Source organism: Hermetia illucens, chromosome 5 (genome assembly GCF_905115235.1).
Source record: "Hermetia illucens chromosome 5, iHerIll2.2.curated.20191125, whole genome shotgun sequence".
NCBI lineage: Eukaryota > Metazoa > Arthropoda > Insecta > Diptera > Stratiomyidae > Hermetia > Hermetia illucens.
Genome location: NC_051853.1, coordinates 10,044,747 through 10,187,421, shown reverse-complemented (window position 1 = coordinate 10,187,421; position 142,675 = coordinate 10,044,747). Strand labels below are relative to the sequence as shown.

Below are 142,675 nucleotides of genomic sequence, written 5' to 3'. Positions count from 1 at the left end.
AAGTCGAGGAGACAATAAAAGGAATGAAATCGGGGAAAGCCACAGGATATGATGTCATCGCATCTGAGCTTTGGAAAGCGAAGAGCTGAGACCCAATACTATGGCTTAGTGAATTCTTTAATCGGATTATTAAGGAAAGAACGCCATATGACTGGCAAGAAAGTACCACCTTTCTAATATGGATAAAGAAAGTTGATCCAGAAGAATGTTCAAATTACGTTCGATCCGGTTACTTTCCCATACCATGAAGATTTTTGAACGCATTCTTGACAACCGTATTTGCGAAATCGTTGAAATAACCGTGAATCAAGCCGGATTTGTCAAAAACTGCGGAACTACTGGCGCTGCGCGGTTACTCATGGGGAAACACCGTGAGAAGCATCGCCCTCTTTACATTGCATTTCTGGATCTGGAGAAAGCGTTTGACCGTGTGCCACACGAACTCATCTTGTATGCTTTACGACAACACTTAGTGCCAGAAGAACTCATGCGATGGGTTCAATTACTCTACCACGATCCGAAAAGTACGAAGTATGGCGGGCGTATCAAAACCGCTTCGTGTCTCTTTTGGTGTTCATCAAGAAAGCGCCCCCTTACCACTTCTCTTTGTTCTTGTTATGGACACCGCCACACGGGATATCCAATGTCCAGCGCCCTACACACTGCTTATAGATGATGTTTTCCTAGCATCTAATAGCAAAAATGATCCCGAGCAACTTGTCCAAAAATGGAATGATCGCCTTATGCAAAACGGTATCAGATTAAATCTAAACAAAACTGAATTTTTGACGACCGATCCTCATGAAACAGGCACAATCACTGTCAGCGGCAGTGATTTGCCCAGAACTGAGCGACTTAAATACCTCCGGCCAATGCTATCAGCCAATGGAGAACTGCGTTATGAAATTGTTTCACGCATTAACCCAACCTGGATGAAGTGGCATTCGACAACTGGTGTTCTTTGTGTTCTTTGTGATCGACGTATCAACGAACGTCTCAAATCTAAACAATATCTGAAAGGAACATTTCCCATTCTTATGCAAGGTGGGGCTCACTGCCATACCGCGAAAGCCAGTGTACCGAAGACGAAACAGTACTTCTCAACCTTTAAAAGGATTGGCCATGCAGCTCGAAAATTTATGGCTAATATTGAAAAAAGCAGTGTTCACCAATCGCCAATCGGTAATCGAACGGGTTCGAATTGAGTGGGATCAAACCGGCAACGATCGTATTTTCAGACTGCGATATTTCCCCAAGCACACCAAATATTAATCTAATGAATTATATTACATAGTACAGCCATAAGCCATCTGTCAGTCAAACACATCTTTATTTCTCACGAATCAATCGAAAAGTACACCATTAGAAAAGGGAAACATAGAGTCTTCAAACGAAAAAAAAAATTATTCAAAATGACCGTTGCTAGCAGCTATACAGACCCGAAGTCTTTGAGGCCATGCACCGATCGTTTCACGCACGACATGAAGCGGCATTTCTCGAGCTGCACACACGATGCTGGCCTTCAAACTCTCCAAATTAGTGTAAGTTCGATCGCAGGCAGTCTCCTCTAACTTAGCCCAAAGGCTGTAGTCCAGAGGATTCAAATCTGGGCTGCCTGAGGCCCATTCAACATTGAATCATTGAAATGACGAGGGAATTCGTCTGATTCAATTAAAAGAAAGGTAGACGCAATTCTCCCTCATCATCCCCTCGGTTGAAAGCATCCTGGTTGCAATGCCGTGGGTAAGATGTCAGCCTCCGCTCTCACGTCTTCCTCAATCTCTTTCACTAGACTTTTGACAAGGAGCTTAGACAGATTGTCTCATAGACAGTGGCTTAGATCTACTCCCGTCCTAGTTGTCATAGTGATACTATGTGTGGTTTTTGTAAACACGAAGACAAAGATTGCCTAAAAGTTCTCCAAAAATTTAAAGGTTTATGCCTGGTGTACGAACGAGACAATGACAAAACATCAATTCGTTGAGTAGCAAGCCAATGACCGCCTTCATATCTTACGACTAGCCAACCATTATATTCTTGTAAAATAAGGGAAATTAAGACTTTGAGGTTTCAGACTTTTCAGGAGACAAAAGCATATTCATCGCTAGCCGCTGGTAAAGTTAGTTTTGATAAAAATCTTTCCAGCCATCCTAAGTTAAACTTCAATGGAAGAAATACTCAATCCTTCTTCTGGATAAATTTCTATAGTTCATGCAAACATTAAATTTATGTAAAATATCCAACATTCTGAACCGAGCACTATCTTAGTTGAACGAATAACATTTCATCACTTACCAAAAATTCCAATTCATCCATAGTTCGAGCTGCAAGTATTTCGTTTTCAATCTCTTTTGTAAGAACACCATCCTTTTCCAATGTCTTCACAACAGTCTCCGCTCTCTTCTTCAATGATAATAGTGCCACGTAAGTGTTTTTGATATCACGCAATCTTTCGGGTTGTAGATTTGGCGGGATCATGTCTCTCCGATAGCGACAAATGAATGGAATCGTATTATCATCTTCAAACAACGAAACAATATTACGTGATGAAGTATCGTCGATATCTTCCAATTCGGCAAGGAGCTCAGGAACTTCCCACGTTTGTTTACCTGTAAATGAAAATAAATAAAAAAAAATCATTTGTTGACTACTCCATACTCCTGTATTTATATGTATATAACTGCAGTTCCACTAACCATAATGTAGTGTAAGCTATGGGCTCAAGAGGTTCTCCAAATATTGGTATTGGCACATAAAGAGAGTATTTTATTTTAATTTTTTTATTTTATTTTCACTTGCCAAGATTGGTCCACACTTCGAAGTCAACGGAAAGCGACGAGCAAATCGGCCGAAACAATGATGAATTGATATGTTGGATGGCGATTTGAAAGACTTACGACTCCATCCAAATCAGGCTTTTGACTGAACAAAATGGCGCAAACGGATCAAGATAAGCCGACTTCTGAACGGAGTAAAGGCTAAAGAAGAAGAAATTTGCTAATGGTGAAGATAGCTTTTCGCTCAGTTTACAGATATTTTTGGATAGTGCTGATGTGGACAAAACTATACTATACTCGCAGTCCCGAGAATCTGGGATTGCTCCCAGTGATTTCAAGAAGGGGATGATCGTTAAGATTCCGAAGAATGACCCCCGTCTTGAGTGCAATAGCCGGAAGGATATTTTCAACACCGCTCATCAACCCCCTTCGAATCATTGTGAAGAAATGTGCGGAATTTAGATCATCTGAAAGAAGCAAGAGGGCTTCAATGTACAGGGGGCGCCATTTAAATTGAAGGGATGTTTTTTTAAAAAAAATATAAATAAAAGACCAAATATTTTCAATTTTTTTACGTAGTCATTTATTTTGCTTCAGGGAGATTTGTTTTAACTACTTTTTGAAGATGATATCGCGTAAATGTTGGCCTTTGGACTCGATGGACAAATTGGTCCTTTTTTCGGCGTTTTGCATCACTTTGGCCAACGTTTCAGGCGTAAGGGCGGCGATTTCGTTTCGAATGTTGTCCTTAAGTTGAGCCAGAGTCTCAGGCTTTCCAGCGTATACTTTGGATTTTAAATAGCCCCACAAATAAAAGTCCGGTGGCGTTAAATCTGGAGAGCGCGGTGGCCAGTCAAAATCACCATTTTTCGATATTATGCGACCAGGAAACAATGGGCGCAATAAATCCATTGTAGCACGAGATGTATGGCATGTGGCGCCATCTTGTTGGAACCAGAAGTCCTCCAGATCATTTTCACGAACAATCGGCATCATAAAATCGGTTATCATAGCTCGATAACGGTCGCCATTGACAGTTTCGGTAGCACCAGCACCATTTTCAAAAAAGTACGGCCCAATGATCATTGTTGCACAAATGCCGCACCAAACTGTGACTTTTTGTTCGTAAAGAGGCTTTTCATGAATTATTTGTGGGTTTTCAGTGGCATAGAATCGACAATTCTGTTTATTTACACCTCCAGATAATGAGAAATGTGCCTCATCCGACATAATGATTTTTTGCCAGAAGTCACTTTGATTTCGAGCCATTTCCACAGCCCATTTGCCATAATTGACACGACGCACATAGTCGGCTGGGTTTAATTTGTATGCCATTTGAATTTTGTACGGAAATAACTTCAAATCTATACGAATAATGCGTCTCAAAGTGGTTTCCGGGATGTTCAATTCCTAAGAACGGCGTTTGGTCGAAGTTGTTGGAGTGGCATCAACACTGGCTTGAACGAGCGCGATGTTTTCATTGGAGCGTGATGTGCGCATTCTGGACGCGTGGCTGGCATCATTAAGATTGCCGTGATCAATAAACTTCGCGTAAAAACGTCGTATGGTAACGTCAGTCGGTGCAGTTTTCACTTTCTTTATTTTTCGATATTCACGTTGTGTTTGCACAATTGAGAAGTTATTTTGAATGTATAGCTGCACAATTTCAGCACGTTCTTTTGGAGTGTATCTGTCCATGGCGAAAAATCTCCTAAGACTGACGTTTGTAACGCGGTATTTGATTAGTCGATTTGACAGTTCTGTCAAAAGTTATAGTGTTGCCAGATGCCTTCAATTTAAATGGCGCCCCCTGTACAATGTCATCTTTCATCAAATAACTCCACTATGACTTTAGTTGGTTTGGAGGAAGCAAGCAGATTCGGACTGATAATAAACACCAACAACAGAACGGTTATCAATGGGAGTGGTCATCGCACTCTTCCAATTTTCATTAGTAGGCAGAATGCCGAACTTTCTTTAAGATTGAGTACATATTCTCGAAGGCTTTAAGTTTGTTCCAATTATCTTATATCGTTGGTTTATACAGTTTTTGAGAACTTCAAAAAGAAACCTGACTGAAATTCTAAGGAACTGTTGAGTGCTTTCAACAATCGAAGTTAGAATCGAGTTTTACCGAGGTTGAGGTGCGTTGAGTTTTCGCTTTTATTGTGTTGCTAGAAAGAAATTTCCGGTTGTTAGTAGCGCATCTACTAGTATGTGGATAAGTTCTTCGTTATGGAATTATGAGCTACTACTGCCAATGGAATTAATCCGGGACAGTACTGCTTTATACTCTATAATAAATCAACTTCCCAAGTTTTTCTAGAAGTCGCACATCAAATCTTTCGTGTGTTGAAACTCATCGACTTTAGTTCTTTAGTTTCTTCCAAAACCAAATCGCCCAATACACGAGCGAGAACATCGAATTTGAAAACGTGGATGTAATGAGGTAGGGGCTTTACCAGTACCACTGGTCGTGCCTGTTAATGGCTGTAGGTCTTTGTGTTGGTATGTTTAAATGAATGCTTTTCACTGTGCATCAGGCAGTGCAAATTGTTTCCTTTTTAAATTTGTAAAGTTTAGTTTTCTTATTGAAGGCGGATAAAAACGCAATGTCTTAATCGGTTCAGGGTTATTCCTCTTTATAAGACGCCTATATGAATACTTTTGTATGAATACAGTTCATTTTGTACAAACTTGCCAGTCCCCAGAGACTATTTTGTACTTCCGATAATTCATAAAAAATTTCAATGGTTTGACCATACGAATTGGCGGGATTCTACTGTATTTCTTCTCGAAATTGAGAAAAGGACAAGTTTTAGCTCATCTGCCGGGGGGCCGGATAGAGTTTCAAATAATTCTCTGGACACCTGTAAACAATGAATGATGGATTTTCTCGGTGAATCTAGGTAAGGCCACTTTAAAGTCGGTCGACGTGTAAGGATCGTGAATCAATTTAAGCAATTTTATCATAAATGTCAAGCGATGACGGCTTTACGGTTTCTTACCAGGGCAGAGGCAAATCTTCAGACGCTGCCTCACCTCTGCCCTGGGAGCAGCGTGACCGAAGCGGCTCGCAAATGTTGAGTGCGTCTGACGATATGCCTCTGTCCTGGTAAGGAACCGTAAAGCCGTCATCGCCTGACATTTTTGTAAAGTTTGGGTCAAAGCCCTAAGCGAGGGGTCCGTGGACCAGGAAAGAGGGAGTAAGTTGCTCCCCATTTGGTCCGGTCCAGCATTAAGTTGATGCGGACTTAGGACCCCACAATTCTCAAAAAAAAAAATATACAATTTTAGCATGTCTTTCACTTTAGTTGATGGGCCTCAAGTTGAAGTCTCTACAAAAAAGAAAGGAAATAAAATATCAGTTGAGAGTCAGAGTTGCTTTTATACATCTTAATGAAACTATTAAATTCTGCCGATTATCGATGGTTTTCACTATTACTGGTGCAGTGGATCAGGTTAGTAAACTTCCCAAATTTAATGTTTTTCTTGAATAAAGTTACAACGGTAATGTTAGTATCAATGTGGATATTATTGTACTAAGCAAACAATTTTACTAATGCCAATTCATTACATGCAAAACCTACCGTTTCATGTGCCCTATTTATTTATTATCTTGCCCAGGACCATTCCAGTGTGAAACGAACCATTTCCGCTAGTATCGCTGAAAGCGAAAATGTACAGCATCAAAAGGTGGCAGAGTTGTTAATTTTACATTAATGCCCCATATTGTAGCCCATCCTACCAAAGCTCATTCATTTATAACCTTTGCTTCTGTTCGCCAGGCTAAGATAATCAACTAGATGTACCTAGTTCGGATTTGATTCTCTAGGTGGTATGTTTCCACCGCGAGAGCGGTTTCGCCCTCTTCAATGCAAAGTCTACATATTGCGTCTCCATTATAGATCCGAGGCAGTGACCTTGACCAAATATTACATCTATTGTGTGTGTGTGCTGGAGGAGAAGCTACAGTTTCTGAGCATTCAGGCTATGGTGGCCCATTGTACTCGACACTCCAATCTAACGGAATATCCTGGATCTCATCCTGCAAGTCCTCCCGTTTTTCGACAGGATAAACTTTGCGGTACGCAGGAGAATGAACCCTCTTTTGCTATAGCATCCGAGATTGCATTTCCCTCTACGCCACAGTGACCAGGTACCCAAAGTAGAATTTAGTAGAGTTCAAACGGTGTCTGCATTCCTGAACGATTTTCGAGGTGATCAAAGGAGTACGCAACGCTCTCAATGCAAACTATCACTGCAGATTGCGATGCGCCCGCCCTTCAACCGCTCGCCAATCATCCAGTTTGCCGCCCTTTTGATTGCATAAACCGCGCTTGAAAAACCGTTGCATATTGTCCCAAAGGAAAAACTCACTTCTTCATGCTTTTTATGGCTACTTGGTACTTGGAATCGTTGCAGACCCCCACCTGGATGGCGAACATATCTAATTCCATCAGTAATAAACAGACTAAGTTTACTTTTTCCGTAGCCTACACAATGACGAAATCTATGAGCGATACCATGACCGTCAGGTTGTGGATAAAATCCGGCTCAATAGGTTACGGTGGGCGGGTCACTTAATCCGTATGGATGAGGATGATCCCACCCGGAAAGTCTATAAGGACAATATCTATGGTAGAAAAAGAAGACGAGGCAGACCCTGCCTAAGATGGAGCGATGGCGTAGATCAGGACGCCAGACAGCTTTTAGGGATATCGAATTGGTGCTGCTTACGAGAATCGTATTACCGTAGTCATGCTACATCGTTGTAGAATGCGGTCAATGAAGAGTGTGAAAACGTCGCTCGGTATTAACAAACAACTGGCGTTTCGTGCGTTGTCAAGGTACAAAGAAATGAACAACGTATCTCAATTGAAGAAGTGGCACGCGCTATGCGTGCACGGGTGTTCATAATCCTGTTCGTAATCCAAAAATTATGGCTCGAGAAATGCAAATTCCGAACGTAGAAGCATTATACCATATATTTATTAGCCACCAGATTGAAAGTGATCAGATGCGTGAGAATCAAGGAATTATTGCAGACATACGGAAGCACGCCTATCGGAATATTTTCCTCTGAAAACTGAGGAAATGTTCCATACGGAAGAGGCGTTCAATAAACAAAATGATCATCTGTAGAAGCCAAAGAGGAAGTGGCATGTATCCAGCACGGACTCCATCCTGCGAGGGCAATGGTCTGGCTTGGGAGTCAATTGGCGATACGGTTTCATCTCTAAGTTCATTTTTGAGAGAATAACGTCCGTCTAACCGTTAAGTACGAAAATCTTCCAGCGAATAAAGCTCGAGAAACTCAGGCCCCGGTCCAAAGAAATCGATTAGCGCCAGGTTGAATGAACCCACTGAAAGTCGAGTCGACGACCTGCGCAAACTGTCGAAGGACTCAAGAAACCCATCAGAAATGCCATCAAAAGTCTGCTCTCGACGCTATTCGTGAATCAACCGACAAGCGGAGCGCCTTCGTAAGTTTGCTCCCCTACAATAAATTATACATATTCTAACTTGCCTTTGTGTCTACTTTCTAAATATATAATTTTCTTTGGGTTTCATTCAATTCTTTTCCTTTTCTGACACGTTGAACAACTGACAAAACTTTTGGCCGTCCTGTGTAAAGATGTAAAAACATATAGAACAAATACTCACGTTTTAAGCTCCTAAAGCAGCTGTTCCCCGCCCCGACAACTTTCTCAACTGCATTACTCTTCCCGCTAGCCGCGACCGGCCTTTCGCCCGATGATTTGCTTTTGTTTCCCACTTGCTCTGACGCCCGATTGGTAGCAAATGGATTTAATATGTTTTCCTTTTCCAGTACGCTTGCAGCTTTCGTCGTTCTCTTCGTGCTTGGCTTCTTCCGTGGTTCGTCATTTGCCTTTTCAGTCTTTTTCCGTTTTTCGGCAGTGGCATCTGACTTCACAGTTTCCCGTGTTCTTTTTTTCCTGTGAAATTGGAAGATTTAAAAAAGAAATTCTGAGACGACTAGATATTCAACCTCTCTTCCTTCGTATCAGCCACAAACTCAACATCATCTGAATCCCGCCTCCTGCGCTTCGAATTAGCATTGTCGTCATCATCTGTGTCTGAAGCTAAATCCACAATCGCCGGGACCGCCGCCGCTTTTCGCCTAACCCTGGTTGCCATTTAAAACCTGCAAAGAGGGAATTGACCTTTTTAAAATTCGTCAGAATCAAGCTGTACCGTTGCGAACAGTATTCAGATAATAAAAAGTACAAAATGCATAGATGGTTTCGACCGCCAACGTGAACACAGACCTGTTGCTAGCGAGGGAAAAGGACCTTGAATTTAATGGAAACAGAGAGGCGCTCCGTGAGGAGAACCTATACCTCAAGTTAAAATAGTTTGAAGCATATACTTCATGCATAAAAGAAACTAACTGATATTCTTGTTGCCCCGATCCGGTTAGCAGGACGGTTACAATCAGGATAAACTGGAAATTGAAAGAGACACCACATGTTACCCAGAAACCATAACTATCTCGGACATAATTCTCGATGAATGTCTCTGACACAGAGGAGCAAGTGCATTCACAACGTATTCAAATATATAATGGCAACCACACTTACCACAAAACGGTTACGGACGTACTTCCAAGATTTTGAACAGCAAACTGCACAAACTGTACACAATTCAGTCAATGAACATCTGATATTTCTTCTTCTTGTTGCACGAATACTAAGTGTGCAGCTGTTGCAAATGTTTTGAACATAAATGTCGGTTTGGATATTTGCTAAGTAGCTCACAGTAGAGAACAGTTTTGAAAGTGCCTGAAAGAGAAGCGGTGGATGAAATCAATGTGCAATGAGTTTCGAGAACTAAGTTAGCATCAGCTTAGCGTCGTTGTTCCACTCTTCAATTTTAAATAGAAAAGTCGGAGAGGATTTATCGAAATTGGACCGCACCACAGGAATATTATGAGGAAAGGCGATTTTATTTCCGAATTATCACAGTTTCGACTGATGCCGGATTTTACCTAATACCTAATACTAAGCATTTAGGCTCGGACGATCCTACCTAATTATAATAAAAACAAAGGGGCGCTGGTAGTGGTGGTCAGTAGTAGGTTATTGGGAGAATCCATCGAGAACTCCCCGTAATATCAAACGCGTATGCAGGATGATGTGATTCTGTATGGTTTAAACCAGACTGTGTGAGAGTCCCATGACATCAAGGGAAGCCGTGAGGGATTTGGTTACAATACCTGTGGCTGACAATATTATGGGAACTGTAACCACCCTTTCGAGCCTCCGAGCCAGTGCATCATAGTTCAGCTTCTTCTCCACGTATTTCCGTTCAATGCTGCTGTAATGAGGGATACCAACATCAATAATATACGCAGAGCGTCCCGTCTTTCAACTAACAGCACGCTAGGCTTGTTGTGCGTTGTGTATATGCCGGACAGTTAGAACTTGCCGTTCCCAATACATGCTGTAAGCGAAACTATCATGTACTGCCTGCCGCTCATACCGGTAAACCGGACATGTTCCCGTGATCAGCCAATACCGTGTATGCAATGTTTTAGTGAATCACCTTCCATACAACATTATGCCTGTTCGTGTATTGCACCGGTGCCATTACAGTTGTTACAATGAGAGTTCAGCGTAGCATCACATCGACACCGTGTTGGTCAGCAAGGCTATCAACTAACTAATCTCCCCTAACAGATTTGGCAGTCGTGAATATCGACTACGCGATATGGTATACGGAACCGGACGCTAGCAGTTCGGCGAGATGTGGACCAGGGTTCTTAGTTCTCACATATATCTCCCGGTCAAGATACAGAGATTTAATCACGTGCCTTGAGTCAACAAAACTAAACCTACCCGGGGTAAACTACTCTATTCGAGACGTGAAATCTCGAGGTGGTGTGACACCACTGAAGATTTCTATCCAAAAGGAGCTAAAATGCCAAACGGCCTCAAAAGAGAGAAGATTAACTCACAAAAAAAACATAATGCGCGAGGAATGGACGGACAAGGATAAGCTCTGAGCCGATTTGGATATTTACGCGAGGAGTGGTCCCCGTCTTCCTTTCTTCTTCTTCGGGGCAAATGCTATGATGGCCAGGCAGTTTCCAACCCCATCCTAATCGATCGTCCCTTTCCGCTTCAAACACAATAGGGTGGAAGGAACCTTATTCTAACGGGAGGACCGACGCCCCCCTGGAAAGGTCAGAGCACAAGACAACTTGGATTCAGTTCATAATTACTTTAATACAATCAAAATTATTATTTGCCTCTTCCCAGCAGACAATATTCAATGTTATGAACATTCCATTGACTTCATCAAAATATGTGCGGCAAATAAAATAAACCTGAGTTTGTACAGAGAACTGAGTGAGTGGAAAGAACAGAACTGGCATAATCGGATACATGGGCAAATACATGGGCGTCCACCTTATTGGGCAAAACGTGTCGGTCGTACAGGGACAGGTTTGTTCATTCGAAAACCCCAGCTCCAGCCAAAACTCCTGAAATATGAGGAAATTTCCAAATTTCCAACTTTTTCCGCTATTTCGCATGCAAAAAAAACAAGTAGGGAAACCGGAAACTGGACGCTTCAGGTATGAAAGGTTTTGTGTATTTTTTATATAAACACATTTGAGTGTGCATTTGTCCCATTAGTACCTAGCATGTAATATACCCATACATTATGTGAGAGTATATACTTTCCGGTGATATTGACAGCGACTACTTTGACCTATTATAACTTTGTTAGTATTATAATAGTGCGATTTCCACTAAACTTGGTAGGATCATGCTCTATGTTATAGCCTATATTATTGCTGTGGTGCTAAGATGAACTCAAGGGGGTTTTGCAGTCAATTACTAAAAAGCCCGACGGGTGAGGTGACTCGAACCCGAATGCCAAACTGGCGACAACCCCTGGCTCGCTGTGAAGTCCCGGCCATTTGTTCGACAAATCGTTGCCAAAGGCAATTCACGTGTTTACCGTGTATTGCCTTCATCTGGCCTGACTTCATCCCATTCAGACGATTGAAAAATCGATCTTTCAAGTTAAGTGGAGTCAGCCCCCAGTTTGCCTTACAAACAACTGGACTTGCTTGGCCTTTCCTGCTCTTTGCTGTAAAAATAAGCGCGTATCGAGTCAACCTGTCGGTGTTGTTGTGCCTTCTTGTCAACCATACCCCTACTTCCGCTGTCACGGGGCAGGTTCACGACAAAATTTTGGTGATGCATTCGGAATTTAGATATAGTTCTCATCCGCGGCTGGACGTTTTTCAGATCGGTTTTCGTTCATGGTAATATTCTGATTGCATAAGCCAGTGAAATGATAGCGAATACGTTCAATGCACTTATTTTATTCTTCTCGAGATACGATTTCAGTAAAACCTTTACACGTCGCAGGAATTTGGACAGCAGAGGATCCTTGAGATCACCAACTCGAGCATGAGTTCCTTGCAGAATTCCTAGGTACTCTGTACCTTGGAGAGGTAAGTCTGTCTCGGTCACAGCTGCCTTTGTAGGTCACCAATACTTGTCTAATCCAAATTCCATGCGAATATCACGCGTACTTTTTGATGTCATCTAAGTACATCAAGTGTGTTAACTTGCACTCAGTACGTAGGCAATATTTTATTGCAAAACCATGCCCTCTAGTTTCATTCAGTAGTCATGAAAGGGGGATTGCCATGCAGAACCAAATGGGACTCGACGGATCCCCCAGGAATATGCCCTCCGTATATTGGTACCCTCTTTGCAACCTCTTGACCCGACTCGGCAGTCATTATTATTATTCTTATCATGAGGAAAGGCGATGCTTTTCATATAACATGCCTATATTTTCCATGCACCGAATGAAATTAAGCTCCGCATCATTGCCATTGAAATATTATGCAATAATTTCCTTTCAAATTCTCATTTCCTATCTCAATATCATATCATACGAAGAAGATCAGAGTATCTTAAATATTGACAAGAACGTGACCATTTCAATTATCTTTTGAAAACTTTAAGCATCAAACTATCCCAATTTTTAAATTTCCCGGAACCGCGGCCATTTCTACTAAAACGAATGGTAAAGACAGGAGATATTTTGAAATGTGAAATCACATAAAAAACATTACCTATCACTTCTATAATGGAAAAAAAGACAAAATTTTATTTTTTAATTGCCGAATAATGAGTTTTTATTGCTCATATACCGGTATTTGGAGGAATTTTTAACAAATTCTCAGTGAAAAGAAATTATCACTTCTGTAATGTGGTATCATTAGGTAATGCGGTGATGTTTGATAATGCGAAAATCTTAGGTCATGCAGTGATGTTGCTATGTTTGGTAATTTTTTAATTGCGTTCGGTGATGGTAATGTGGTATTTGTTGTTACGCTGATCACTCTTGGCACCAACACGATCATCAAGGCCGTCAACCAACCAAACTCCCCTAGCAGGTTTGCCAGTCGTGAACACCGACTGCGCGATATAATATGTGGAACCGGACGAATGCTAGCAGTTCGGTGAGATGAGAGCCGAGGTTCTTGGTTTTTAAATATTACATCCCTGTCAGGACACCGAGATTTTATCGCGCGCCTTGACTCAATAGTCAAAAAAACTAAACCCACCCGGGGTAAACTACTCTAATAGAGACGTGAAGTGTTAAGTTGGGTTGATACCACCGAAAATTTCAATCCTAAAGGAGCTAAACTACCAAACGGCCTAATAAGGGAGGGGACTAAATTACGAAGGAAATTAACGAACGCTGGATGGACGGGGAAAGACTAGCCTTGAGCCGATTCTGGCACCCACGCGCCATTCTCCCCAGTAAGGGAGCTAAAGCACGCATTGTCAGGAATTGATAGGGACGACGCTTAGGAAGAATTGACGCGCTATGCTTCAGATATATGAACCACATAAGTAGACAGTTAAAGTTTGAAAGAGGAATTAGTTAAACCAGAATTTCTCCGCCTAATATGAAGCTTTAGAATAAATCAGCCTTAATAGATTTAAAAAAAAAATAACATTTCACAGTTTGAATTTGTCTATTGACAATCGGGTGTTCATTTGAAAAAATCTTACCGTGAATCAAATATATCACACAGAATTATATCAAAAATAAATAAACACAACATTCATTATTTAAAAAAAAAATTCTGGATCACTAACTCCGTAAATTCATCGATATCCTGAATTTCTGTTACCCTGAAATTGGAAAATATAAATAGAAAGTTTAGATTAAAGGTTTTATTGCACAATTACCTCTCTCGCGCATTTTAAAATCTGATTCACGGCATCGTTGATACCACGTGGTGGTACACTTCTCCTAGAATGAATGAGCAAAGTTTATTAATGCAGATCGAAAACTGAAAATCAGACTCCAGGTACGGGATAAGATTTATCGAATAATAATAATAATAAACTCCGCCGAAGCCGGTCCCAAGCCCGGTTGTGAAAGGAGGAGGGATGGATAGCTTCAGTCTGAATGGCTGTACGCCACCGCAGCGTCTCAGGGGGTAGGTGAGGAAGGTGCAGGAACTTTGCAGTCTTGCAGATTACTCACTAAAGAAGCTATCTACACACCTGGCAGCTAGGGATAAAATGCACCACCAAAAATGAGAAGAAAGAGAAATTTAAGGTCCGGTACGGATAACCGGCGGGAGTCGTCTGACTTGGTGACTGGGACGGGCTCTCGTAATGCACAGCACGACGTCGAAACCGCTAGTCGTGGGGGGGTTCGACGTCTAGGCGCCACGACGACCAGGAGCACAGCTCCGCCTGCTGCAGCTGTTTCGCCACAATCTGTGGCGACCACTTCAGCAGGTTCGCGTAGGAAGCGGATGAAATGGACTGAAGAAATGAACCTCTTCATCATCCGCTCCTACTACGAAATAACGGCGGGGGCGGGTACAACATCTTACCGTCCCTTGCTGCACCAGAGATTCGTCGAGCGTTTCCCGCAATTCGCGCACGTGACTGTGCAGCGAGTCGCAGACCAGTACCGCTTCATTACTCGCAGCGACACAATCCCGGCCACCATCAGGGAACGTGTTCGACTTGAATTCATCGGGGAAACTGGTGACCGAGAGTCGATGGGGGCAGAGGCGGCGGCATCAACAACATCACGCCGCACTGCAGGCAACAGGTTCAGTACTCGCCGAAGCACTCTTCTCCACCGTCCAGCTGAGGTTCGGGACGAATTCCAAAGAGCGTGTATAGAATTCTCGGATATGGATCCTTTGCATAGACCAGGTATTCCCAGGCTCTATGCATCTCCAGCAACTCCGGGAATTCTATCTCAAATCAATGATGAGATTGCATCTCGACTGTGTGCTGATATGTCGCCGCTGCAACTACAATCACTTGTGTATTGTGGTGCAGTTGCGGCTATCAGATTGCACGGTCAGAAGATTCGCTTTCGTGTTATTGGTTTGAGTGACAAAAGAGATCCACCATGGAAAATTCGTCTGGAACGTCGGCGGGACTCACTAAGGCAGGACATTGCTAGACTGATTCAGATCAGCACTGGCAATGCCAGCCGACGGGTGAGAAATAAAGTGCAGAGGGTTTACCGGAACTATGCCATCCCCTGTGAGACACCCGTTGTTGAAATTCTGGACACACTAAAACAAAAACTTTCTGTCATATGCAGTCGGTTACGACGGTATGGCGAAAGTTATTCCAGACGTGTCCAGAATGCAACATACGCGAGGAACCAGCGGAGCTTTTTCAGATCTCTCAACGAATCCCAACAGAGCGCCCAGACAATACAGTGCTCGGTGACGGAAGCGAAAGAGTATTGGGGTGGACTTTGGGGGTTACCTGCCCAGCATGCTGAGCATACTGAGTGGATCACCGCCGAAGGCACCCGCCATGCCAATACACCTGGCATGAATTTCGCGGATGTTACCGAAGAGGAAGTCCGACGAGCCATAAACATCTTGAAGGTCTGGATCGGGTGCAGAATTTCTGGTATAAGAAATTTACCAGCGTACACAGTCGGTTGGCACGCAGTATAAATGAGGTCATGAGTCGGCCGGAGGAATTTCCATCTTTCCTCACTGCGGGGATTACCTACCTTACCTTATCCCTAAGAAGGACACAGTGTAGGACCCCGCAGACACAAGACCGATCACTTGCTTACCAACCCTCTACAAATTCATCACGTCCATTATTAGTGGAAGGATCAATGCGCACTTCGAGACCAACAACATTCTGTCCGAGGAGCAGAAGGGCTGCCGAGTTGGGTCAAGGGGTTGCAAAGAGCAACTCATTATCGACTCGGTAGTTGTAGGACAAGCAACTAGAGGTCAAAGAAACCTCTTCAGTTGCTATATCGATTATGCCAAGGCTTTTGATAGCGTTCCGCATACCTGGCTAATCGACATCATACATCTGTATCGCATTGATCCGAAACTAATAAAGTTTTTGGCGACAGTCATGGAAGGGTGGCATACCACCTTATCGGTGCGTACATCTGAGGGTGCTAATACCTCAGAGCCTATCCGTATATGGAGGGGCATCTTCCAGGGGGATTCATTGAGTCCTCTTTGGTTTTGTATGGCACTGAACCCCCTTTCATGGCTACTGAATGATGCTAGAGGGCATGGTTTTGCAATAAAATATGGCCTACGTGCTAAGTGCGAACTGACACACTTGATGTACCTAAATGACATCAAGCTGTATGCTGGTACTGACAACCATCTTAGAAGTCTGTTACGAATAATAGACATGTTCAGCTGTGATATTCGGATGGAGTTTGGATTAGACAAATGTCGAATCCAAGCCACCCGCAAAGGTCATCACGTGCCGCATGCCGGACATAGCATTGGTGACCTCCACATCGAAGCTATGACCGAAACAGACTTCTACAAGTACCTAGGAATTCTGCAAGCAACCCATGCTCGAGTTGGTGATCTGAAGGAAGCTCTGCTGTCCGAATTCCTGCGACGTGTAAAGCTGGTGCTGAAATCGCATCTCTCGGGGAAGAATAAAATAAGCGCATTGAATGTATTCGCTATCCCTTCACTGGCTTATGCATTCGGAATATTGCCGTGGACGAAGACCGACCTGGAAAACGTCCAGCGGCGGATACGGACAACTATGCCCAAATTCCGAATGCATCACCCAAAGTCTGCCGTGGAGCGGATGAACCTGCCTCGTGACATCGGAGGTAGAGCGTGGTTGACGTGGCGGCACAACATCATCGCCGAGTCGACTCGCTGCGCACTTATTTTTACAGTAAAGAGCAGGCGAGCCCCTTGCATGCGGCTGTCTGTAAGGCAGACTGTGGACTGACTCCACTTAACTTGAAGGATCGATCTTTCAATCCTCTGAGTGGGGTGAAGTCGGACCAGGAGCGGATCGAGGAATGGAAGTCGAAGGCAATGCACGGTAAACACGTGAATTGTCTTTGGCAGCCATTTGTCGATTTGCATTTGTCGAACAGATGGCTGTGTGCTGGGGAGCTCTTTACTGAGACGGAGGGGTTCATGTGTGCCATTCAGGATGGCGTGGTCGCCACCCGAGCTTATAAAAAGCTCATCATGAAAGAACGGGTGGAGAACGATCAGTGCAGAATGTGTGGTTCGGCGTTAGAGACGTTGGACCATCTCATTTCTGGCTGTACTGTTATGGCACCGGTGCAGTACATCACCAGGCATAATGCTGTATGTAAGGTTATCCATCAAAACCTTGCATACAAGCATGGGCTGATCACGGGGACATGTCCGGTTTACCGATATGAGCCGCAAGCAGTACTTGATAATTCTGCTTGCAGCATGTATTGGGACCGGCAAGTTCTGACTGATCGCCATACCGCACGCAACAAGCCTGACGTACTGTTAGTTGACAAGACGTGTCGCTGCGCGTATATTATTGATGTTGCTATCCCCCACAATAGCAACATTGAACGGAAATACGTGGAGAAGAAGGTGAACTATGAGCCATTGGCTCGGGAAATCAAAGAAATTTGGCGTCTCGAGCGGGTGGTTGTAGTTCCCATAATATTGTCAGCTACAGGTATTGTACCTAAATCCCTGACGGCTTCCCTTGATGTCCTGGGACTTTCGCACAGTCTAGTTCAAACCATGCAGAAGTACACCATTCTGCATACGTGCTCGATGTTGCGGGGAGTACTCGACGGATTCTCCCATTGACCTACCACCGACCACCACCACCAGTGCCCTTTTAGTTTTTAAGTAGGTAGGATCGTCCGAGCCTAAATGCTTGGCACTTAGTGCTAGTATTAGGTAAAATCCGGCATTTGCCGAGATTGTGATAACTCGGAAATAATAATAACCGTTGGCGCAACAATCCATGTTGGATCAGGGCCTTGAAGTGTGTTAGAGCACTTCATTCAAGACCGTAACGGTACACTAGGAGGCAATGTGGTCAGCATTGCACTCGACCGAGATTATTACCCTGATTTGACTCAGGTACTCATTCACAGCTGAGTCGACTGGTGTCCGACGTCAAATCACGATACAAATCCCACTGCCACCAGCGAGATTTGAACCGCGATCTTCCGTACGACAGCCTTGCACTCTAACCACTCAGCTATCCGAACATGCATAATAAAACCAAGGGTTATATCCATAAAATATCCAAGTCACATTCGTTGAAACCATGGCTGTATCTGAAGACATAAATTACCAATGAAAATATTAAAAAGTCCATAGGGTAGGTTGAAAATTGAAACTGCTTGCAGCCAACTATCGGCCTGGCTGCATGCAGATCTTATGGATAAAAAGCATGAATGTAAGAAGAGATCTAAAGGCAGTCACCAAATACATAAGGTCATTTTGCCCGCGTGTTTTATACAGGGTGTTTGAAAACGACTACTTCTGATCGACCGGCCATCAAAAATGGATCCGATGAACGGAAAGGGTTAAAGGCTCTACTGATCGCTGTGAGTGGTAGTGGGCGTGACGTGCTCGAACTCCGAAACCTAGCAAAATTCCGAAAAGTGTATACCGCATCACGAAAGAGTTTGCACGTGGTCGCAAATCTTTCGATGGTCCTGTGAAGGACGTTAACGGTAGACTTCTCATCCACGATGATGAACAACTGAAGAGGGGGAAAGAACACTTCACCAGGATCCTTAACTGTATTACATCCGATGAAGTTCCTCCTCTTGTAGATGAAATAGCTAGTCACTGTAATATACGGATATGGACTGTTCCTTCAAGCAGAAGAGAACTTATTTCCGCCATCAATGCACTCAAACGCAGTAAAGACGCTGGGCTTGACAGTCTCCTCACAGAGTTATTTATCGCTGGACCTGCAGTTACTGCAGATCTGCTGCTTCCACTCGTACGAAAATCTTGGGAATCCGAAACCTTTCCCAGAAAGTGGAAGAAGGGGATGATCGTTTAGATCACAAAAAATGGCAAAATTTTTGATTGTGTCAATTGGAGGCGTATCTACGTGCTCCCTGCCTGCCGTCGCAATAGATAATAACTAAAATAATCCGGGAACGCATCAAAGAACATCTGGAAAGCTTGATCGACAGAGAGCAGACTGGTTTCCGCTCCGGACCCTCCTGTATCGACCACATCAATACCCTACGGATCATTTTGGAACAGTGCGCGGAATTTGGATTTTCGCCACACTTACGCTTCACCGATTTCAAGAAGGCTTTCAATAGCGTGAACAGGAAGTGTATCTGGAGTGCTCTACGTAGGAAGAGCATTCTGGAAAAACTAATAGCTACTATGGTGCAAAATATCACGTGCTCCACCGACGTAAAATCTCAATAGATTTTGAGGTCCAAAGCGGAGTTAGCCAGGGTTACATCCTGCCACTGATATTATTTCTTCTTATTATCGGTAACGTTGTTCATACTGTCCCTGCGGAGAAAGTGGAGGATTTCAATGGAACATGACATTTTTCCTTAAACAACTCGACTATGCTGATGATATCTATTTGCTCTATCTATCTCTCTATCGCCAAATGGCCCTGGATTTGGAAAGAGAGGCAAGTAGGGATGGAATGAAGATAAACACCAACAAAACCAAGGTTCTGAGTCTGATGGGTCATTGCACTCTCCCTATCTGCATTAATAGGCAGAGCATCGAAAGCGTCGATCAATTTGAATATCTAGAAAGTGTGGTTCCTGCCGACGGCGGCACCGAACTAAATGTTACTCGGCGTATTAACAGCACTAGATCCGCTTTCGTTGCCCTATCTAACATTTGGAAATGCAGTTATCCCAACATTAAGATCAAGTTGAGATTCTTCTGTGCTAGTGTTCTTTCTGTGTTGTAGCACAAGCAAAGTGAACTCCACTGTTACTCAAAAGCTCTAGGCTTTCGTTAGTACCTATCTGCATCGTATCATCGGAGTACACTGGCCTCAACAAACCGGCCGGCACACAGGCTTGACACTCGTATGCGATGTAATAGAAAGACTGAAGTACCAGTGGATAAGTCACACATTAAGGAGGGGCGAAAATTGCATTGTGGACTACGTGATTCAGTGGAATCCACTCTCCCAAGGTGGCCGACGAGTGGGTCGCTCCGAGAGCACTTGGCGCAGAACAGTAGAGGAGGAGTGCGAGCGTCTCGGGATGTCGTGGGGGGAGCTGAAGTGCATTTCAGGTAACCACGAGTAATGACGCGTAGGTGTGGTTAACGTGCTATACCCCACCAAGGGGTGAAAGGCAACCATATTTAATCAAAGACACTGCAGACGATAACCATTGTCTCATAGTATGTGAAGAATTTTTATACCTCCGCCGGGAACTGGCGGAGGTATAAAAATGCACTGACTGCGTATAGCAACGCGATCAGGGAAGTGAAACGGAACAGCTTTAGGGAATTTTGTGAAGGGATTGAACAGATCACAGAAGCAACCAGGCTGTACAAGGCTGTAGCCAAAGACGGGGGAATATCCTCTGTCTGCTTGAAAAAGGAAGATGGGACATTCACCGAGAATGAGGAGGACAGGGTACACCTGCTTCTCAGAACTCATTTCCCGGGGTCCTACCCCTCGGCGGCAGGCGACAATAATCTGCCTGACACCCCAACAACGAATAAAAGGGGAAGGAAAGAGAGCTGGAAACTAGCAAAAAAAAGTATGCTCAGAAGCTAGGCTAAGATGGGCAGTGGGAACTTTTCAACCAATGAAATCTCCCGGAGTAGATGGCATTTTCCCAGCACTTATCCAGAGAAGCCTAGGAATTATCGTAGTCGCTTCTGAGGGTGGTAAGGGGGAGCATAGCACTGGATTACATACCAAGGGCATGGAGACGGGCAAAAGTGGTCTTTATTCCGAAAGCGGGTAAAAAGGATCCTTTTCACCCTAAATCTTTCAGACCAATCTGCCTAACATCGTTCGTACTTAAAACGGTGGAGAAGGTCATAGACAACTATATTGGAACTAACGTTCTAAAGCGTAATCCCCTACATCACTGTCAACACACTTACCGGGCAGGACGGTCAACTGAAACTGCTCTGTATCAGCTGACAGGGGTACTACGGGACGCCATAGAAACAAAAGAAATTGCACTGTGCGCGTTTTTGGATATCGAAGGAGCATTCGACAACACATCGCACACAGAGATACAGGATGCCCTGAGCCGCAAAGGAGTGGGAAACACCCTGGCACTCTGGATGGGCAAAATGCTAGAAAGCAGACAAATAGAGGTACAAACGGGTACAAATTCTATTATCGTGACCACCACTCAAGGCTGTCCACAGGGTGGAGTACTATCGCCGCTGATGTGGAGTATGGTAGTGGATAAACTCCTGGACATGTTAACTAATACTGGAATACAAGTCCAGGGCTACGCGGACGACATTGTTTTAATCTGTAGGGGCAAATATGAAGATACCCTATGTGATAGAATCCAAACTGGATTAAGAGTTACTAGTGCCTGGCGCAGGAAGGTGGGACTGCGGATCAACCCAACCAAAACCACCATAGCACCATTCACTAGGAGGCGTGAGCTTGATCACCTGAAAGCCATAACATTACATGATATGGAGGTGAAACGAGAAACAGAGGTCAAATATTTGGGAATCACGCTAGACCAAAAATTACTCTGGAAGACACATGTCGGAAACACTTGTCGGAAAGCCACGAGGGCTCTGATGACTTGCAGATCCATAGCAGGAAAAAAATGGGGTTGCAGCCCGAAGATACTACTTTGGATATATACTGCAATAGTAAGGCCAATGATTACCTATGGAGCGGTAATCTGGGCAGAAAGAACCCAACTCAGCACACAAGCCAAGGAATTACATAAGCTTCAAAGGCTGGCTTGCGTGTGTATCAGTGGGGCAATGAGGACATGCCCAACGGCATCCCTGGAGGTCCTTCTGGGATTAACCCCTCTCCATCTGCACATACAGATGCAGGCAAGGAGATCAATATTCAGGATGGCCGGGAATATGAGTGAGGCGGGGAGCTGCCTAAATCGAAGGAAGATTGATATCCTTTCTAGGCGGTATCCCGTATTACCGATACCGAGGGACAACATGACAACGAGGTTTCACTTCGATAAGAAGTTTGAAACACGTTGGAGTAACAGGGCAAACTGGGAGAGCGTGGCTGCGACATACGGCTTAAACCAGCAACTGATTACTTGGTACACTGACGGATCCCTCACAGCAGAGGGAGCGGGTGACGGTGTCATTGGTCCAAGGAAAATGTACTTTGAGCCAATGGGCAGGTACACTAGCATATTCCAAGCGGAAATTTACGCCATAGACAAATGTGCCTCCTTTAATCTGCAAAGGAACTACAGGGGGCAGAACATAGCTATTCTCACCGATAGCCAAGCAGCGATCAAGGCACTTAGGTCCAACCAGGTGAACTCTAAACTGGTATGGGAATGCCTTGAGAGACTGAATACCCTCGGCTCGCCCAACAAGGTCGGGATACTTTGGGTCCCAGGCCAGGCTGGGTTGGAAGGCAATGAGGCAGCGGATGAACTAGCCAAGAAGGGAGCAGGGATGCCTTTACACGGGTCAGAACCCTTCTGTGGAATCGGAAACCGTTTCATGGCTATGAATCTAAGGAACGAAGAGAAACGGTTGAGGGAACTATATTGGGCGGGCCTACCAGGGATGGAGCAGTCCAGGGTGCTTATTGGGGGATACGAACCCATGCGTACAAAGGATTGTTTAAACCTCACCAAAAAGAACCTCCGAATCATAGTGGGAATTCTCACTGGTCATTGTCGGCTGAACTATCACCTAGGGGGAAGCTAGGGATATCTACGGACACTGCCTGTAGGTTCTGTGAGGAGCAGGACGAAACCTCTATACACGTCCTGGGACAGTGTCCGGCACTTGTGCAAAGTAGGTCGATACATCTGGGAGAACACTTAATACCAGATGCAAAGCTGAAACATCTGGAAGTGGGGAACATACTAAAGTCCCTAACGGTTACAGACCTGCTTGAGATACTATCATCAATAGGTAGACTATAACCAGTAAAAGGGGCACAATAGTTCTTCAAGGACGCGGTGCGACTTTCCCTTAACAGAATAATAATAATGTGAAGACTTTGGAGATGCACAAAAACGTAATATAAGTACCTTTCAGAGTGACCAGTGCAGCATCGACGATTGCAACCTGATTTCGATTCATAACGATCCCGCAAGCGTTGCAAAAGGTCATTTGCATTTTCCAACTCATTTTCCAGGCAATTTACTGAAAAACAAAAAGGATTAGATTTTTTCAGTGAAAGGTAAAGTATTATACTTCTCTCAATGAACTTCTTCTCGGCATCTTTTGGAATACTTGGCAAACAACAGATGAATCCTGTACATTCGCAACAACGATTTATATCCTCCGAATGGACAATAGATGTTGGTTTCATTTTCACTCCCGCCCTATACACAGCGCAATGGAGGTACTTGAGTTCTCGTAAACTGAGACAATTTATCGATGTCTTTATAATTTTCATACATATCTTATTAAGTTTCTTATCCTGTCCACAAATATCTAATTCAGAATCTAATTCTTTGTTGATTTGTTCTAGTTTATTGGCATCGACACCACCAACCCCACCCAAAGCTGCTATCTGTGCCTTGATATCTTGCAGCATATTGCGAAGAGCTTCATTGGTCATTCGTAACGATTCGATTTCCCTGTCGTGGTTTTTCATCATCTCTTGCATCCGCTCCTCGTACATCTTCTGCATCTTTTCTAAATTCTCACAATGGCTAGCCCGGATTTCATTTATGGTTGACGAGAACATTTCGTTTGAATTGCGATCTATGGACGGCTTGGAACCCGTTTTGGCTTCACCTTCTTGACCCTTCAATGGTCCTAGGTGTTTTCGTTTATCCCCTGGTGGAACTGTTTCATCAGGGAACAGCAGAGTGACTGGACTAGTAGGATCAGGGAATGAAGGAATCTTCAATATCGAACTAGGAGCTTCGGCTCCCCCAATGAGAGGAACTGTACCGTCTTTTTCGTCTTTCGATGATGTCCGAATAATGTCTTTGCCTGTTTGATCCATTGAGGCTTTTGCTTGTTCGAGTTGTCTTCCCATTGCCACAAGTTCTTCCCTGGCCTTGTCCAGTTGTGTCCTGCAGTTTGCGAGCTCCCTCTCGCAATCTGATTGTGGCATCTCAATCCTTGCTTGCTGCAAAGCTTTCTGAGTCTCTTCCAGCTTTTTCTGCGCATCAGCCAAAGAGGCCTTGCATGCTTGCAATTCAGCACTCAGTGTATTATTTTTATTGGTTTCCGCCTGTAATTGGTCCTTTATTTTCTCAACAGCACCTTGAACATTGATATCTGTGGACGGTGCAATGGGAGCAGGTTTATTTTGAAGGTCCTTAATTTTTTGCTCCAGCTCAGCAATCAGTCCTTCCAGCTCCTTATTTTTCTTACGTTCGTTTTCAATGTCTTTCACGAGGTTCTCGAGCTGCTGGAATTCATCTTGAAGGCGTTTATTTTCCTCTTGTAGGCGCTTCTGCTCAGCTAAACATTTGATCAGCTCATCGTTGCCTTGTGTGGGAGGAGCAGTACTTTTGGCGAGCTCCAAGTCTTTTTGTAGTTTATCGACCTGGTCTTTCAGTGCTTGGTTCGTAGCTTCTTTATCGGCTTTTGTTCTTGCTAATTCGGATTCGAGTTCGGATTTTGCAGCCTTCGCTGCTTCTACTTCTTTCTTCAGATTGTCCAGGAGGTCGGCTTGCTTTTTAATTTCTTCCAAGTGTTTAGCAATCGCCGCTTTCAACTCATCGATTTCTTTGATGTACGCTGAACAATCTGTAGCTTTCAACTGTTCATCCACTTTATTAACATCAATTGCGATATTCTCTACTTTCTCCTGTACGGATGCGGCTTCTTTTTCCCTTGCCTGGATGGATTCCTTTAACTTCTCGTTTTCGTCTTTCAGTTTATTATGTTCAGCAGTCATTTTGGCCAGTTGATCTTCGAGATCTTTACATGAGCCCTGTTTAAGGACATCGTTCAGTCTGGATATTTCCGCACGCTGTGTCTCCAAGGATGCTTTTGCTTGCTCCAACAAGCCCTTTTGCTCATTGATCTCTTTTGTCCACTCCAAGGTTTTGTCTTCGTATTCCTTCCTCAACTCATCCAGAGCTTTCTGAATGCTTGAGTCGTGCTGCTGTAGTGAGTCGTATCTACTCTCTAGTTGTCTGTACTTCTCCTGTAGGTCTCGTAATGCTGCTTTCACCTTTTCACAATCATCGTTAGATACACTGCCTTCCTGTACCTGTTGTTCGAGCTTTGAGTGAAGATCCTCAACTTTATTCGAAGCATCAGCGAGTTTCTGTGACAGCTCGTCCTTTGCCTTCTCCTGGTCTACTTCTTTTTGTTTCATTTCATCGCGCAATTTATCGATCTCATTTTGAGCGTTGATTTTCGCTTCTTTCAGTTGATTACCCAAGTCATCGCGTTCTTTCTGGAGAGTCTGATTCTCTCGCATGCATTGCTCCAGACGTTGTTCGATATCACTGAGATCCTGAACAATTTCGTCTTCGGCTTTTCCAAGATCATCCTTAGCATCCTCAAGTTTCGACACATGTTTCTCCATTTCTTCCTTCTCTTTTCGGCACTTTTCAACCTCCTGCATCAACTGGGCTTTGAGTTCGTCAAGTTGTTGCTGGCAATTATTGATAACACTCTCCTGGTCTTTCTGTTTGTCTTCCTGACTCGCTATCGTTTTGTCCAGTTGCTCACCTAAGTCAACTTTGTCTGTATTTATTTGGTTCTTCATGTCCGCAACCTGTTGTGCACAATTGTTTATGCTGTCCTCCAACTCTTTGGTCAACTTCGCCACCTGTTGCTCCAATTCGGCCACACGAGCCTGACAAGAGTCAACTGCCTCCTGCTTTTCTTCGAGCAAAGTGTAAAGGTCATTTTCGTTTTTACTGGCCTGAAGAAGCTTTTCCAACTCCTGTACTCTGTCGTTCAGTTTCTTTTTTTCTTCTTCGCATTCATTCATCTTGGATCGTAATTCATTAAGTTCATCAAACATCTCATCGAAATGCCGAGAACCGCCCTCACTGAGCAATCCCTGCAGTCTCTGATTCTCTCGCTTGCAGGCATTCAACTGATCCAACAAATCCTCAATGTCTTCATTAGAAATTTGACCACGCAGTGTATCATTTTCTTTTACAGCCCGATCTTTCTCCATCTGGCACTCTTTTAGTTGCTTTTCTAATTCAGATATCAGATCACCGGGTTTCCCATACTGGGAAGACCAGATTTCCTTTTCAGCGCCTTCAATAATTGGTTTATCTGCTTGACTAACTTTCTCTTTTAGGCTCGGTTCCCCGCTTAAATTTCGTTTATCATCTTGGCTAGATTCATTTGCTTTTTGACTTGCACTTGGTTCACCCCTTAAACTTGGTTGACCCCTTACACTTGGTTGACCCCTTACACTTGGTTGACCCCTTAAACTTGGTTGACCACCTACGCTTGATTGACCAGCTACGCTTGGTTGACCGCCTACATTTGATTGGCTCTCTACACTTGGTTTAACACCTACACTTGGTTGACCATATACACTTGGTTTGCCACCTACACTTGGCTTTTCATCCACACTTGGTCTGCCACCTGTACTTGGTTCTTCAGCTACAATTGGTAGACCACTTTCACTTGGTTTATCACCTACGCTTGGATGGTGATATTCGGCTTTTTGGCCGCATGTGCAAGGCTTCCTGCTTTTCTTTGGCTTATCCCCTCCCCTCAACTTATTTCCTTCGCTGAGCGTATGAGGTTCGCCTCTCTTGCCACATGTACATGGTTTACCACTTTTCTTTGATCTATGATTTTTATTCGATTTTACATTTACACTCGGTCCGCCAACTTGGCTAAGTTCGTCAATCTTATCTGGTTTGTCAATTTCACTTGGTTTACCACTTTCGTTTGTTTTTCCTGTTTCGCTTCGATCTCTACTTTCGCTCTGTTTTCCACTCATGCTTAACTTGAAACTCTTGCTGACTCTGCTACTTTCCATTGTCCTATCAGCTGTGGTCAACCTACCATCGGTGGACTTACTTATTTGGGTGAGATTGTACATCTCATGCTTGCAGGCGTCCAATTCTTCCTGGAGATTTTTACGGGCGGCAACTTCTTTCTGAATGAAAATGACCACCATTTTAGCGACTGTAAGTAGATCTTGTATATGACCATCTTGTGGAATGCAATCTGAGCTGGAAACATGTCTACCACTCATGGATTCTTGACCAACGATTGGATATTGTGTGTTGGGAGAGTTAATGGGATTCCCAGTACTGAGTAGGAGTTCTGGGTTGGAGCGATTTGAATTTGCGTAGCCCATATGGGACGGGTATGTACCAGAAGGAGGATATTTGTTACTTCGGAAGTCGTCACCGTCGTGGCCGTCGTAACCATTACTACCGCCGCCTCCGTTACCCCCATAACCAACGTTACCGTCGGGAGGAGTACCATTTGGATTGCGTCCATCTTCTTCGCTCAGCTCTCGAATAACTTCCTACATTACAAATGCGATTTCAGTAGAATTATCGAAGAAAAAATGTAAATACAAACTAAAATGTTTTTAAACTCCCTAAAAGGATTGTTGGAAGCATTCTAGGAGTTTGATACGCATATACGTAATTGGCCTTTCATCGGTGCTTCAGCGAAAAGGTGAAGAAAATGGAACTTAGGCACATTATTTCAACTTTAAACGAAATCGAGATTTAGATAGGCGAATGAAAGAATCATCAACAATCGAAAATGAGTTCATTCCAGTAGGAGAGGTAGATGGGGAAAAAGCGGATGCTAAGAATTCGATACCATATCTAGACCTACTGCCAGACGGTGTAAAGCAGCCTTAAAAGGAGGAGACTTTTTAAAATGAAGTACGTAATTACATTTTTTTCATCATCGAAGTAGGCTGCCCTAAAACTATTTCAAATGAAGGACATGATCGGAGTACAGGCCTGTCATCCCTACGAGATGTGATCGGAAGGCGGAAGGGGCAGTTGATAGACCACAGTCGTATTGCTGGCTACAACATGCAGCAGAACCCACTCTCTCAAGATGACCGACAAGTGAGTCGCCCCAAGAGCACTTAGCGCAGAACAGTGGAGGAGGAGTGCAGGCATCTCGGAACGTTTTGGGGGAAGCTGAGTCGCATTTCAGCAAACCACGGATGATGGCGAGTAGATATGATTGACACCAGTGGAACCCACTCTCTTACGATGGCCGATGAGCCAGTCGCCCAAGGGCACTTGACGTAGAACAGCAAAGGAAGAGTTGGGCATCTCGGAACTTCCTGCGGAAAGCTGGGTTGCATTTCAGCAAACCGTGAACGATGGCGCTTAGATGTGGTTGACACCATATACCCCATCAAGAGCACCCATTAATTGGGGTTCGGTTCGGTGTCGGTTGGGTTCTAACTGATCGGTAACGAACAACCAAAAACATCGACCAAATCGTATTTAGCAGTAGACTTAGGGAGTGGTCTTCTGAACGTGTTTAACGTCGCTAGCATCCCTTATTTGCAGGGTTCTTTGCAATTGCCTGGATGATGTAGCTGCGCATGCCTAAGAAGTCGCAGAGCATTGGCTTCTGTTAATCGAAACGAGCCGTTTCTACGATCTGCCTGTCGTTCAGCAGTGGGAAACCTTTCTGGTTACGCAGGCGGTAAAGGCTTTGAACACAGGATAATTATGCCTTTACCTCAAAATCACAAACCTAAATTTTAAGATGGTCAGTGATTGTTAGTCACTAAAATAATGCTTCGATTCCAAAGTCGAAACGACGGCAGTTAGAGAGAACTGAAATCACTGAAGTGATAACTATCTGAGGAACCTTATACTGTGGTATGAGGATGGATCTAAATCCGAAGAGGGGACTGGGGCTGGGACATATGCAGTGAATCCCCGGTCGCGGTATGTGATAACCACGTAGATAACATTCCATTGTTTTTCAGACATATATGCAAGCCTACATGTCAAGTAGAATCTACAGAGCAATTACAAGCGTGCTAAAATCCATTCTATGTCGGATAGCGAAATAGCATCAAAAGCTTTCACATAATCTCAAACGAAATGCAGGATGAACTGATGCGAAATATTGCGCTCTGGGAGGCAGCTTCTCGTCTACCAAAACCATTAGTGGGCGGTGATAGCGAGACCCTGCATGAGGTGAAACTACTATAAATAAAACGCTACTATTAGCCAATTGACCCATCAGGCAGGTGGCAGGAGGCAGGTGACTACACCCAAGAAAGGAGGAGTTGAGAAGTCAAGCAGGTCAACCTTGGTGGTGACCGCATCTAACAAAGGTCCTTGTTCAAAAAGGACAGACCAGTAAAAGTACGTCAGGAAGAAGACGGGCGTCAGTTGCGCAGTGGCTAAATGGTATCCGCGCTATCTGAAGGAAGGCCTGAAATCAGAAAGCTGAGGACTAATTTAAACATTCAGCATCCAAGGCCAATAGAGCGGAAAGCAACGGAAATCATTAATTAAATGCCGTTGCTGCTTCATCAATTATAAATTTAGTATAAGAAGAAACCAGGAAAGGATCCTTCGAAAGATACATTCTCCTACACCATTTATCGAACAGGCGGGAGAAAGGGAAGCCAGAGACGTAAACGGAACTAATTTGATGCCAGTTCGGGTGATCGAACCAGACACTGAAAACTAGTGAACGTGTTAAGTGAAAACAGATAAATGCTCTACGGGATGAGATAAGATCTTTCATTAATGAATACATAGGAACTGTTGCACCTCCAAGTGCGCCTTTTCTCAGAGAAATCAAACGCGAAGGGATCGAGTCTCTAGCGGTACGGTGTAGTGGAAACCCGGCAGTAAGGTGTGGGGGGAAACCCCGCCACACGCGGACCGCAGAACACGCTTCTAACAGTTTTCCATTATACATTAGACTAAGTTTATGTCGAAAAACATAAAGATTGATCAAATTAAACTGCAGCATGCCAAAGCCTCCTCCTATTTGTTGGCAGCGAGGCTGACAAAGCTGCAGGACTGCCTCTACATTTTTCTGATGCAAGAGTCATCGAACCGCACAGGTCAAACGGGAAGAATAAAGATAGGAGAATAAAGATAGGAGAATAAAACTTTGAGACCGTTGACAATTTCTTCTATCTAGGGTCGAAAATCACAACCGATAACCGCTACGATGATGAAATCCGCGCATAGTTGTTGTCAGCCAACAGAGCCTATTTCAGCTTACAAAAACTGTTCCGCTCGAAACGTCTCACCATAGGGTCAAAGCTCTTACTGTACAAGACAATGATCTTGCCAGTCCTCACGTATTCCTCGGAAACTTGGGTTCTTAGCAAGAAGAATTGCGAACTCTTGGCCGCGTTCGAAAGAGGAATCCTCTGAACAACTTTTGGCCCCCTACATGAGGATGGACGATTCCGTAGCCTACATAACGAGGAAATCTATGAACGATACCATGACCGTCCGGTTGTGGATAAAATCCGGCTCAATGGGTTACGGTGGGCGGGTCACTTAATCCGTATGGATGAGGATGATCCCGCCCGGAAAGTCTATAAGGGCAATATCTATGGTAGAAAAAGAAGACGAGGCAGACCCTGCCTAAGATGGAGCGGTGGAGTAGGCCAGGATGCCAGACAGCTTTTAGGGATATGAAATTGGTGGACCTCGGCGCAAAACCGGGATGTCTGGGGTTTCTTATTAAGGCAGACCTAGACCGGATACCGGTTGTTGCGCCGTTGACGATGATGATAAGGTTCATATATACCAAATCATCTGGCGCCCATGAAGAGGAAAGAAAGACAGAGGCCACTCGCCGCGTAGATGTCAGAATCAGCTCAGAGTTAATCTTTCCCCGTCCATCCCGCACGCGTTAAGTTTTTGTGATTTAGTCCCCTCCCTTATTGTCCCCAGGGGTCGTTAGCGATTTTTAAACGGGTCGCTTACGATACAGGGTGTGACATCCCCGAGGTGCCCGAGTAAGTAGTTCTGCCCCCTAGCTGGCAGCATACCTGCGTCCTAGGTAGTAGCCTCGAGAAAGCTTCTCGGTGAAAAGCGAACCGCGAATGACCGGTACACGTCGGGACACACTGGGAGTCTCCGGAGCCGTCGACAACTCTCTGTCGGCGTCTACGGGGTGATGTGAGCGTAGCTCTGCCAAGGTGGTAGTTGCGACGTGTATCAGGAGCCAGCCCCTTCGGGACCCTGGTCGGGAAGTGTGCATTGAGCCGGTGTTAGTAGACCGCGTTGTCCCGAGCGAGCGCTGATCCGTCCGTGAATTCCGGGATCAGCTAAGCGTAGGTCAGGCCTCAGGGAACTGGGGTAGGGGCTGTGTTCCCGAGGGTATACCCGTTCTTGACTATTGCGGCCCGCTCCCTTGCACACGATGCGCTGGTACCTTTTTCATGGAGAATATTCAGAAAATTATAAAAAAAAACGACGAAACAACAGACAAGGAGGAAGAGCTGGATGCTTTTGGGCGGAGCACAAAAATGCGTCGTTCACCGCAGCGATCAGTGAAAGAGGCAACGAGGGCTGATATACCCGATGAGACACCGGGGCGCCCAAATAAAGAGGAAGCCTCATCAAGTGGCGTGACTGACCGTGCGGAGATGGCAACTCCATTACCTTGCAGTGCCCCTGTTTTGGAAGTAACCTCAGTGAGAAACGCTAGTCCTCAGCAGATGGATTTGGACACAAATCGAGTGGAAGTGCATTCGACCGTCCTCACTAGAGCCGAAGAGGAAAGGCTCATCAGAAAGTGCGCAGCAGTGGTGAAACGTATGCAGTCGGCAACGTTCCTTCAGAGGAACGTCAGCAAAGGCGTCAAAAACGGGCTGATGGAACTGGAGGAACTACTGGACCGCATTTCCTTTTATAGACAAACCTGGAGAGCAGCGGAAGACGATTGTAGAGCAGAAACAGTCGCACTCTCCGCTGAGAATGCTGCTTGCGTCAAACGGACCGCAGATAGCCCTCTGCAAAGTGAACAGGGAAAAAAGCGGAAAGAGGACGACGTACCTGAAGGAGACTTTATCGAAGTAGTCTCCAAGGCCCAAAAAAAGAAGGCGAAAAAGGATAAAAAGAAACAACGGACTCCGTCGCCAGAGACACGTCTGTCCAAAAGCAAGGAGGCTGCCAACCCAAAGCCAGTAGCGGAAAAAACGAGGAAACGAAGAAGGACTAGACCCTCGGCTCTGCTCATTAAGCCGACGGAAGGCAAGACATTTGCGGAAGTCCTTAGTGAAATCCGCTACAGGATGAAACCCGAGGAGAACGGAGCAGAGGTGTGTTCGATACGGAAAACGAAGAGTGGTGGAGTTCTCGTCGTACTGGGCCCAAAGACGACCAACAAGAGCACGTTCTGCGAAGCGATCAAGGGGCTATTGGGGGAGAAGGCTCTTGTTTCCAGCCTAGAACCCATGTGCTCTCTAGAAATACGGGATCTTGACTGCCTCACAGAAAAGGCCGAAGTAGAGGAGGCGCTAAAGCGTGAATGTCCAGAGGTGACCAATGCCCGGGTAGGTATTACCTCTGTAAATGTTCGAGGCCAAAAGCTCGCCGTGGTGGAAGTCCCCGAGCAATATGCGAGGAAACTCCTTAACAGCGGGAGAATCAAAATCGGATGAGTAGTATGCAGGGTACGAATGCGGATAGTCCCCACCAAGTGCTACAGGTGTCTGGACTATGGACACACGTCAGCAGCTTGGGGTCCGGACAGGAGAACAGCATGCCGGAGATGCGGCCAAGCGGGTCATCAAGCGAATACTTGCAAGGAAAGCGAGAGTTGTGTTCTCTGCAGGGATCGTGGCGCGTCTGGCGAAAGCGTCGCACACACTGCGGGCTCGGGACGGTGTCCGATCTTCAGGGCGGAATTGGAGAGGGCTAGGGTGCGAACGCCATGATCCGCATTTTTCAAATTAACATTCACCGGAGTGCAACCGCTCACCAGTTGCTAACACAGTTCGCTGCGGAAGTAAATGCTGATCTAGTACTGATTAGCGAGCAATACCGAAACAAGGACCCGTCCTCATGGTATCTCGACTTATCGGGCACCGCTGCCATCTGGGTTCGGGACGACGTTCGACTTCGTGTTCTTGCCCAAGGCCGGGGGGACGAATTTGTCTGGATCCGGTGTTTAGGGATAACGTTTTTTAGCGTTTACCTGACGCCGAATTAGTCGATTCCGGACTTTCAGCGCCGGCTTGATGCTCTGGAGGACGCCGTTTCGAGCACGGAAGGACGAATCCTGGTTGGCGGTGATTTTAATGCCAGGGCTCTTGAATGGGGCATGCCTCAATCAGACTCCAGAGGGAAACGGATTCTGGAAATGGCGGCGAGAACCGGGCTCGTAATTTTAAACACCGGATCCACGCCCAGTTTGTGAAGGAAGCATTCCTGACATCACTTTTGCGTCGGAATCTCTGGCATCATCGGTGGACGAGTGGCGAGTCCTAGAAGACTTCTCGGCAAGTGATCATCAGTACATTGCGTTCGAAGTGTTTGACGCTACTTGCCGGCGAGCACCAACATGACGTTCCCCCTGCGTGTGAAATGTCGCGAGGGTGAACATCGGAAGGTTCGTCGAAGCTCTTGGAACAGGTAGGGCCGTGCTGGATGGCATTCCGGGGGGTGGTGGTGTCGCAGCTGACACCGTCGTAAATTCAGTGATGAATCTGATAACGACGGCGTGTGAGGCTTCCGTGCCCCGGAAAGCCCCAGGCGCGACAAACCTTCTATGTACTGGTGGACGGCGGAAATTGCCGACCTACGGAAGGAGTGTCATAAGCTCCGCCGTTTGGCACAACGTTTGTACGCCAACGAGGAGGCATGTGCCATAAAGGCACAATATAGATCTGCAAAAAGGAGACTCCGCAGCGCTATAAATAAAAGCAAAGCTCGCGGCTGGCAAAATCTTGTTAATGAGGTGAATGATGACCCGTGGGGACTTGGCTATAAGCTTGTCACTCGGAAAATGGGGGCTCTGCGGAAGCCCTGCATATTGAGCACCGACCAGATGGACCGCATTGTGCGGGCATTGTTCCCCAGACACCCTGTACGGGTTGATGTAAATAGCGCGGAAAGCGTCGTGGATTGCCCCCTTTTCACAATGGGAGAACTCGAAGAAGCGGTTCTCACTATGAAAAACAGGAAGGCGCCAGGTCCTGATGGCATCCCGGCGGAAGTTTACAAACTGGTGTTCCGTGCTTGAAGGAGGGCATTTTTCCTTGTCGCTGGAAAGTGGCCAGACTCGCGTTGATCAGTAAGGGTAAAGGAGACCCGGAGCTTCCGTTTGCATACCGACCGCTGTGTATGCTTGACACGGCCGGAAAAGTGCTCGAGAAGCTCATCAGGGGTAGACTCGCTGAAGCGATCTGTGCTGCCGGGGACTTATCCACAAGGCAGTTCGGGTTGAGAACAGGAAAATCTACAGTGGATGCTGTTATGGAGGTCGTAGATGTGTTCAATCGAGCCGGGCACACAGCCACCGATCTCGACGGATAGTGCTCCTCATAACGCTTGATGTCAGAAATGCCTTCAATTCCGTAAGATGGACAGATATGCTAGGCACACTAGAGAACTCCTTTCACGTGCCAAGCTATCTCTTGCGGATATTGAGGGATTATCTGAAAGATCGCTCTCTGTTCTATGAGACGCTAGAGGGCCAGAGGAGGATGGAAATCACGTCGGGAGTGGCGCAGGGATCCATCCTAGGGCCGGACTTCTGGAACGCTTCCTACGATAGTCTGCTGAGACTCGATATGCCCGAAGAGTCGCGCCTGGTCGGTTATGCAGACGACGTTGCGGCACTTGTTGCCGGACGCACTGTTGAACAGGCGCAAAGCAGACTTGGCATATTGATGCGACGGGTAAGCGGATGGATGACTGCTCACGGTTTCAACCTTGCGCTGGAAAAAACCGAAGTAGTCATCCTGACCAGAAGGAGAATCCCGACCTTGCGTCCCATATCGATCGGCGAGTTGACTATAGAGTCAAAACCAGCGATTAAATACCTTGGTTTAATGCTCGACTCGAAGATGAGCTTCTTCGAGCAAATCAAAGCAGCCGCGGACAGGGCTGCAGCAGGAGTCGCGGCCTTGAGTCGGCTAATGGCGAATGTCGGCGGTCATATATCAACTAGGAGACGTCTCCTCATGGGAGCAATGCAGTCCGTCCTTCTCTATGGTGCGGAGGTATGGGCTGATGCCCTTGACAAGAAGGTGCATCGTAAACGCCTCGCTCAAGTGCAGAGGCGGGGAGCTTTGCGAGTGGCGTCTGCTTATCGCACCGTCTCCGAACCGGCTGTGATGGTGATTGTGGGAGTGATCCCCGTTGCCCTCCTTGCCAAGGAGCGCAAAGCTATCTATCGCCGTAAGAGCGAAAACTTAAGAGAAGTGGTTGCCCGTGAAGAACGTCAACGCACCCTTAACGAGTGGCAACTTTCTTGGCAAAATGAGCCAAGGGGCAAGTGGACTGCGCGGCTCATCGACAAATTAGACCCATGGTTGAACAGAAAGCATGGTGAGATTGATCACTTCCTTACCCAACTTCTAAGTGGGGATGGAGGTTTTCAGTCTTACCTGCACAGGGTTGGGAAGACGCGATCTCCTGATTGTGTGTTCTGCAATAGAGTGGCGGATGACGCTGAACACACCTTTTTCTCTTGCGAGAGGTGGGACGGCCTCCGCCAGCAGTTTTATGCAGACACAGGGGGAGCTCTCTCCAGACAACATTGTCAGAGAGATGCTGAAGAGCGCTGGCAGCTGGAATCGTATTGCGCATTATATTCGGACTCTTCTTACTACGAAGAAGATTGAACTCGACCGGCAGAGGGATCGGACGGTAAGGGGTTCCCTGAACTAACAACTCCCTTCCTCCTCTCCCCTCCCGTTAGTGAAAGGAATTCCCTGACTTGAAGGCTCCCAAAGCCGGGAGAGCGGGAGGGCTAACCCGAAGTAATGTGTCAAACGGTTCCAGGCTAGTTCTCTGATGACATGGAGGTGTTTAGTTGATAGTCCGCCAGCGTGCCGTTGCGGAAGTCCAACAGTCTGTGTGTGACCTACTCCCCTACTCCCAAAAAAAAAAAAAGTCCCCTCTCTTATTAAGGCCGTTTGGCAGTTTAGCTAGTTTGGGATTGAAATCTTCGGTGGTATCAATCCGCCTCGAGACGTGAAGTCTCCATGAGAATAGTTTACCCCGGGGTGGGTTTAATTTTGTTAACTCAAGGCACGTGATTATATTTCTGTATCCTGATAAGGAGATGATATGTGAGAACTAAGAACCCCGGCCTACATCCCGCCGAACTGCTAACATTATTGTCTCGCGCAGTCGGTATTCACGACTGGCAAACCTGTTAGGGGAGTTTGGGTGATTGACAGCCTTGTTGACCGTTTTGTGCCAACGTGATGCAACGTTGAACTCTTGTGGCGCGGCAGGATTCGCAGCATTCGAAATTTATTTCGAATGTTGCGAGTGCGAGCGAATAGATGGCGCGGATCTATCCACTTTGCGTAGCACGCCAAGGGAGTGGAAGATCGCAGTAATTATGTTTTTCAGACATGTCACTGAAGTCTTTTTGATTTGAAAAATAGAATTGGAGTTGAGTTCGCTGACTAGAATTGGAGTTGAGTTCGCTGATTAGAATTAGGACTAATAATATGTAAAACCATTAATATTAAATGTTCGCTTAAATATTTTAATAAAAATATAAGTAATGTTAATTACTTAATTGGTGACCCCGGAACTCGCACCAACAGCATCAACAACTAAGATCCCGAATTCCCAGAACCTGCAAAATTGAAAAACTCAAGCACATCATCATCCCCATCAACAAATCGCAGTCTGCGCAAGCACAATCGCTCAGCAGGCAGCCGCAACAACCGATTGGAGATAAGTAAGAGTTCCGCAGCCGCCATCGCTGCCGCAGCCACTTTCGCCGCCGCACTCAACTCCACCATCGCCGCAGAGGTCGAAGCCGCCGCCGTCACCGCCGTAGCCGCTACCGTCGCAGCCGACACCAATATCACGCTGCAACCATCGCTATCGCAGCAGGAGCCGAAGGCTCCGCCACCATCGCCGCCTCCTCAGCAGGTGCCGCCGTTTTAGTTGTTATAAGTTAATTGTATTTCACTCTAAGTCAATATTAAAAGTGAATAATTGTCCACCATCGCCGACATTGGTGAAGTTCTATTAACGACAAAAATTCGTCCGAGCAACACGGCAGAAATAGAACTTCCAAAGACTGAGAAATCCTTCCAAAACATCAGTAGACCGTACGGCAAGCGATTTTCACGCGTTCGCATCTACAGTTGAGTGTGGAGTGCCGTGGTAAACATCACGAAAACGTGTCGCATCTTCACATCCCGAGTCGGAGCAGGGGCAAGAAAAAACGCGAAAAAACCTTCTCTACACAGTGTACTGCGCGACACACGTCGGATCCTCTCCAGAAGTAGATTTTCACGCGACTTCCCGTACGCACGCCCTCCTGCACAACACCTTTCACGCACCGGACTAGTCATCATTGCCACAACGATCAACAACAGCAACAAACGAACGGCCCCAGCACCGCCAACGCCGCAGCTACAGCCGACAAACTCGACCAGCACCGCCGTCGAGGAGTTATACTTAAGTGAAATTATTATTCATTTATATATAATATTTATTTATTTATTCAGTTAAAAAAAATAGTAATAAAAAAATTGAAATCGCTGCAAGAGACGGCGTGCAGGTGTTTAGCATCGCGAGTCCTCCATTCTCATTGGTGGTGTTTTTGGTCTGCGCTGGATAGCGTCCGCTTCGTTTTTTTCTCGTTTCGTGCGTGCATTTGTGGGTGCGGCCTGCCGTGTCGGTGTAAAGTTCACCGCGTTTCAGTATAAACTCACCGCGTTTACATCTCAATCTCGTACTTCTCTGTAAGAAAAATGTCTTTTGACAATAAAGACACGGCAGGCCCATCGGACCCGCAAGTGACCGCCCTCGCCGTACGCGTTCCTCCGTTTTGGCGGCGGAACCCCGAACTGTGGTTCGTGCATTTGGAAGCACAGTTCCAAATGTCCGGCATCACATCGGACGCGACCCGTTTCAACTACGCGGTGGTCGGCCTGGACGAAGAGTCCATACTTCTGGTGTCCGACGTGGTGAAGTCGACATCGTACGTGCAGCTCAAGAGCGAGTTGATCAGGCGCCTGTCGGCAAGCGAGTCGGCAAAATTAGACCACTTGCTGGCAGGTTTAACGTTGGGTGATCGAACTCCCAGCCAATTGCTTCGTGAAATGAGGCAATTGAGTGGGAGCAAGATCGGCGACGACCTGATCAAGTCGCTCTGGCTGCGTCGGCTCCCGGAGGGCACCCAGGCGATCCTCGCTTGCGTCTCCGGTTCCTTGGAGGAACTGGCAGCGACGGCCGACCAGGTTCAGGAGGTGTACGTACGCCCAACCTTGGCGGCCGTTCAACCACCGTCGGATGAGGTGGGTGAATTGAGGCGCGAAATTGCTGCTTTAACAGCCAGTATGGCCGAGATGCGGGCGACGTTGGACGCTCAGCGTTCGGGCGCCAGATCGCGAGCACGCTCGCGGTCTGCCATCCGAAAAGGGCGATCAGGTAGCAGGTCGTCAAGACAGTCCACGGACCCAGGGATTTGCTGGTACCACCGCAGATTCGGGGATAAAGCGACAAGATGTACGCTACCGTGTAGATTCTCTTCTACCGCAAAAAACTAGGTCCGCGGGGGGTCTTGGCGGCGGCCACCCAGAACGCAGCGCCACGTCGCCTAACTATTTTCGACCCCCTCAGCAGGCGCAACTTCCTCGTCGACACGGGTGCGGAGGTTTCGGTTCTTCCCGTACCCCAGCATCATCAACTTTTCCCTCAACCGCTCAAACTTGCGGCAGCAAATTCCTCCCGCATCAATACGTACGGGTATAGGCAAGTGGACGTGAGTCTTGGCTTGCGTAGGACGTTTTCGTGGCGTTTCATCCTGGCGGATGTCAGCTTCCCCATACTAGGCGCAGACTTCCTGTGTCACTATGGATTGCTGGTGGACTTGCAAAACAAGTCTCTTATAGATTCCACGACCAAACTTAATTCGTCGGGACATATGGTATCTCACCCAGGCAATAATCTTTCCGTTCTTTTAGAAGACATTACCGACTCTCGTGTTCGGGCACTTCTCCAAAAGTTCAGCCAGATTACTACCAACTGTAGTCTCTCCAAACCAGTGAAGCACAATGTGCAGCACCACATTATCACTACTGGTTCCCCGATCTTCTCGAAGGTGCGTCCTCTACCATCTCAGAAACTGGCAATTGCACGGAAAGAGTTTGAACAACTCGTTCAACAGGGTATCTGCAGGCCCTCAAACAGCTGTTGGTCTTCCCCACTGCATATGGTCCCTAAGCCAAACGGCGAATGGCGCCCATGTGGGGATTACAGAAGGCTAAATGCACAGACTGTTCCTGACCGATATCCAATTCCACTCATCCACGACTTTGCGCATCACCTCGCAAATTGCCGCATCTTTTCGACCTTGGACTTAACCAAGGCTTATCACCAAATTCCAGTAGCTCCTGAAGACATTCCAAAGACGGCAATATGCACACCCTTTGGACTCTTCGAGTTCACCCGAATGACTTTCGGATTGTGCAATGCGGCGCAAACCTTTCAAAGGTTCATTCACTCAGTCCTGCGAAACCTCGAATTCTGTTTCGTATATTTGGATGATGTTTTGGTCGCTTCTTCCACTGAGTCTGAGCACTTAGCCCATCTCGAGTGCATTTTTCAACGTCTCCTTGAGGCCGGTTTAGTCCTAAACGTTGAGAAATGCAAATTCCTTCAACAACAGGTGAGATTCCTCGGCCATTTCATTTCCCCTGAAGGAATACAGCCCGACCCAGACAAGGTGCAAGCAATCACTAGCTTCCCGCGTCCTAAGACAGTGAGGGAGTTGAGGAGGTTCTTGGGCATGCTAAACTTCTACCGTCGTTTCCTGCCCAAGGCCGCCCATTTCCAGTCCATTTTGAACGCGTACTTGTCTGGCCCCAAAACTAAGGACACACGAGAGATCGTGTGGTCTGAAGAGGCTATCTGCGCGTTTGACAAATCTCGTCAACAACTGGCTGACGCTACACTCTTGGCATTCCCTCTGCAAGATGCACCCCTAGCCGTTTTTGTTGATGCCTCTGACATCGCAGTAGGTGCTGCCCTTCACCAAAAGGTGGACCAAGTTTGGCAGCCGTTGAGCTTCTTCTCGAAGCAGTTGAATCCCGCTCAACGGAACTACAGTACCTACGATCGCGAACTGCTCGCCGCATACCTGTCCATCAAATACTTCCGTTTCTCCCTAGAAGGCCGGCCGTTCACAGTGTTCACGGACCATAAGCCTCTCACGTTCGCTTTGAAACAGAAGCCCGACAAAGCGTCCCCTCGTCAGCTTCGACACCTGAGCTTCATAAGCCAGTTTACGTCGGACATCCAGCACGTGTCCGGGAAGGACAACATTGTTGCTGACGCTTTGTCTCGTGTCTCCGAAGTTAACATCCCCGCCTCACTCGATTTCTCGGCTATTGCCAAGGCGCAAGTGGATGACGCAGCACTTCAGAGCCTCAAGTCCAACCCCAAATACAAATTTCGGGAGTTGCCCATCTTCGGCTCAAACCTCTCGCTCTGCTGCGAAGACTCGGAAAAGGGACCTCGGCCATACATTCCGGCCACATTTCGCAAGGAAGTGTTCCACGCAGTTCACGACTTGGCGCACCCCGGCATCAGGACAACAAACCGGTTAGTCACCGGAAAATACTTCTGGCCCTCCATGAACAAGGATATTAATTCCTGGGCCAGAGAGTGCATCGCATGCCAAAAGTGTAAAGTCTCCAGGCATGTAAGGAAAGAAGTGGGCTCATTCCCCCGCACTACCAAGCGTTTCCACACCATACACCTCGACATAATAGGGCCTTTGCGAGACTCGCACGGTTATAAGTATTGCCTCACAATCATCGACAGGTTCACGCGGTGGCCTGAGGCAATACCTCTGAAAGACATTACGGCGCAATCATGTGCTGAAGCCCTCTGTCGAGAGTGGATACCTCGCTTTGGCGTCCCTGCAGTGGTCATCACTGACCAGGGAATGCAATTTGAGTCCACCCTTTTCTCCGAGTTAGGCAAACTCCTTGGTTTTAAACGCCAGCGGACTACGGCATACCACCCACAATCCAATGGGATGTTGGAACGTTGGCACCGGACGCTGAAAGCCGCCATTATGGCACGCGACGACCCGTCCTGGACGCAAGTCTTGCCTCTCGTCCTACTCGGCCTTCGTACAACCCGCCGAGAGGAATTTGCTGCCAGCCCCGCGGAGCTGGTTTACGGGGAGAACCCAAGACTCCCAAGCGATCCGGTCTTCGACAAGAGATCGGGTCTCACGGAGTCGGGGTTGGTGCGTCTGCTGAGGGACAATCTCCGGCGCATCAAGGCGCCACCACCCACTCGACACTCGTCCATACCTGCTTGTTCGCCCAATGAACTGGACACATGCACGCATGTGCTGATCAGAACGGATGCCGTCCGGAAGCCGCTGCAGCCTCCATATGAGGGCCCGTACCGCGTTCTCGAGCGGGGAGAACATTTCTTCCAGCTCGAGATCGGTGGTCACAAAAAGGCGGTCTCTTTGTCCAGGCTGAAACCCGCGTGCGCCCCGAAGCAACGTCGTGTCCGCTTTGTGGATTAACGGCGAACGAAGTTCGGGGATCAGTCGCTGAAACCCCCTAGGTTTCATCTGGGGGCGGAGTGATGTGGCGCGGCAGGATTCGCAACATTCGAAATTTATTTCGAATGTTGCGAGTGCGAGCGAATAGATGGCGCGGATCTATCCACTTTGCGTAGCACGCCAAGGGAGTGGAAGATCGCAGTAATTATGTTTTTCAGACATGTCACTGAAGTCTTTTTGATTTGAAAAATAGAATTGGAGTTGAGTTCGCTGACTAGAATTGGAGTTGAGTTCGCTGATTAGAATTAGGACTAATAATATGTAAAACCATTAATATTAAATGTTCGCTTAAATATTTTAATAAAAATATAAGTAATGTTAATTACTTAACTCTCATCGTAACAATCCACTTAAACAAAACTGACGGTCGAGACAAGAGAGGGAGACACATCTAGACCTCGATGATGAACGGAATAAAGCCTACAATGAAGTTGCAACCCTTTCTGTTGTGACATTGGAATGAAGTAACTTCGACCTATGCAAGCTGGAGGGGGCTCATATTAGTTCCCGATGCGGGATTAGGAACCGATTCAAGGCGAAGAAAGGAGGTTAAGAAATATGAAAATAACATTCCAACAAGATTGTTAAGTAAAGAAATACGCCAGAATATAATCACTATAAGTTCACTTTAATAATCGCTTCATTTACATATCTTAATTTAAAAAATAACAGAAAATTTAGAACATGACGTATAATTTAAGATTTCTCACTTCACAATCTTGCAGAAATGTATTTACGGAAATTGGGGTCTTGCCTCAACTTGCTTTCCTACAGGTATCAAGAGAGAAGGCAATGAGAAACACATGAAAACGACTTAGAAACTTTCTCGTAACTTACAAGTAGGATCGAGGCAATACGACGAAGCCTCTCATAATGTTGTATAATCAACAACAAATGCCCCGACAATCTTTGCAAATTGCTCTATTCATAAGACACTTAATGTAAAGATTAAATTTAAATATGTCTTTGCAATAATGCAATCTCTTACCATCAGTTCGTCCATTTGTTTCTCATAGGAACATATTGCCGTTTCAGCGAGGGCAAGCCTACGCCTAGTTTCCTCCAATTCGGGTTCAAGCTGAAGGAGTCTAGTGCTGACTCTACGCAGCTCATTTATGAGTTCATTGTAGTGAATCTGGAAGTGAAAATTTATAGTGAAGATTTGGTGCTACGTATCTAAGTGTACCTTATATAGGTGTAACTCGCATGAAACCCTATCGAATTCCCTTAGCTGATCCTGCATATTAGTCATGTCCGATTCTGCACACATGACACAATCGAGTTTCTGCTGGACTTCGTCCTTTTCCCGCTTCAAACGTTCGATTTCGTTTTTCATTTCCTCACGACTCATACCACATATGCCCCCACCACCGCCCTTTAAATCAGCCAATTGCTTCTCCAACTGATCCGTTTTCTCTGCGCGTTCCCTCATCTTTCGAATATCGTCCTCGATCCCAACCATGGAATTAATCAGATGGCGTAGTCTATCTCGATCACACTTGACTTCACGAAGGGCCGCTGATGTCTTCTTCATATTGTATAGGTCCTCCGGGCTACCAATGTCCTTCATGCTTTGCTTCAGTTTGTCATATTCGACTCGCATACGAGCGCAATCTTCTTCAATCACACGCAGTTGAATGACTTCATTGCGCAAGTTATTTACCATTGTTTGTAAATAATTGATATCCGTACTTGTCTCCTTTTCAGCAGGCAATGTTGTTACCTGTATGCGAGCTTCAAGCTTGGCTAGTTGTTGCTTCAGTGAATCATTTTCTGCCGCAATCATGTCAGCCTTACGACTATGAGCCTTTATGTCATCAACATAAATTCTAATCACTTTAATCGCATTTTCCGGAGAGAAGTTTCCCCTTGCTTTCAATATCTTTAGCTCTTCTTCCAATGGGCCTAAACTGCCTACTGAAGTATCAGAAACAATCCCTTTCATCCTACTGTTCTCCGCACATATGCATTCTAGCTTTTCATTTGAATATTTCAGTTGTTTTTTCAGTTCATTATTCTCTCGTACAACAGCATTGATTTCATCTAGCTTAAGGCATGCCGCTTCGATCAAACTATCCCCAGAAAGGAGTGGACCAACCTGATTGCAATATATTTTTGAAAAGTATTTTTTCTGGCAATCCAAACTTTACAACTTACCAATGGCCTTCCCGAGCCCTTGTGAGAAGGAATCGAAAAAACAGCGCTGGGTGCACCTGTTCCTCTACCGCCACTTATTTGTGATGGTCCCCTAGAACCAGGTCCTCCGCTTACTACACCACCACTGCCACCTAATGTTGCTGTTACACTTTCTGCGCCCGTAACTACACCAGTGCTTGGCCCACCAACCACACCACTTAGATGACTACTTCCACGGCCTGAACCGCCAGTGACTTTACTATCACTGACTCCAACTCCTACAACCATGCCGCCCGAAGCAATGACATGTGAGCTTACACCTCCAGGAGTACCACTGTATTTGCTGTAACTTGGAATAATTCCACCTTCGACTTCAATCGTTCCAGGCCCTGTAATAAGACCTCCCCAACTTTGTTCCGTGCTGAGAACGGGAACAGCTGAATGGTAGCCGCTGGGATGTTCACTGCTTACATGACTTCCTCTACCTGTTCCTGGGGCGGTGCTTGGAGTTCCTTTTCCAGTATATCCTTGGCTAGATTCATCAGGATATTTGTTACCATTTACCATTGAACTCCTTCCAGGGCTGACAGTGCTTCCGGGACCCCCACTTACAGGTCCCTCAACAATTGTTACTCCACCGGAACCTCTTCCACGGCCCGTTCCTATGCTGGGACGTTTTGTGCCCCCTGAAGAAGTTGAATGGCCACTTGTCATTATTCCGGCACTTGGAGCTCCTGATGGTCCACTCACGGGGGCGCCTGTGGCATTATCTGCAGTGGAAGGTGCAACAGTTGGTGGTCTAATGCTACCTGCGCCAAAAGTATCAGAACCAACAGTAGCATGTCCAACGCTTCCAGGAGCAACGCTACCAATCCCGGGGATACTATGTTCTCCACTTCCGGGTCCCTCTCCAGTATATGCGATACTGCCAAGTCCACCGCTTGTGGGACCAAAACTGCCAGGCACCCTGCTTCCCGCTGCGGTACTGCCAGCAACTCCACTGCCGGGTACAAAACTACCAGTTGCAATATTGACAGTCCCTTCATTAGTCAGTTCTTTTCCATCTGAGACTACACTGCCAGGACCTCCACTTCCAGGCCCGAAACTACTGGGTCCTCCACTTTTCCCACTGCTAGGTACTCCACTACCCGGGCCTACACTTCCAGGCTTCCCACTGCTAGGTACTCCACTGCCAAGTCCACTACCAGGTGTGTAACTGCTGGCTACTCCGGTACCAGGCCCTAGACTACCAGGTCTCCCAATACTTGGTACTTGACTCCCAGGTCCGAAACTTCCGGGTTGACTTGCTGCTCCTCCAGCGGTAGGACCCCTGCTTGCAGAACCGACACTGCCAGGCCCACCACTCTCTGGTCCAAAGGTACCCGGACGTCCACTAACAGGTACAATACTCCCTGGTCTCCCAGTGCCAGCGCCACTAGGAATACCTTTACTTCCTGTCGCACCACTACCAGGGCTACCAGATACAATTGCTGTAGGGCCGACGCTGCCACTTGTGACAACACCGACAGGTCCGATCGATCCAGGTCCACCCGTGCCAGTAGTGACGCCAGGCCCGAAGCTTCTATCACCTGTAGTAACACCACTTGGTCCGGCTCCACTTGAATCGTATCTCGTTGGACTAGCTCTGCTTGGACCAACTTCGCCAATACCACCATCAAATTGATCAGGTCCATATTCTCCTCCAGGTTTTAAATTACCTACTCCAGCTTCGCCTGTCCCATAGTCACCTGTTAGTCCAGCTGACTGCAACACATGATCGGGTCCCCTCACAGGTCCCCTCCCTGGTCTCTTATGTCTATCTGAGCGAGGGTGTCCTGGCATTTCTTCCCCGTCGCCCCTTCCCTCGTCACTGTAAGGCTGTTTTCTTGTATTAGTCTAGCAATAGAACATTTTCACATAATATCTTACCCCTCCTCTACATGTTCCACAGCTGACTAAGTCTTGTAGATATTTTGTTTGATTTTCTCTAGATAAACTCCAAGCCCGTGAATCCGTACAGGATGAATATGTTTTTAATGAAGCTTTATATCCTTTCCCATCGTCTTGATTGGGGCCTCTGCAGACATCATTTATGAAGTCCATCCTCAAAAAACCTTTTTGAGTTGAGAATGCCATCTTTCCGCATTAATTCGTCTACTAAGAGCGTGAATATAAATATTGATGAAAATTATTTTTGCACTATAAATTGCAATTATTTTTGTTTCGTTTAAATGATAAACTTTAAATTTTTCTCAGTTAGTTTCATCCAACAATTTTTTTGCTTTCAGTCAGCAGAAGAAAACATCGCCTGGAATTCAATTGCATTTTTGAAAAATCAGAGCGATCGCAGCCGACTACAGACACAATGATGAAAGACAGTATTTTCTATGTTTTTCTTTATTTTCAATTATATTTCCTGGAATGGAGTCCTAAGCTTCTTGATGCAGGGAAATGTTATTTTGTTTTCATTTCAATTACAATTAATTAATTTTAAAACGCTTCTCTCCCCTTCAAAGCTTTAACCGGACACAGACAAACAGAGAGAGGGAGTTGACTTCAGTATTCACTGATCGATCAGAGAGTAAGCCTGACCTCAGCACTTGGCCCACATACTCATTAGAATCAAATGAATATTCCAACCAACAGCAAACAAGCGGCACTGGTTCATCAGATACAGACACACTGATAACCAGATAACCACACCAAGAAGGAATAATTGGGGAAGTTAAGCAAAGGGGCTCAATATTAATCTGTTACGAAGACCACAACCAGCAAAGATTAATGATCAGAAAACTCGGGCTAGCAAGAGTTCGTCTGGGGGTCACGCAGTGCACTACAGGATAGACTGACGCGGAATATAACTCCCTGAGGGCAACCTATGTCTCTCTGAGGATGAGCTGTCTCTGCTCTAGGGCGGTGCGTGGCTTTTCAAGGGCCAAGCCTTCCGTCTACCAAGACCGATAGTGAGTGGTGATAGCCACACCCAGTACGAGGTGACCCTACTATTAACAAAACGCTACGAATCTAGACTGGGGAGTCGAAAAACACCTTCCCCAATCCAGGGTGTCATGCGAACCGTGCCCATTGGATCGTTTAGAGTCGGGGGTAACTGACTGTATTCGAACGGAACCTCACTGATACCTGGTCGGCTCAATGAGTAAGTTAGACCTTACCGTGTTACGGGGGGCTATGGCACGACGGACCTCCTAAACCCCATACTCTTGGGAATCAAATGAGTACAAGCAATAACGAAAAAAAAACGAAAATCAATAAAGCGGGGCCCTGTGCGGCACACAAACTGGTTAATCAGACGGAGGTACATCTCCGAAATATTGAGAGCCAGATGATTACACTCAAGAAGGGAAAAGTTGGGACGTCAAGCACTGGATCCAAGGTTAACATTGGTATACTGCGTGGACAACAACCAACAAACGCCACTGCTCAAAAAGCAGGGACCAGCAAAACCACGTCTGAGATACATATATCAGACGCCAGGAAGGAGACAGGTCTCAGTGGCGCAGGTGCTAAATGGTACCTGTGCTATCTGAAGGAAGGCCTGAAACCAGCAGAAATCCTTAAGAAGGCTCAGGATAGACCTAAGCCATCTCCGCCGGAGCCGAAAAAGCGAGGAGCAGCCCGCATGAAGGGAATGCTCCCAACAAATTCAAACCTGAACCGATGGGAGGGGAAAACCCGGGCAGGCCAGGGGTGAAGGCAGGACTCTGGAAGCCCGCCATTAGCTATGCTAGTGCGATCAAGAGTATTCGACTGGCCATACTGCCAAAAATTGTTTCCCGAGCAAATACCCACTCGTGAGGAGCAGGACAATAGAAACGGAAGATTTTATGGGCCTCCTAATCGCTCAGAATGAGGATCTCCATATGCGACTATGGAGAGTCTTCAGAAGCAAGGTGGAGGGAAAGGGTAAACTCCTCACGATCGGGGTAAATGACGGGCCACGAAGGCTCTGATGACTTGTAGGTCTGTAGCAGGAAAAAAATGGGGTTGCAGCCCGAAGATACTATGATACTTTGGATATATACTGCAATAATAAGGACAATGATTACCTATGGAGCGGTAATCTGGGCAGAAAGAGCTGAACTCAGCACATAAGCCAGGGAATTACACAAGCTCCAAAGACTGGCTTGTATGTGTATCAGTGGGGAAATGAGGACATGCCCAACGGCATCCCTGGAGGTCCTTTTGGGATTAACCCCTCTCCATCTGCACATACAGATGCAGGCAAGGAGGGCAATATTTAGGATGGCCGCGAGGATCAGTGAGGTGGAGAGCTGTCTAAACCGAAGGAAGCTTGATATTCTTTCTAGGCGGTATCCCAAATTACTAATCCCAAGGGATAACATGACAACGAGGTTTCACTTTGATAAGAAGTTTGAAACACGTTGGAGTAACAAGGCAAACTGGGAGAGCGAGGCTGGACATACGGCTTAAACCAGCAACTGATTACTTGATACATTGACGGATCCCTCATACCAGAGGGAGCGGGTGCGGTGTCATTGGTCCAAGATAAATATACCAATGGGCATGTCACTAGCATATTCCAGGCGGAAATATACGCCATAGACAAATGTGCCTCCCTTAATCTCCAAAGGAACTACAGGGGACAGAACATTGCGATAGCCAAGTAATCAGATCAGGCAATTAGGTCCAACCAGGTGAACTCTAAACTGGTATGGGAATGCCTTGAGAGACTGAATACACTCGGCTCGTCCAACAAAGTCTAGATACTTTGGGTTCCTGGCCATGCTGGGTTGGAAGGCAACGAGGCAGCGAACGAATTAGCTAAGAAGAAAGCAGCGACGCCTTTACACGGGCCTCCTTCTGTGGAATCGGAAACGGTTTTATGGCTATGACACTAAAAAATAAAGAGGAACGGTTGAGGGAACTATACTGGTTGGACGTACCAAGGATGGAGCAGTCCAGGTTGTTTATTGGGCGAAACGAAGCCATGCGCGCAAAGGCTTACTTAAACCTCACCAAAAATAACCTCCGAATCATAATGGCAATTCTCACTGGTCACTGTCGGCTAAACTATCACCTAGGGAAGTTAGGGATATCTACGGACGCTGTTCCTGGGAAAAGGGGCGTAATAGTTCTTTAAGGACGCGGTGTGACTTTACCTTAACAGAATAAAAACAAAAGAGTACGTCCGATGTTAGCATATCAGACGTTAGCAATAAAACAGGGTACGATGACACAGGAGCTCAATGGTATCTGCGCTATCTGAAGGAATGTCTGGAATCGAGACAACCTTTCAATATTTTTATAGACCTGAGCCTTTAACAGCAGAACCGAAGAAGTAAGGAGCAGCGGAGGTAGGTCGACAAGGCCCAAGTCTTGGCCCCAGAGACAGGAAGCCTCAATCAGTTGTTCGGCTGGTTACTCTACTAAGATCATTTCCATAACAAGTCCCCCCTTTTGAGGAGCAGGAAATATTCTAAGGGATTGGGTGGAACGCTTGTATTCGGCGGCATTTGCTTTTGACCAGATCTAACATTTGTAGACTGCACGACGGAGAATACGGCGGAATTACTCTCTAAATTACTAGGCTATGGGGTACAGAACTATCGGCATGTACTGCGCGTATGTTATCAGTCTACCTTCCTAAAGCAGCAACAATGGACACAGAGAAGTTTCTAAACCTACGGTAGAAAGTGCGGGGCAGGCTACATCCACTAGCAGGAGGGAAGAGGAGGGAGGAAACGGAACATCGACTGAGGAAGAGTAGCGGCAGAGTAAATCAAAAGATAGTTAAGATAGTTGGGGGAAGTTAGCAAAAGAGCCAGAGAATTTAATGGAAGGAGAAGATAGCTGGGCGGAACTGCGGAAGTTGCGAATGTGGGATCAGAAAGGTCTAAGGTTTCCGTGCTTCAGTGAGTCTTCCACACTGACCACATATTCCTTTCTGGAATTAAGTATTAAGGATTTGAACGAGGAACACCGAATTTTGGCAAAAACAAAGCATAGGTTCCAGAGGACAAGAGCTCCTTTCTCGCAGTGTGTTTTTTGTTAACTTCAGTGGTGAACTAGGCACGGTAATAGCGCAGGGACTTAGCAGAGAAGAAGACGTAACAAGGGGGAAGATCAAATAAAATGGTATAGAAGGTGCTGACTGCTGTATTAATGCAGAGATGAGGGGACCCCAGTTAATTGTCGCCAGGGCTGAGATCAGACATACGAAGTTTGCCTTACCAAAGTTAAACTTGGAATGCGGCCGAGAGGGGAATGAATTCGAAAGATCTGAGCACACTCAAAAGCAGGATGATGGGCATCAGGAGCAATGTAAGTGGGACATGAGGGGATTGGGAACGGTAATTGTAATCTTGAAGAGTATCGTTACGGTCTTGAATGAAGTGTTCTAATACACTTGGAGGTTCAGATCAAATCGGATTGTCGCGCTAACGATCATGGTTACTAAGGTCGAGGGGAACAAGGATCCATGCTGGGAAAATTAGGGTCTTAAATTTCCAAAACGCTGACTTATTGTATCCCAACGGTTTTCAAAGACCTCCAAGCTACCTTTGTTAGTAACCTATGACGACAACACAACGGTCAAATTAACCATAAAAAAATATCGCCTTGCTTAGCAGCTCTTGTCGGAAAGCGGCGGGTATTGGACAATACCGCGATATCGATACATGGACCGATTGGCTTCGTAGCTTGCATGCTTGACAGACAATTATATTCAAATTAAGACATGATGTGAAGATAACATTTATTGCCGAACTATTTAACTTTCTTTCAGCCAAAATAACTAGAAACACTAGTAGATCAGTTTATTAACGAAGATATACATTCCTTGGTACCCGAATGCTCGCTTTTTCCAACTTGAGCGTGAGTTCCAGCGTTAGCGACTGGAGATTCTGGAGTTAAGTGAGGTTAGATGGGGAGCACTCCTCTTCCTCGTGCGCTCCTGAAAGCCAGGCCGGCATAAGCCCAAATTCGGTGATGAATTAATGCTCACGACAACCTCAAGGCTTTCATTATTTCTGAGCCGGTTTCGGACAGGATATCGACTGTCAGATTCCGGCTCAGAATTAGAAACATTTCATAATACAACAACAACACAACACATTGTTACATAACAACAGAGACTTCAGATGCAGAGGAGAAAGAGGCTTTCTATAAGAAATTGAAAGCAATCTAAGAGAGGCTTCCGATATTGTGATCGTGATGGGTGATCTGAATGCCAAAGTTGGCTCTAACAACAACTTGTTCGGACATGTGACGGGAAAACATGGTCTTGGGAGGTTTGTGGATTTCTGCACCTCCTACTGCCTAGCACATTTTTCAAACACAAAGCTTGTCAGAAGGTCAGCTGACTTCGTACAAGAAAACAAATATGTCATATTGCGATCAACAATAAATCTATCTGTCTATATACTGCATATGGGTAACAAGAAAGGCTATTATCTTGCAGATCGGACGGCAGATACCTTAAATAACCCGCCTGCGAATATTGATGGGAGATCGTCGGCCACTTCCCGAAGAGGTGTTGTGACACCTCTTCTGGATTTGGTTGACTGCGAAATCGTGGAAACGAATCGTTAAACGGAAGGGATTGATGGCTCTATTGATCGCTGCGAGCGGTGTTCAGCACGACGCGTTCAAACTTGAATACTGTACGAAGTCCTGTAGTGCGCGCCGCTGGTCAGAGAAACGGAAGTTTCCGCAGACAGCAATGTTTTCAGAACCGTATGCCGCCTCACGGAAAAATTCGCATGTGTCCAGAGAAGGTGGAAGAAGCACTGCACCATGCTCGTTAACTGTATTACATCCAACTGATTTGGGTAATCTCGGCCACCAATGCACATAAATAGAGTAAAGCGGCTTTGCTATTCATCGCTTTTGCTGTAATTTCTAGAGCTGCTACTACCACTTATACGGAAATCCTGTGAAAAAGATCTCTCCAAGAGATCGAAAGAACAGGGTGATCTTTAAGCTTCTGAAAAAAAGCCCTCCTTCAGGAGGAAGCGAAAAAATTATGGTATCGAAAAATGTAACAAAAAAGTATCAAGTGGTGTACCTCTACTGCTTTTGTCATACATATGTATATCGTGCAATGTGATAACTAATATTGTTGGTACATTGAAAAAAGTTGGTCTAAGAGAGAGGATGCTGAAGAACGCACGTTTAGATGTGCGTATGAAACGATACAATGAAAAGAGCAAAACATTTATTCCCACGTAACACAGATTAAACAAGGAAACCAAAAAGAAAATAAACACAACCAAGTGCAACCAAAGTATTCGGACAGCAAAAAAAGGGAACGTATTCTAATGAAAATCAGCCAACTCCCATTTCGACTTTAATGTTACGTATCCAATTACAGCTATAAGACAACGATGGAAAAGTATTGAATTATATCGGGGAAAATTTCGTCCCCAGTTTCCTACAATGCCTTCCGAAAATAATTTTTGAGGCGTGTCGTTTCGGGCCTGAAATTCGATCAAACGTTAAGAATGTTCAACCAGGTTAAGGTTTACCGAATCTTCCTCATTTTCTTCAGCCTTTGTCCCGTTCACAAACGGGGTCAACTCGTCGTGATCGGTTTCGCCACATGGTGCTATCAAATGCCTGATCTGGATGCAATCGCGAGGCTTTCAAATCCCCAGCCAACGTATTAACTCATCGTTGTTTCGGCTGAGTTTTTGGTCGCTTTATCGATTGTTGGGTCATATATAGTTGGCGTGAGCCATTATACTATAATCATTCTCGCCCGGGTAGAAAGTGATTTTTATAGTATGCTTTTTCTCAAAGGCAGACCATTTTCTCGGTTATTTTCTTCTGCTTGGACGACTATTAAACTTTGCTGCCTATAATACCATGCGTATGTCCTGAAAGTGAACCTGTGCATGCCGTAACATCTTCCTCCGACGTGTTGGAGCTTTTGAACGGATTTTTCTATGAATTGCAAATAATGTCACGTTGGTCGTGCCAGCTGCCAGCTTCCGCAGTGAGTCATTTCACTTTATGTTCAACTCAGCGGGTTATTTTATACCTTTTACAATGTGGTGGACTGCATTCATCGCAATCGCTACTTTGGTTTTGCAATTTTACGAAAGCTGGCTTATTCACGAAGAACCATGAAGAGTTGGAGAACTATTTGCATGCTCAGTTCCGTTGTAAAGATAACAATTGAAATTATCTTGGGACGCAAGAAAGATCACCTCGACAGCTGGATTGACATAGAGCAGGCTGGTTTACATTGTGGATCCTTCTGCGCTAGCTGCAGAAACTCCCTTCAGGTCATTGTGGAACAGTGTGCGGAGTTCAGATTCCTTCTTTAAATGTTCTTCATCCGTTTTGAGAGTCACGCTGCTCCCAGGGCAGAGGTGAGGCAGCGTCTGACGATTTGCCTCTGCCCTGGTAAGAAACCGTAAAGCCGTCGTCGCTTGACGTTCTTCATCCGATTTTGCAGTGCGAACCAGAGAAACCGATAGCTTGTCCAAAGTCTGGAAACGCAATTACCTAGATACCAATTTCAAGTTGAAACCGTTCTGTGTTAATTTTCTTTCTGTGATGCTATATGGGAGTAACACTTGGAAAAACTCGAAGCCTTTGTCAACAATTGCTGCGACGTGTCTTCGAACTATGATGGCCTGATGCACTCTCGTTTGAAGAACTTCGTCGGCGCACAGACCGTGGATGTGTTGACCACAAGACGCAAGTGGCAATGGAAAAAATCCTACATCGAATTGATTGATAATGTGCATGGTATAGTGTAGACAGCGAAATATTCAATACAGATGTTTTTCCAATAGATAATAATGGGATTTATTAGCAATTATAGTCGAAAGCATGCATCTGCTTTGTACTCGATCAATTTCACCAAAAATAAAAACCAAACTTTACGTTAAAAAAATCTTTTTATTTCATTCTAAACCTTGAGCTTTTCTTTCCGCCACAACTTCATCCTGGGGATTCATCGTTGCATAGCCGCATGGCTGCATTGTCATACTTGCCGTTCCAGAACTAATTGTCCGCAAAATGCTCGAATAGCCAGTCATTTCCGATAATGGTACAGAACATTCAATTATCTACAAAATTGGTGTTAGAAATCTCGATATATTGAGAACAGATATATGACTTACTTTATTCCGATCGCCTTTCGAGCGTACGTCGTTTATACACGCCCTTCTCCTGCCCAAGTCTGAAATGATTCTGGGGCTCTTATGGGATGGCACGATTATTTGAACTGCCATAATCGGTTCTAGTAATCGTGTTCCATTCTCACTTAAAACCTGGAATGTGAAGATAAAACCGACAAATCAGTTGAACTGCGTTTCATTACTGCTTCAAGTCCCTCCTTCTACTTCCAAGAACGAAACCTCCTACCTACCTTATGCACACACTGCGAAGCGGCTGCTAGAATAAATGAATCTGCAGTTCCACGACCAATCGTTAAATTTTGCAGTTTGACTTGCGTTTCAACAACTTTCCCCCCAACCCGGGGACCTCGCTCTAACCCCGCCAATGCACCTTTTTTAATAATTTGAAGAGTTTTGGGCCGAATCAAGTTCAAATTTGGCATATTTTCCGGGGAATTGTCCAGTCTGGAAAAAAAGTTGTTTACAAGAAAATGTTTTCCATTGCAAGGAGTTTTAAATGCACTCATTTCACCTGAAAAGCTCTTTACTGTTTTTAGTTAGCATCAATGTTATGGAGACCTGTTGTTTCGCTCCTGCAATTTCTTTCTCCAAACTCCACGTCCCCGAACACTCTGAGTCGATCGTTTCCTTATAGGCAATTTGCAGTGGCCCTAAGTCAGCGTCGATTTTATACTCAGACATTAAACGCGATTTTATAATGTCCATATGAAGTTCACCCATACCTGCTCGATTAGATCAATCACTGACTGTCCACATTAGGGTATAAAAAGAAAACTTACCTCCGAGGACAGTCTGACCTGTCGTTTCATCATATTGAACCCGTAAACTAGGATCTTCTCTTTGCAACTGCTTCAATGCCACTTCCAAAGCGTTTTGATAAGCCAAGCTTGGAGGTTCAATGGAACACAAATACACTGCATCAGGTACTTTTGGTTCCAAGGATAAAACTTCATTGATAAGATCTAAGTTGTCCTCATCATTGTTCTGAGTTTTGTCAACATTTAAAATTTTCGCTAATTTCTTTTGTGCTGTTCGTGGAGCCCCTGCATTGTTGGTTAATAAATCACCGGTCATTGTATTCTGTAAAAAAAATACTATTTTTATCCGAGCTGCAAATACTTGTAACACGTGTGGTATGGATTCAGGAATTAACTCTCTAAAGCTCAAATCATCGACATATAAAGGAAGTATTCTACGCACCTTCAATCCTGCACAGACCCCTATTTCACCGCATTGAACCTGATCCGTTTCCCTATATTCATCTGCTAGTGGCTCATAGATTCTCTGTAAAGTTTCAGCCGCCCCTCGCATAGTCACTAGCCTCATCCCCTTTTTCATAGTACCTCGCATTACACGTACTAATGACAGTGGTCCTCGTTGCTTATCGTGAACAATTTTGAAAACTTTGCCAGCAAAATTATCTCTAGAAATATTCGATACTTAACAATGGATAAACTCCGCGACGTTAATAGAATGTCATACTCGAAGCAATCATAAAGTTTATTGCGTTCATGAGGCGCAGGAAGATAGCTGCAAACACCATCCATGAGAGTCTGTATCCCGACATTTTTGTAAGCTGATCCCAATAAAACTGGAACTGCTTTTTGTGAACACGTTGCCTTTCGAACTGACGACCAGATCATTTTTTCTGTTACATGCTTGTAACCGCTCTCCGATATTACGGATTCGGCCAAGCTGTCATCAGTTTCACAAAGAGTGTCGATTAGGTCGTTACGTTTTTGAAATACCGAATCAGATATTTCATCAGGCAAAGGCGATTCACTGTAGATTTGACCTAGTGATTCCTTCTTCCATCTTATTTCTTTCATGCTTATCACGTCTATTATGCCTGCAGAGAAATTTAAATGAAGCTCAGCATTGCTAGAATGAAGAAAAATCCCACCTGACAATTCCTCTTCCTCTCTTATTGGCAGTTGCAAACTTAAAGGGCGCACATCCAGTTTCTCTTTAAGATCTTTCAAACAAGCGGTATAATCTGCGTCGCTGCGGTCCATTTTGTTTATAAACACGATTTTTGGTAAGAAATACCGATCTGCTTGCGACCAAACAGTAACTGTTTGCGCTTCTACTCCAGCGGACCCGTCCAGTACAACAACCACACCATCAACTGCCGCCAGTGACTGTTCAACTTCCATGGTAAAGTCGATGTGGCCTGGAGTGTCGAGCAAATTTATTCTAAATTCAATCGATAGAAACTTCGAGTTTGTATTTAATCTATTACCTGTAGTCCCTCCAAGGAAATGTAACAGCAGAGCTGCAAATTGTTATACCTCGCTCACGTTCCTGACTGAGATAATCCGTTATAGTATTCCCGTAATGGACTTCACCCAGGGATGTTGTTTTTCCGGAATAAAAAAGCATTCTTTCGGTCGTTGTTGTTTTTCCTTTTAAAAACAAGCATGGATATTTATAATTTTCATTGATTTAGAAATGAACGAAAAAAGGTTGCATATGTGCGAGAAAAACGGGGTGGTCATGCAGTTGCCCGACTTTCGGCTTTCCCATACTTAAAATCAAGATTCCCCGGAGAGATCTGTTCAACGAGGAATCTGCGCGCATTTGGAACAACCGTGAATTTGCGATAGCCTACGAGCGCCGCAGGCAGAAAACTGTCCGAATAGACGCATCATGAGAGAGCTACAATAAGCCTACTATACTAAGTTGTTCAATAAGTTTTGCGGTCCGATAAGAGAGGGCGTTGCTATGAGCCCATTTTTTTGTTATGCTTATACACTCTTCTTATGAACGTATCTGACGTTTCATTTCAATCTGTCAATTCATTCTTTATTTACAAGCCATTTAGTATCGACGTGTCACAGTAGCTTTTACAATGGAAAAAATCAAGGATCGTGCAGTGACTGAATTTTTATTTTTGGAAGGTTTAAAAGCAAAGGAAATTTATGAACGACTGTTGAAAGTGTATAAGCAATCTTTGCCTTCAATTAGTACAGTATAAAGATGGATGTACAAGCGTTGAAGACGATCCACGTCAAGGACGTCCCAAAACAGCAACAACGCCAGAAATCGTAGAAAAAATGCAGGATATCGTATTGGAAAATCGATGAGTGAGTGAAAGAAATTTAATAGAAGCTCCAGGCATCTCATTGGGCAGTGTAAGCAATATTTTGACTGAAGTATTAGGTTTCAGAAACCTGTGTGCACAATGGGTGCCGCATTCGTTAACAATGGAACAAAACCACATTCGAATGCTACTTTCTCAGCAACATTTAGAGCGTTTTCGAAGGGATAAAGTAGATTTTGTGGGTCGATTCATCACTATGGATGAGACTTGGATTTATCACCATGATCCTGAATCAAAATAAGAGACAAAGAGTGAAGTGAACCTGGTTGTTAGGCTCCGAAATGAGTTCATGTCCAGAAATCGGCCAAGGAGGTGTTAGCATCAGTTTTTTGGGATGCGAAAGGAATTTTGTTTGTTGATTACTTGCAAACTGGTAAAACAACAAATTCTAAATATTAATGAAATGAAGGGAAAAATTCGTGTAAAAAAACAGGTTTGCAGAGGAAAAAAATCTTTTTCATCAAGACAATGTACCGTGTCGTAAGAACATTTTGACAATGGCTAAAATGCATGAATTCAAGTTCGAATTGTTGAAGCATCCTCCGTATTCACCCCTAGCGACTTCCATCTGTTTCCAGTCCTAAAAAATTCATGCCTGGAAAGCGTTTTTCATCAAATGATGAGGTTATAACAGCTGTGAAAGCGTATTTTTCAGCCCTCCCAAATTTTCATTTCAGAGATGGAATTTATAAATTGGAATCTCGTTGGAGCAGGTGTATTGATGTTCACGGGGACTGCACTGAACAATAAAGTGTATTTCAAGAGATAAAGTAAAGTGGCACGCAGCAGGATTTTATATGTAAGTTCAGAGAAAAGCCAATTTTCAATATGTCTAAGAGGAAACAATTCGGCTGAATCTGAAAAATAGTCAGCTCGTTGAATTGAAGGACAAAGCTGTTAATATGGTTACCAGTAAACTGAAATTTAGAGTGCCAGTTCTACATTCGAATAAAATAAATCAGGGGAATGCAGCATTGTCCTTCGGTTTTTATAGCTCTTCTTCGAGAATTAATGAAAAAACCGTGGGAAGAAGATACTCTTACCAATGACCTTGAGTAGAGTAGAAGGAAAAGCCAAAATGATAGACATCATTATCCCGTGAGTAACATGAGCAGTTAGCAGAGTGTAGTTAAATCTGCCTCTCAGGACAAGGCAGCAGATTTTAATTATTTTAATGTGAAGTTCGAACGAAATCGAAAACATTATAACAAATTACAAAGCTCCTGCCACGCGCGGACTAAAAACGTAATTGAAAGAACATACGAGTCAATGTGTTGTATGTTGTCGATCAATAGACAAACAATTTCATTTTGTTCTTCCTTTTTGCAAATTTTCTGATATGTTTTTAATTTGCATTCCCTATGTTAATTGCTTCCTGTATTTTTCCTAATTTTAGGTTGAGCGTCTAGGAAATCGTGCATTCATTGATTAGCTATTACATAACTGACAATAAACAGAGAGAAGTCTACACTCATAAAAACTACATTTCACCTAAAACTCCCGCTTCAAGCATGAGTCCTGGGCACCTTCTCTGGCACGGATGAAGCTGTCCTTCAAAATGGATGTCATAAGACCTGATTGGAAAGTGGAGGCAGATCGATGAACGTAAGTAGTTGCGAGTTTCGTTGATGGCTAAAGACAGGGATAAGCAAGATGAACTGGAATTTCATAGTGTACGACGGACGAAATGAATTACACTATTGCATTAGTCAGAGAAGTAGAAGCTGGTAGGAGGTCGTAAACCTTTCGGTGATCCTGGGGAGTAGGTAGTATCTGCGATGGTGAGCGGATCGATAATGATGAGTAGCTGAAGAGTGGAAGGACTTCCCCACAATTCTCAATCGCATAGCATAATTCCTACGTGGGCCTCTCCAGACGGGACCACTTTCAACCAAATTGACCACGTGTTGATCGAACGCCGCCACCTCTCAGCCTTGATGAATGTCAGAACATATAGGGGGGCCAATATAGACTCGGATCACTATCTCGTTGGCATGGTGCTCCGAGCTCGAATAACAATACCACCTAGAATCCCCTCTGACAATCAGGTGAGAGTGAACACTGAAGCCATCCACAACACAACCCTCCGCGACACCTATAAGAGGGAAATGGATGCCGCAATAACCGCAGTCAATAGAGGACCTGGAGATGAAGAATCAACTAATGATCTTCACAACCACCTGAAGAACGTTATCATGGATACGGCCACAAATATACTTGGCCCCAGCCGCAAAAGGAGTCGGAACGGCTGGTTTGACGATGAATGTAAGCTAGCAACGGAACGGAAGAATGCCGCATACCGAGTAATGTTGCATTCTCAAAGAACGCGGGCACGCGCAGAGACTTATCACGAACTCCGTCGAGCGGAGAAGCGACTTCACAGACGGAAAAAGGAAGCCTGGGAGAACCAACAAGTCTGTGAACTAGAAAAGTACAGGGAGCAACCGCACCAGGCGCGGAAGTTTTACCAACAAGTCAGCAGGATGAAGCCTTATACACCTCGATGCTTATCCTGCCGAGACAAAGAGGGAAATCTGATTTCCGACAGAATGGGCATATTAGAGCGCTGGGTTGAGTACTTTGATGAGCTACTGAACAACCAGAACATCGGCGAGTTGGAGGTCCCGCCAACTGAAGACGACGGACAAATACTGCCACCACCAAGTTTAGGAGAAACAGTCCGTGCAATTCATCGGCTAAAAAATCATAAGTCGCCAGGAGCCGATGGAATTACAGCCGAATTGGTTAAATATGGAGGCGACCAGTTACACCAAGTGGTTCATCAACTTGTGCTCAAGGTATGAGACAGCGAATCAATGCCTGACGATTGGCAGCGAGGCATAATGTGTCTCATACATAAAAAGGGAGATATCACACAGTGCAGCAATTATAGAGGTATCACGTTGCTGAGTACCATCTATAAGATATTCTCCACTATCTTACTAGGCCGGATAGCCCCATACGCCCAGAACATCATTGGCCCATACCAAAGAGGCTTCACTCCAGGCAAATCAGCAACAGATCAGATTTTCTCTCTGCGGCAAGCGATGGAAAAACTGTTGGAATATGGACAACAGTTGCACCATCTGTTCATCGACTTTAAAGCCGCCTATGATAGCATAGCCAGGGTAAAACTGTACACGGCCATGAGAGAATTCGGTATCCCGACGAAATTAATAAGACTGACCCTGACCAATGTGCGAGGCCAGATAAAAGCAGCAGGATCACTCTCAAGACCATTCGACATCAACAACGGTCTACGACAAGGGGATGCGCTATCATGCGTCCTCTTTAACCTGGCCCTCGAGAAGTCTCACCATAGGGTCAAAGCTCTTACTGTACAAGACTATGATCTTGCCAGTCCTCATGTATTCCTCGGAAACTTGGGTTCTTAGCAAGAAAAATTGCGAACTCTTGGCCGCGTTCGAGAGAAGAATCCTCCGAAAAATGTTTGGCCCCCTACATGAGGATGGACGATTCCGTAGCCTACACAATGACGAAATCTATGAGCGATACCATGACCGCCCGGTTGTGGATAAAATCCGGCTCAATAGGTTACGGTGGGCGGGTCACTTAATCCGTATGGATGAAGATGATCCCACCCGGAAAGTCTATAAGGGCAATATCTATGGTAGGAAAAGAAGACGAGGCAGACCCTGCCTAAGATGGAGCGATGGCGTGGGCCAGGACGCCAGACAGCTTTTAGGGATATCGAATTGGTGGACCTCGGCGCAAAACCGGGATGTCTGGAGTTCCTTATTAAGGCAGGCCTAGACCGGATACCGGTTGTTGCGCCGCTGATCATGATGATGATAGCATAATTCCACCTCATGTACATTCATAATTTGTCAAAGACCATGTTCTTTTTCTTTAGGCTTTATTCCGTTCACAAGCGGAGTCAGCTCGTCGTAATCGGTTTCGCCATTTGGCTCTATCAAATGCCGGATCTGGATGCAATTTCGAGGCTTTTAAGTCCCCATCCAGTGAATCAAGCCACCGTTGTTTCGGTCAGCCTTTTGGTCGTTTACCATCGACTTTGATGTGCATACCAATCTTCGGGAGTGAATTCTCATTGTCGCGAATTACGTGACCATACCATCGAGCACATCTCTCTCGCAATTTTTCCACGATCAGTGCAACCCCATATCGATCACAGGTATCCTCATTTCGGGTGTGATCAAAACGTGTCACGTCATTCGTCCAACGCAACATCTTCGTCACAATTACCGCAAGACGCGGTGCATTGTCTTTTATAGTTGGCTAACAGTCAGAATCATAGAGAGCGACAGGACGAACGACATTGCGGTAAATTTTAGATTTGAGACGTTCGTCGTACGTCGATCACAAAAAACACGAGTTGTGGAACGTCACTTCATCCAGGTTGATGCGCAGTTTTCCATTGGTTAATAGCTTTGACCCGGATATTTAAATCGCTCAGTTCTGGGCAGGTCACTGCCGCTGAGAGTGATTGTGCCTGTTTCATGGGGATCGGTCGTTGAAAAATCAGTTTTATTCAGATTCAATCTGAGACCGGGTTGCATGAGACGATTATACCATTTTTTGACAAGTTGCTCGAGATCATTTTTGCTATTAGATGCTAGGAAAACAACTTCGAAAGCGCTAATGGTGAGGCGATTCGACGTCTAGGCGCCACGATGACCAGAAGCGTTGCTCCGCCTGCTGCAGCTGTTTCGTCACAATCTGTGGCGACCACTGCAGCAGTTTCGTGTAGCCAGCGAGTGAAGTGGATTAAGGAAATGAACCTCTTCATCAACCGCTCTACTACGAAGTAACGGTGGGGGCGGGTACCACATCTTATCGCCCCTTGTGGCACCAGAGATTCATAGAGCGTTCCCCGCAGCGAGTCGCAGACCAGTACCGCTTTACTAATCGCAGACCAGTGCCGTTTTATTACTCGCAGCGACACAATGCCACCTGATGATGGCATCAGGGAGCGTGTTCGACTTGAGCTCATCGCACAAATTGGCGATCAAGAGTCGATGGGGGCAGAGGCGGCGGCATTAACAACACCACGCCCTAATGCAGGCAGCAGTTTCAGTACTCGCCACCGTCCAGCTGAAGTGTCCGCTGTTATTCCTTTGCATAGACCAACTATTCCCAGGCTGTATGCATCTCCAGTCACTCCGATAATTCTATCTCAAAGCAATGATGACATTGCATCTCGGTTGTGTGCTGATATATCGCTGCTGCAACTACAATCGCTTGTGTATTGTGGTGCAGTTGCGGCTGTCAAATTGCACGGTCGGAAGATTCGCTTTCGCGTTATTGGTTGAGAGGTTTCTGAGAACGAGACCTATTACGATTTTCGGAGCATATATTTTGGGCTCCTACTCCCCTAAGTGTCGCCTAATATCATAATCGAGTCCCTTCATTAGATACCACACATTATTATATTATGTGAAAAAAATGCCGGGTAATAGCTTTGCAATTTCCTCGGCTAAGATAAAGAAATTGATTTCTAAAATTTTCCTGACATAACCTATCAATAAGCTTTCCTGTACTAGATTCAATTATTATATGCTCATTGTATATTTAAATTTGAGTTTAAGTATAGCAGTAAATATTGGCATTTCAATGAAAAGTAATTTAAAAATTGTTGAAAGCATTCACAAGCACTTACGCAATCTCATATGGTAGCTTACCGGCATCGATATGAGCGAGGATTCCAATGTTTCGAATTCTCTCCTGGCGGGTGGCATAATTTCGAGAGATCTGCCTCAAATAGGCAGATATCGATGATTTAAAACGTGACCGGGTGAACATTTCTCCACAGTCCTTAACTTATCATAGACTAGAAAGGAGCATATGACTCCCAAACAAATGTGACAGTTCACCATGTAACAGACACTGCCATGCGCTGCTTAAAATGCCAACGATCATCAAAACCGAGTCACATTCACTTTCTTATAAGATTGTGTCCAATAATTACACTAGGAGTTTTATGATAAATTCCCAGTCCATATACTTTTCACTTCACTTACAAACGGCCACCTCACTCCAGAATCTGACAAAAAAAAACTTAACGAAAACGTCAAAAGTGATTTGACGTCTTCATCATCTACCACCTTCACCCTGGATTTAGAATATAGGAATCGGAACAAAAATTTCCACAATGAAGTCGGTTTTCCATAGTTTTCTGATAATTTGTATATGTGCAATTTACGTTGAAGCGATTCTCTTCAATTTGCCGCCCAACACACAAAAATGCTTGAAGGAAGATATGCAGGGAAATCAACTCGTCGTCGGTGAATACGCCGTCTCTGAAGTGCCCGGCCAGAAGGTGGACTATGTTGTAAGTTTTCATGCGAGAATATTAGCAGACTATGCTCTAAAATCACTCGAACTTAGGTGAAAGATTCGAAAGGACACATCTTATCGCAAAAGGACCTCATTACGCGGGGAAAGTTCAGCTTCACGACCGAACTCTATGACACATTCGAGATCTGCTTCACCTCGAAAGTACCGCCACGTAAGTTGTTTTGAGCCGGCTGCGCCCAAGCGCTCCAATCAATGACCCTCTGTTCCCATTGCAGATCAACGTGCTGTCGCGCATGAGGTCTCGCTAACAACGAAAAAAGGAGCTGAATCGAAAAATTATGAAGGTGTAAGTTTATTTGACAATTTTAATTTTCTCTCGAATTAACAAATATCGTTTAATTTCAAATGGGAAATTATTAAGCAACGAATTTAGTTGGTAAATATCCAGTTAATAAGTTTGAGTTTCATTTCGAAATGTTGCTAGTGTTCCTGTCAATTTTGTTTTCGCCTTGCTTGCAGTGGAAATGTGAAAGTGTTCACTAACAAGCGCCACTCACACGTAGATAGACAGCCCAATTTGCCATGCAATCCGTCGGCACATCTTGAAACTGCAGTTAGATTGTAGCATTGATTTTTTTGGTTTTCACAGCATCAGGCGGTTGGGACGATGACTGCGGTCCAATTTTGTTATCAAACAGCGTCGTCTGCTATCGCATAAAAGTTCAACTAGATTAAATGTCGGCAACGTTTCATGAATTGTTTTGTAATATTTCCTATTCAAATAAGACCATGATACCCACCAGAATAAGAAACCAACCCCCCCTCCTTATACCAATCAGAATAAGAACAAATGAAAATTCAAAGTGTCATGCATTCATCAGTTTTCGCTGGGGTGATCTTCATTCTTCTTGAGGTATCACTGTGAGTTCCTTATATATCTTGCAACCACGATTTGACAATCAACTTTGATAACATAACTCAAAATAAGAAGAAAATGTCGTGAAAATTCTGTTTTTTAATATCTCACAGCTGAAGATTAACCGAAAACCATCCCACAAATTAACAAGAAAAGTTTGCTTCATTCGATTACGGAAGCGCAAGCAACGCCTTTTATCGAAGAGTTCGATATTCATCATCGTCATCATCAACGGCGCAACAACTGGTAGCTGGACTAGGTCTCCCTTAGTAAGGAACTCCAGACACCCCGTTTTTGTGCCGATTCAATATCCCTAAAAGCCCCACCGTAGGTCAGTAGTTTGGTATACTTAAGAGGATGGTGCCTCTTACATTACAGTGCCAGGTTAAAGAGGATGCACGATAGGGAATCGCCTTGTCCTAGACCGTTGTTGATGTTGAATGGTCTCGAGAGTGATCCTGCTGCTTTTATCTGGCCCAGCACATTGGTCAGAGTCAGTCTTATTAATTTCCCCCTCGTTACTCATGGTCGTGTACAGTTTTACCCTGGCTATGCTATCATAGGTGGCTTTAAAGTCGATGAAAAGATGGTGCAAGTGATGTTCATATTCCAACAGTTTTTCCATCGTTTGCCGCAGAGAGAAAATCGGATCTGTTGCTGATTTGCCTGGAATGAAGCTCCTTTGGTATGGACCAATGATTTTCTGGGTCTATGGGGCTAAGCGGCCAAGCAAGATAGCAGAGAATATCTTATAGATGGTACTCAACAACGTGATACCTTTATAATTACTGCACTACGTGACATCCCCCGTTTAATGTATGAGACAGATAATGCCTCGTTGCCAGTCGTCAATTCGGCTGTAATTCCATTGCCCCCTGGCAACTTATGGTTTTTAAGCCGATGGATTGCACGGATTGTTTCTTCCATGTTTGGTAGTGGCAGTATTTGTCCGTCGTCTTCAGTTGGCGGGACCTCCAACTCGCCGATATTTTGGTTGCTGAGCAGTTCATGAAAATACTCAACCCATCGCTCCAGTTTGTCCATTCTATCGGAAATCATAATTTCCTCTTTGTCTCGGCAGGATGAGTATCGAGGTGTGCAAGGCTTCATCCTGCAGACTTGTTGGTAAAACTTCCCCGCCTGGTGCGATTGCTCTCTGTAATTTTCAAGTTCACAGATCTGTGGGTTCTCTCAAGCTTTCCTTTTCCATCTGTGAAGTCGCTTCTTCGCTCGCCGGTTCGTAATATGTCTCTGCGCGTGCCTGTGTTTTTTAAGAATGCAACATTATTCGGTATACAGTCTTCTAGCTTACATTCATCGTCGAACCAGCCGTTCCGACATTTCTTGCATATGGGGCCTCATTTGTTAATGCTCAGTTCCAGGACATCTGTTAATTGTGGTTATTGCGGCATTCATTCCCTCCTTATAGGTGTTAGGTGGATGGCTTCAGTATTCACTCTCACCTGATTGTCAGAGGGAATTGTAGGCGGTGTTGTAATTCGAGCCGAGAGCACTATGTAAACGAGTCATTGATAGTGATCTGAGCCTATATTGGCCCCTCTGTCTGATCAATTTGGTTGAAAGTGGTCCCTCTGGAGAGACCCACGTATGTTTGTGGACCGGTTTCCGCGCAAACCAGGTACTTGCAACAATCATTTCGTGCGATACTGCTAACGAATAATCCGTAGTCCGTTATCATTAGTATCCTTATGTAAGCTATGGAAGCCAATGTATCGCATGAATGCGAGTTTCTCTAGGCACAGATGAGATTCCTCGGCCACTTCATTTTCCCAGATGGAATACAGTTCGACCCGGACAAGGTGCAAGCGATCACAAGCTTCCCCCGTCCGAAAACCGTGAAGGAGTTGAGGAGGCTCTTCAGCATGCTAAACTTCTATCGTCGTTTCCTGCCCAAGGCCGCCCAACACCGGTCCGTTTTTAACGCGTACTTGTCTGGCCCCAAAACAAAGAGAGAGATTGTGTGGTCTGAAGAGGTTGTCCGCGCGTTTGATAAATCCCAACAACAACTGGCTGATGCTACACTCTTGGCATTTCCTCGATCCCTAGTCGTTTTTGTTGATGCCTCTGACATCGCAGTAGATTGTGGCGCGGCAGGATTCGCGGCATTCGAAATTTCGCGTCATCTGTTCGCTCGCATTCGCAACATTCGAAATAAATTTCGAATGCCGCAAATCCTGCCGCGCCACATCACTCCGCCCCACATCACTCCACCCCCAGATGAAACCGAGGGGTTTCAGCGACTGAATCCGGAACTGTGTTCCCCATCAGTTCTTGAAGCGAACGCGCCGTTGTTTTGGGGTGCACACTGGCTTCAGCCTGGACAGGGAGACCGCCTTTTTGTGTCCACCCATCTCGAGAAATGTTCTCCTCGCTTGAGCAGCGGTTTCCGGACGGCATCCGTCCTGATCAGAAGGTGCGTACTCTACCATCCCAGAAACTGGCTATTGCGCGGAAAGAGTTTGAACAACTCGTTCAACAGGGTATCTGAAGACCCTCAAACAGGTGTTGGTCTTCCCCACTACATATGGTCCCTAAGCCAAACGGCGAATGGCGCCCATGTGGGGATTACAGAAGGCTAAATGCACAGACTGTTCCTGATCAATATCCAATTCCACTCATCCACAACTTTGCGCATCACCTCGCGAATTGCCGCGTCTTTTCGACCTTGGACCTAACCAAGGCTTATCATCAAATCCCTGTAGCTCCAGAAGACATTCCAAAGACGGCAATATGCCCATCCTTTGGACTCTTCGAGTTCACCCGGATGACTTTCGGATTGTGCAATGCGGCGCAAACCTTTCAAAGGTTCATCCACTCGGTCCTGCGAACGTCTCCTTGAGGCCGGGTTAGTCCTAAACGTTAAGAAATATAAGTTCCTTCAAACACAGGTGAGATTCCTCGGCCACTCCATTTCCCCTGAAGGAATATAGCCCGACTCAGACAAGGTGCAAGCGATTACAAGCTGACGTCAAGTCATCGCACTCTGCCCTCCACTCCTGTGGCGAGGTCTAAACTGAGTGGAGAGCGCCGGTGGCGTCATCTGTCCGCTCGCATTCGCAACATTCGAAATAAATTTCAAATGCCGCGAATCCTGCCGCGCCACCAAAAGGTGGATCAAGTCTGGCAGCCGTTGAGCTTCTTCTCTAGACAGTTAAACCCAGCTCAACGGAACTACAGTGCCTACGATCGAGAATTGCTCGCCGCGTACTTGAGCATTAAATACTTCCGCTTGTCCCTAGAAGGCAGGAAGATCTCTTCGCACAGGATCACGGCGATCAAATAGCGATAATGATTCGTTGTTATACACACATTAAGTCGCTGTAGTTGCTTATGACGACGGCTTAGAATGAAGTGCAACAGACTCATCTATTGGCTGGACGAGAGTCAAATAATTCCCAGATTAAATTCACCGGTTTTCATGGTGTGCCAACGACTTGAATTCATTGGCGTTGATAATGTGTTCACAACTTTCGTGGCTGAATAATCGTCGATGAGCTTGCCAGTCAGATCGTCAAGAGACGAGGAAATTGAACCACATCTTGACTTGGTGGTTAACATCAGATCCAGTCGGCGTTATTATGCATCAAGCAAGAGCTGCAACTACCAGGTCAAATTTGCACGTATCTGAGTGTCGTTGTTGAAGGTAAACAAAACACATTTTTGAGTTAGCTTTCAAGAAAGACTACAGGCACCGACGAAGTTGCTATAAATAATTGAACGCGACGCCAGTGAGCAATTTCTTGGCGTTTTCCCCGACATGGCGCCGGGACACACGAACGTACTAGCAATGGGTGCGTGAGTGCACCGACAATGGAGTTGAACATAGAGTTGTTTTTTACCTTCACGCATAATTTCCAAACTGGTTTTTATCAAAATATTTTCGTAAATCCATCACTTAGTGAGGATACATTGACATATTATTGAATCAGGACAAATCAAAGCAGAAATCTAGCTATGTTCCAAGTAAAAGAAAGTGAACATAACAACATCTTTTTATCACTGATTGAGAACTGTATACTTACTCCATGGCATACAACTGTAATTTTCTAGGTAAATTTTACGCAATAAAAAGAACTGAATTATCTTAAATAATTACCAAGGAGGTTTGATAGAAGTAATGTGTAACTTTTACGAAATATCCAACTTGCTGAACAACTTTCATTAATTCGTTTTTCCAAATTAGCCGGTATAGCACTGGCAGTCTACTTTTTTTCTGATTATTCGACGTAACCTTTACTTTACATTAATTCTCATCGGTAACAGGACGAAAGGTGGTGCTTCCTCTTATTTCGGTAATGATTCATAAGGTTATTGTAATATTTCCTGCATCAGTTCAGCCTTTAAATTTGAAATATGGCGGGTGTATCAAAACCGCTTCGTGTCTCTGTTGGTGTTCATCAAGGAAGCGCCCTCCGCCCTCCCACCACTCCTCTTTGTTCTTGTTATGGACACCGTCACACGGGATATCCAACGTCCAGCGCCCTACACACTGCTTGCAGATGATGTTTTCCTAGCATCTGATAGCAAAAATGATCTCGAGCAATTTGTCCAAAAATGGAATGATCGCCTCATGCAACACGGTCTCAGATTGAATCTAAACAAAACTGAATTTCTGACGATCGATCCCCATGAAACAGGCACAATCACTGTCAGCGGCAGTTATATGCCCAGAACTGAGCGATTTAAATACCTCGGGTCAACGCTACCAGCCAATGGAGAACTGCGTTACGAAATTGCTTCACGCATTAACGCAACCTGGATGAAGTGGCGTTCCACATCTGGTGTTCTTTGTGATCGATGTATCAACGAACGTCTCAAATCTAAAATTTACCACAATGTTGCCCGTCCTGTCGCTCTTTGTGGTTCTAAGTGTTGACCAACTATAAAAGACAATGAACGGCGTCTTGCGGTAATGGAAACAAAGATATTACGTTGGACTAGTGAGGTGACACGTTTTGATCACATCCGGAATGAGGATATCCGTGATCGCTATGGGGTTGCACCGATCGTGGAAAAGTTGCGAGAGAGGCGTCTTCGATGGTATGGTCACGCAATTCGTGCTAACGAGAATTCACTTGCCAAGATTGGTCTGAAAATCGAAGTCGACGGTAAACGACCAAAAGCCAGGCCTAAACAACGGTTGCTTGATACGCTGGATGGGAGTTAAAAGCCTCGAGATTGCACCCAGATCAGGCATTCGATAGAGCCAAATGGCGAAACCGTACAGGACGAGCCGACCCCACTTGTGAACGGGACAAAGGCTGAAGAAAAAGAAAAAGAATTCAGCCATTAACTTAGGGATCTACAACTTGTGCTCATTGATTCCGTTTAGTCAAATGTATGTCCTTTTAATCAAAGGAGCAAATGTGAAATAGCGTTAAGACTTGAATGATAAGACAAAATCTCGTATTAGTATTCTCATTTTATAGTGATTGATGCATCTTCGGCTGATTCTCTAGTTTGAAGCACAATTCTTGCAAACATTGTCCTCACTGCAGCTGACAAAAGCCTTATCTATTGTAAGTAGGATATACTTAAAAACAATAGAAGATTCTACATCGAGATTCTTTCCCCTTTCTTGCTTTTTGTACATAGCGTGTATTTCATCCGCCTGATTACAAGAATCTGTTTATCTCTTCTCTTTTACTATGAAAAACGATTGTTTTTGATTGCCATATGCTTACTTTTGGTTAGAAGGAAAGTCCGTGTATCTTTGATTAGGATTGCAAGACTTTCATCAATCCGGGTCTTACGGAAACATAGTTTCAATGTATATGGTAAAGCATAAAACACATAAGACGATTTGTTTTGTCATTTATTCCTGATTAGACATTATTAAACACATCATTGTCATAATAAAAAAAATCAAATTTCCCATTTCCTTTAAGTCGATAAATGTTTTTATTTTCCCCGGATACGTATTTCGGTCAGCCCTTTGCTGCCTTCTTCATCGGAATTGTGTTGTTTCTTTATTTACATATATTTTGCTTTTAGAGCTAAACATTTTTAGGCTAATGTTTTGTATTCCTTGTTTTTTATTTGCTACTAATAGCACGGTTTCCCTAAATCAGTGTTCTTCTAGATAACACCCACAATGTCTTTTATTGATTCTTTTAGATAGGGGAAGCCGCCAAATTGAAACCATTAGAAGTTGACTTAAAACGTTTGGAAGATCTTTCTGATTCCATCGTCCGGGACTTTGCTTTGATGCTCAAGCGAGAAAAGGAAATGAGAGACACTAATGGTAAGTTTTAATTCGTTTGAAAGTGTCGTCGGGTGTATTTTTTTTAACAACAAATTCTTTCCAGAGTCGACCAATAATCGCGTGTTGTTCTTCAGTATATTCAGTATGTGCTGTCTCCTTGGTCTGGCAACTTGGCAAGTTTTGTATCTAAGAAGATATTTCAAAGCAAAGAAACTCATAGAGTAAAATAAAGAATAGTAATCTTTGTAAGAATATATCTTGAAGTGTAATTAAAAATTTTGAAATAAATCTTTAAAATATAATTAAACTTGTGGTTTCTTTTCAAAGGCATTTCAGTATGTAAATCAATCAATCCCTCAGATGGTTTGCCTCTCCAGGAATTTCAATCCTCTTTATCTATTCAGATCTTAGTTTTGGAATCTTAGAAAAATGTTCGCAACATATTGCTGTGCATTTCAAGATCTGAATGTCCCATTTCGTAGGCAATTATTAGGTTGTTGTACATGAAATGGCCGATTTGGCAATAAGTGAAGTTAGTTGAAGGATAATGAAGTATAGATACTCCTACATTTAATCAAGGAGTCATTTCAGTTTTGACCATCATTGTGATAACAGTGAATCAAAAGAAAAAAAGGATGGAAAGGAGCCAAGAACGTATACTTTTTCTGTATGAGTTCAAACTTGGTCATAAAGCAGCGGAGGCGACCAGGAACATTCACAACGCATTTGGAACTGATACAGTAAGCGAACGAACCACACGGCGGTGGTTCGAAAAATTCCGGTTAGGCGCCGTAAACCTTCAAAATGAACCACGTGGACATACAAGACCATCGATTGACAACGACGAGCTGCGTTTTCTAGTTGAATCCTACACATGTTAGTCTTTGCGAGACATTGCAGAGAAACTGGGCGTACACTATTCGACAGTTTCTCGGCACTTGCAAGAACTTGGAAAGGTGAAAAAGCTCGACAAATGGGTTTCGCATACCCTTACGGAGCGAAACATGGCGCTTCAAATGGAAATTCGCAGTTCTTTAGTCTCCCGCAATAGAAGCGATTCATTTTTGCATAGTGACATGTGATGAAAGTCCTGGGGGTTTAACGTGAGTACCTGCCGTGTAGGCATAATCCCACGGGCCTCTTCGGACATGGATTGATTTTGGGGCCACAATCAGAACCCCGCCATGCAAGCACAGCGGTCCTGGTTTATACTCAGCATTCATACCAGTGAATGCGAGGCCTATCTAACACCTCTGCCGCAACTAAGGGGTACGGCAACCGAGTTGTACAGCGCAACTCCACGCTTGAGCTCCGAGGAGCTCTGCCCGCGATGTAGACATAATCACAACCACCATGAAACTCGCACTAGGGGGCCAACCGCAAATAAAGGGGTCGAGGATACATCCTCCAGGAATTCTCCTGGAGCATATGCTCTCAGAGGGCCATCCCGGTTCCCATGGTACCAGATAACCTCCGGTGAGGCTTCGTGGCCGAAGCCACTGCAGATGAGTCCCTTGCAGACTCGGGTCTGATCGCCCTCCTCGAGTACGTGGGAGTGACATGTGATGAAAAGTGGATATTATACGACAATCGTCGCCGATCAGCGCCTTGGCTAGATGCTGATGAGCCACCGAAGCATATGCCGAAACCGAGCCCCCATCCTTAGAAGGTAGTGTGGACTGTTTGGTGATCTACAGCTGGAGTTGTCCACTATTCTTTTTTGGCACCCGGCGAAACGATAAATGCACAGAAATACTGTGCCCAACTCGAGGAAATGCGCCAAAAATTGAGTATACAACGGCCGAGATTAGTCAACAAAGATGGTGCGATACTCCTTAACGACAATGCACGACCCCATGTATCCAGAACAACGGTTCAAAAGTTGAACGAATTGCAGTATGAGACTCTGCCTCATCCACCATGTTCACCGGACCTTTCGCCAACCGATTACCACTTTTTTAAGCATTTGGATCATTTTTTGGCGAAAAAACAATTTAGGAACCAAGAGGCTGTCAAAATTGCCTTCGACGAATTTATCAACACCCGATAGTTGAACTTCTACGAAACTGGCATACATGCTCTTGAATCTCGCTGGGAGAAGTGTTTTGAATCGACTGGCATCTATTTTGATTAAATAAATAAATTTTTGTAAGCTTTACAGTCGTTTCAAATTTTAGTACCAAAACGGCCATTTCATTTGCAACAACCTAATATATTGTGTCCAAGTGCCGCAGCCGCCTACATCCCTTTGAGTTGAAATCTGCAGGTTGTAAGCTTAGCCTCTTATTGTATTTCAAATTCGAACGCAATAGCGTTTCTATGGCAAGTGGGCTGTTCTCTCCATGGTACCCGTAATACAAACCCAGGCGGGTCTTTGGAGCTGAGATAAGTCGTCCGGTGCTTCTCTGTGCTCTTTACCATGTACAGCGTATCATGTGTGGTTTCAATCTCCATATTTTTACCTACAATCCTTCTTGTGTCAAAGAGTCTGCAAGATGTTTGTTCCAAATGATGTCGCCCACAGAAATCCGACGATTTTCAATTTTTGCCCATTTTCACGATGCCGAGGTTGCGGGAATTTTCAATTTTATTCGATTTTCACCAGGCCCGTTTGCGGTGCATTTTCCGCGATATCTCGCCTTCTCCACGTCGTAGTGTAAAAATTCTTGCATTTCCCGAATCTGGGCTGCCTACCCTTTCGAACGAGGAACTCCCCCCAGAAATCCGGCGATTTTCAATTTTTGCCCACTTTTACAATGCGGGGGTTGCGAGAATTTTCAATTTTCTTCGGTTTTTACCAGGCCCGCTTGCGGTGGATTTTCCGCGATATCTCGCCTTCCCGACGTCGTAGTGTAAGAATTCTTGCATTTCCTGAATCTGGGCCGCCTCACCTTTCGAACGAGGTATCGCCCACAGAAGTTCAATGATTTTCAATTTTTGCCCATTTTCATGATGCGGGGGTAGCGAGAATTTTCAATTTTCTTCGGTTTTCACCAGGCCCGTTTGCGGTGGATTTTCCGCGATATCTCGCCTTCCCAAAATTGAAAATAATTTTTGCCCATTTTCACGGTGCGGAGGATGCGACAATTTACAATTTTCTTCGATTTTCACCAGGCAGGCGTGCGGTGGATTTTCCGCAATATCTCGCCTTCCCGATGTCGCAGTGTAGAAATTTTTGCATTTCCTGAATCTGGACCGCTCGCCCCTTTCGATCGAGATATCGCCCACACAAACCCGACGATTTTTAATTTTTACCCATTTTCATGATACGGAGGTTCTGGCGATTTTCAATTCTCTTCGATTTTCACCAAATTTTGACCTCCTCCTTCAAACTTTTCAGGATTGAAGTAATAAAAACTTGTTGTTTCTTTTTCGTTGGTGTGAATATTTATTCTTGCAAATACCGATATTTCGGGAACCACTTGTTCCCTTCATCAGTGCTAACAAGTTGATTTTTGTGAAAAATTGCAAAATTGCTTCATGAGTTTCATGAACCCATTTTCAGGAGTAATATTTGTACCTCGGAAATTAGTGATGGAGAATGGTATATTTTCGTAAATATTTGCCGTTTTTCATATCAATTACTTGAAAATAAGATCAGCACATAGAAAAAAGGTCAAGGTTAAAAGAAAGTTGCTCCTACAATGTACATCGGCTTAGAGGTATGATATAATGTCGCAAGTTGCTTATGAGACGAATCTTTCTAATAAGTGAGGAAATGCATTTTTCTATGAACATTAGACAATTTGCTAACGTAGAGTTCCGACTTCCTTTGCCCCTTGATGAACTTGTTAGCACTGATGAAGGGAACAAGTGGTTCCCGAAATATCGGTATTTGCAAGAATAAATACCCACACCAACGAAAAAGAAACAACAAGTTTTTATTACTTCAATTAATTAATCGTTGGAAACACCGGATAATTTCACTCTGATTTTCCGGATTATCCCCTATATTATCGTCTATACTGATGTTATTTTGTACTCCTGGGATGAGTTTAAAGGGGCCTTTAAATATGTAATAGTATAATAGTAGATATCGGAACAGGATCCATTTTGAGGCTTAGATTTCATATATGCAACTATATGAAATCTAAGCCTGCCACTATGATTTTTTTCAGATTTTTGATTGAATAGGTTCTGTGAACGAGACCTGTTTCACTTTCTGGGGCACACATTTTGCGCCCTATCTCTGTTTCACCTAATATCAGAAAAAAAGATCAGTTTCCAAAAATGCTAATTGAGCCCTTTCATCTGATACACCACATGACCATGTTCTGTGAAACAAAATTTACACCTTCCTTTCGCATGCATGGGGAGCCCCCCTTGAAATTCAACACAAAATGGCGCTGCATGTAAGGGGACCGCACTGATCAAATGGGAAGAATAAAGATAGGAGAATACAACTTTGAGACCGTTGATAATTTCTTCTATCTAGGGTCGAAAATCACAACCGATAACAGCTACGATGATGAAATCCGCGTACAATTGTTGTCAGCCAACAGAGCCTGTTTCAGCTTACAAAAACTGTTCCGCTCGAAACGTCTCACCATAAAGTCAAAGCTCTTACTGTACAAGACAATGATCTTGCCAGTCCTCATGTATTCCCCGGAGGCTTGAGTTCTTAGCAAGAAGAATTGCGAACTCTTGGTCGCGTTCGAGAGAAAAAACCCCGAAAAATTGTTAGCCCCCTACATGAGGATGGACGATTCCGTAGCCTAAATAACGACGAAATCTATGAGCGATACCATGACCGTCCGGTTGTGGAGCGAGTCACTTAATCTGCATGGAAGAGGATGATCCAGCCCGGAAGGTCTATAAGGGCAATATCTATGGTAGAAAAAGAAGACGAGACAGACCCTGCCTAAGATAGAGCGATGGCGTAGGTCAGGACGCCAGACAGCTTTTAGGGATATCGAATTGGTGGACCTCGGCGCAAAACCGGGATATCTGGAGTTGCTTATTAAGGCAGGCCTAGATCGGATACCAGTTGTTGCGTCGTTGATGCTGATGTAAAGGGACACACAAACCACATGTTCTCACCAAATATCGTAACAATCGATTGAGCCGTTTCTGAGTAAATTTGGTGACAGACAGACAAACAGACATTGAACCGATTTTAATAAGTTTTTGTGTTTACACAAAACCTCGAAAAGAGCAAATTGCAATTCCGTAGTTCACGTGCTATAAAAACATTATCTAAACCACGATAACGATAGTTACTACGATAAGAGTTTAGTCATGTTGTCTTTTGACTTTGACGATTGTGGGTGTGGATTGGTACATTTCCGCTTTCGCCCTGTGATCCATACTACTCTTTGACAGACTTTAAATGACCATGGGGGAGCACATTACCTCGACAGAATTCGTAAGATTGGCTAGGTTGAACCTGAGCAATGTGCGAGATCAAATAAACCAGCAGCGACTCTTCACCATCAAAAATAACGTACCAGAGTCAGTAATCTGGTCTTGAAGCCCCTGAACTGCTTGCTCATGCTGACGATATCGACATAATGAGAAGAGCAGGCGAGAGAAAACCCTCAGAAAATTTTCTAGCACGTACAGAACGATAAACGATTCCCTACATAAGGAAGAAGTCTAGAGGATATACCACGATCGTTTAGTCAAGGATAAAATTAGGCGACGCGGCGTGCATGAATGAAGCTAATTCAGCTAGGGAAGTCTATAGATTACGCAGGCTAAATCTATGATAGAAAAAGAGAACTTTACCGAAAGGTGCCTGGAATATCGAATTGATGAGCCCCCGGCGGAAAACCGGGATGTTTGCGAGGCAGGTCTAGAATGAACATCGCTCTTTCATGATTCTTCCAGGGAGACCTTACAGGTTTGAATAATTTACTGATTCGAAGGCATATGGTGACGGATTGGTCATCAGGATTATGAGATAGTTGGGAAAATATTACCACTTCGCATAAAATGTTTGCTCGTCGCGATTTTCAGGCATAAAATGTATATTTTGGAGCGAATGGTGTACAAATGACTACCCAAACTTTAAAGAGTCGGAGAGTTTCGGAGACCGTACTGAAGGTTCCATAAATAATAAATTCTGCAATTTGAATAAAAACAAAATGCTTTATGGATGCTGAATTCATTTTTTTATTCTATAAAATTATGTGTGTTTATCCTAGGGTATACATATTCCTTACAAATATTATATGTGATTGCCAATTTAGCTTCTGAGTACAATCGCATGCAACAAATCAATATGATTAATTAGGTTCACCGTGGTGCTATCAAAGAAACATAATCTCGTACTCAAAACCTAAATTTGGCAAAGGGAGTAACCAACCGAATTCTTTCCTTTGACAAATTATCAACTTTTAACTGGTTTGAGGCGAAGGAGTAGAAAGCGTAATTGTCGTGAATAACGTTTGGCTTCGTTGCTGCAAACATCTGAAACTTACAACAAACACAAAAGAAAGTTTAATGTGATTCTTTTCTTTTAGTCAACAAGTGCATCCAGCAATTGATGATAATATCATCTTTTGCCGGATACAATCTAGACGAGGTTTCGACTCATTCTCGGAACGATACAATTTATACTCTCAGTGAAAAGCGCTTCTCCCGCCTCATATACGTACAAGCTTCCAATAGCCGCGACAACAGCCATACACGCTGAAAGTTTGGTAAAAGATGAAAATTTACGCATAAAATTGAAAAAAAAAAAGATGAATGTATTCAAATGATTTAGAATGTTGCTTGTGAGTGTTAGCAAGTTGGAATTATTTTGAAAACACAAAATCCCAATTCTAGAAAATCATGGCGACTCCATGCAGTATCCCTGAATTTGCAGTTGAAACTGAACTCATAATTTTACGCCAAAATTAAAAAGCACACCCACCTCTTTCACATTCGCGCCCAGTGTTCTGTCCGATACGATGCAGCGTGTATTCAGCGGTGAATCTCTCAATTGCTTTCTTTCACCTCCTACTAACGAATCATTAACCTATCAAACATTATTGCGCTCTCAAACTGAACAAGGAAAGAATTTAGCGATTTTACAAAGTCCATTAATCCTAGATCTTAAAAATAACATACTGTAGTCATCTAATCGTGCGCCTCCTACTCCGCCCAAGATCTTCTTGCACTGTCGCTGCAATTCACGCAAAACTCCAGTGAGAGGTGACTTCCGCAGACGTGGAGACACACGCCTGCATCGGATTTGTTTCCACTCGTGTAATTGTGATCGCCGATGAGATTATTGTGCAAACTGAGATCGTTCTGATCAGGAATGTATTTAAAGAAGTCGTCCGTTTCCTTGGGCAGTAGTGATTCATCGAAACTGTCTGGGAAGTCGAAATCTACGAATAGAGAGTTGTTAGTCTCGTTGAATTCCATGAGCAGAGGATCCTCCAATGACGACATACCACTGCCTAGCAGGTCCCGCTGCGCTGACGATGTCGTGGACAGTGCTGGAGATGAAGCCGTGCTTTGGGAAGCATTCGACTGATTTTTGAACAAGTTCAACAGTGATGTGATTTGCGTCTGATTAGCTAATACGTTGCGTAGATAATCTTTTTCATGCTTGAGTTTTTCAGCCATTTTAAATTGCTGCTTGAGTATTTTCCGTAGTTTTTTGTTCTCGCTTTTGTATTCATCAACTTCCTCCTCCAGCTTAGTCAAGTACTCCTTCTTCTTGCGCCGATTCTCTCGCGCCATCAAAGCGTTCCTGTTCGATGTGTTCGGATCAGGCCGCCTTGTTGGAAGTTTTTCCAAACTACTCGATTTACTGCGAACACCCTTCGAATCGTTTGTCAACGTTTCCAAACGTTTCTCGTGCAGACGGCTTGAACTACGGGTCCCCACAGCCTCCGTGCCATCCTTTCCGATGGACATTCCTTCTCCGTTCAATAATTGTTCAAAATACGATACATCCACTGACTCATCACAGCTGCTTTCTGGATCCGTCGAAGAAAATGAAATTGAACTGGAAACTCCCTTGGTATCCACCATTGTTGCAAAATCAATCGCAGTTTTCGCTCCACAGTCAGAAGAAACAAGAAAAGGGTGATAAAAACCTGGCAAACTTATCTTCCGGGCGTACTTACAAGAAATTTTCAGATATTAACTCTTAAATTAATGTTTTTACGCGAAAAATTTTCCGACAACTCAACAATAGAACTGAAAGTCGATGACACGGGTCTGATGAAATGTTCGTGACTTTAGTGAAAATGATTTTTGATATGTATAGAGCGGGGATAAGAACCGCGAAGGATTTTTTCGATAAGTTTGTGGAATGTGTCCGGAAAATAGTGTGAGCAGGGAAAGAATTTAAGATTTTTTTTTTTGTGACAAATTTGAAATTAATTATAGAAAGTGGGGTTATTGGATAACTGCTTTAAATTAATTAATATAAAATAAAATTGTTTTCTTCATGTCTGAAGTATGAAAAAGATAATAATTAACTTTTTGTAACTGCAATCGAACGGACGAGAAATCAATCAACTTCGATTGTAAAAAGTCATTTTTAGAGCGGTTCCTGTGCGACAAGGAGTTCACGGCAGGCAGATTTAAGATTTAAGTTTTCTCCCTAAAGTCAGTCTTGTTGACATACCCGACCAGTTCCTGTAAAAACCCAACTACGTCATCAATAATAGATACATTTCGGATACGAGTTTAACCTTTTTGCATAATCCAGTGGAACGAATCAATTAGAACCAATAAGGATATGTAGTATTCGAAAAGATATTCATCAAATTTCAGATCCAAACATTACAAACTCACCTATCATTACCGCATCACCGCATTACTAAGCATCATCGCATTATCGAGCATCATCTTATTACCTAGTATCATCCAATTACATACCATCGTCCCATTACCAAGGATCATCTCATTATAATAATGATGTTGTAATATAGCACCACCTAACATTAGAGCCCTTCGTGGTACAAGTCGCAGCAATATGGGTTTCGGCGAGCCCGTTCTACGGTCGATGCAGTAGCAAAGGTCGTGGAATTGGCTCGAAATGCAATGGCCACGGGCAAATGTTGTGCTCTGGTGACGCTGGACGTCAAAAATGCTTTTAACTCAGCCAACTGGGGCTGGATTAAGGGCGCTTTGGCCAAACTGGGTGTTCCTAGCTACTTGGCTCGGCTCATCGACTTCTTTTCGGACAGACTTCTCTGGTACGAGACGGACGAGGGGCCGAAGGAGTACATTGTGACAGCAGGTGTGCCTCAAGGTTCTGTATTGGGACTGCTGCTGTGGAACATAATGTACGACAGAGTGCTTGGTCTTCGCGTGCCGGAGGAGACAACGCTGATTGGTTTTGCGGACGACCTGGCGGTAGTTGCAATTGCAAAGCATCCCGAGGACGTGGAGCTTTATGCAAATGAAGCCATTCATACCATCAAGTCATGGTTACGAATGGCCAAGCTGGACCTGGCAGACGAAAAGACGAAGGCGGTCCTCATTACCAACCGTAGGAAGAACAACACGGTTACCATCCGGGTTGGTAATCGTGAGGTCGTCTCAAAATCGGTTGTCAAATACCTGAGGGTGATGATCAATGCCAAGCTGAGTTTCAAGGGACACTTGGATTATGCGCGAGAGAAGGCAGCAAATGCCAGCTCATCCCTTGCAAGGATGATGCCTAACGTGGGAGGGCCGAAGTATAGTCGCAGGCTACTCATCGCGGGAGTGGTGAGGTCGATCCTGCTATACGCGGCCCCTGTCTGGGCGGGAGCGTTGAACCACGCTGTCAACCGGAAGAATATAAGTTCGGCATACCGGCCCTATAGATCTTCTAGCGAGCGAGGCACACTGGCTCTACGAGAAACGGAAGGCAAATCCAGCCGAGGTGAATGCGGATTTCCGAAAAGCAATCAGGAGAGAGTTGTGTGGCAAGTGGCAACAACGATGGGATAACTCCGACAAGGGCCGGTGGACCCATACATTGATCCCGTGTATCAAGAAATGGGTCAACCGAAAGCACGGAGAATTGAATTACCACCTGACACAGTTCCTTACGGGACACGGTGGCTATAGGAAGTACTTGCATCGCTTCGAGTTGGACGAGTCTCCCAACTGTCCTGAATGCGGTGCTACACCCGAGGACCCGGAGCACGTTATGTTCCATTGTCTCAGATTTCTGCAGCAGAAAAAGAGGTTGAACAGCATCTTAGGGGCGGACATCGAGCCCTCGAACCTGGTGGAAAAGATGCTGAAGTCGGAGAAAAACTAGATGGCGGTAAATGAGGCAGTAGCCGTGGTGCAGACAAAACTCCTGGAGTTGGATCGAGCTCGGAAGGCGGCGCGACGGAGACGTGACATGGACGAGCTAGTATAGCGAACCAAAGCCTCCCCCGCGAAGTAATACTTCACGGTGGTCCCGCGGGGGGGGGGGGGGCGGAAGAGTGGGGGTGGTTTTAGTGGGTGCGAATCCCACACACTGCTGCAACCTGGCGCAGCAACGTCTTTCTAAGATTTCCACCTCCATCAATAAAAAAAAAAAAGTACAAGTCGCGGTGGCAAGTGTCGGGCTGTCTTTTGTCTTACTTTAGGTTGACTACGGGTTGGCAACGGGCTGGCAACGGGCTGACTTTTGGACTGGTTTCGGAGTGGCTTTAGATTGGTTTTAGGTTGACTTCGGGTTGATTTTGGGCTGGCTTCGGATTGGTTTTTGAACTGTTTTCAGGTTGGCTTTGAGCTTCCTTCAGGTCGGCTTCGGGCTGGCTTTTAGGCTGTTTTTGGGTTGGCTTTGGGTTGGATGTTGGATTGTTTTCGTGTTGGCTTTGGGCTTGCTTTAGGTTTGCTTCAGGCTACATATTTAATCTATATATACATATATATATACGGTGAACCAATTGAACTGCAACCAATTTCAGACTGCTATAATTTCCAAACTATTTATGATAGCGCCTTCAAAATTTGTTTCATGTCAGATAATTTTATTATTTAAAAATGTTCCAAACGATTTCCGTTTAGTGAGAAGAAAAAAATTCAGTGATGGAATACAAACGCAATAATGCGATTCCTTTATATTTGGCTGGAAATTTACAAGTAGCTATTGTTAGAGCCCTACAAAACCTCAACGTTAATAAATCATTTGTATCTCGAACCATAGCTCGTCACAAAGCTACTGGTAGCATTGCAAAACGCTATGGAGTTGGTCGGAAAAAATCAGCAACATCGTCAGAAATGGTCCGAAAAGTAAAGAAGCGAATTGAACGAAATCCCCGTCGTAGTGGCAGAAAAATGGCTACTGAGCTTTACATATCCGCTCGAAATGTGCAAAAAATATTGCAAAGTGAAGTTCCAAAAAGCACACGATCTTACACCGCAACAGAAATAAGTAAGAGTGGAACGAGCCAAGGAATTGCTTCGTCGGACCAAAAGTGGTGAATAGCCGAATTTGGTTTTTTTCCGATAAAGCTCCATTTACGATTGAGCAGTTTGTGAACAAACAAAATGCCCGAATTTACTTGCTTTACACCTTCGGACGGCCACCAGAAAGCAAGCAGCACCGATGGTGATGATGTGGGCTGCCATGTGTGTGTGTGGTGGGGGAGAAGCTACAACTTCTGAGCACTCAGGCCGATGGACGCTCTCTGCTCGTATGTTTGGACCGTGGCATCAAGATAAATGCAACAATCTATCGCGAAACTGTTTTGGGGACAGTATTAAAGCCCTGGGCAGGTCGTAGGACGTGGACATTTCAACAAAATCGGCACTGTTTCGCAAACCACGGGTCAACCTAGGATGGTTAAAAAAACAACATTCCATACCATTTCAAGCACATAATGGTTGGGAAATTCTCCGGATGCAAATACGTTGGACTTTTCTGTCTAGGGTATGTTGAAGGAGAAGGTTGGTACTAAAAAGGTGGACATATCGAAAACTACAAGTAATACTGAACTTTTTTTGCTTTGGCGCAGTAAAGTTAAAATAATTATAGCGTTTTTAAGAGTTGCAGTTCAATTGCCTCACCCTGTATATATTAACCCATATTAGATCATGGAGCGCCGATCGAGGCTGATTAATAGCAAGGTACTTCACCTCTTCTACGACTTTCTGAGACGATTGTACTCCTCCTCCACTCCAACCAGAGCTATTTGGTTAAAGTGCATGATTCGGCGTCAGTCGAGGTGTTGATGGCATCACGCCTCTAGACAAGGTAGCGTGGCCAACCTCACCGATAATGGAAAGAAATGGTGACAAAATGCAACTTTGCCGACTCCGTTTTGGGTTTATCTCGATGTCACATCAGACACCGTTTTACTTCCTCTTGATAATAGCTACCAGTTTCTTCAGAATGATTCTCCTGCTGAAAGTACCCATTCCATTTTTTAGTTTCGGGATAGAGTGGTCTACTTGATGATTGATCGCACTAATTTTCAGAAGCGACTTACTCCTTCCTTCTAGTGTGCGGATCACTCTTTTTTGGATAAATAACGAGCTTTTTAAAAAAAATTGCTATGGGTATCCTTAGCCAAACCAGATGTGAGGTGACGTCTGATGAGTCAGTATTCGAGTGAAAACTGCAATAACTTTGAAAAATTTCTGTTCGATGCAAAATGCTAACCAGCAGTTAACCAGCTGCAGCTATTTGAATCATTAAGAAATGACAAAAAATGTAAAGTTTTCTTGGTTTAGCAAAGAAAGGTTATAAGGTGGCAGAGAGCATTTCTTCCTCTTAAGTAGAAATGTATTGTGGTTCTCTGATAAACACTCTACAGTGAGCTAAAATTTAATGTAGCTTTGAGGTTATATCTACCAAACTCAAAGGTAGGATTCTAGCTCTAAAATCTCGACATAAACTGCAGTGCAGAATATTTCAATAGTACTATTTATACAATTCTGGAGCCAAAGAGAACCTCCTGGTGGTTGCATCGGGGGATGCTGCATTTACCCTGACTTTATTGAGTAGCTGGTCATGATACAGTCGATGAATGCTTTATGACCTTCGGCCACGAAGCCATCAGATGTTATCTGCTTGGATGAGAATGGAGATAGCTCTCCGAGTTCATGTGTTTCAGGCATGTGTTCTTTGTCAGTTTATTTGCGATTGGCTCCCTAGTGAGTGTTTCATGGGTGTTATGATTGTATCCATATCGCGGAAAGAGCTCTTCTGGGAGTTGGAGTTGCACTGGACAACTCAGATGTCGTAATCCTTAGTTCAGTAGAGATTATAGATAGGTCTAACATCCACCAGCATGAATTGCCGTATCGTCTAGCTAAAGATGACAAGGAAGATAAGTTTTGTTTATCGTATCAGAAGAAACAAGGAGAAGTATAACCGCGTATTTCATCAATATAGGAATTTGGCGCCTCCTTAGAGTGTATCTTTTCTGAAATGATATGGATAAAATTATAAATTTTATAAGTTCGATCAAGGGTTACTAGTCCCTTTTCCCTTCCATCATGAGTAACAATTAAGGAAGTAAGTTAAGTCGTTCAGGTGTATTCCAATAGTGTCGAAAAACCCAGTACTTCAGAACTCAACTTTGCTGTTATAAATAACTCTCATGTATAACAGCGGCATATCATCATCATCAACGGCTCAACAACCGGAATCCGGTCTAGGCTTGCCTTAATAAGGAACTCCAGACATCCCGGTTTTGCGCCGAGGTCCACCAATTCGATATCCCTAAAAGCTGTCTGGCGTCCTGACCCACGCCATCGCTCCAACAGCGGCATGTGCTGCTTCAATATCGCTGGTTCTGTTTGTTGTAACAAACCGCTTTTAACTTTAGGAAAAAATTACCTCAAACCAAGGCAAATCATGCAACGGTTGAGTTTTGAAAGGCCAAATCTTTCAAGAGGAAATAAAAAGCGGGAACCAATCGAAATCATTAAAACTTCTTGAGGTCAATGCACCTCAATAATGTCGTCGAAGGAGAGGAGTACATTTTTTATTCCCAGAAGCAACATGATTACTGGATAGTACCCTAACAGGATTAGGCATCTGACACATGCATGGTTAGATATCTTCTCCCAGGTTAGCGAGGCCTAAGTAATGAAGCGCAGATACTATGGTTCTTGCCTTATTTACTGTTCTAGAGTTGTTGAATTCCGTCGAGAATTTTCTTTTAAAGCTAAGAGCATGTTATATTCAGTACATATCGAAATAAATGTCGGCAAAAAACCTGTTAAGTGTAGCAAAGACCTGCAACCTTAAATAACTCGGCAGTTATTGCAAACTTCAATATATTTCGCCCATTTTATTGCCTAGTAAATTTCAACTTCTTTAAATTACATTGAATAGAATTACATTATATGCACTAACCTTAACTAAAGGAGCTTATTAGTCGAACTGGATATCATATCGCTTGGAGGGATATCCGCTTTTTTAACGGATATTGAAGAACAACCAACCGAGAATTGTAAAAAAAGACCGCAAAGTCATGTGGAATGTATCTTTGAACGTATCCATTGTCTATTTTGACAGCTGTCGAGCTAAAATTGCGAGATTCCCTATTCGATAATAAAATGTAAATATAGAAACGCTAGTGCATTGATTTTAATCTAAGTACTGCATGAAATCGACGCAGAATTCTTCGGTTGTGTATCGCGAAACTAAAATTCTGGTTCTAATGCCAAATATACGAATCTACTTAATAATTGATGTTGCCGAAAATGTTTGAAATGAGACATTGCGGCGAAAGTTGGACCCGAAAGTTTTGTTGTTAAATATCGAGCCAGCTCCGTGCACCTCATCCATATCGAATGAAAGGAGAGAATTTATCTTATCGTTATCTAAGATAAAAAAAAGTATAGTGGCAAATAGCATAGTGCGCAAGTGTTTTGTTTGTTGCGATTATCAGCAAGGAAAAAAATAAATTTAAAAAAAAATGGTGGAAATCGACTCGATCCCATTTTTTCTAGTCACCGCCAACGTAGGAAGTGTCTTCGAGGACGTAAGTGGTCCAATTAGGACAACTTTACTGGCATATCATATCCCTTCAGGCAGCCAGTGGTAGGGTGGAAAAATCGATAAATCCATATCTGTGACATCTTCACCTACTTGTTGCCTCGCGGGATTTGATTTCATTTTTGCTGTTGCATTTTTTCCGTATCAGTAAATAACTGAGCGTGTTAATGCGTTTATAATGTGCTTATTTTCACAGTCATTAATTGCCATTTTTCAGTCATTGAACATTGCAAGTACAGAAATGAATTGTTTTTGGCGAACTAGATTTGAATGAGCGTTTTTAGTGGACATGCATAAAGTAATTTGGCACCTCGAGAAGTTTTTTAATACCGGACTTCCTCCCTGATCTTTGTCACGTAAAGGCTATTTTTAAACAGCGGAAGTGCCGGTCGAGGTTTACGTTGAGAGGACCTTATTCATTTCTTCTACATTAATCCATTATTTGAACTTTTCTATGCTTTGACTCTCAATACCCATCCGACCAAAAACAGTTCAAGAAGATTAATTGGGTAAAATATCGGAATATTGTGAAGCATATAATTCGCTTCATTTGCATCTACTTGAATATTGAAAATTGCGCCGTGCGATCGATTTTAGAGGGTAATTAGCCGGTAAATGAAGTTCTTTTTAACATTTGTAAACTCATCCATTAAGGTTTTGTCCATCGGCAAAGGCAGCTTGCGTGGCAACAAACCGTAATTAACTTATAGCAACGGTATGCCAAGCGCTATAACTCATTCTATTTGCACAGATAAATGTGGGCAAATATGTGTTTCATAAAAAAACCATTCCAGATCAAATGTGCTAACCTTGGGCTATGCTGCATCGATGAATTGTAGTATACGCTGAGCAGCAACTTTTCAAGATACTGTTTTTTCCACCGAACAACAGTTGCAACTGGAAATTGTTGGAAGTTGAGTTGACAAATCCAAGCCGTTTGAATTTACTTTTATTTAGGAAAATTTGGTATTCATCATCATCAACGGCGAAACGGGGTCTAGGCCTGTCTTAATAAGGAACTCCAGACACACCGGTTTTGCGCCGAGGTCCACCAATTCGATATCCCTAAAAGCTGTCTGGCGTCCTTATCTACGCCATCGCTCCATTTTAGACAGGGTCTGCCTCGTCTTCTTTTTCTACCATAGATATTGCCCTTATAGACTTTCCGGGCTGGATCATCCTCATTATTAAGTGACCCGCCCACCGTAACTTATTGAGCCGGATTTTATCCACGACCAGACGGTCATGAAATCGCTCATAGATTTCGTCGTTATGTAGGCTACAGAATCGTCCATCCTCATGTAGGGGCCAAAAATTCTTCGGTGGATTCTTCTCTCGAACGCAACCAACAATAAGAGCTTTGACCTTATGGTGAGACGTTTCGAGCGGAACAGTTTTTGTAAGCTTAAATAGGCTCTGTTGGCTGCCAACAACCATCCGCGAATTTCATTGTCATAGCGGTTATCGGTTGTGATTTTCGACCGTAGATAGGAGAAATTATTAACGGTCTCAAAGTTGTAATCTCTTATCTTTATTATTCTCGCTTGACCAGTGCGGTTGCTGTTTGGTTGGTTTCTGGTGCTGACGTTGCCACCATATACTTTGTCTTGATGTGCAGCCCAATATCTCGCGCCAATTACCTCCTGTTCGATCTGGATGAAGGCAGTTTGTACGTCTCGTCAGCAGAGGCCAGTAATTGGGTGGACCTAAAGAGGATCGTATCTCTCGCATTTACCTCAGCATCACGGATCACTTTCTCCAGGGCCAGGTTAAAGAGGACGCATGATAGCGCATCCCATTGTCGTAGACCGTTGTTGATGTCGAATGGTCTTGAGAGTGATCCTGCTGCTTTTATCTGGCCTCGCACATTGGTCAGGGTCAGCCTAGTCAGTCTTATTAATTTCGTCGGGATACCGAATTCTCCCATTGTACAGTTTTACTCTGGCTATGCTATCATAGGTGGCTTTAAAGTCGATGAAAAGATGGTGCAACTGATGTCCTTATTCCAACAGTTTTGCCCTCGTTTGCCGCAGAGAGAAAATCTGATCTGTTGCTGATTTGCCTGGAGTGAAGCCTCTTTGGTATGGGCCAATGATGTTCTGGGCGTATGGGGCTATCTGGCCTAGCAAGATAGCGGAGAATATCTTATAGATGGTACTCAGCAACGTGATACCTCTATAATTGCTGCACTGTGTGATATATCCCTTTTTCTGTATGATACAGGTAATGCTTCTTTGCTCGTCGTCAGCCATTGATTCGCTGTCCCATACCTTGAGCACAAGTTGAAGAACCACTTGGTGTAACTGGTCGCCTCCATATTTAACCAATTCGGCTGTAATTCCATCGGCTCCTGGCGACTTATGATTTTTTAGCCGATGAATTGCACGGACTGTTTCTCCTAAACTTGGTGGTGGCAGTATTAGTCCGTCGTCTTCAGTTGGCGGGACCTCCAACTCGCCGATGTTCTGGTTGTTCAGTACTTCATCAAAGATCTCAATCCATCGCTCTAATATGCCCATTCTGTCAGGAATCAGATTTCCCTCTTAGTCTCGACAGGAGGTCGGGGCAAGTTTTGGATCTGTGATTTGTTCGGCTCTGGGCACACGGTCAAGTCATTTTTAAGGTTTTGCGTAAAACAAAACCTTTTTAAAATCGGGTTACTGTCTGTTTGTCTGTCTTTTTTTTTTTAATGGAGGTGGAAATCTACAAAAAACTCTGCCCTGGGCAAGAGTGTGGGATTTTTACCCACTAAAACCACACTAAATTAGGCGAGGTGTCCAATTTAAAACCTGTACAGGTATTGACGGTATCCTCCATGGCCGGTGAGAAACTGGGTGAGATTATAATTGATATCCCCATGCTTTCTCTCATGTAAGTCCAACGACCCTTTTCTGATCGGTCCCATCGCTGTTGTCATCTGCTTATGTATCTCTCCCTTTCGGTTTTTTTCACCTGCGATAAGAGAGAGATGGATCTGGTGTTATAAATGTTCATCATTTCGGTTCCCAGGATGTCAATCGGCATCATTCCCGAAATGACGAACGCTGCATCGTCTGAGACGGTCCTGAAGGCAGAAGGCTGTACTTCTGTAAACCGTACTCAGCTTATATGCATTGCCTAAAACCTGCAGCGCGTTTCCCCAAACTGGGACTGCATACAGCATGATGGAACTCACCACCCTGGCTATGAGCAGCCTGCAAGTATGCCGCGGTCCTCCTACGTTCGGCATCGTCCTTGCGAGAGCCATACTCGCGGTGGATGCTTTTTTGCAAGTATGCTCTATGTGCTGCTTAAAATTGAGTTTTCCATCTATCATCACCCCCAAATATGTGATGGCCCGCTTGGAAGTGATGATACGATTCTCGATTCTAATGCTGGCGTAATTTCTTTTGCGGCGCTTAGTTATGAGGACCGCTTCCGTCTTTTCCTCCGCGAGTGTCAGTCCAGCACTCTCTAACCAAGCCTTAACAATACTGATTGCTTCGCTTGAGTACAACTCAGCATCCTCGAGATGCTTTGCGACCACAACCAGAGCTATATCATCGGCGTAACCCACCACCGTGGCCTCCTCCGAAACCGGAAGGTTAAGCACATCATTATACATGATGTTCCACAGTAATGGGCCCCGTACAGAGCCCTGTGAGACACCCGCGGAGACAACGTACTCCTTGGGTCCATCAAGGTATTACACCAGAGTGTCTGTCTGTGTGTCCCTCCGCCTGTCTGTCTGTTCGTCACAGGCATTTTTCTCGGAGACGGTTATAACGATTGACACCAAATTTGGTAGAAAGTTAGGAACTGTGAAAGCTCACGTATACAGTTACATCCTTTTTACGTCGAATTTAAGGGGGGGGGGGGGGGTCTCCATACATGCAAAAGGATAGTGTAAATTTTTTTTTACCAAATATAGTCATGTGGGGTATCAAATTAAAGGTCTCGATTAGTACTTTTGAAGCCGGTCTTAGTTTTGACATTTGTTGGGTAGGTGGGGAGTGCGGGGGGTTGAAAGTGATCATTTCTTTAAGGAGGCCATTCTCAGAAACTAACCAACCGAAAAATCTGGAAAAAATCAGGAGTCTACCACTATATGGTGCCTGGGCTCCGAAATACCTTCCATACCGATACCTGTTCAAATAAAGTTAATAATAGTATATAGTATATTACTATAATTTTTAGTAGTTGGCAGCAAAAGCCCCCTTAAGTTCATCACCACAATGATGTAGGTTATAATATAGAGCATGACCTTACCAAGTTTGGTGGAAATCGCACTATTACTAACAAAGTTATAATACATCAAAGTTGTTGCTTCTTTGCAAATTTAAGACTATGAATGTCAACATCACCCGAAAGTGAATACTCTCACATAATAAATGCATATATTACGTGCTACGTACTTAGAAATACACAAAACCTTTCGTACCTGAAGCGTCCAGCATCCGGTTTCCGGACTTGTTTTTTCTTTACCTTTTCGCCGTTCATTCATTTTATTGTACAAACGTTCTATGATAGTTTTGGAAGAACTAGTATTCGATATTCACACAGAACAAAACATATTTTCCATTGCAGCCTGTTAGATTACTTAAGCCATGGGTTACAGAATTCTTAACAAAGGTTGAGTTGATGAAACCACAATTTATCGCGTTACACATGCAGGAAGTAGGCGGCAAAACTTATGAGAAATCAATGGACTATGTACAAGAATTCATACGAATCTTATGTGAATCTCCTGTTTTGGCACAGTACAGCCGTATTCGTATTTACTTAGATGAAGACTATAATTCCGCGGAACATTTTACAGTAAGAAATTTGAATTGATTGAGCTTGCATTCCATAGCAATAAACAATTGTTTTCTTCACTTAGGCTTTAGGGAATTTATATTTTGTACATCAATCTCTACATACAGTAAAAATATGGAATTTTCTCTCGCACGAATGGGAAACAGTTGAAGGAAAAAGTATATACACTGGAAACATTGAAGCCATTCCTACAAAAGAAAAGGCAAAATTTCCACAACATTTCTTTCCCGAAGTAAGTCTGTTTGGAAATTGTTTTAATCATTTATCGAATAAATTGTTTTCTACTTGAACAGTGTAAATGGTCACGAAAGGGTTTCTTGAGGACACGTTGGGAACTGAATTGCACCGTAGTTGAATTCGCGAACATTCATTTATTCCATGATGCGTCAAATTTAGCAGCTTGTGAGCATTTCCCTTCCGTATATTGCAAGACACGTCGTCGTGCTTTAGTGCATACTTTAGAAAGGTAAGTTAATTTTGATGAATGATGATATTTTATGATTCAGTATGTCGCGCAGAAATATTATGATAGTGGCTTAATAGGTAAATCGGTTAGCATACCTAGAGAAGACCACTGCGAGATACGTATACACTTTCCAAGAGTGGATGATTTGTTCGTGCAGGTCGTGCTGATTTTCATTCATTTTTGGCTTTGATTTGAATAAAAGTGTTTCTAGAGGGATTGTTAGAAAATTTATTCTTTTGCTGGAAGAGCAAAATACCGGGACTTCTTAAAGCCTTACTTACATATTTTTGCTCTTAATGTTAAGTCAGGAGACTGCAGAATAAAGCGGCAAATACGATGCGTGCGTAATGCAGACGAGAGAAGCTGCGGACCGCACGTAGCTTCAATGTACAATGAAGATTTCACGTCGGTAAGGTTGGACTTGGATAGCCACAAGGTCCCCGGTCAGGAACTCTGAAAGACATATATATTTTAAATTACGTTTAAGAATTATGCAAGCTTTTGGTTTTTCACAAGAGGAGTCCCAAATTACCTGCATGCTTCCTCCTTGCAGATCGCGCCCCGGTACACCCAAGACTCCTGAGCCAGCGCTACTTCAATGTTCTTCTTAGAACCCTTGCAATTACCGCAGATGCAGCTTTTGTATGGTGGAGGTTTATCTGGGCTATTTTAGTGCTGGCCATTGGCTCCGCTATTGTTTGGAGATCTTCTCCACTGTCGGAATATCGCCCTCCTCCTCCGACATGACGCTTTCCTGCGCGTTGCAGTCCACCCTGAGCCCTAGGAGTCCTACCTCTAGGTCGTCCAGTTTCTGCTCTTCACTGGGCAGCAGATCTACTTCCCTAGTTGATCTAGCCTTTTCCGGCTCTATGGCTTTCGAGACTTAATTCGGGGACCTCGGTATGCTTTTCACCCGGTGTCTCCTCCGAGGTGTCTTTCCGGGGCTTTTTCCTGTGCACGTGCATGTTGCCAAATCGATAGTTGATATGACAACTCCAACGTTTGATTGTCTCCAGGGATCGGTCATCTACCCCGATCGTGAAGGGTTTACCCTTTCCCTCCACCTTGCTTCTGAAGACTCTCCATAATCGCGTCTAGAGATCCTCATTCTGAGCGATTAGGAGGCCCATGAGATTTTTCGTCTCTATTGTCGCGACTTTTGGGAGAAAAACTGTCACCATGTGTGCTCCTGGTATATCATCCCCAGCACATGTTGACATCCCATCCCAGCCTGGCTATTCAGGAACTATGGTCCTAATCCACTCTGCGGCCTCTTCCGTCGCGCAGTGCACTAGTATAAGACCTGGTCGAAAACGTATCCCGGTGAACACAAGTTTCGAAGTCCATCCCTTGCACATCTGCCTGACGACAAGGTCTTCGATGGTTTCCTGCTCTTCACGAATGAGTATTTGCTCGAGAAACATTTTTGACAGTATGGCCAGTCGAATGCCTTTGGCTGCACTAGTATAGCTAATGGCGGGCATTCTGAGTCCTGCCTTCATCCCTGACCTGCCCGGGTTGTCTCCTCCTTGGGTTCAGGTTTGGATTTTGTGGAAGCATTTCCTGCATGCGGGGTAATCTTTGTTGCTTCCCGCTTTCTCGGCTCCGGTAAAGATGGCTTAGGTCTATCCTGAGTCTTCTTAAGGTCCTTCCTTCAGGTAGCGGAGATACCATTTAGCACCTGCGCCAATGAGACCTGTCTCCTTCTTGATGTCTGATATATTTATCTCAGACGTGCCTTGTTAGTCCTTGTTGAATACAGTCAGTTACGCCCGACAGCAAACTATTCAATGGGCACGGTTCACATGACACCCTGGATTAGGGGATGTGTTTTTCGACTCCCCAGTCTAGATCCGAAGCGTTTTGTTACCAGTACGGTCACCTCGTACAGGGTGTGGCTATCACCACTCACTAACGGTCTTGGTAGACGAGAGGCTTGGCCCCTGAAAAGCCACAAATCGCCCTAGAGGAGAGACAGTTCACCCTCAGAGAGAGAGAGATAGGTTGGACTCAGGGAGCTATATTCCGCGTCAGTCTATTCTGCTTGACCCCTTCGAGGTAGTCTGACGATTATACTTTGAAGGCGTTTTCGACAGAGAATGTAAGATACCTAGCAAATACCTTTTTACTTTCTGAAAATTACTTTTACGTTTTGTTTTTGTTTCCCAGAAATCAACCGTTTCTCTGTAGCGCCTGAGGTGATAGTATAAGGAAAGTTCTCTTCGGGGCTTAGTAATATTCAGTCTACCACGAAGTAGTTTTATAGGCAGCACACTAACTAGACTATCAATATAAATTGGTTCCTCGGTCAGCTTCTTGATTTCATTCTTCTTTTTTTCCCTAGAAATCTTTTGCCATTGCTCTCCCTCTTTCTTCCTTCGAAAATATCGTTTTTTAACAATTTGCAACCTGTTTAGCTGTCCCAAGTACTTTTGTCAACCTATAACGTCGCTTTTGTTTCTTTGGTTTATTAGTTATATTTTTATCAATCCCATTTAAATCAAAGATATTTTCGTATAATTCTTCTGCATCAGAATGATGGAAACAGGGCATCAGTTGCGTCTTTACGGTGTCAGCCATTTGGTTATGCGTAGTTAATTCAATTTGATCCGCATATTCATCAGTAAACGGATGTTCGGAGCTTGGTGGTACAAATGAATCAATTTTAGGATTATCCTCGAATGTGCTACTACTGCGCTTGCAAAAGTTGGTAGCTCGCTTGTGGGTTTCCTTGAAACTAGCTTCACCATCCTCTGACCTCGCGAACACTTGTTTATCCAGAGGGAGTTAAGCGGCCTTAGTTAACCCAAACGTTTCCAAAGTCAATCTGAAAGCAGCATCTAAACGAAACAAACAATTTGTGTGTATCCTTTTTTATTGAGAATAATTATGTGTAAATTTGACCACGCACGGACACTAAATGCGCAGCGACACTATGTAAATCTAAATAAAATCGCTTTAGGGAGTTAGCTCCTTTACATATGAATAATTGTGTCAATGGAGTTAGCTGAATTTTTTGAGGTCGTTTAAACGATATTTTGACAGTTATTTATCAGGTGTTTATGGTTGGTTCAATCGTCTTTGAACTTTCTTTCATAATCATATAAGAAATGTATTTTATCAAAAAGTGGTGTTAATCGGTTTGCAAATTAGAGCGAGATGAGATTAAGTGGGTACTTCCGGCGTGAATGTGATCCGTTGTAGATCTCTAATCCGCTGCTAAATCCTGGATCTCCTGAATCCGCACACAATCGAACTGGTATTTTTTTCGTGTTCAATTTAAGATTCCATCGAGTAGAGCGCGGTTCGTGGTTTCACTCTTCCATGAACGAAGTTTTTGTTTAGTGCAAAAATCTGTTGTCCCTGTGAGTAGAATGGGGTAGGTAGGTAGGTATCAGTGGCCGCTCCGAGGAGCCCAATTAGCGCTTTGGTGCGCCGTTTTGATGCCACAAACTCCCAAGACCGTGACTGTTGTTATAGGAACAGGGAAGCAGAGTCCAGCTGGCTCGGATCTTCAGAGCCAGCCCGTAGCATTCACGAAGGAAAGCAGCTCTCCGACCCTGCAGCTAGAAATCTCACTGAGGTCCCCAAAGAATGGTTTACCCAACCCAGTGTCCGCAGCCTGACTCGAGCCAGAGCTGGGCAATCGCAGAGAAAGTGCATGAGGGTTTCCCTTCCTTCTCCGCAGCTTCGGCAATGCGAGTTGTAGGGTAAGCCGAGCCTAGCGGCATGGTCCCCTATGGGCCAGTGCCCCGTGCAGACCGTCGTAATCTTGAATGCATTTGCACGCGTCTGGCACAGGAGCTTTCGTGATCGGGCTATGTTATAAGCGGGCCAAATTCTCCTTGATTTGGCACAGCTTGTAAACCTTCGCTATCTCAGGCCCGCGGCTGCTAGGTAGTGCGAGTAGACTCCGCCCCCGACAGCCGCCAGCGGAACACCGACTGTATTCCCCGAGGGACTGCCAAGAGCAGAGCCTTGCCTGGCCAATTCGTCAGCCCGCTCATTCCCTTCTATGTTCCTATGCCCGGGAACCCAGAGGAGAGTGATCTTGAGCGTGCCGCCCAGATGGTTGAGCGTGTCTCTGCACTGCCCCACCAACCGGGAAGATGTCGTCGTTGAATACAAGGCCTTGATGGCCGCTTGGCTGTCGGTCAGAATGGCTATGTTACGCTTGGGGCTCGAATCACGCTCCAGCCATCGACAGACTTCCAATATCGCCAGTACTTCCGCCTGGAATACACTGGCGAAACCTGGGAGACCATACAACTTGGATACACCGTGTGTATTCGAGAAAATCCCCGCGCCGACTCCATAGGCCATCTTTGATCCGCCCGGAAAGAATACCGTGTCATAGTCTTGCAACACGCCGCCGGTCTTCCACTTTGCCCTGGTTGAAAGGTTCACAGCAAAGTTTCTCGTGAAGTTCAGCTTGCGTGTGACATAGTCCGTAGGGAATGCCCAGATTTCTCGAGGTATTTCATCTAGAATGTTGCTGTGGCCGTAGGACTTCGCTGCCCAGCATCCGGACTCACGTAGTCTGACGGCACTGCACGCTGCAACATATTTGATGTGGAGGTCTAGGGGGAGGAGATGCAGGAGTACATTGAGAGCATCTGCCGGGCAGGACTGCAGAGCCCCCGTAGCACCTGCGCACACGGTTCTTTGAATCCTATTAAGCTTCGTTCTATTGTATTTCTTCTTCAAAGCCTGCCACCATACAATAGATCCGTACGTCAGGATCGGACGCACTACAGCGGTGTACATCCAGAGAACCATCCTCGGCCGGAGACCCCATTTCTTCGCAAAGGTTCTCTTACAGGCATAGAAGGCTATACAGGCCTTCTTAACCCTCAGTTCTATGTTCAACCTCCAATTTAGCTTAGGATCCAGGATTACACCCAGATACTTTACATTAGAGGAAAGAACCGATCTTTGTTCATTCAGCCGTGGTAGATGGAATTCAGGTTGTCTTGATGGTGAATAGCATCAGTTGCGTTTTGGCTGGGTTTATGCTGAGTCCACAGGCACACCTTTCGCAACGCTCCTTCCATGATGTCGCTCATAATGGACAGAAACATCCCTGATACTAATATCACCAAGTCGTCGGCATACGCCACCACCTTCACCCCGCTGCTGTCCAATGTACGTAAAATTTTGTCCATTACTATTAACCAGAGCACCGGTGAGATAGCACCACCCTGGGGCGTGCCTCTGTTCGCAGCTCTGGTCAAGTGGTTGCCTCCCAGATCGGACTGGATTATCCTGGTACTCAGCATGGATATAATCCAATGCGTGAGATACCCCTCCAATCCAATACCGGTCAAGGCTTCCTTGATGGCGTTGGTACTGACGTTGTTGAAAGCTCCTTCTATATCCAAGAAGGCAGCAAGGGTATACTGCTTGTATTGCAGCGACCGCTCAACTGAGCTGAGTAGGATACGCGAAAGTTTACTGTGGTGCAAGACTGGAATGTTCAAACCACCCTACATCCACGCGTGTCGCCGAGAAATTTCAGTTCAGCACAGTGACATTCAGGTGCTGACGGATCTGCACTGTCGATATTCGCCAAGTTTTTTATGAACTAGCTCTGCCCTTTGGCTCTCCAATAAACACATGAACTTGGGTCAACGACATCAAGTGTTTTTCGATAATTGCTTTATTTATGCATAATTTAAGCTTTGAACTTTCCTAAATATTCATGCTGATACCTTAAAGTTATATTTATTGATAAAGTGTTGGAATTGTTCCCTTTAACAATTAGATTCCATAGAGACGAGAAGAATGGTGTGGCCCCGTACTTCATTTTTGGTGATTTCAATTTTCGCTGTGATACGGAAGGTGTTATAAAGGTATATAGATGAAGTAAGTCACATGAATGAGAATAAAACTGTTTTCCTATTGCGTAAAGAAACTAACAGAAGACTTGACAAAACATCGTATTCAAAGCGCGAAAACTGATAGCACTAAAGTTCAGTATAGGAACGCTGATGGGCTTAATGTACTTACCGTGGCAAAAAAGGAATTTACTCATATTGATCACCAGACAAAGTTTAAAGAATCATGGGTAAGTCTACTACTTGGATGTCCTTGAATGCAGCGCTTGGATTAATTCCATAAAACCTAACAGTTGCAGCAATTCGACAGAGAGCTTGAACCGTTACGAGAATTACTTGTAGAATACCCAATAACATTTCCACCTTCTTATCCGTACGAGGAGGATCCTGAAATGCCACAAAATTATATGTTCACTCGATGCCCGGCCTGGTGTGATCGGATTGTGATGAGCCCCACGTCGAGAGATCTCATTGTTGATGATGCATTTTCCTCAACGGATTACAATATTTTGGGTGAAAACATGTGCATGGGTGATCATAAGGTAATGACGAAATTTATCGGATGTGATCAACTTGAAAATTTGTAATTTCATTTGCAGCCAGTCTACTTAAGTATTCGAATCAAAACTCTGCAAGGTACTGTTAGTAGTTGTCAGTGTTACAAGCATGCTGATGAATATAATGTAATTGAGCTAGAACGCAATAATTTAAGCAATTTTGAGCCAAAATCTGTTTATTGCTTGTATTCAAGTTATGAGTTCCTTAAAATTTTGCTTGAATGTCGTAAATTGGATAGGGCGTTTGATCAGGATACACCATTTAGAAATTCCGTTGCCATTGAGCATGTAGATAAAGGAAAGACAATGGATCCGAGTGAAAACCAAAAAGAAAACAGTCAAAAACCTTTAGTTAGTATAAATGTAACAGATTCCGATAATCTAAATGTTTGCATGTGCTCGTTGTACTCAAGTTTGGATAAAGAGCTGAAAAGTACAGATGACAGTCATTTAGACGGTTCTATATGCCCCGAATGCCGTAATATAATTAAGAAACAGCCGAGCGAGCATCGGTGTACACTCATTTCAAAACGCTTAATGCTTGGCAATAATATAATAGTTAATCGTATCGATACCCACTACTTAACGACATATGTCGATAATCGTCACGAACCTTATACGCCTGAGAGCGCCGAATCTCATTCGCCGTTTCCCGAATCCGAATCGAATAGTCCAAATGATCTCATAGGTATGGAGGATAATTCGCTTCCAAATAAAAATGTGCAATTATATAATACTTTATTAAACACATCATCGGTATCTGCTGCCCCCAATACGACAGATTCTCGAGATGGTATCCTAAATACACAAGACTCACGCGGAGTTGTTTCACCGCGTCAACTGAAATCTCGCCTTGAACATTTACAACGTACTTCATTAAATAGTGAACTTGACGAAGTCGAATATACGCAGCTGAAAACGAAGCGATGGTCTAACCCATGTTGTTGTTTAGCATAAACTAGTTAATATTTGATGTTGTGTTTTGTTGATATTTTATGCTGATTTTTAGCATGGTTATTATGTGCAGCAACAGCTTTTACTTTTTTTTAAATAATTTATTAAGCATTTATTAGTTGTATTCTGTTGTTTGTAAATTTGAAGCTTTTGAAGTATTTAAGCGTTAAATTAATATAGCCAAGCTTTATTAAAATACACTTATTTTTTATTGTAATATGTTTGTTTGAATTAATTTTTGGTGCAAGCCAAATAGTATCACCTGCATCGTTGGACAAATGTAAAAATATTGGAATTTTATAGCACATGGCTTTAGACATGTTTGCCTACAGCAACTTATCTTCGAATGGGAAATTCCAGCTTTTATATATTAACCTATCCCTACCTTCGTGTGGTATTTATTGATCAAAACTGAGGGTTTCATACAATCCAGAGCCAACATCGAAAAGTTTTACTGGTGATCAAAACAATCCGCATTTTAGGATGATCGGTGAGTATGTAAGTATATGAGAATGATCCAGCCCGGAAAGTCCATTAAGGCAATATCTATGGTAGACTCTCAAACCATAGATATTGCCTTTATGGACTTTTCGGGCTGGATCATCCTCATCCATACAAATTAAGTGACCCGCCCACCGTAACCTATTGAGCAGGATTTTATCCACAACTTGACGGTCATGATATCGCTCATAGATTTTGTCGTTATGTAGGCTACGGAATCGTCCATCCTCATGTAGGGGGCCAAAAATTCTTCGGAGGATTCTTCTCGCGAACGCGGCCAAGAGTTCGCACGATTGCATGTACGTCGCGAGTTTTAAACTCCATATTGACTTCCCTGTGTATTGCTTAATACTAAGCCCAAGCATATTGTATTTAGTTTTGTGAGATCACAGAACTGAATAGCAAAAAATGTTTAGGTTATTTTCGGAGATGAACGATTTTGGTCTGGCTGGGCGACTATGAAACTACCTACCTACAATTCTCTGCTTTTGCAATTGCAATCTTTCAAATCCCCATCCAGCGTATAAAGCCACCGTTTTTTCGGCCTGCCTTTTCGTCATTTACCATCGGTTTCGACGTTCAGATCAATCTTGGCAAGTGAATTCTCGTTAGCACGAATTGCGTGATAGCATAGCCAGGGTAAAACTGTACACGGCCATGAGGGAATTCGGTATTCCGACGAAATTAATAAGACTGACTAGGCTGACCCTGACCAATGTGCGAGGCCAGATAAAGGCAGCAGGATCACTCTCAAGACCATTCGACATCAACAACGGTCTACGACAAGGGGATGCGCTATCATGCGTCCTCTTTAACCTGGCCCTCGAGAAAGTGATCCGTGATGCTGAGGTGAATGCAAGAGGTACGATCCTCTTCAAGTCCACCCAACTACTGGCCTATGCTGACGATATCGACATCATAGGAAGAACCACCCGAGACGTACAAACTGCCTTCATCCAGATCGAGCAAGCGGCGATTGGCGCGAGATCTTGGGCTGCACATCAATGAAGGCAAGACAAAATATATGGTGGCAACGTCAGCACCGAAGACGAATCAACCAACAACATCAAACCGCACTGGTCAAACACAAACACGAAGAAGAATAAGGATAGGAGAATACAACTTTGAGACCGTTGATAATTTCTCCTACCTAGGGTCGAAAATCACAACCGATAACAACTACGATTATGAAATCCGCGCACGGTTGTTGTCAGCCAACAGAGCCTATTTCAGCTTACAAAGACTGTTCCGCTCGAAACGTCTCACCATAGGGTCAAAGCTCTTACTGTACAAGACTATGATCTTGCCAGTCCTCATGTATTCCTCGGAAACTTGGGTTCTTAGCAAGAAAAATTGCGAACTCTTAGCCGCGTTCGAGAGAAGAATCCTCCGAAGAATTTTTGACCCCCTACATGAGGATGGACGATTCCGTAGCCTACACAATGACGAAATCTATGAGCGATACCATGACCGTCCGGTTGTGGATAAAATCCGGCTCAATAGGTTACGGTGGGCGGGTCATTTAATCCGAATGGATGAAGATGATCCCACCCGGAAAGTCTATAAGGGCAATATCTATGGTAGGAAAAGAAGACGAGGCAGACCCTGCCTAAGATGGAGCGATGGCGTGGGCCAGGACGCCAGATAGCTTTTAGGGATATCGAATTGGTGGACCTCGGCGGAAAACCGGGATGTCTGGAGTTCCTTATTAAGGCAGGCCTAGACCGGATACCGGTTGTTGCGCCGTTGATGATGATGACGAATTGCGTGACCATACCATCGAAGACGCCTCTCTCGCAATTTTTCCACGATCGATGCAACTCCATAACGATCGCGGATATCTTCATTTCGGATGTGATCAAAACGTATGACGCTACTAGTCCAACGTAACGTCTTCGTCTCCATTACCGTAAGACGCCGTTCATTGTCTTTTATAGTCGACCAACACTCAGAACTATAGAGAGCGACAGGATGAACGACATTGCGGTAAATTTTAGATTTGAGACGTACGTTGATAGGTCGATCACAAAGAACACCAGTTGTGGAATGCCACTTCATCCAGGTTGCGTTAATGCGTGAAGTAATTTGATAACGCAGTTCCCCATTGGCTGATAGCATTGACCCGAGGTATTTAAATCGCTCAGTTCTGGGTCGGTCACTACCACTAACAGGGATTGTGCCTGTTTCCAAAAATTCAGTTTTATTCGTATTCAATCTGAGACCGTGCTGCATGAGGCGATCATTCCATTTTTGGACATGTTGCTCGAGATTATTTTTGCTATTAGACGCTAGGAAAACATCATCTACGTTAAGCAGTATATAGGGCGCTGGGCGTTGGATGCCCCGTGTGACGGTATCCATAACAAGCACAAAGAGGAGTGGTAAGAGGGCGCTTCCTTGATGAACACCAACAGAGGTACGAAGCGGTTTTGATACATCCACAACACTTCGAAATTTACTTTTCGGATCGTGGTAGAGCAATTGAACCCAATGCACGAGATCTTCTGGGACTAAGTGTTGTCGTAAAGCATACCAGATGAGTTCGTGTGGCACACGATCAAAGTTTTGAAATTGTGGTACTTTCTTGGCGGTCAGATCGTGTTCTATCTTTCTGAATAACCCGATTAAAGAATTCACTGAGTCATAGTGTTGGGTCCCAGCCCCAGAGTCCCAATTTTATTCGTTTTATTACTTCCTCGACTTCATTTGCGCTGATAGGTTGAACTACTCCCAATGTCGGCAATGATTGTGGAAGTGGAGGATGAGCAAATGCTTCAGTTGAAATCTGCTGGAAATATTCTCCCCATCTATCCGTCACGTTTCGACGGTTGGTAAACAAAGTACCGTTCTTGTCATTAACGCAGCAGAAGTGTTCGATATCCTTTGTGCGTTCGTTTCCGCTTTTGGGAATTCAATACAGATCTCTCTCGCCATCCCGAGTGTCCATTTTATCGTGAAGATTTTTGTAATAGTCTACTCGGGTGACAGCGATCGCAATCTTTGCTTCACGGTTGGCACTCTCATAAATTTGCCATTGGCCAGCGCTTTATCGTCGAGAAACTTGTGGTAGAGGCGTTTTTTTTTTCACGGGCGTTCATTTCCACATCGTCACTCCAGTGCCAAGTATCTCGGTTGATGTACAGCTTACCTGGCTTGGTGACCCTGGAGGTTGCAGAGGCCACTTTGTGGATCGTGTCTTTCATTTGATTTCGCAATTCTTCCACATTCGTAATGGTCGGTAATCGTGTGAGTGAGATAATTTCTTCTTTCTTCTCACCAAATCGCCACCATTTAATGCGCGGCAGGCCAGTGCCTTCCTCACGTCGATAATAACTCACTAATTCCAATTTATTGAATTTAATGTTTGCATAGCTGCCAAGAGCTTCAAACTATTCGTTATTTGTTTATTTCTATGTGTTTGCCTTAACAATATAACGGTCTCTGGTGAATCCGTAAAATTGTAGGATTTTTTATTTGAATTTTTCCATCTAGATTGATTATTCGACCCACTGTGCATCGTTGGCTTCAATCCTTGCTGGGTGGGTGCCCTGATTGATGTCCAATTATCACTTTAATAGCTCTAATTCAGTAGTTTATGAAACAGGGCGGCCTTCTTCTCGGAAATTGCCTAATTGACCTGTTTTTGTAAAAGTTTCCCTACTTCAAGCCTCCGGAAGTAATAGCCGTGGCACATCCTTCCCCCTCTTCTTATTCGAGCATAATACATAGTGACATGACCAAGAATTTCAATTTTTCATATCTACGATCCCATCACTCCCCTGTTCTTCGCATCGTCTTTGTGGATCGACTTGTCTCTCGAATCTCAGGCTATTCAGCAAACCGCCATTCTTAGAGTGAATGAACTCCTCTCATTTCCACGAAAATATATCTTATGTTAAACAGGAACGAGCGAAGAGCAGGTTCAAATGCATTTTCTGTACCTTTAGAGTTGGAACAGTTTGAAAATAGCACCTTTATTTAGAAGACGCCTTTTGTACATATCAGCTATTTTTGGTAAGTTCTAATATGGTTTCACATTCATCTTCTGTTTAATTGAACACTCAAAGGTAAGCATCAATTGAAATACTACAAATCGTGCTTAAATTTATTTATTTCCTCAATCGTATTTCTGTTCGATTACAGATAAAAGCAGCAAACTTCCACATGTTTCAAGTGAACTTCAAGCAGTTATTGAAGCAGTCCTCGAAGAAAAGGACAACAACTGCGATGAGATGAGTGGAGATGACCTAAAACAAGCAGAAAATAGTATAAGTGAAGAAATTGAGAACGATAAGTGTGTTACAAATTACATTCAAATTAATCCAATTAGTACAGATTCCGGTGGTGAGTCGGTTACAGAAGATGATGAAAAATCTATTCAATCGAATAATAGTAATACAGTTTTATTGAAAGAGACAACCGTTTAATTCATAGATATATTTATGGAATACTAAAACACTGAGCAGAAATATATCAAACCGATTATTTTCCGTCCGTTATAGTATCAGGAAAACGTGGGAGTAAGAATATAAGAACAATATTTTAATGACAAATAATTTCTTATCATGTTAGAAATTCATCTTACATTTTGCATTTGAATACGGAATATACTTGTTAAGTTTGTCAACTTTAGATTGCATATAGAATTGTCAAGGCTTTTCCGACCCAGATTGAGGGAGAAATCATAAATGCCTAAATAGCACTCACTTTTGGGATCAATTTCTTTGGGTTTTTCAACTCAATAGTTATAAAGAAATTACTGCAATCATTCCAGAATGCACTAAAAATTGTTTGTTTCAATATGCTGACTATTCTGGGGGTCAATATGACTCAAGCTTAGACATTGCATTGCACAAAAGTTGGTGATGCCCACATTTTTCTTTGATTTTTGTAAATATCACTTCATCGTTCAGTTACATTTTGTTCTATTAAATATTATTGTCCTAACAATTAGAGTTATACATTAACCGGGGACACCCAAAATCTAAAAATCCTTTCTCACAATTCACAAATTTTTACTTAATTTATTTGGGCTGGTGTCAGCCTTATTTTTTACCTATCCATTAGATTAGCAGTTTTATCCCTTACAATTGCAATGTTTAGAAGGCATTGACCATCAAGATTTTCTCCTACCTTAGAGAACCGGGTACTATAACCTTTTTTTGATTGGCTTCTTTGTAGTAGCCCAATTTTGGCGACCAGAAGAAATTTCAATCAGCTTCATAGAATAAAAGGCTACACCTTTTGCGAAGAAACCACACATACTTCTCGCTTTAAAACTTTGATGAACGTCACCGTGTTCCTTCCGTTAGTCGCCGATCTTTAAGATACACCTTAAAGTAATTAACATCTTTGACCTGAGGGATAGCAACTCGATCTAACGTGATAGAGGGTTTCATTTCGGTTTTGTTCACTTTTACTCTTCATAAATAAAGTCACTGGCTCTGAGATGACTATCAAGCATTTCTGTTGTCGAATCTGCGTTCTTGTTGATATTCAGGATTACCGTATTGCCAGCAAATGCCTCAGTCATCAGGATGCTGTTTGTAGCCAGGTGTGAAATGAAAAATCTCAAGCCGCCAAAGTTTTGTATTTTACACGAAATCTGCGAAACGCAAGGAAAGGCTCCAAAATGCAATGCATTTCTGCAAGGAAAAGTTTTTTTTGGCTTTCGAATGTTTAATCGATTTCAAAAAATATGACTTTGCAGAACGTTTTAATCTCTAGAGCAGATTTAAGTTCGGGGTGTCTGGATTTGTTCAATAGAACTATGCTTTCCGCGGAATTTAAAACTAATATAAGGGCGTTATGTTGGTAGCTCTTATTTTAAAAACACGTCACGCAGCGTCCAATTGAAACGCAGTGATTTCAATGCCCTCTCAAATTAATAAGGCTGCAGGGTACGAATGTTACCTTCGTTGTTCAGATACCTGAATGTTAGCAGTGATGGGATAAATCCGTCTATTGAATCCGCTCAGTGTTCCCTTGGTTTTCACACTGGTCTTTGCTCGTCGCGCTTTCTCTGAAATACGTTTTTAGGTATTCGAGTATTGTCCATGCATTGGACATGACCAGCCTTTCATATTTTCTGCATCTTTACGATCCTAGAAACTTCTAACCGGTCATATATTTCGTATCTGATTCTCCACTGATTTTCATCACTGATAATTCCCTTCAAAAACCCCTCTCAAATGGATTCAGCAGCCAGATGCTTGAGTGGAGGTCCACGCTGTGCATCCAAAACATAAAACAGGTCTTACGATTGACTTGTAAATGCGAAACTTCGTATTCCTGTATATGAAACTGGGCTCCAAAATGACAAGGACGGAATAGAACGATTTATTTGCGAACTGAATTCGCCTCCTAATCTCACCAGACTCGCTAAAATGTCTGGTCAGTTGTATGCCTAAGTAGATAAAGCTGTTTACATTTTCTATATTCGATTTGAGATTTTCGGCACTATACTTGTTTTGTCTTCGCTGATTCGTAGACCAACTTCGTTTGCAACCTTGTAGAGAATTATAAAGATTTCATTCGCAGACGTAGACCAGTTGCTCTCCTCCTCAGTGCTTACTGCAGAGCAATAGGGTTGTTCCTAATCAAAAAACAACCTTTCCGTTTTTTTGTGAACGAGAAGAGAAGGGCCTTTAAATGGTGGTTTGAGTACCTTTCCAGCTGCCCGAAAGTAAGATTAACAACTCCAAACAAAATCATTGAATATCTCACTTTTGGGTAGCCTCAAGTTCTTCCCGCACGCCCATTTCACGGTGCTGGCAACCAACTCTTCTCGAACTACAAATCGTAACAATACTAAAGATACGACTTTTTTCCAGGACCGGTTGTCATATAAAAGCAGCCTTTACAATACTGCGTCATTAAATTCGGAATTATATGTTGTTGTTTTCCTTCTTTTGAAATCGAGGGGTTTTTGGTCTTGTTTTCAAAAAAAGGCTAGATTGGAATAGTCTTCCCTGGTCAGTGGTTAGGTCGTCTTGGCTGTTAATTCAGAATACAACTTGGTTTGAAATAACCAGGTAAGAAAATTCAACTCGTATAATCCCGCTAAACCAGCAGAAATGCCATGATATAAATTCTTTTGACTTGGCGTCCTGGCATACGCTATAGTTTCACCAAAAACAGTACTTATCGCGTCGTCTTTTGTTCTTATAGACTTATATGTATATATTGCCTGTTGAGCCTGGTTTGGTCCAAGATTCACATCACGATATCGTTCAAACATCTTCACGTAGTGGGTGGAAGATTCTCCAAAGAATCTTAATCTCGGGGGCGATTAAGAGTTCGTTGAATTCTCTGAATTCTCTCACGGCCGTCTAAAGTTTTGCTTTGCTGATGACACCATAAGTGGCGTTAAACTCGATAAAAAGGTGGTATGATTTGTGGCCGTATTCTAGAAATTTGTTTCTTTGCTTTCTGTAGTGAAGCCGCGGGATCCAGCAACGTAATACATCTTTATCCACAATTGCTCCACTCAGTGATAGCACCTTTTTCATGTTTGGTGTAAAACAAAATTTTATTAAAATCGGTTTACTATCTGTCTGCCACACGCACTTTTCTTTAAAATGCTACACCGATTCAAACGAAATTCAGTGTACGAGCTATGAAATCCTACACATATAGTGAGTGAAATAAATTGAATACCTATAGCGTCCAGCTTCACTTACGTCCTTGGTGGTTTAACGTGAGTACCTGCCGAATTGACGTAACCCCACGGTCTTCTTAAGACACGTATAGATTTTATCACCAGTCAGAGCAACGCTGTGACAAGCAAAACGGGTACCAGTTTATACTGAGTGCATGGATCAACATTCATACTGGTGGATGCACGACCTACCTAAATCTTTGCTGAACTATAAAGTGCGACACCTGAGTAGAATCGCAACTCCACGTTTGAAAGTCGAAAGTCTTTTATCCGCCTGGACGTCAACCCCAACCCCCATGAAACTTCTACTAGGGTGCCAACCGCTACAACCGAGCTGAAAGTACATGAACCAGGAATTTTCCTGAGACATATAAATTCAGAGGACCATCCCGGTTCCCATGGTACCAGTATACCCCTGGTAAAATTCCGTGGCCGAAGTAAGTTCAAATGGTGATGATCACACCAATTAACCACTGCTGCATCACGACCAGCTAGCCAAAGTGTGTATCACGTTTTCCGGTGCCGTCACTTGGTTTTGGTTTGGCCGACAGAGTTGCTGCCTCGTCTTCTTCGCGTCCACACCAGAATGCCTGTATATGTGACATAAAGGTCCTGATGGTTTAACGTGAGTATCTGCCGTGTAGGTATAATCTCACGGTTCTCTTCGGACATGGATTGATTTGGAGACCACAATTAGAGCCCCGTCATGACTGGCATAGCGGTACTGAGTATAGGCTCAGCATTCATATCGGTGGATGCGAGGCCTATCTATCACCTCTGCCGCGACTAAGAAGTAGGGCGCTCGAGTTATACAGCGCAACTCCACACTTGAACCCACGAGGAGCTCTGCCCGCGATATGGGCACAATCACCATGAAATTCCCACAAGGGGACCAACCGCAAATAACCAGGCCGAAAGTACATCCTCCAGGAATTCTCCTGGAACATATGCTCTCACAGGGCCATCCACATTCCTATGGCACCAAATAATCTCCGGTGAGGCCTCGTGGCAGGTGAGTCCCTGCAGACTTGGGTTTGATCGCCCTCCTCGAGTACCTGGGGGCGGTACACACCAACAGCCTGACTGGGATTGTATATGGGACAAATAATTGCATCTGGCATTGATTAATTTCAACATTAATTTATAAGCCGCCTCATAAAGCTTGCGTTTCCGTATCTTATTAGCTCTGCCGATCTACTATTGAGTTCAGGCAAATTGTGATGTTTCGTTCGTGCTCATCAATTTGATGGGTAGTGGTGGTATTTGTCTTCCATCGATTTGAATTTGAAAGAGCCTCCAGCTCAGCAAGCTGACACTCTACTTGTGCTCGCATTCTCGAAGACTGCTCCATAATTTGGTGCGCAGCATTCTTTCGATCAATAGCTTTCCTCAACAGTGATTATGGTCATATTAGAGAATGGAGAGTGTAGTGTCCTTGTGTGCTCAGGTTTTACTCCTTGATGTTACGAAGCCTAGCTTGGAATGTTACGTCAAAAAGATGATGAGCCAAGTAAATATTAACATGCAAAGCGAAGCACACGCTGGGGGTTGCAAAATAAAAAGGTAAATATATTGGTTAACAAAAATGAAGCTAATGGAATGAATTTGGAAATTAGTCAAAATAAATATGTTCTTATGAGACAATTTTGTGAATTGTTGGAGTTCCTAGAGGCGAAGATTAGGCGTAGGCTGCCAATATGACGATAATAAATCCAATAATTTCACGAAACTCCATAACTTTCGATACATAAGACACGTCTTGAATAAGCGTGCAATATTAGATATATCTATATGCAATCAAGAGAAAACCTTACTCTCTTAATAGAATAACGACTTTCAGAAGTATAACGTAATCTTAAATGTTTTTGAATTATATTAATTTTACTCATAGCGAAAATTATGTTATTATTTCATTACAGAAATTATATTTTCTGCATATTCATTATAAAATGAACACAGATTTATTCAGATGTGCAATATCTTTCTGCCATTTAAATTAATATTCCAAATGAGAATTTAGAATAGAATCAAAAGTTTATTCCTACATTGTAGTATAAACATATAGGTATAATATCAGTAAATAATAACTATCCTCACGAGGGAAACCAACTACACCAAACAATAGATTAGTACGTGTTAATATTAGTCCATGCCTATTCCCAAACAGTTGCCGAAACTTGAGCCGTATGTCTGTTTTATTTTCACGTTTTAAAGAGGCTAGGTTTTTTTTTATTGATAACACGTTATCGGTTAACTAAATTTAATTAACTAATATCAAGTTCCATTAATCATTCATTGCATTCAGGCTGTAGTTTTATTAATAGGCTTACAATTAAATGTTGTTGGCATTATATTACCAGTGCCACCTGAACGCAATTGAACATGAATAAAATTTTGGAGTTTAGAATGATTAACACCTGTAACTAGTTAACATTGTGCACTATCGTTATAAAGGATTGGAGAAATCCATCTTTTTTTCGTGGAATATTTATATATGGAATTTAGTGAATTTATTTTATTTAATGAGTAATAATATGTACTCGGAAATATTTGATAAATCATGTAATCGAATGGAGTCAAAGATAGTAATTGATAGAGCAATTCGTTCGACTACTCTTTTTTAAGGTTTTGTGTAAAACAAAACCTTATTAAAATCGATTCAATGTCTGTCTGTCTGTCTGTCACACGCATTTTTCTCCAAAACGGCTAAATCGATCCGAACGAAATTTGGTGGACAGATGGGAGCTATGAAATCTCACGCATACAGCGAGTGGCATAAATTTAGGTGGAGTTTAAAGGGGGGCTCCCCATACATGCAAAGGGGGGATTCAAAAATGAAAGGTCTCGATTTGTACTTTACGAAACTGACATTAGTTTTGGCATAAATTGCAAAGTGCGTGAGTAAGGAGTCAAAATGTGCGCACTTGAAGTGAGACAGGACTCATTTTCGGAAACTACGCAACCTAAAAATCCGAAACAAATCAGGGTGGTGCGCCTAGATGAAATCTAGGCCTCAAAATAGGTCCCATTCCGATATCTTCTCAAATAAACTTACTAATAGTATGTTACTACTTTTTAGAAATTTACTGAAAAACCCCCCTTAAATTCATCCTAGGACTTCCGAATTTTGTACCAGCATAGAAGACAATATTTCATATATACGTGCTAAATTTCGTGGAAATCTGGCAATTAACGCCAAAGTTATAGCAGTGCAAACTTAGCAATTTCGCGCGAAGTTATTGCTTCCAAAGCCATGCAAATCAGATGCTGACGTCATAATTACCCGTGATATATTAAAGTGGCATTTATGAAGAATCTATTTATCTGCAGCCCTTTTTAAGGTTTTGTGTAAAACACTTATGTGAAATCTAATCTTCGAGAGATGTCCCATTCCGGTATTTGCTCAAATAAATTTACTAATAGTATATTATCAACTTTTAGAAATTGACTAAAAAACTCCCCTTAAGTTTATCCTAGGTGTACTAAATTTTGCACCGGCATAGAGGACAGTATCGTGCATACACATGCCAAGTTCTATGGAAATCCAACCATTAGTGTCAAAGTTATAGAAGTTCAAACTTATCAATTTTGTGCTAATTAACAGCATCCTAAGCCATACAAATAAGATGCTGACGTCATAATTAACGAGAATAATTGAAATTCGAGTGAAATATTAAAATTCCATTCAAGAAGAATCTAATTCTCCCTAGTCCTTTTTTATATTTGATGTTGGTTAAATTGTTGGCATTGGCTAATAATATTAAACTCAGAGTGGAAGCGTATGAGGTTGACCATTATCAACACAGGGCTTTCCATCAAATGATTTATTTAAATCATCATCATCATCATCAACGGCGCAACAACCGGTATCCGGTCTAGGCCTGCCTTAATAAGTAACTCCAGACATCCCGGTTTTGCACCGAGGTCCACCAATTCGATATCCCTAAAAGCTGTCTGGCGTCCTGGCCCACGCCATCGCTCCATCTTAGGCAGGGTCTGCCTCGTCTTCTTTTTCTACCATAGATATTGCCCTTATAGACTTTCCGGGTGGGATCATCTTCATCCATACGGATTAAGTGACCCGCCCACCGTAACCTATTGAGCCGGATTTTATCCACAACCGGACGGTCATGGTATCGCTCATAGATTTCGTCATTGTGTAGGCTACGGAATCGTCCATCCTCATGTAGGGGGCCAAAAATTCTTCGGAGGATTCTTCTCTCGAACGCGGCCAAGAGTTCGCAATTTTTCTTGCTAAGAACCCAAGTCTCCGAGGAATACATGAGGACTGGCAAGATCATAGTCTTGTACAGTAAGAGCTTTGACCCTATGGTGAGACGTTTCGAGCGGAACAGTCTTTGTAAGCTGAAATAGGCTCTGTTGGCTGACAATAACCGTGCGCGGATTTCATCATCGTAGTTGTTATCGGTTGTGACTTTCGACCCTAGATAGGAGAAATTGTCAACGGTCTCAAAGTTGTATTCTCCTATCCTTATGCTTGTTCGTGTTTGTGTTTGACCAGTGCGGTTTGATGTTGTTGGTTGATTCGTCTTCGGTGCTGACGTTGCCACCATATATTTTGTCTTGCCTTCATTGATGTGCAGCCCAAGATCTCGCGCTAATTAGCGCCTGCTCGATCTGGATGAAGGCAGTTTGTACGTCTCGGGTGGTTCTTCCCATGATGTCGATATCGTCAGCATAGGCCAGTAGTTGGGTGGACTTGAAGAGGATCGTACCTCTTGCATTCACCTCAGCATCACGGATCACTTTCTCGAGGGCCAGGTTAAAGAGGACGCATGATAGCGCATCCCCTTGTCGTAGACCGTTGTTGATGTCGAATGGTCTTGAGAGTGATCCTGCTGCTTTTATCTGGCCTCGCACATCGGTCAGGGTCAGCCTAGTCAGTCTTATTAATTTCGTCGGAATACCGAATTCTCCCATGGCCGTGTACAGTTTTACCCTGGCTATGCTATCATAGGCGGCTTTAAAGTCGATGAACAGATGGTGCAACTGTTGTCCATATTCCAACAGTTTTTCCATCGCCTGCCGCAGAGAGAAAATCTGATCTGTTGCTGATTTGCCTGGAGTGAAGCCTCTTTGGTATGGGCCAATGATGTTCTGGGCGTATGGGGCTATCCGGCCTAGTAAGATAGTGGAGAATATCTTATAGATGGTACTCAGCAACGTGATACCTCTATAATTGCTGCACTGCGTGATATCTCCCTTTTTATGTATGAGACAGATTATGCCTCGTTGCCAATCGTCAGGCATTGATTCGCTGTCCCATACCTTGAGCACAAGTTGATGAACCACTTGGTGTAACTGGTCGCCTCCATATTTAACCAATTCGGCTGTAATTCCATCGGCTCCTGGCGACTTATGATTTTTTAGCCAATGAATTGCACGGACTGTTTCTCCTAAACTTGGTGGTGGCAGTATTTGTCCGTCGTCTTCAGTTGGCGAGACCTCCAACTCGCCGATGTTCTGGTTGTTCAGTAGCTCATCAAAGTACTCAACCCATCGCTCTAATATGCCCATTCTGTCGGAAATCAGATTTCCCTCTTTGTCTCGGCAGGATGAGCATCGAGGTGTATAAGGTTTCATCCTGCTGACTTGTTGGTAAAACTTCCGCGCCTGGTGCGGTTGCTCCCTGTACTTTTCTAGTTCACAGACTTGTTGGTTCTCCCAGGTTTCCTTTTTTCGTCTGTGAAGTCGCTTCTCCGCTCGACGGAGTTCGTGAGAATGCAACATTACTCGGTATGCGGCATTCTTCCGTTCCGTTGCTAGCTTACATTCATCGTCAAACCAGCCGTTACGACTCCTTTTGCGGCTGGGGCCAAGTATATTTGTGGCCGTATCCATGATAACGTTCTTCAGGTGGTTGTGAAGATCATTAGTTGATGCTTCATCTCCAGGTCCTCTGTTGACTGCGGTTATTGCGGCATCCATTTCCCTCTTATAGGTGTCGCGGAGGGTTGTGTTGTGGATGGCTTCAGTGTTCACTCTCACCTGATTGTCAGAGAGGATTCTAGGTGGTATTGTTATTCGAGCTCGGAGCACCATGCCAACGAGATAGTGATCCGAGTCTATATTGGCCCCCCTATATGTTCTGACATTCATCAAGGCTGAGAGGTGGCGGCGTTCGATCAACACGTGGTCAATTTAGTTGAAAGTGTTCCCGTCTGGAGAGGCCCACGTATGTTTGCGGACCGCTTTCCGCGCAAACCAGGTACTTCCAACAACCATTTCGTGTGACCCTGCTAATTGAATAGTCCGCAGTCCGTTATCATTTGTTTTTTCGTGTAAGCTATGGGAGCCAACGTATCGCCTGAATACGGGCTCCTTCCCTACTTGGCTGTTAAAATCCCCAAGTATGATTTTGATATCATATCTGGGACAGGCTTCGAGGGTTCTTTCTACTGCCTCGTAGACGGTATCCTTCTCCGATTCTGCAGTCTCCTCTGTAGGGGCGTGAACGTTTATGAGGCTTATATTTCTAAACTTGCCTCGCAAGCGCAGAGTGCATAGCCGTTCGCTTATGCTTTCAAAGCCGATAACAGCAGGTTTCATTTTTTGGCTGACTAAGAAACCTACTCCGAGCACATGGCTTACTGGATGACCGCTATAATATATGGTGTAGTGGCTCTTCTCCAGGAAACCGGTCCCTGTCCATCGCATCTCTTGCAACGCTGTTATATCAGCCCTATATTGGGACAGGGTATCGGCTAGCTTCTCATCAGCTTCATCTCTGTACAGGGAGCGCACATTCCATGAGAAAATGCGCAAATCGTTGTTCCTTTGTCGTTGCCGGGTCCGTCGTTTTAAAATCCGTCCTATCCGAGGCTCCTGTTGTGGCTTCGTAACATGTTGTTTTCCGTGTAGGGTTGTCAGCCCTACCCAACCCCCAACCTGGAGAACCAGTTGGTACAATTTGTCCCGTTTTTAGGCGCGGGAGACTCGCCTTCATCCTTCTCCATCTGCAGCTTTTCGTCAAGAAAGAGCTCCCAGCGGTCACCACGTGGAGGTGGAGATAGGGTTTGGTAGTAGAGCTGTTGGTGTTGGTTCAGCAGGCATTTCGCAAGTTTTATGCTCCATCGTGGGTACCAATCCACGTTTCGCCCCGGGATCTATACTACCGTTTGACTACCATACTACCCTTTGGCCACCATATTTAAATCGCTTTCTAGAAAATAGAGGCCAATGGAATTTTTAGTTATATTACACGGAGCTGTCGTGCACTCGTCGCTCCTCACATCTTTTTCTTTTTCTTCAGCCTTCACTTCACAAGCGGGAACGGCTCGTGGTGATCGGTTTCGTCATTTTATTTTATCAAATGCCTGATCAGGATGTACTCTCGAGACCTTTAAATCCCCATCCAGCGTATCAAGCCACCATTGTTTTAGCCAGGTTTTTGGGTGCTTACCATTGCTTTCGATGTTCTAACCAATACTGGTTGTTGAATTCTCGTTAGCGTGAATTACGTGACCACACCATCGAAAACGCCTCTCTTGCCATTGTTCCACGATCGGTGCAAACCCATATCGATCGCGGATATTCTCATTTCAGACGTAATCAAAACGTGTCACGCCACCAGTGCAATGCAACATCTTCGTCCCCATTACCGCAAGACGCCGTTCATTGTCCTTTATAGTCGGCCAACACTCAGAACTATAGAGAGCGGCAGACGGACAACATTGCAGTAAATTTTAGATTTGGGACGTGCGCTGATAAGGCGATCACAAAGAACACCAGTTGGGGAATGCCACTTCATTCAGGTTGCATTAATGCGTGAAACAATTTCATTACGCAGTTCTCCATTGGCTGATAGCATTGACTCAAGATATTTAAATCGCTGAGTTCTGGTAATGGCAGTAACCTGCCCAGAACTGGGCGATTTCCATACCTCAATGCTATAAGCCAATGGACAACTACGTTAAGCTCCCGACATAGGGAAACACATACCTGAAGCGTCAAGCTTCCGGTTTCCCGACTTGTTTATTTTATTGGAATTACAAAAAAAAAAGTTTAAAATGTAGAAATTCCGTAGAACAAGGGTGCCAAAAGCAAAGCGTTAATATATAGTATATAGTCCTATATCACTTTACCACCATATCCTATTATTTGAATAACTATCGTATCATTGTGCAGAATGAACTGCCAAAACAATTTAAATTCATCTTATCCAAATTATGAGATTATATTTATTGAGACGTTTATAAGAATTAGCAAACGCGAACTCTTTCCAAGTCTATAGGGGAATAGGAATGCGTCATGACTACAAGAGCTTTTAAAGTTAACGAAAGGAGAAAACTCACAAAACTGCAATATTACAGAAACTAATCACAAAATACGTTATGGTAATATATATACCTATTAACATTTTGTACAAGATACAGAATGGGTTTTAAAAGTGACCCACCGATGCTCGAATTATGGTAGAATCACATTCAAAGAGAAATTTGATTCCTTTGGAAATACTCAAGTAAAATAAAAAACACCAGGGTACATGGACCCGAACAATTATTTTCATTATTATGTTCTAAGATGTTTCAAACTAAATATCAAAATTTATTTCCGTAGTATTTTGCCTTACCCCCCATTCGTGTAAATTTTTGTTATAACTATAAATGGTGTGTTAGCAAAAAGAAACATTCCAAGGAAACCAACATAATTTAATCTATTAAACATTTATAATATTCGTCGTGTATCTAAAAATTTGCTTATTTGTACAATATTCGAATATGAATCAACATTCATTTATATAATATAATAATTGTATGCATATATTGTCATTCGTTGTAAGTTAACAATTGTTCCTTCATTTTTACATGTTATTTAATGATCTGTTTAAAATATGTTTGTTGAATATTTCTCAAAGGGATATTGGTTGGTACTGACTCATTTTCGTTGAGGTAGTTCCTGGAAAATAAGAATTCGTGGTTGAATTGTTCATTCTAAGATGAAGTACGCCCCTAAACCAATGTTATTATTCGAATAATATTAATACAACCCAAACGTGTATTATGCATGTATCCCGAGAACATATTAAAAACGCATTCTGTTTTCTCGTATATATTAACAAATTTTATCTAGTCAAATTTTATGTAAGGTTTACTTAATTGCATTGATCTAACAGAAACCAGAGTGTTTCAGAAAGGGGAATATTTGAGATAATAATAAATGAAAACATCAAAGCATGTCAAGTGTTATTGGAGCAGCTTAAACGGTGAAATTATGTTAAAGGCAATTAACGAGTAACGAGTTACCAGTCGTTTTTATAGATGCTACTTGATCAGATTTTAGATATATCAATTATATTATTGTATCATGAAGTCAATATTGAATAAATGTATACGTAATTTAAATAACAATTCCCTATAACTATCTTAGATGTTGTGTTAAAATTTAGAGTGATTTTCCTTATTCTGTAAATTTTTTATTTTCTGTAATGATATGAGTGGTTATAGGAGATCCAGTCGATCATCCTGAGTGGCCGATAACGACCTAGAGAGCAGAGCTATCCCAAAAATCTAAACAAATTGGCTAAATTGACCGTGAAGGTCCGCCCACAAAGATTGAAGCTCCATCAAAGTCATAAAAATCATAAAAAAAAGAAAATAGAAAAGAAAATAAAAACAATGACTCACCCCAAGTCATCACTTCGAGCTCGGTTGGCGGCTGGTGTACAAAGTTCTAAAAACAAATTTTATAAGGAAAACGATTAAAAAAATTAATTTCATTTATATATAAATATTATTAGCAGGCGCTTAAACTCTTACGTAAACGATTACTCATATTATGTTAGAATCCACACGTTTCTCAGCTGTACACATTGGTTTTTTCCCTATTTGCGAAGGTCTTTCTGGGATTTATCCACAATTTTTTTGACACTCACGATCAATCCCGTCACAAAGTAAATCACTTCACCTTCGTCGGCTAGAATTTATTCCTAATACTTCCTACCAACTGTCAATTCTTCCTTCCTCTCCTTCTTTTCTCCCGTCTGGGCTGCTTCGCCTTCCTTCCTTTCTTTTCTCGCGCGCCCCGCGTCAACACTTTCTTCTTTTCTTTTCTCTAATCTCACTTGCTGCTCCTCTCCGGTGCTCCTCCAACCCTCCACCTTCTCCTTTTCTTTTTCCAGCCGCGCCAGCCTTTCTTCCTTTCTTCTCCTTAGTCTCACTTGCGGTTCTTCCCCGGTGCTCCTTTAACCTTCCAACTTCTCCGAACGCCAAATCGAAACTCCACGTTCTTTTTTCCTCGCGCACCGCTTCAGTTCCCGCTACATAGCCTTTCTCACTCGCTAGGCAACATTGCGGCAACATGTGCATGCGCCTGCGGATGCGGCAAATCATTCGCCTCTTGTCAAGATCAATTCCCTCGAATGCATTCAATTATGTGCAATCTGCGGCGAACATTAAGGCAATTGCACACTATTGAATGCATTGTTTAAGTAAATTAATTAAGAAAGAGCCGAATGAGATTCCGCTCCCGTCGCGCAGTCGCGGTCACTACATTTCTTTAGCAAACAATTGTTTCTCTCTGTCTTAAACTACGCCTATTTATAGGGTGACTTTTAAGTCTACTAATTACTATATAATTGTTTTCCATTTTTCCCATCCTTTCCGTTTTTTCCTCTATTTTTTATTACCTGCTGCATACCTTTTTTTACCAAGCTCGTTGCGCAGTTTCCTTCATCGTGATCATCGTGCTTCCCTTCTTTGATGATGTGTGTTTTCCGCACCAGCTTTATAATGTTCACATTGTCCATCGTTACGGTAAGTTCCCCTTCCACCATATGCCTTGCTACCATTGACTTCATGTTTCGAAGGTCGTCGCTTTTTCGTTTGGTGTATTCTCTCACCACTCTTACAACACAGCCCTCCGTAGCTCCTATAAGGGCGAAATGGAGATGAAGCATCAACAAATATCTTCACAACCACCTGAAGAACGTTATCATTGATACGGTCACAAAGATACTTGGCCCCAGCCACAAGAAAAGTCGGAACGACTGGTTTGACGATGAATGTAAGCTAGCTACGGAACGGAAGAATGGTGCATACCGAGTAATATTGCATTCTCAAAGAACGCGGGCACGCGTAAAGACTTATCACGAACTCCGTCGAGCGGAGAAGCGACTTCACAGACGAAAAAGGAAACCTGGAAGCACCAACAGATCTGTGAACTCGAAAAATACAGGAAGCAACCGCACCAGGCGCACAATTTTTACCAACAAGTCAGCAGGATGGGGCCTTATACACCCGATGCTCATCCTGCCGAGACCAAGAGGGAAATCTGATTTCCGACAGAATGGGCATATTGGAGCGATGGGTTAAGTACTTTGATGAACTATTGAATAACCAGAACATCGGCGAGTTGGAGGTCCCGCCAAGTAAAGACGACGGACAAATACTGCCTCCACCAAGTATAGAAGAAACAGTCCGTGCAATTCATTGGCTTAAAAATCATAAGTCGCCAGGAGCCGATAGAATTACAGCCGAATTAGTTAAATATGGAGGTGACTAAGTGGTTCATCAACTGATGCTCAAAGTATGGGAGAGCGAATCAATGCCTGACGACTGGCAAAGAGGCATTATCTGTCTCATACATAAAAACTTGGGATATCACACAGTGCAGCAATTATAGAGGTATCACGTTGCTGGGTACCATCTATGAGATATTCTCCTCTATCTTGCTAGGCCCGATAGCCCCATACGCCCAGAACATCATTGACCCATACCAAAGAGAATTCACTGCAGGCAACTCAGCAACAGATCGAATTTTCTCTCTGCGGCAAGCGATGGAAAAACTGTTGGAATATGGACATCAGTTGCGCCATCTCTTCGTCGACTTTAAAGCCGCCTATGACAGCATAGCCAGTGTAAAACTGTACAAGGGCATAAGAGACTTCGGTATCCCAACAAAATTGATAAGACTGACTAGGCTGACCCTGACCAATGTGCGAGGCCAGATAAAAGCAGCAGGATCACTCTCGAGACCATTCAACATCAACAACGGTCTACGACAAGGGGATGCCCTATCAAACGTCCTCTTCAACCTGGCCCTGGAGAAAGTGATCCGCGATGCCGATGGAAATGCGAGAGGAAACATCCTCCGCAAGTCCAGCCAACTACTGGCCTACGCTGACGATATTGACATCATAGGAAGAACAACCCGAAATGTACAGTCTACCTTCATCCAGATCGAGTAGGCGGCGATTGGCGCGAGATCTTGGGCTACACATTAATGAAGGCAATAAGAAGTACATGGTGGCAACGTCAGCGCCAAAACCAAAAGACCGAACAACACCGAATCGCACTGGTCAAACGAAAACAATTAAGATAGGAGATCGAAAATTTCTTCTATCTAGAGTCGAAAATCACAACCGATAACAGCTATGACGATGAAATCCGCGCACGGTTGTTAGCAGCCAACAGAGCCTATTTCAGCTTACAAAAACTGTTTCGCTCGGAACGTCTCACCATAGGATCAAAGCTCTTATTCTACAAAACTATGATCTTGCCAGTCCTCATGTATTCCTCGGAGACTTGAGTTCTTAGCGAAAAAAACTCCGAACTCTTGGCCGCGTTCGAGAGAAGAATCATCCGCAGAATTTTTGGCCCCCTACATGAGGATGGACGATTCCGTAGCCTGCATAACGATGAAATCTATGAGTGATACCACGACCGTCTGATTATGGATAAAATGCGGTTCAACAGGTTGCGGTGAGTGGGTCACTTAATCCGTATGGACGCGGTTGATCCAGCCCGGAGAAACACATTTTTTTTTTGAGAAACACATATTTTTATTTAATATCAAAAACTTGTACATAGTATTCTTAATCCTAAACAAGTGAACCTTAACAGTAGTTACTTAATCTAAGGTCTATACTAAATGTTGAAATGACGTGATGATGTTGATTGTTGTGTTAGCTGTATCTGCAAGAAACTGGAGGAAAACCTACAAAGAAAACCTCCATACTGTGGTAGTAGTAGTTGGGGATAGGGGAAAGAAAGAAGTGAAAGGTAAAGGGGAGATAGTAAGAAAAGGTGACAGAAAGAGGGTGAAGGTGAGAAAAGGGGGAGGGGGAGGGGTTTGTTATACGCGGTTCATGGTGGGTTTGGGCTTCACGTATTGTGAAGGAGAATAGGGGCCTGTGTACAGGGTGACTCTTCCTTCTTCATCGAACACGTCGCCGCGCTCCAGAAGATCAAGGATGAGTTGAGGGAACTTACTGTGACTTAAGAAATTGTCCTCGGGGCAAATGATGCCCATCGAAGATTTAACTAAGGGGTTTGTGTGATCTCTGCACTTGCGGAGGAAATTGATTGCATGGTTGACGAGGAAAGCGTCAATGCGGGGAATTTCGCACTCGTTATATAGAGTGGAATTCGAAATGTATTTTAATCGATCATCATTACGGTAGATTTGGCTGGCATGCCGGAGAAATCGTCTTTCCCTGAGGCGCAGTCGCTCCATCTGCGCTGGAGTCACACCAGAAAATGAAGCCGTATGAGATGATAGACCTTATGAGCTGTTTGTAGCACATAAGTTTTATTTTGGTTGGGGTTAGGCTCCTGTACAATAAAATTGGGCGCAGAGCGTAGAACGCCGAATTTACTTTGGCCAGGACCTTTGAGATGTGGGGAACGTTAGATAACCTTGAATTTATGACGACACCGAGGTATGTCATGTTATCAGTGTTTGGGATTGTGGAGCCGTTAACCCGGAGAGATAGGTTTTTAAACCTATGGAGTATGGGTTCGGTCAGTCGGAGGTGGCCTCGAAATACAATTGCCTGACACTTTTGGGGATTCAGCATGAGTTTCCATCTATTAAAATAGTGGAACAACTCGTCTAAGTATGAGTTGAGGCGAGATTCTCCCAAGGGGATGTTTTTAGTTGAGGAATAAATAATAAGATCGTCTGCGTATTGTAGGATCCGGATTGGTTGTGGGTGTGCTGGTGGTTTTGGGAGGTCCGCAGTGAAGAGTGAGAAAAGGGTGGCTGATAGGAACGACCCTTGTGGAATGCCTGCTGGGCATGAGAATGCCGAAGATGTGGCTTCAGGTATTGCTACTTTTGCCGAGCGATTTTCTAAGAAGCTCAGTATGAGCTTGCATAGATGAGGGTGAAAAGACAGAGAGTGGTAAAGCTTATGGACTAGTCCGTGCTGCCAGACAGAGTCGAAAGCCTAATTTAGATCGAGAAGGCAAGCAATTGTGGGAGTCTTGTTATTGAGTCCCGTAAGGATATCCGTTTTCAGGATGAGAAGGGCGTGCTCAGTTGAGTGAGCAGTGCGATTAGCGAACTGAAAGTCAGGTATCGCGTTAGAAGCGTCGATTTGTATGTCAATGAACGATTTGATGGTCCGTTCAAAGACTTTTGCTAGGGCCGGAAGGACCGAAATTGGCCGGTAGCTATTTGGTTGTAGCGGGTTCTCTTGCTTCTTTAAGATAGGGACTACGCGGGCGCATTTCCAGCTAGTTGGAAGTAAGATCCAGCCCGGAAAGTCTATAAGGGCAATATATATGGTATAAAATGAAGACGAGGCAGACCCTGCCTGACATGGAGCGATGGCGTAGGTCAGGACGCCAGACAGCTTTTAGGGATATCGAATTGGTGGACCTCGGCACAAAACCGAGATGTCTGGAGTTCCTTATTAAGACAGGTCTAGACCGGATACCGATTGTTGGGCCATTGATGATGATGATTCTTTGAAGAATTTCGATATTGGATGTTCGAAAGGAGTTCCAAAGTTGGACGCTATAAGTTCAGTCTCGCTTGGACTAGTGCAAAATTTTGAATCAATGCCAAGGAAAGAGTTTCACGTAGAACATCATAAATTCGAGATTAATTTTTTAAATATGAATGAGAAACGTTGCTCATTTCAACTTTAAATGCTTTTATGATTTCAAAATTAAACATCTCCAAAAGTAGGTATTATTATGGGTTCTAGACTTGCTAGCTTGCTAAAAGCAATAGGTCAACAAAAAAATACATGCTAATTGACAAAGACGAACTTCTTCTCTGGTTCTCGCGTAGGATCGCCACAGAAAAAGACCTGAAAAGCATTGATGATCATGATAAAACTAATTATAAAAATTTGTTTCATTTCACCTTGTTGTATTTACTTGATTTTGCCATTTTCTCACCAAACCAGCACAACAAATATTTTATTCATGTTTCGTAGAAAAGGTTATCATCTCCTGATACCAAAGCTTTCACAAATTCAAAAGAAAATAGCACAATTAACAGCGACAGCGCAACAATCTAGCCAACAAGATGACCGTTGAGCAAAACTATCTTTGCTAATAAGATTGTGTAAACGTACTCATCTCGTAGTAATCAATTGCTTTTCAAAGTCCCCGCATTACTGTCAAACAGTACAAGTTTCAGTTCAGCGCAATTGATATGCCAAATTGCCCGTCGACGTTTTGTGTAACCAAAAGTGGAGATATGAGGGCGAACTCGTCTTCCATCTAATTGTTACGTGTTTTTTTCGACGTCCGTACTGAGAATGTGAAGAGCCTGCATAAATTAAGTCCTTTGAGAATGTTCTGTTGAGCTCATCGCGGATTATCTGTTCGAAGAAGTGAAATGATTGTTCTGAATTCATCATTCGATCTGTGATCTTTTTTCAAATTTGCTTTTGACTCGCAGGGGGGATATTTAATTACAGTGTGAGTTTTTATGCGTTTTTTGTGCTTGTACGGTGAGTTTGACTTGTTTTGGTATAGCAGATTGCGGTCATTGCCTGCTTGTAAATTGGCAATAGGACGCAGAACGGGAGTTGTTCAGGAGCTTAAGGCTGCAGATGCGTGAACCCAATGAAGCAACAGGACTCAACTCGAGACCGCAATCCTGCGGATCGGACTAATAGGCCAAGCACGCTTTTGTCCGCGGACGAAAATGAGCAGGTCTTCTCTTTGCTGGGGCGGAAATGTCAGGTAAATGTACAAATTCAGTTATAAAACAATCAATCTAGTGACCTTAAAGCCGCACTGACAGCTTATTGGGACAGTGCTATCCAATCTTATCGGTCCCGCTGCATATTGAGTCACCTCTCTGGCATGATACATTGTATCGGAACGTGTCCAGTGTACTCTCACTTTTCTGCTTGGGCTGATAACATGAGAGAAAGCCAGGTTGTAGCCAATCCGAAGGTGAAAGACTAGGAACGTGTTGCACACTCGTAATTGCAGCTCCACAAATCAAATCTGTTCGATAATTGGCTCTATAAAAAAGAAATTGTGTTTCAGCGCGGTTTCGAGCACACTGGAAACCATTACAAAACAATAATTGCTGGCAACCGCTTACATCACATGAATGCGATATGGAGCGGGCGCTGATAGCCACTATTTTCGAAAAGTTAGAGCGGATTCATCATTCGTTATCGACATAAGATATTTACTGGGTTTCTTATCGAACAGATAAATTGTCGAGTTATCAACTCTATACTGAAAAGGAAGGCGATGTAGAGTGTTGACAGAGTAGCACATTCATTATCAGAGAATATACCAAATGTTCGCTGTTTAGGAATGCAGACAAAGAGTTGATAATGTGAATCACATTCTGCTGCACCCAAGTCACAAAAATATGCATTAAGTGGCACCTAGTGATTTTAATATTTTCTCCCATGGCTGCCGACGACAAGCTGATTGCTTATCTGCAAAGTGCTCCTCTATTTTTTGGGATCTCTTCTGTTCCAAATTTGAATGGCAACGGGTTAGCCATTGTTTCCGAGTCTGGCAAATAATATCAATGTGGATATAATGAGCAGTTTTGTCAAAGTTTGCACGATAGAACTGTGAATTAGACAGAATACCGAGTTGCATAATACGATGAAAGAATGAAGCCTGTTGGGAAGTCAACGTAGTGGGTTGAGTTATCCAAAAATTCTGAAAGTCCGCCAGTATCTAGTTCAACATAAATATCTGGTCAAAACGCGCTTGCCTGTTGACGCTATATAGGGTTGGCGAAGTATGTTGAGACCTTTAATCACTTGCCTTGGATAGTGAAAAAAGGGAAAAAAATTGCTGATAAAACTCGAAGGTACAGCCAAACGCTCATTAACCTCATGATTTATCGGAGGAATATCCACGACGAATCACAACCCCAATAATGCCTCAATTGGAAATGAGTCGCGATATATGGGGTTCCCAACGTGCCCCGGCTTCTCCACCCCTAACTATAGGATGACTTCTTCTTTTTCTTCAGCCTTTGTCCCGTTCACAAGCGGAGTCGGCTCGTCGTGATCGGTTTCGCCATGTGCTTCTCTCAATTGCTTGATCTGGATGCAATATCGAGGCTTTCAAATACACATTCAGCGTATCAAGCTATCATTGTTTCAGCCGGCCTTTTGGTCGTTTACCATCGACTTTGATGTTCAAACCAATCTTGACAAGTGAATTTTCGTTAGCGCGAATTACGTGACCATACCATCGAAGACACCTCTCTCGCAGTTTTTCCATGATTGGTGCAACCTCATATCGATCGAGGATTTTAGATTTGTGACGTTCGTTGATACGTCGTTCACAAAGAACACCAGTTGTGGAACGCTACTTCATCCAAGTTGCGTTAATGCGTGAAGCTATTTCATAACGAAGTTCTCCATTGGCAAATAGCGTTGACCCGAAGTATTTAAACCGCTCATTTCTGGACAGGTCACTTCCGCGGACAGTGATTGTGCCTGTTTCATCATTCAGATTCAATCTGAGATCATGGTGCATACATTTTTCCGGCACTGTGTTGTGTTGTGATAGAGCATACCAGATGAGTTCATGTGGCACATGGTCAAACGCTTTCTCCAGATCAAGAAATGCAATTAAGTAATGAGATTGATTTTATTGGCGCGCTTGTGGTAAACCTGCAACCTTCAAATTCCCTTCCCCTTCTCCGGCATCTTTCCCCTCTCCATTGATATATTCACCATCGCTCTAGCCTGTTTAGTTCGCCTGCTGTGTCGTGTTGAGTAGATGTGGAAAATGGAGAAACGAAATCTAGAGCAACGCGTCGCGATAAAATTTTGCACCAGATTGGGCGAAATAGCTTCGGAAACGTACGCTAAAATTGTAAAAGTGCATCATGCTAGTACTCTTAGTTGTGCCCAGGTGTTTCGATGGCATAAAGAGTTTAAAGAGAGGCGAAAACGCGAGGAAGACGAGGTGCGGAGTGGGAGACCAGTCGATTTTAGGACTGACGCGAATGCGCAGCGTGTGCGCGCCCTAATCCGTGAAGATCGGCGTTTAGCAGTTCGAATGTTGGCCTCAGAACTGGGTATGAACCGTGAAAAAGTTAGACAAATTTTAACAGGCGATTTCGAGATGAAAAAGTTGTGCGCGAATATGGTTCCAAAGAACCTTTCTGAGGAGCAAAAGCAACTTCGAATGACCGTCGCAGAAGACTGTTAAAACAAGTGGAAGACGGTCCCACGCTGCCTGATCGAGTTATTACAGGCGATGAGAGCTGGTTTTTCCAATACGACCCGACAACGACCCAGGTCAACGCAATTTCGTCGGTTTTTGGCTCGATTACCATCAACTTGGATTTTAATGTCAATTTAGCTAGTGAGTAATAAGTTCCTAACAATGATTAACATCAATGGCGTAACAACTGGTATCCTGTCTAGGCCTGCCTTAAAAAGGAACTGCAGACACCTCGGTTTTGCACCGAGATCCACCAATTCGATATCCCTAAAAGCTGTTTGGTGGCTCAACCTACTCCATTTCAGACAGGGTCTGCCTCGTCTTCTTTTTTTACCATAAATATTCCCCATGAGTAACCGCGCGTAATTTTACTACCAGGAAGAGAACAAGTTGTGGCTAGCGATTGAAAATATTATAAACATTAAATTTGTAATTATGTATTTTTTTTTTTACAATAAAAACAAACGTAACATGGTGCTGACATCAGAGATAAGCTTTAGGCATGATTAATTAGTTTCATTGAAAAAAACCTTAAACGAGTTTTTTTTAAACAAATTTTTATACGAAGTCAGAATTGAAGCTTAATAGGATTCAAAGAACCGCGTGTGCAGGTGCTACAGGGGCTCTGCAGTCCCGCCCGGCAGATGCTCTCAATGTACTCCTGCATCTCCTCCCCCTAGACCTCCACATCAAATATGTTGCAGCGTGCAGTGCCGTTAGACTACGTGAGTCCGGAAGTTGGGCAGCGAAGTCCTACGGCCACAGCAACATCCTAGATGAAATACCTCGAGAAATCTGGGCATCCCCCACGGACTATATCACACGCAAGCTGAACTTCACGAGAAACTTTGCTGTGGACCTTCCAACCAGGGCAAAGTGGAAGACCGGCGGCGTGTTGCAAGACTATGACACGGTATTCTTTACGGACGGATCAAAGATGGCCTATGGAGTCGGCGCGGGGGGTTTCTCGAATACACACGGTGTATCCAAGTCGTATGGTCTCCCAGGTTTCACCAGTGTATTCCAGGCGGAAGTACTGGCGATATTGGAAGTCTGTCGATGGCTGGAGCGTGATTCGAGCCCCAAGCGTAACATAGCCATTCTGACCGACAGCCAAGCGGCCATCAAGGCCTTGTACTCAACGACGACATCTTCCCGGCTGGTGGGGCACTGCAGAGACGCGCTCAACCATCTGGGCGGCACGCTCAAGGTCACTCTCCTCTGGGTTCCCGGGCATAGGAACATAGAGGGGAATAAGCGGGCTGACGGATTGGCCAGGCAAGGCTCTGCTCTTGGCAGTCCCTCGGCGAATACAGTCGGTGTTCCGCTGGCGGCTGTCGGGGGCCGAGTCTACTCGCACTACCTAGCAGCCGCGGGCCTGAGATGGCGAAGGCTTACAAGCTGTGCCAAGTCAAGGAGAATTTGGCCCGCTTATAACATAGCCCGATTACGAGAGCTCTGAAGATCCGACCCGACTGGACTCTGCTTCCCTGCTCCCATAACACCAGTCACGGTCTTAGGAGTTTGTGGCATCAAAACGGCGCACCAAAGCGCAAATTGGACTCCTCGGAGCGGCCACTGATAGCTACCTACCTACCCCAGAGTTGAGTTTAAGGCTTCCATGTCGGCGATTTGTCATTCTTGGTTTTTTCGGAATTTCGACCTCACAATTTTTTGTTGTAGTTCAAACCACAGTCCGGCTTAGTTCTTTAGACCTGAGACTAATGTTAATGTGTCTAGGCCTATATACGCGAAGAAAAAACTTGTTTGCACTGATGATGAAGGGAACAAGTGGTTCCCGAAATATCGGTATATGCAAGAATAAATACCCACACCAACGAAAAAGAAACAACAAGTTTTTATTATTTCAATTTCTTCCAGACCGATTTTAAGCGCCATCGACTCCAACATGGAGATTTGCATTCTTCGAGCCTCTAAAGTAGTATCTATTAACCTTACCGGTACCGGTAAATTTTAATTCACCAAGTCGACCGAGACTACCAACGAATATTATAAACTGAACACAGTCACCTACAGGGCAGCTAGTGCTCCATTTTTAGCAATTTAAATCTTACACAAGATGGCAGAGGATGAAGCACTCAATTATCCGAAGGCCTGCGACACAATAAAACAAGAGTTTTATGTGGACGAAGTATTCACAAGTGGTGATACTCTCCAAGAAGTCAACCAATTGCAATAAGACCTAATAAATGTGCTGAACACAGGAGCCTCTACTAGAAGCGATTTCGCCAGTAGACAGAGAAACACTGCTACTTTTAATTTGTTCGCTAACCGACAACATCAATGGATTAGGACCACATTGGAATTCTGCAAAGGACGCATTTACATTTAAAGTGTGTTTGCGAGCGACAAAGAGACAATTGCTATCAGAGACGTCTCAAGTATTTGATCCAATTGGATGGGTCCTATTGGCCTATTATTAAGTTCATCCATTTGGTTTGCAGTGCGATCTCTATGGGTTCGTCCCAGGCTGTTTTCCTTAACCATAATTGTTGCGTGATGATTTTCCCTATTACCAGGCATGGTTGACTTAATAATAGGGAAAATCATCATGCAACAATTATGGTTAAGGAAAATAGCCTCTGACGAGTCCATAGAGATCGAACTGCAAACCAAATGGATGAACTTAAAAAATCAACTAGAATTTTTACAGCACCTTTCGATACCACGATAGTTATGCTGTAGCAAAACCAATCTCATTAAAGTGCACGGTTTCTGTGACGCATCAGAATCAGCATATGCCGTCGTCTTGTACGCTCTTATACAACACTCGGATGGTACCACAACAATACGACTATTAACATCAAAAACAAAGGTGGCACCCTTGAAGATATTGTCCATTCCACGTTTGAAACTCTATGGAGCAGTTCTATTAACACAGCTAATGAAGGCAACCTTGGAAGCACATCGATGGCCACATGCCAAACGGTATTATTGGACCGATTCCACAGTTGTATTTCAATGCATTCAAAACCAACCTATAAAATGGAAAACCTTTGTGGCTAACCGTGTAAGTCAAATACAGGCTTGAGGAAGCCTCCCCCAAGATTTACTGTGAAATAAAATTTGGTGAGAAGGTCCAACATGGCTGCGAGAAGACTCCTCCAAATGGGCTAAAAATAAAGGCTCCGAAAACACAGCTGCAGTTGATCTAGAACGGCGATCTAACACTCTTGCATGTTTCACGACTTCAAAGGAATCTTGAAAGAACGACCTGATTGACAAGTTTTCTACTCTATCTGAACTAGTAGTAAATCAAATTCAAGACCAAATTTGGCTTGATATGCCGGATGGGGATTTAAAAGCTTCGCGATGGCATCCAGATCAGGCATTTGATTGAGCCAAATGGCGTCTAGCTTCTTGTTCAAATCTCCCGCTTCTCATCTCATCTTATCTCTGCGTTATTGCTGACTGTGTGTGTAAATTTACAGCGGTTCTCTTTCTACATCTCCGCTTGACGTTTTACCAGATCATCTTTCACGCGGCATTCGCTGTTTACGGTTTTCTCGTTCTCGTTTTCGTTTTCTTTCTTCTCATCCTGCTTTGTGCGGGCAATAAAACTAATCAAAATTAATCTTTCGTTTTGTTGTTGATATCATTTCGTTCTCACCCAACTGTGAGTTTGGTTGAATGTCGAAAGAAGTCCGGTCCCAGTATTTTCTAAGAACGCATTTTCAGACATTGTTTTTGAAGCGTTTCTCGAACACTTCTGGTTTCCCAACTTGTTTGTAATTGCTTTAGATGAATTTCTTCGCATTTGCTAATAATGTTGAACTCTAAGTATGGCATTTATGAAGTTGACTATCATCAGCCCAGTACTTTACAGATAAATTATGACTACTGACCCCATGCTTCGAAGAATATCCTTAAACCAGGTATTACATTTTTTAACCTTCTGCACTATTGTCCAAACTCTACTTTTCATAATCATCCACAATCATTCCCTTAAAATATTTATGATCCCCAAAGTTATTCTTGTTGACCACTTTTGAGCAGCACTGAAAATGGTCAATGCTGCCCTTTTCAAAAAGAAACAACGCAATTACGATACTTACCTGTTGTTTAATTATTCCAGACTATGTGTACAGCTGTTGCCCAGGTCTACCAGACCGAGGGCACGTCCCATTCTATTTGGAAAAAGAAACATACTGGCGCACTCTGTTTTGTTCGGGACTCATCGAAACGCTCCTATTTTATGCGAATGTACTGCCTTTTAAAAAATGAACTTGTATGGGAACATGAAATCTATGACTCCGTCAATATAACAAAAGCCAGACCATACCTTTTGACTTTCGAGGGACAGGTAAATTGTTGAAATTATAATATCTATTCCCTTGAATAATATGTGTTTGTCAAGGATGGCAACGTTGGGCTCAATTTCGCATCGGAAGGGGAGTGCGACTCCTACTACAAAATCGCCGTCACAATGGAAGAGCGCAGCCGTAAACGACAAGGTAAGATACTACTAATATGCAAACTATTGCTTTGCTCTAGAAAAATGTTTATGTTCATTAGAACGTCGGGTTCGGTCACGCGGACAAGCAGCTGCTCCTTCGACCGCTCAGCCGGTTGAGACGGAAGAGCAAACGAAAGTAACATTACGAAATCATCCACAAATATCGTCTGTTAGTATCACACCTAGTGCCAATACGTCGCCTTTGAAACCACTTGGAAACTTAGATAAAAAATCTAAAAAACGAGGAAGAAAATTTACAAAATCGGATATTAGTAATCCAACAAATTTCATCCATGTCAGTCATGTAGGTTGGAACGCTCAAAAAGGATTCGATATGGTCGGGAGCGAAGATGATGAAATGTTGAAAAACTTCTTCACAAAAGCTGGGGTTTCCGATAAAGAGGTGAATAGATATTTTAACGATGCAAATCGAGTATTCTTAAAAACTGTTTTTGGATCTATAGTTAAAGGATAGAGCAACAAGAGATTTCATTTATGACTTTGTCAAGAATCATGACGTGTTGGCTTCAGTTAAATCAGAACGAGTAGAAAAATCGAGGGCGCCTGCTCCGCCACCGGTTCCAACAAGACATCCAGCTCAGCAGACAACACAAAATGGTTCGCAGCGATCCGCTCCGCCACCACCACCTGCTAGGCAACCTCCACCGCCTCTTCCAACGACTACTCCCCCCACGCGCGGTCCACCTCCAAGTCGACCACCTCCTATTAGCGGAAGTAATCCCTCTTTCGCTTCTCCAGCTTCTGTGGTAAGTTCAAATATTAAATTTATTATACTTGGAAAATTGATTACTACTTTATTCCATAGCCTCCTCCACCACCTCCACCGCCACCAGCGCCCCAGCTTGCAGTTGTTCCACCTCCACCTGCTATGCCACAGAAGCCTCTAACCGATGATTCCGGCTCTAGCTCTTTGCCAGTGCTCAGCCCGAATGATCCCCGTAATGCTCTAATGGAAAGCATACGGAAAGGAACTACACTGAAGGTTAGTTTTATAAGAAAAGAAAGGTTAAATTCGAAGCAATACTATTTAATTTTTTGTCTTAAACTCCATAGAAAGTTGATCAAAGTGCGCTTAGCACAGGTAGTGGTGACTCTCGTAGTGATTTGATGTCTGAAATACGTCAAGGAATTGAACTTAGACCAGTGGAAAGTCGTGAATTGCCACCGGCATCAAACAGAAGTAGTGAAAATAGTGGAACAGATGCTTTAGCCGATGCCTTAAGACGTGCCCTGCAAGACCGCGGTCGTGCAATTCATTCATCAGATGATGATTCCGACGAGAGTTCCGACAACGACGGTGAATGGGAAGACTAAATAGCTTAAGGATAACTACAGGACTTCGAGTTTGCGGCAAATCGTGCTCGAATGATTAGAAGTAGAGTAAAACTTCTTTGTCATTAGAGCCAAAGTAAGGAAATTTAATGCTTTCGTTTATTGTTTGGCGCGCCATTATCAATGAATGGGACGTAAAGTAATGTATAACGAAAGAATATTACTCGATGCACGATAAGCCTTAAAGTCAACGATATTCATAACCTTTTTTTATTACTATCCCTTTTATTACTTTACGTTGTTCAAGATGCGACAATATTTGATAGCGAGAAAATTAAAATTAATTCAATACAATTACTAAAATTTATTAAAACCGGTTCAAATCAACTGATGCTTCTAGTTATATTAAAATGCATTTAAAAGTTGAGTTTGTTAGGTGGAAAGTGTGGGATATATTATGGACGTTATAGACAAATTAAGTAATGGATAAAGACGTATTCAATTATACATAGGACTAATATGATAATAGTTTATTTATTTATGGAAAGAACAATTGTAATTGCTCATGTATACTAGCTGTATATTATTTAAACTATGTATGTATACATACGTGCGTTAAAACAAATAAACATAGTAAAAGGCAAATGTCATATATTTTTAGTTCAGCTTCCGGAGAAAACAAGTAAATGCGTTTTATAATTCTCTCAGAAAAGAGTAATGTAATGATTCATTAAAACGGGGCACCTGAACAAATTGGAGATTGAAAACGTGATAGATAAACTTTGGTAATATTTATTTAAACCACAATAGCAATTTAGCAATAAACACAAAAATTTAACTTTTCAATAAGATTTCTGAATTTGTATTCCAAATTGGATCTTTGCACCGATGTGATGTTTACGCCGCCGCGGTTAGAAACAGAAGAGACCGGCTTATTTCCATGCGGTCCTTACTGTCCCAACCAACGGCATTTTTCCACCGCTAATTCTCCACTCCCCCGGTGCGTTCCGAAAATGAGCGAGTGGAGAGTTCCGCGCCATCTACCCGTCCGCATCCGCAACATTCGAAATAAATTTCGAATGCTGCCGATCTTGCCGCGCCACTTCACTCCGCCCCCAGACGAAACCTAGGGGGTTTCGGCGACGGATCCCGGAACTTCGTTCGCCGTTAATCCACAAAGCGGACACGACGCTGCTTCGGGGCGCACACGGGTTTCAGCCTGGACAAAGAGACCGCCTTTTTGTGACCACCGATCTCGAGCTGGAAGAAATGTTCTCCCCTCTCGAGAACGCGGTATGGGCCCTCATATGGAGGCTGCAGCGGCTTCCGGACGGCATCCGTCCTGATCAGCACGTGCGTGCATTTGTCCAGTTCCTTGGGCGAACAAGCAGCTATGGACGCGTGTCGAGTGGGTGGTGGCGCTTTGATGCGTCGGAGATTGTCCCTCAGCAGACGCACCAACCCCGACTCCGTGAGACCCGATCTCTTGTCGAAGACCGGATCGCTTGGGAGTCTTGGGTTCTCCCCGTATACCAGCTCCGCGGGGCTAGCAGCAAATTCCTCTCGGCGGGTTGTACGAAGGCCGAGTAGGACGAGAGGCAAGACTTGAGTCCAGGACGGGTCGTCGCGTGCCATAATGGCGGCTTTCAGTGTCCGGTGCCAACGTTCCAGCATCCCATTGGATTGCGGGTGGTATGCCGTAGTCCGCTGGCGTTTAAAACCCAGGAGTTTGCCTAACTCCGAGAAAAGGGTGGATTCAAATTGCATTCCTTGGTCAGTGATGACCACTGCAGGGACGCCAAAGCGAGGTATCCACTCTCGGCAGAGGGCTTCGGCACAAGATTGCGCCGTAATGTCTTTCAGAGGTATTGCCTCAGGCCCCCGCGTGAACCTGTCGATGATTGTGAGGCAATACTTGTAGCCGTGCGAGTCTCGCAAAGGCCCTATTATGTCGAGGTGTATCGTGTGGAAACGCTTGGTAGTGCGGGGGAATGAGCCCACTTCTTTCCTTACATGCCTGGAGACTTTACACTTCTGGCATGCGATGCACTCTCTGGCCCAGGAATTGACATCCTTATTCATAGAGGGTCAGAAGTATTTCTCGGTGACTTGCCGATTTGTTGTCCTGATGCCTAGATGCGCTAAGTCGTGAACTGCGTGGAACACTTCCTTGCGAAAGGAGGCCGGAATGTATGGCCGAGGTCCCTTTTCTGAGTCTTCGCAGCAGAGAGAGAGGTTTGAGCCGAAGATGTGCAACTCCCGAAATTTGTATTTGGAGTTGGATTTGAGGCTCTAAAGTGCTGCGTCATCCTCCTGCGCCTTGGCAATAGCCGAGAAATCGAGTGAGGCGGGGATGTTAACCTCGGAGACACGAGACAAAGCGTCAGCAACTATGTTGTCCTTGCCGGACACGTGTTGGATGTCTGACGTAAACTGGCTTATAAAGCTCAGATGTCGAAGCTGACGGGGGGACGCTTTGTCGGGCTTCTGTTTCAAAGCATACGTGAGAGGCTTATGGTCCGTGAACACTGTGAACGGCCTGCCTTCTAGGGAGAAACGTGAGAGGCTTATGGTCCGTGAACACTGTGAACGGCCTGCCTTCTAGGGAGAAACGGAAGTATTTGATGGACAAGTACGCGGCGAGCAGTTCGCGATCGTAGGTACTGTAGTTCCGTTGAGCGGGAGTCAACTGTTTCGAGAAGAAGCTCAACGGCTGCCAAACTTGATCCACCTTTTGGTGAAGGGCAGCACCTACTGCGATGTCAGAGGCATCAACAAAAACGGCTAGGGGTGCATCTTGCTGAGGAAATGCCAAAAGTGTAGCATCGGCCAGTTGCTGTCGGGATTTATTGAACGCGCGGACAGCCTCTTCAGACCACACAATTTCTCGTGTGTCTTCTGTTTTGGGGCCAGACAAGTACGCGTTCAAAACGGACTGGTGATGGGCGGCCTTGGGCAGGAAGCGACGGTAAAAGTTTAGCATGCCCAAGAACCTCCTCAACTCCCTCACTGTTTTTGGACGCGGGAAGCTTGTGCTTGCTTGCACCTTGTCTGGGTCGGGCTGTATTCCTTCAGAGGAAATGGACTGGCCGAGGAATCTCACCTGTTGTTGAAGGAATTTGCATTTCTCAACGTTTAGGACTAAACCGGCCTCAAGGAGACGTTGAAAAATGCACTCGAGATGGACTAAGTGCTCAGACTCAGTGGAAGAAGCGACCAAAACATCATCCAAATAGACGAAACAGAAATCGAGGTTTCGCAGGACTGAGTGAATGAACCTTTGAAAGGTTTGCGCCGCATTGCACAATCCGAAAGTCATTCGGGTGAACTCGAAGAGTCCAAAGGGTGTGCATATTGCCGTCTTTGGAATGTCTTCAGGAGCTACTGGGATTTGGTGTTATGCCTTGGCTAAGTCCAAGGTCGAAAAGATGCGGCAATTCGCGAGGTGATGCGCAAAGTCGTGGATGAGTGGAATCGGATATCGGTCAGGAACAGTCTGTGCGTTTAGCCTTCTGTAATCCCCACAGGGACGCCATTCGCCATTTGGCTTAGGGACCATATGTAAAGGGGAAGACCAACAGCTGTTTGAGGGCCTGCAGATACCCTGTTGAACAAGTTGTTCAAATTTTTTCCGCGCGATAGCCAGTTTCTGGGGTGGTAGAGGACGCACCTTCGAGAAAATCGGGGAACCAGTAGTATTTATGTGGTGCTGCACATTGCCCTTCACTGGTTTCGAGAGACTACACTCATGTGGGAAGAACCGAAACCTCCGCACCCGTGTCGACGAGGTAGTTGCGCCTGCTGAGGGGGTCGAAAATAGTTAGGCAACGTGGCGCTGCGCTCTGGGTGGCCGTCGCCAAGACCCCCCGCGGACCTATTTTTTTGCGGTAGGCGCGAATTTACAAGGTAGCGTACATCTTGTCGCTTTATCACCGAATCTCAGATGGTACCAGCAAATACCTTTGTCCGCAGGCTGTCTTGACGACCTGCTACCCGAACGCCCTTTTCGTGTGGCAGACCGTGAGCGAGCTCGCGATCTGGCACTCGAACGCTGAGCGTCCAACGTCGCCCCCATCTCGGCCACGCTGGCCGTTAAAGCCGCTATCTCGCGCCGTAAGTCGCTCACCTCATCCGACTGTGGTTGAACGGCCGCTATGGTTGGGCGAACGTACACCTCCTGTACCTGGTCGGCCGTCGCTGCCAGTTCCTCCAAGGAACCGGAGACGCAGGCTGGGAGCCGACGCAGCCAGAGCGACTTGATCAGATCGTCGCCGATCTTGCTCCCACCCAATTGCCTCATTTCGCGAAGCAATTGGCTGGGAGTTTGATCACCCAACGTTAAACCCGCCAGCAAGTGCTCTAATTTTGCCGACTCGCTTGCCGACAGGCGCCTGATCAACTCACACTTGAGCTGAGTGTATGATGCCGACTTCACTACGTCCGACACCATAAGAATGGACTCTTCGTCCAGGCCGACCACCGCGTAGTTGAAGCGGGTCGCGTCCGATGTGATGCCGGACATTTGGAACTGCACTTCCAAATGCACGAACCACAGCTCGGGGTTCTGCCGCCAAAACGGAGGAACGCGTACGGCGAGGGCGGTCACTTGTGGGTCCTGCCGCGTCTTTGCTGTCAAACGACATCTTGTTTAACGAAAAGTACGAGTTTGTAACGCAGACGCGGTGAATTTTACTCCGACACGGCAGGCCGCACCCACAAATGCACGCACGAACAGAGAAAATTACGACCGAAGCGGACGCACTCCAGCGCTGACCGAAAACACCACCAAGGAAATGGAGAACCCGCGATGTAAAACACCTAACGCCGTCTCTTGCAGCGATTTTCAATTATTATTATAACTTTTAATAATATAATTATGATAACAATTAGTGCGAATATTTCAAAACTAATGATAACAATTAAATTTGATGATTGCTTGCCAGTTGCTATCTTCTTGGAATGAAGTTGACGGCCGTCACCTTTCCTGCGAAACTCCTTGCGTGTGCTACTTTCAAGCCGAGCTGACTGGACCCGTAGACGGGCGGAGATTTATGCGCCTTCGACGAAAATTGAAGCGAAAAAAGTTTATTCGAAGCGTTTGCCTGTGCCCGTTGTAGAGTGCTGATGGGTTGCGATGCGGCGTTGTTTACGTCGTCGGCTCGTAGCACTGATGTTTTCGTACCACTTCGATGGGATTTTGTATGCTTCCGTATTCACAAAATTTTCCAACTTAATATCCACGAGGATGACGATGGCGGAAACACCAGACTTGAGGCCGTTGCTGCGGTGGCGATGTCTGTGGCGGCGGCGCTTGTGCGGGCTCTAGTGTCGGGCTTCTGAATATATCGGGGTCACCACTTTAGTTCAGCTTCCGGAGAAAACAAGTAAATGCGTTTTATAATTCTCTCAGAAAAGAGTAATGTAATGATTCATTAGAACGGGGCACCTGAACAAATTGGAGATTGAAAACGTGATAGATAAACTTTGGTAATATTTATTTAAACCACAATAGCAATTTAGCAATAAACACAAAAATTTAACTTTTCAATAAGATTTCTGAATTTGTATTCCAAATTTTTCGACTCATTTCTTCAATGGATATGGCGCAGGTTCTTTTAAGCTCGTCCCTGTCGAGTATAAAATTAGGTACAGTGCAAGATACGGCACAAAATTCAGGTATCTTCGAAGTAATATAACTGAGTCAATATGAAAGGGATGGACATGCTTCATGTGGGATTTGATTGTTTGGTTCATAGCATTTCACTTCCAGTTACAACCATGGAGCAGTTGACGTGATAACTCAAGTGGAGTTCTGTCTGTATCATTATTTTAGATAAAGTCTCAAGTAGGTGACCGTAATACACCGGAATAATTCAGTTCCAATCCATGACACCATCTTCTATTGGTTAAAGCGTGAATGAAGGCCATCCTATCCAAAAAATTAAAAACTGGAGAAATTGACCATGAAGGTCCACCCGCAAATACCCAAAACACCTCCCTTTGAAAAATTCAGTCCTTCGCGTGTCATTATATAAAACTTTATGTATCCTTTGATCCAGCAATATCCCGCGAACTTAGCTGAAAAAAAACACCCAAGCTCAAACTGGAAAAAATATCGGCTCGACTGCACCGATGGAGCCGCGATCATCCTTAATTGATACTTCTCCTGCATCGGATCTTCATGAAGCGCGTCCTTTGGGGTTCCCTTTTTACTTTGGCATTCTCAGGCCATCAAAATCGAAGATGTTCCTTTATTATATTCAAATTTCATTGCATTCCCATGATTCGGTCAAAGGGACATGTGAAGGTTTGTATAATGACATTTGATGGACTAAAGTATCCAACAGAACCCCTTCAAATTCCCGAGCTTAGCAAATCCTAGTCATGCAAGCGCGTGTCGATGGGGTACTTCAGTGGAGCTTCGCTATTTGCGGCGGAACTTCATGATAAATTTCGCCAACCTTTTAATTTTACGGGACAGCTCTCCCCTCTAGGTCGACTTCAGTCAACTGTGGTGGTTTTTGACCGCCACCAATCCATTTACGTCATTCTTCTTTTTCTTCAGCCTTTGTCCCGTTCACAAGCGGGGTCGGCTCGTCGTGATCGGTTTCGCCATTTGGCTCTATCAAATGCGTGATGTGGATACAATCTCAAGGCTTTTAAGGCCCCATCCAGCGTATCAAGCCACCGTTGCTTAGGTCTGCCTTTTGGTCGTTTATCATCTTCAGACCAATCTCGGCAAGTGAATTCTCGGTAGCGCGAATTACGTGATCATCGAAGACGCGTCTCTCGCAATTTTTCCACGACCGGTGCAACCCCATATCGATCACGGATATCCTCATTTCGGATGTGATCAAAACGTGTCACGCCACTAGTCCAACGCAACATCTTCGTTGGTTGGCCAATACCCAGAACCATAGGGAGCGACAGGACGGACGACACTTCGCCGCAAATTTTAGATTTGAGACGTTCGTTGATACGTCGATCACAAAGAACACCAATTGTGAAACACCACTTCATCCAAGTTGCGTTAATGCGTAAAGCTATCTCATAGTGCAGTTCTCCATTGGCTGATAGCGTTGACTCGAGGTATTCAAATCGCTCAGTTCTGGGCAGGTCACTGCCGCTGGCAGTGATTGTTCCTGTTTCCAAAAATTCAGTTTTATTCGTATTCAATCTGAGTCCGTGTTGCATGATGCGTTCATTCCATTTTTGGACAAGTTGCTCTAGATCGTTTTTGCTATCAGATGCTAGAAAAACATCATCTGCATAAAGCAGTGTGTAAGGCGCTGGACGTTGGATATCCCGTGTAACGGTGTCCATAACAAGAACAAAGAGGAGTGGTGAGAGGGCACTTCCTTGATGAACACCAACAGAGATACGAAGCGGTTTTGATACACCCGCCATACTTCGAACTTTACTTTTCAGATCGTGGTAGAACAAATGAACTCAGCGCACGAGTTCTTCTGGCACTAAGTGTTGTCGTAGAGCATACCAGATGAGCTCGTGTGGTACACGGTCAAACGCTTTCTCTAGATCCAGAAAGGCAATGTAAAGAGGGCGATGCTTCTCACGGTGTTTCTCCATGAGTAACCGTGCAGCGTGTATTGCGTCAGTAGTTCCGCAGTCCTTGACAAATCCGGCTTGATTCACGGTTATTTCAACGATTTCGGGAATACAATTGGCAAGAATGCGTTCAAAAAACTTCATGGTATGGGAAAGTAACCGGATCGGACGGTATTTCAACCATTCTGCTGGACTACCTTTCTTTTTCCATATTGGAACAGTGCTACTTTCTTGCCAGTCAGATGGTGTTCTTCCTTCCTGAATAACCCGATTAAAGAATTCACTGATCCACCGTGTTGAGCCCAGAAGCGATATCGTCAGGTCCTGTGGTTTTCCCTGATTTCATTCGTTTTATTGCCTCTTCGACTTCAGTTGCGCTGACAGTTACGTCACCATGTTTTACGTGGGTACCTGTCTCATGGACTTAATCCCACAGTCCTCTTCGGACACGGATTGATTTTATGACCACAATCAAAGCCCTGCCGCAGCAAGCCACGACGGTACCAGTCTATACCGAGTCCATGGCTCAGCATTCATACTGGTGGATGCAAGACCTACCTAAATCTCTACCGAACTAAGGAGTACGGCAACCGTGTTGAAACGCAACACAATGCTGAGGCCCGAAGGTCTCTGTTCGCTTGAACGCAACCACTACCCCCATGAAGCTCCCATTAGGGGACCAGCCGCAAACAACTGAAGTATGTGAATTCAAGGGCTATCCCAGTTACCATGGCACCAGTATGGTAAGATTTCGTGACCTATTGCCACTTCAGATGAGTCCCCGTGCAGACTCGGATTTGATCTCCCTAATTAGACCTTTGAAGCATTCGCTTACTGCATCACGGCCGGCAAACCAATGTGATACAACGTCTTCCGGTGCCACCATTATGGAGGTTCTCCTCGGCCACTTGGTTTTGGTGTGGCCGACAGGTTGCCGTCCCGTCTTCCTCACCGTCACCTTTGAGCACCAATTGCGCTGAACTGCTCCAAATGTTGATAAGTGTCTAAGTGTCTAATTGATTGTAAAGATTTTTGTAATGGGTGACAGTGATGGCTTTCTTTGCTTCCCGGTTGGCATTCTTATAAATTTGCCAATTGGCCAGCGTTTTATCGCCGAGAAACTTGTGGTAGAGACGTTAGTTTTCACGGACCTTCATTTCAGCATCGTCATTCCAAAGCCAAGTATCTCAGTTGATGTACTTCTTACCTGGCTTGGTGACACAGAGGGTAGCAGAGGCTGCTTTGTGGTGTTGATTCCAGGATTCTTCCACATTCGTAATGGTTGGCAATCGCGGAAGTGAGATGATTTCTTCTTTCTTCTTAGGATATCGCCACCATTTAATGCGCCGCGTTCCTCACGCGGTTTTATCGGTGGCTTAATTCAGAGGACGGCAATCAGCGGCCAATATTGAGGTTCGATGGTCTCATAGGGAACGGCTTTGTAAGCAGTGACGGTGGTAAAATGTCGGCGTCTTATGAAAATATAATCGATTGGCGCTTTACTGTTCCCACTATAAAATGTAGGAAGATGAGACAATCGCTTGATGAACCATGTAATGATAAGTACAAGGTCATGGGTGTCCGCAAAATGGATTATACTCTGGCTTTTCCCCCATGGCACCTATTATGGTCCGCCTTTTCATGTGACAAATCTTTTCATCGAGAAGTTGCTAGAAGGCATCTTTCTCGGTATCAGGTCGGCGTGCCTGTGGTGCGTACGCGATAAATAAGTGAATAGTGCGATCAGATGATATAAGGGTGAGCTTCATCAGCCGATCATCAAATAGTTCGACTTCTTTAATGGCATCACGGAAACCCTCTGAGATGGCAATGTCAACACAATATTGAGTGTATGGGCTACCAAAATAGATAAGTTTATAGCCATTTTTACCGCGTTCGCGTTCAATGTTGCAGCTTTTGGCACCAGAGCATCGGGTTTCTTGCAGAGCGCAGATATCAATGCGCTTTCCCGAAGGGTTCTTGCGAGTTCCTCGGTCTTTCCAGTTAGGGTGCCAATATTTAGCGTGCAGACACGTATTTGTTTTGTTCGGACTAACTCGCTTACGTCTTGATGCCGTCCATGCGTCAAGAACCCTTGTCCATTTCTCGACAGGATCGGGGCCCGTCCTGGAGCGTCGACTGAGGTGGACGCCCTAGCATTTCTCCGAGGCTTGTGACTCAATCCGATCATCATGTTTGTAACGACATTTGCTTGGTCGGCCTGTCGCAGGAGCTGCCAACAAGAGAGATCAGGTAGGATTTAGCATAGTGGAATAACTTCAACTATACTCTATTTATCTCATTCCCTGATCACAGCATTTTATTTTTGTTTTACTGAGAATAGTACAAAGTACGTTGCCTCAAACCCTCCTCCTTGACCTCCTTGAATGTGCTTTTTTTACACGAATTAACCCTAATCCCCCTTAAGTGCACGGACTACTCTTTTCTTGGGCGTGCACGCCCTTCACTTAGCCAACCGGACACCCTATTACAATTAGTATTGCGCATATGCATACATTACAGGAGCAACATGCCCCCGTTCGCAGTCTCTATATGCGTATTACTAAACCAATTACTCCCAATTATCTGATCCTTAAATACAAACACTTAAACTGGCACAAAACCCTATCCCTATAGCAACAATCAAAGGGATAGAAATATCTTGGAATAGTCCGAGTTGACCGAACAATCAGCAACACTTTTAACTCCTGCGGCGAGGAAGGATTGCAATAGTCTCTTCCTTACTTCTTTTTTTTCTTATTCTGCACTATTATCCTTTGTTTTTGTCTCATGCCAGTAAAAATAAGCATTTTTAAGTTTGTTTCGTAGCTAAATGTTATTTTTGGTATAAATTATATTATTAAAATGTAAATTAAATAATTTGAAAATTTTGAAAAGACAAAATGACACTATCATCTTTTCAAACATGTGTTGCGGTGCTAATTAAGTAATCTTTAGGGAAAATTGCCAAAGCGGCAAATCTGTTCCGGGATTGAAGATTGATTTTGACCAAATCCTCTTAAGCAGGAGCCGGCCACAAAGTGTTAAAATTCTTGCGAACGTCAACTTCCGAAAAGTGCACACATGGTAACGCTGCTGGTTGTCACTTTCCCTAAAATTGCGACTTCGGCCATTTTTGTGTTTACATTGGACGAGGAGTTTCATCTGGTTGTTTAGCACGAACATATAGATCGTTGGATCACTTACCATCTAGAATTGTGTGGCAGTTTTCAATAAAGAAAAAGAATGTCGCGTTCAGTTCGTGCGGAAACCAGGAGTCGTGCCAAAGATGATATTAAACGGGTGATGCAAGCCGTGGACAAAGTCAGGCATTGGTACTTAGTGAAAATCAGTGAAATCAGTTCCTCAATGACAACAAATGGATACTTACAGGGAGAAGAAATGGGTAACAATCGGTGATACTACAATGAAGATCTACAAGTGGGTCCCTATTTCCAACAGTGAACAGAAGAAAAAAATGTCGAAAGGTGAAAACAAGGAAAACACTCGGAAAGAACCCACGCATGTCGCTCCCAACTTCGGGATCACCACAGAGGATTCGAATACCTGTAAGTATATGCCCAAGGCTTTTTGAAGCTGTCGCTGAGAGAAACTGCTTCTCCATAGGTTTCTCGATGGTGAGTGACTCACAAGGTGCGACTGAATTCGTCTCCAGCATGCCATTCTCGGAGGACTCTAACTCGCAGGGCAGTGAAGGGCCGGCCAAGCGATTAAAAACGGGCGACTAATGGTCGTGCTGAGCCCCACCAGCGAACAAATACTTCATAGTTAAGACACGGACGATGAACATTTGAAGACCGACCTTTCCTGCATTAGTGTAGTCAGTGGAATATTTGTGGACTGTTACGGTTATGATTTGATTGATTTAGATTCCATTAAGCAAAATATTTAAGTCAAAACTAGGTAAATGTAAAAACATTTGTGCGTTTTTGATACTTTTAGTATCGTCGTTGTAATTTAAGTGAAGATGCATTTTAATTCCTTAGAAACAATCACAAGCAAATGCGATGTACGTGGGAATATTTTTACGTTCCATTTAAATTTAAGGTAATTATTGAGACGTGATTTCCTTCATAAATAGTTGTTCAGAAATATAGATAATATATAATACAGTGAAAGTTGGTAAATGATTGTTTATCTAAAGTTCCGGTCCCTTCACCGGCGCCACGGAAAAATTTACAAACTGCCCCAAACTTTTTGTTAGTCCATATTATGAGATAAGCTTTTATTCAAAGGACACGAACACAACAAGAGGTAGAAGGGTGGCATTACGCTCCTGAATGATGCAGAAACCGGACATGGTGCATCTCCATTTCGAAAATTATCTGGTTAAGTATCGAACTAGACAGATACCAACTGAATTCTCGACAATGAAAGAATTTATGAAGCTATTGCTACTCAACAGCGCATAATATGAAAATAAAAAAATTGAAAACCTTGCAATTAACGATAAGATTTCGAAAGGGCGGCAATCGTTTCCTTTCCA

General features: G+C 44.0%; 8 protein-coding genes and 1 long non-coding RNA gene across 14 annotated transcripts in view; 4 read left to right on the top strand and 5 right to left on the bottom strand.

Annotated features, from left to right (window-relative positions):
* LOC119658319 (uncharacterized protein YdcI) overlaps nt 1-9,482 on the bottom strand; it is a 25,886-nt gene extending 16,404 nt beyond the window's left edge. The window contains exons 1-4 of the mRNA XM_038065654.1: nt 9,383-9,482; nt 8,791-8,946; nt 8,445-8,737; nt 2,296-2,609 (exon numbers count right to left, since the gene is read on the bottom strand). Coding sequence (XP_037921582.1) covers nt 2,296-2,609; nt 8,445-8,737; nt 8,791-8,939 — 756 coding nt within the window. The 5' untranslated portion in view covers nt 8,940-8,946; nt 9,383-9,482. The remainder of the gene's footprint in view (nt 1-2,295; nt 2,610-8,444; nt 8,738-8,790; nt 8,947-9,382) is intronic.
* Nucleotides 9,483-13,805: 4,323 nt separating this feature from the next.
* On the bottom strand, nt 13,806-46,419 carry LOC119656930. The gene is made up of 8 exons (XM_038063624.1): nt 46,015-46,419; nt 44,107-45,963; nt 43,136-44,047; nt 42,938-43,084; nt 23,482-27,712; nt 23,316-23,430; nt 14,033-14,096; nt 13,806-13,975 (listed from the first exon to the last, which is right to left on the bottom strand). The coding sequence occupies exons 1-8, from the start codon at nt 46,219-46,221 to the stop codon at nt 13,949-13,951; spliced, it is 7,560 nt and encodes a 2,519-aa protein (XP_037919552.1). The 5' UTR covers nt 46,222-46,419; the 3' UTR covers nt 13,806-13,948.
* A 7,537-nt stretch (nt 46,420-53,956) lies between these two features.
* LOC119657326 (ribosome-releasing factor 2, mitochondrial) lies at nt 53,957-63,251 on the bottom strand. Of its 2 annotated transcripts, XM_038064188.1 has the most exons (10): nt 62,985-63,251; nt 56,461-56,623; nt 56,122-56,414; nt 55,701-56,067; nt 55,419-55,641; nt 54,998-55,298; nt 54,730-54,940; nt 54,449-54,662; nt 54,201-54,350; nt 53,957-54,146 (listed from the first exon to the last, which is right to left on the bottom strand). In XM_038064188.1, exons 1-10 carry the CDS (start codon nt 63,103-63,105, stop codon nt 53,982-53,984), a joined length of 2,208 nt encoding a protein of 735 aa, XP_037920116.1. In that variant the 5' UTR covers nt 63,106-63,251; the 3' UTR covers nt 53,957-53,981. The 2 variants fall into 2 exon arrangements, with proteins under 2 accessions (XP_037920116.1, XP_037920117.1); XM_038064189.1 differs by lacking the exon at nt 62,985-63,251 and having other exon boundaries at nt 56,122-56,391; nt 56,461-56,600.
* Nucleotides 63,252-63,359: 108 nt separating this feature from the next.
* On the top strand, nt 63,360-71,049 carry LOC119657327 (transmembrane emp24 domain-containing protein bai). Of its 2 annotated transcripts, XM_038064190.1 has the most exons (6): nt 63,360-63,634; nt 63,691-63,811; nt 63,876-63,946; nt 64,034-64,036; nt 70,655-70,781; nt 70,846-71,049. In XM_038064190.1, the coding sequence occupies exons 1-6, from the start codon at nt 63,455-63,457 to the stop codon at nt 70,965-70,967; spliced, it is 624 nt and encodes a 207-aa protein (XP_037920118.1). In that variant the 5' UTR covers nt 63,360-63,454; the 3' UTR covers nt 70,968-71,049. The 2 variants fall into 2 exon arrangements, with proteins under 2 accessions (XP_037920118.1, XP_037920120.1); XM_038064192.1 differs by lacking the exon at nt 64,034-64,036 and having other exon boundaries at nt 63,362-63,634.
* Nucleotides 71,050-76,832: 5,783 nt separating this feature from the next.
* Nucleotides 76,833-78,925, bottom strand: LOC119657466 (CREB/ATF bZIP transcription factor-like). 2 transcript variants are annotated; one of them, XM_038064384.1, is made up of 4 exons: nt 78,128-78,925; nt 77,799-78,061; nt 77,602-77,732; nt 76,833-77,375 (listed from the first exon to the last, which is right to left on the bottom strand). In XM_038064384.1, exons 1-2 carry the CDS (start codon nt 78,711-78,713, stop codon nt 77,823-77,825), a joined length of 825 nt encoding a protein of 274 aa, XP_037920312.1. In that variant the 5' UTR covers nt 78,714-78,925; the 3' UTR covers nt 76,833-77,375; nt 77,602-77,732; nt 77,799-77,822. The 2 variants fall into 2 exon arrangements, with proteins under 2 accessions (XP_037920312.1, XP_037920311.1); XM_038064383.1 differs by having other exon boundaries at nt 77,602-78,061.
* Nucleotides 78,926-85,160: 6,235 nt separating this feature from the next.
* On the top strand, nt 85,161-104,665 carry LOC119657287 (inositol polyphosphate-5-phosphatase A). 2 transcript variants are annotated; one of them, XM_038064134.1, is made up of 9 exons: nt 85,161-85,621; nt 90,202-90,432; nt 90,497-90,664; nt 90,726-90,898; nt 96,663-96,750; nt 96,810-96,965; nt 97,029-97,277; nt 97,335-97,371; nt 102,891-104,665. In XM_038064134.1, the coding sequence occupies exons 1-9, from the start codon at nt 85,556-85,558 to the stop codon at nt 103,172-103,174; spliced, it is 1,452 nt and encodes a 483-aa protein (XP_037920062.1). In that variant the 5' UTR covers nt 85,161-85,555; the 3' UTR covers nt 103,175-104,665. The 2 variants fall into 2 exon arrangements, with proteins under 2 accessions (XP_037920062.1, XP_037920061.1); XM_038064133.1 differs by lacking the exon at nt 102,891-104,665 and having other exon boundaries at nt 97,335-98,778.
* A 16,592-nt stretch (nt 104,666-121,257) lies between these two features.
* Nucleotides 121,258-121,740, bottom strand: LOC119657432. The gene is made up of 2 exons (XR_005250136.1): nt 121,525-121,740; nt 121,258-121,468 (listed from the first exon to the last, which is right to left on the bottom strand). It is a non-coding gene; the product is annotated as an uncharacterized LOC119657432 (long non-coding RNA).
* A 69-nt stretch (nt 121,741-121,809) lies between these two features.
* On the top strand, nt 121,810-131,253 carry LOC119657431 (neural Wiskott-Aldrich syndrome protein). Of its 2 annotated transcripts, none has more exons than XM_038064334.1 (8): nt 121,810-122,087; nt 122,148-122,354; nt 128,929-129,156; nt 129,211-129,307; nt 129,369-129,712; nt 129,774-130,076; nt 130,136-130,312; nt 130,384-131,253. In XM_038064334.1, the coding sequence occupies exons 2-8, from the start codon at nt 122,235-122,237 to the stop codon at nt 130,642-130,644; spliced, it is 1,530 nt and encodes a 509-aa protein (XP_037920262.1). In that variant the 5' UTR covers nt 121,810-122,087; nt 122,148-122,234; the 3' UTR covers nt 130,645-131,253. The 2 variants fall into 2 exon arrangements, with proteins under 2 accessions (XP_037920262.1, XP_037920263.1); XM_038064335.1 differs by having other exon boundaries at nt 122,145-122,354.
* Nucleotides 131,254-141,259: 10,006 nt separating this feature from the next.
* Nucleotides 141,260-142,316, top strand: LOC119656975 (B-cell CLL/lymphoma 7 protein family member A). Its single transcript, XM_038063709.1, has 3 exons — nt 141,260-141,503; nt 141,562-141,737; nt 141,796-142,316. The coding sequence occupies exons 1-3, from the start codon at nt 141,415-141,417 to the stop codon at nt 141,915-141,917; spliced, it is 387 nt and encodes a 128-aa protein (XP_037919637.1). The 5' UTR covers nt 141,260-141,414; the 3' UTR covers nt 141,918-142,316.
* The last annotated feature ends 359 nt before the right edge of the window (nt 142,317-142,675 follow it).

Excerpts from the sequence above, each read along its gene's own strand:
- LOC119657466 (XM_038064383.1), bottom strand. The coding sequence starts at position 78,713 with ATGGTGGATACCAAGGGAGTTTCCAGTTCAATTTCATTTTCTTCGACG. Across the intron at positions 78,062-78,127 it reads GCGGGACCTGCTAGGCAGTG|ATTTCGACTTCCCAGACAGT; the intron begins GTATGTCGTCAT and ends CTCTATTCGTAG.
- LOC119657287 (XM_038064133.1), top strand. The coding sequence starts at position 85,556 with ATGGTGGAAATCGACTCGATCCCATTTTTTCTAGTCACCGCCAACGTA. Across the intron at positions 96,751-96,809 it reads ATACGGAAGGTGTTATAAAG|AAACTAACAGAAGACTTGAC; the intron begins GTATATAGATGA and ends TATTGCGTAAAG. Across the intron at positions 97,278-97,334 it reads TGTGCATGGGTGATCATAAG|CCAGTCTACTTAAGTATTCG; the intron begins GTAATGACGAAA and ends TTTCATTTGCAG.
- LOC119656975 (XM_038063709.1), top strand. The coding sequence starts at position 141,415 with ATGTCGCGTTCAGTTCGTGCGGAAACCAGGAGTCGTGCCAAAGATGAT. Across the intron at positions 141,504-141,561 it reads GTGGACAAAGTCAGGCATTG|GGAGAAGAAATGGGTAACAA; the intron begins GTACTTAGTGAA and ends GGATACTTACAG. Across the intron at positions 141,738-141,795 it reads CACAGAGGATTCGAATACCT|GTTTCTCGATGGTGAGTGAC; the intron begins GTAAGTATATGC and ends GCTTCTCCATAG.
- LOC119657431 (XM_038064334.1), top strand. The coding sequence starts at position 122,235 with ATGAAGCAACAGGACTCAACTCGAGACCGCAATCCTGCGGATCGGACT. Across the intron at positions 122,355-128,928 it reads TGCTGGGGCGGAAATGTCAG|ACTATGTGTACAGCTGTTGC; the intron begins GTAAATGTACAA and ends TAATTATTCCAG. Across the intron at positions 130,313-130,383 it reads GGAAAGGAACTACACTGAAG|AAAGTTGATCAAAGTGCGCT; the intron begins GTTAGTTTTATA and ends TAAACTCCATAG.
- LOC119657327 (XM_038064190.1), top strand. The coding sequence starts at position 63,455 with ATGAAGTCGGTTTTCCATAGTTTTCTGATAATTTGTATATGTGCAATT. Across the intron at positions 63,635-63,690 it reads GCCAGAAGGTGGACTATGTT|GTGAAAGATTCGAAAGGACA; the intron begins GTAAGTTTTCAT and ends ACTCGAACTTAG. Across the intron at positions 70,782-70,845 it reads GGAAATGAGAGACACTAATG|AGTCGACCAATAATCGCGTG; the intron begins GTAAGTTTTAAT and ends AATTCTTTCCAG.
- LOC119656930 (XM_038063624.1), bottom strand. The coding sequence starts at position 46,221 with ATGGCATTCTCAACTCAAAAAGGTTTTTTGAGGATGGACTTCATAAAT. Across the intron at positions 45,964-46,014 it reads GTGGAACATGTAGAGGAGGG|CCTTACAGTGACGAGGGAAG; the intron begins GTAAGATATTAT and ends ACAAGAAAACAG. Across the intron at positions 44,048-44,106 it reads AGGGCTCGGGAAGGCCATTG|GTTGGTCCACTCCTTTCTGG; the intron begins GTAAGTTGTAAA and ends TATTGCAATCAG.
- LOC119657326 (XM_038064188.1), bottom strand. The coding sequence starts at position 63,105 with ATGTTCACCCGGTCACGTTTTAAATCATCGATATCTGCCTATTTGAGG. Across the intron at positions 56,624-62,984 it reads CCTCGCTCATATCGATGCCG|GAAAAACAACAACGACCGAA; the intron begins GTAAGCTACCAT and ends TGTTTTTAAAAG. Across the intron at positions 55,299-55,418 it reads GGGTCTGTGCAGGATTGAAG|AATACAATGACCGGTGATTT; the intron begins GTGCGTAGAATA and ends TTTTTTTTACAG.